Below are 112,759 nucleotides of genomic sequence, written 5' to 3' on the forward strand. Positions count from 1 at the left end.
AAAAAATTGGGGAAAAAAAAAACCAAACACACAAGAATACAATCAATTTTACATAGTTCAGTAAGAAGGCATTCCACTGTGCAAAGACTACCAAGTTACATTCAAGATCTACGCTAAGACAATAATAGATAATACCTCAACTCAACTGTAATCTCAATATAAAAGTTCCCCCAAATATGAGCAAAAGGAGACAATAATAGATAATACCTCAACTTAACTGTAATCTCACTATAAAAGTTCCCCCAAATATGAGCAAAAGGCATTTCACGGATGGTCTGTTGCATGTAAGAGCAGCCATATGCTCACTTTTCAGCAGATTTTGTCTTAGTCTTCTCATGTGGCTGCACTCTCATGCAACAGCCGTTCCGCAAAATGCCTTCTGTGATGGTCCCTAGCAAATTCCTAAATATAATATACTAAACATGTATTTTTGTCATTCGTTTTCTTTTCGTAGAAAATTTTTATTAGAAAACTGTTTCCATAAAAACACCTCCTGGGTGGGAGCCCACCATTTTATTACACTGCTGGGACCCAATGTTTTACAACCATAAATAGTAGGGCCCATGAATGCCATCAAATCCTACCGTGCGTTCCTAAACCCACCTTTGCTATTGGAGGCCAATGATTTATCGGTGAGCATTATTTCATTGATAATATAACTTTCTACAAAGATCAGGTTAGAAAAAGGGAAATGGCCCCCTCTCTCTCTCTCTCTCTCTCTCTCTCTCTCTCTCTCTCTCTCTCTCTCTCTCTCTCCTTAACGTTATTCGTTAAGTTTTGAAGGTAAAGAAAAATGTTAAAGAGGTGAATTTATCCTCATTAAGTTTTGAAGGCAAAGAAAAATGTTAAAGAGGTGAATTTATCCTCAAGCGAGGGGGGATTTTATTGCCATGTTATTGGCACCGCCATTGTTACTGAAAATCATGAGAAATTATTGCCACCGCCATTGTTACTGAACAGTCTAAGAAGTGAAAGATGACGCAGATCTGAAATGAGAAGAAAAAAAAAATTACAACATCCAAGAAAACACATAAAAAAGAACATAAAGAGAACAGGTGTTTCACGTGAAGTCCCTCTTTATTCAGGAAAGAAGAAAAGAAAAAGAACCCCAAACAGTCTCTTTATTCAGGAAAGATAGATATACAAACAGTAGAAGAACCTCAAAGCCCTTCAAAACACAACAAAAGAGAGTACATCAGCGTAGCCTAACCGCCTCTGACCCCTCCAAAAACTGACATTATCATATTAAAAAAGACATTTTAATCAAACCCAAATCATCATCATCATCAACATGCCATGTTATGATTATGAGTTTATGACCACGTCATTCGACCATCATCTTCACCATCGAGTTGTTCGTTTGACGTTTCTAGCTAGTTATTAAGAGATGTTTCAGGGCTTCATTTGATTGATTCTATTGAGAGGGCGCTGAAACTTCTCTATGATAATTCCGCTGCGGTTTTCTTTTCCAACAACAACAAGTCTGGAGACGGCTCGAAGCATATAGATCTTGTTATGAGGGAAAGAGTTCAAAATCAACGTATATCTGTGGAATACATAAGCACCGCACTTATGTTGGCGGATCCTTTCACTAAGGGCTTGTCACCAAAACTCTTCAAATAGCATGTAGCGCTGCACATGGGATTGGTTGACATTTTTGATAGCCTATGATAGTGGGAGTCTGCATTTGATATTGAGATACGCTATTGTGATCACATTGTATTTTATGATTCTGATATGTATTACGATTATTTTCTACCTCTCCATTGTGTGCACATTATGTAGATTGATTGTTAATAAGAGGTAAAATGTCTGTATGACTGTTTTGGACCATGTTTGCATCTTATGCATTCATGTTGGTAAAAATTATTAATGATATAACCGTGGGGTAGGCTATTGGGTAGAGTTGGTGACTCAATGGTTACACAATTTATTATCGGTGGTTTTTGTTGAACGGAATGTTAATTTACTACTTAACTTAAAGTTGTGATCCTTATGTTTGGTTCAAAGATCTTGCTGGCCGATTAGGAGAATGTTAGGAATTAATCCTAACGGTGGATGTAGCCTTTGCAAGATCAATGTCCTGGATCATTTTGGTGGTTAGTTACTTTTGTGAAAAGTCATTAAATGAAAAGACTTTCTGTAAAAGGTGTAAACGTTAAAAGAGACGTTTGGGGAGAGGGATCGGCGCGATGAGGAGTCACATCCCTTCCCACAAACATCTATTTAAAGGAACTCTTGGGTCTTGCTTGTACACATCAATTTGTTTCCCAAATCTCTGAGAATCCGCTCTTGAAGAGAGAAGGAAACCGGTCCACATCACCGTATGTTGTGTAGTAAGGAGAAACCCAATGAGGAATCCCTTCGAGTGAAGAGAAAACACTGTTTATGGCTTCTAGTATGTCTCTTTCTCATTTCAATTCTATCAATATTGTTATCTATGATTTTCTCAATGTTGAATCGCTAAGATCCGTTGTCGGTGTTCCTGTTGTGATGAACACTTACAGGTTTTACAATTGTTACCAGAGCAAATCATGCAAATCTAGGATCAATAAGGCTTCTGGTTTGGTTTTTGTTTTGGTTTTACAGCATTTTGAATCGGATCCCTAGAAAATCTCCTTCTTGGTGCTAAAAGGAAGCATAAATCAGATTAGGATTTGGGTTTGAAGCAACTGAAATCATGGTTTCGTTCTTTGCTGATGAGTGAACTCAGTAAAGGGAGGTCTGTTTTCTCGTTGTTGGCTTGAACAATATGGAGTATGAACGTGAAAACTATAATCAAGGTTTAGGTCGGGCGGTTTGCGAAGAGGATTTGGATTATGTTGTGAACAAATTCTAATGTTCAAGGTACTAACCTGTTACCGGAAGCTTGGACCAACTATTAAGTGGCAAGGTTGATGATGCAGCAAAGTTTTTTTTTTTGTTGAATTGACTGTCACAATGAGCTGGTCTGATTCACGAGCAGAAAGGCCAATGTGTAATGACGAAGAGATTCCCTTTTGGCTATCCTAGCGGTCTTCGCAATTCGTAGCAAAAAGATGTAGATAGGGTCGTGGCACAAGAGGGTTGTTGACTGTCTTGAGAAGCCCTGCTATGTATGGCGGAGATCGAACAAGACTCTGCAACTAGCGAACTGAAATGTCTTTGAGTAAAGAAGGGAAATATTATGGTGAGCTAGCAGCCCAAAAATCAAAGGTACTGTAACATATGAAATTAAATGCAGCTAACAGTTAAAAAAAAAACTAATAAGGTCCTACAATGATGATGTATCAATACTTAGAATTCGGAGTTGCAAGAGCTTAACAGCAGGCTTGCGATAGGCTGATTTATGACAAATTAACATTCAAAGTTGAGTATTAGTGAAAGTAGAAGTTATTTTAGATGTATAAATAGGCCTATGCAAATGCAGAATACGATGTAACTGTAAGAATAAGAAGAGTTGGCCTTGAAATCTGAAAATGTAATGGGCCAACTCTTATATCAGAGAAGCTGGACTGCAATATTCAGAATGTTCTACAGAGAGTCTTTTGTCGACTACTTATTTGCAGGCTCTTAATTAAGACCACAAGATAGAGATACGCCTATCAGTTCACAAGAAATTGAATAAATTTCAGCAACAGGATTGCCAGTTTATGATGATTATGACATGTAGACAATAAAATAAAAGAATCAGAGAGATTTAGTGCTTCCCTTTTTTGCAGATTCTGCAGATGAACCGGCGAAACGCGAAAGAAGGGGGAAGGGTCTTGATGACCTTTGAAGATGGAGAGGTATTGTGTGAATGTGGGATGTCTGAAGACGAGAAGACGTCGTCGATTTGCTGCCCCAGTGTAAAAAGAATGGTGAAAAATAGAGAAAATGAAGAACTGTGGAAAAGCATGAGAGAGGAAGAACTTGAAAGCTTGTAATGGTCTTTGTGCCTGTGATTTTCGTGGTCTGAGGAGGTAGAGAAGTGGGCCATTTATTGGGCAAATGAGGGGGGGGGAATGCCATTTTGTGGTTTCAATTAGGGTCTTTTTGAAATCTGATTTGATTGAATTTTTGGGTGAAATTTTGGAATGAAATCAGCATAAAAGGGTTGCTTGAAAGGTATTTGGCAAGGCGATGGATCATTTGGGTGGGGGGATTAGAGATTTGAAAAAGATTTGGGCGTTTGAGGAAGGTTTTCAAAGGGGAAAATCGGATTCTGATTTTTTTTTTGTGGGGATATGGTATCTAGGTTTTGGTTTCATTTTCTTTTAAAAGGGGAAAATCATGTTTATTACAAATCCATCAACATGTTACTTCAATTTCTTAAACTCGTCCCTTTCTTCAACCGTTGCTCCTCTGAAATTTTTTGTTGTGTGAGGAATTAAGGGCATGCTAACTCTCTGTAGATTAGTGTGGGTAACTTGCTTGTGCATACCAACTGAGCACCCTCACTGTTTCCACTAATCTACTTTCAAATGGTTGAATTGTACAAACTTGAATTGGAGGTGCTACAGGAAATTTGAACCAGCCCACCAATTGCTTGTGAAAATTCCTCATAGAGAGCAGAATTCCAACTTCCATCTAAATCTACATCATTAATGGTATAAGAGGTTAATGTAAAGCTTCATAACTTTACAAATCTTGAGATGGTTTTAATGAGGTCTGAATATTAATTTCTTTGTGGAAGCTACCCTTGGTTACATGCAAGGTTTTAAATTTCGGTTTTGGTACCAATTTCGGACCCAGCGAAGATTTTGGACCGAAATTTGGTATTTTGGTTCGAAATTTCGGCTGAAATTTTGTAACATTTTATTTTAAATAAAAAATGGCATTTAATTGAAATTTCGGACCGAAATTTGGAATTTTTATCGAAATTTCCAATTTCAGGAAATTTCGGTTTCGGTCGAAATTTAAAACCATGGTTACATGTATGATCAGAAGGATTACATGTATGATCAAGTCTGAATTCATTTTTGATCCTTGGGCAGCAACCAATGGGATGCCCACCTAGCAAGCATGGTGAATTAGTGAAGAAGCTGCATTGAAGCTCGTTCAAGGAAGAAGCCAACTGAACTTCTGTACTTTCAAGTTGTATGCAATTCAGGACAACTTTACAAGAGTCCTGTTAACTTCCTCACAGAAATGAAAATTGAATAAGTTTCAAATTGTTCCCTTCCTCTTGGTCGTCCTGTTAACTTCCTCAACGGAATGAAAATTGAATAAGTTTCAAATTTTTCCCTTCCTCTTGGTCAATTGGAGGACCAAGGTGTTGTTCTTGATTTTTCTCTTGGTCAATAGGAATTCAATATCTCAAGAAAGGAGTTCCAGGCAACAGAACCAATGCCTACATTGAGTCTAATGAATGCTTGGTTAAATGACTGTTTGGTTGTGTGTTGAAGAGGAAAATTTAAAAAAAAAAAATGAAAGAGATGGTATCAGGCTGTTACCACTAGAACAATTTTTAAAGGCTGCAAGATCAGAGGTACTGAAGCGTCAGTTCAAGACTTAAGAGCTGGCCCAGAATTTTATCATCAGTGCTGAACTGAATTCCGAAGTAGCCCTTCTTGATCAAGTGAAGAACACTAGTTCTTTGAATGGGCTTTAAACCTAGAGTCCTATAATCAACAACAGCCATTACCTAAGCCTGAACAAATACTTACGGATTCTGTTTCATTTCAGCTCAGCTCATTGGAGATGCTGTCTTTAATTAAATTTGACGTAGGAAAGTCATATAATGTTGTTATACTGAAATACTAGCTATGGAGTATTTATAGAGTTTCATATATCTCTTACAATTAGGATCAGTAAATGCCAACCATTCAATCAGTAAATGCTGCCTCATGTGCAAATAGAATAATTTGAAAGTCTTTCAACAAAAAAAAAAAAAACTAGTTATGTTCAAACTTAAAACTAGCATTTCTATTACCCTGAATCTGTTCTCAGGCATAGAGGCATCAGCAAATTTTTTAGGTTTTAGAATGTGCAAACAACCTGACACTTGTGTCTGACCGAATATGCTTCCTCTATTAATTAACTCTTGTGTTTCATGAATCAGCCCATCAGCCCACCACAACCAAGTAGATCAACCATGCACAAATAGTGATTGACATTGGTTTAGTTATGCATTGTTATATCTAACCATTGGATCAGTTATGCATTGTTATATCTAACCATTGGATCAAAATAATACTGCCCCTTTTCAAATAAACCCACATGACTACAAGCAATAAGTACAAAAATATATTTTTTTAATGAAAACAACTTTATTAATACTGTAATTGTTTGTAATCATTTTGCATTGCAGGGACAAGGTGTCTCACTGGTGTAACAGCCATTAGGACTGTCAATCGGGCCGAGCTTGGGCAGGCCTAAGGTGCTCAAGCTCAGCACACGTCTATACAACGGGCTACGAGCCGAGTTCGGGCCTTACTAAATTAGAAAATTTGCTTGCCCAAACTCATCCCAAACTCCACAACGAGCTTCGAGCCGAGTTCGGGCTTGCCCATCACCTCTTATTCTCTGCACGAGAAAAGACTATAAGGCAAGCACAGATAGGTACCAGCTCAAAGACAAGTTAACAACCAAAAACCTATTGAACATTCCATCCAAAAAAAACATGTTGAACATATTCCTATTTACGTGTTGAACTAGAAAACCATTTAATATCATAAAGAGTAACAGAGAGTGTTTAAGTACCTATTTAATTAATATCTACTGTTATTTTTAAGGGCATAAAAAATTCTGAAAAATTATATAGTAAATATATTATCGGGCCGGGGCCCATAACGGGCTGGACGACCCTTGATCAAGCTCAGCCCAAATTAGAGTTCAGGCTTCAACTTTTGACCAAGCTTGGTTTGGCTTGTTCTCATTTTAATTATGGGCGGGCTTTTAGAGGGCCGAACGGGCGGGCTTCGAGCTTGCCCATCCCGATTGACCGTCCTAACAGCCATTACATCATCCCTTAATACATATTTACCAACCAGAGAGACCCAGAGTATTAATTTTCCTATACATCATCCCTCAATACATATTTACCAGTCGGAGAGACCCAGAGTATTAATTTTCTTATCATAATCAAGGAGGAAACCTCAGCCTTGAAACAGAAAACCCATCAAGAGTTGCAGCTTGTGCAGAAATCAGAAACTTTTCTTCCCCCATTCAATGTATCTTCGCCTCAAAGGCCAAAATTGTTCGGGAAAAGCAGAGCATATTCAAAATTCTGCAGCAAATTCGCTTGGTGTTCTCCATCGATTTCAAGACCCAACTAATCATTGTTGAGCTCTACATACCCAGTTTTTGGGTGTTGTTCTCCTCTGTGCCAAAGCTCGGCATACCAACAGGCACTGCTTGCCTATTCACAGCCGATAACATTAGCCAATTCTTAGCCACTACAGGCTTCATATAAGCAACCAATTTTAGCACCTAGTTTTTTCTCCAGCTATGTATCAGAAGTAAACTACCAGCCGCTACAACATGGATGAATAACAACAATTTTTAGGAATGATCACATCCAGAGGTTAGTACTTGCAACAGTTCAGCTAGACATTTTGTCAAACCTCTGGAATGCAAATGAACTATCATACGTTGGAACACACGTACTGTTAAGGGAATGATCCAACAGGTAAAAAGGTTAGTTGTGGTCGAGAAATATGAGCTGTATAAGGCCCGCAAGGCAAAAGCCGCTGCACACCTCCTTTCTAAATACGATGGAAGTTACTGGTTTCGGAATTTTATTACCCTCTCATCTCTTCACTTAGTCCCTCTCGTGGCTATCCATCTCCCACCCTCCATCACCTATTCACCTGGGTAAGCTAATATTCCAAGAAAAAAAAAATTAATGGCAGCCAAACGTGCCCTTAAAATCCAAAACATACCGTGCCTAAATGTTCATCCAGAACAACTAACCTCAATCTCTGCTACCATCAATCCAGAACGCAAAACCAATTTTGATACTGCTAACGGCAGTAGGACCTGGTTTTTTTTTTTTTTTTTTTTTGTTGTTGTTTTTGGGAATTAACCACCATTTTCCCTTGGGTAAGGTAAGGAAGAAGGATGCGGAGCGTGAGTATGGATGCCTTTTAGAAACCTAATAATTTTTGGCTGCCTAACCCGACAATTCCTCTCACACTTGAAATTAAATAAGCTAAAGTGTTAATGTGATACACGGTTCTGAAAACACGGCTGAAGTATACGTTGCATGAGTCTTCATTAGAGAAGTATTTTAAAACACGAGAATTTATGTGATGAAAGGCCGTATGAACACTTAAGATGGTACGTCAGAGGTACCACCCTTTGTTAGTTGGTTTTGATATTCAGTAGGGGTGAGCATTATTCGGTTATAACCGAATAGGTTCGTTCGGTTTCGGTTAGTTTTTTTGGAAATTTGGTTATTCGGTTTCGGTTAGCTAAAACCACTTTTTCCACACAAAAAAAGTGTTATAGTGCACTCCGTAGGATCATCGAGACCGTCCATTTGATTGATCACAACTTAATTAGGTTGTGTTCAAAAAATCATTTCGATCGGATGATCCTAGCCCTCCGATCCAAATCAGGATTTTGCTTTTTCCTCTATTTTTCTCCCACAATTCGGTTATTCGGTTATTCACAACTTAAGATGGTACGTCAGAGGTACCACCCTTTGTTAGTTGGTTTTGATATTTACATCTTATCTTAAATCAAAACCTAATGAAAATCCTGTGGGCACACTGCTGTTGAAGGAGACTGAATTGAAAATAAGGTCTAATAAATTTAGGAATTCCGCTTTTGTATTTTCATTTTCATATAGATTGTAGCAATTTCCTGGAGAAGTTAGAAGAAGAAAAACTTCTCGAAGCTCTTTTCCAGCGTTTTCATTACGCAAGAAAGAAAGAAAAGTTACTTAAATCATCTCATAGCAGATCAAGTTTTATCTAGAGAGGGTCCTTCAATTAATAATGACAGCTCTCTAAATAAACCATAACCATGTCATTTCTTCCTTCTAACTTGTAGAAATAAAAAGTTTTTCTTAGGCCTTGTTTGGATTGCAAAAATTTTCTGAAATAGTTAGGGAAGTAAAATTATTTATAGAAGTTCTTAGTATTTTTTACACATGAAAATAGTTAACTCTTATTTTATGGGTAAGCGGGGTTAGGCGGACCCCAACCAGATCCTTAATAAGAAAGAAAATAGATCACTTGAAACATGCATATTCAATTTTTACTTAGGGAACTTCAATTTATGATAAGATCCCTCTAAATTTACCATATTAAAATCATTTACCTCTAAATTGTTTTTAATGAAAAAAAATGTTCAAGAAAAATTTTTTCCAACAAAAATAATTTACTTACAATCCAAAGAGGGCCTTAGGCTCTGTTTCTTTCGATGTAAAAATGGACCTAAATTTTGTATTATGTTAAGGGAAAAATTTCTTTGGGAAATTTTTTTTGAGCCATTCAAACATGGCCAAAGTGAATTGATCATAAAATAAATAAATAAAATCCATTAGTGGAAATTACCAAGGACAGTGAAAGTGTTAAAAGTCAAAAGTTGCTTTTCCTTTTGAAACCTTAAAAGTGGAAGGAAGATTCAAAATTCAAAATTTCCCTCTTAATTTCAAAGCGAGTGTCTCTTGTTTGTTTGGGGACTTGAACCAAAGACATTGGTGTGTGTGAAGTGAGCTCTCAACTCAAGTGGCAAAAACAAATAGTCCCACACTGGAACTTTTGAGAAAGTTTCTCATCCTTATATAAGGTTGAGTTGACGGAAAGTAATGGGCCTTTCAAGGGGCATGAAGTTTGTTGGGTGCCTTGGTTTTATATGAACACAAGTTCATATTCAAAACACACACCCACGCACGCGCTGTGTGAAGTGAGCTCTCAACTCAAGTGGCAAAAACAAATAGTCCCACACTGGAACTTTTGAGAAAGTTTCTCATCCTTATATAAGGTTGAGCTGACGGAAAGTAATGGGCCTTTCAAGGGGCATGAAATTTGTTGGGTGCCTTGGTTTTATATGAACACAAGTTCATATTCAAAACACACACCCACGCACGCGCTGTGTTGGGCCGTTGCCCAAGGTCCCGGTGTGGGTTTGGGAAAATAAAAACTTTATTTTTATTGAAAAACCGTTTTGAATTTTCCATTAATTCTCCCACTTTTGAATTTCCCATTAATTCTCCCACACATTTTTTGGTAATGACATCCCATTAATGGTGTGATCATTTCATCTCAAACAGTCACAAATATGATGGTTGGGAGAGGAACTTTTGCCCATTAATGGTAATTAACTCTCCTCTAACAGTCAATATCCCCTCCATTTGAAGGGAGAAGACAACACTGTTTGATACACAAAAAACGAATTTTGTTTTGCAAAGAGAAATATATGCTTTGTTCTATTTTGCTTAATCTTCTTCCTTCCATTCTTCCTATGTCTGAGCACTATTTCGAGGTAATTCTTGGTGGATCAGTCAACGAGTGCATGTGTAGTGGAGCCTTTGAGTCTGTTTTATCCTAAAGCGTCGTTTCACAGATCCCGGCTGCACCTGAGGGGGCGAATACAATTCTTAAGGAAAGTGACCATGTGGCACGATTAAGCCATCTTTCCATCTTCCCTCTATCTTTAACTCTCTAATTTCCACAAAGGTTTTTAGTCAAACAGATAAGTACAAATAGTTTAATTTTCGTTAGTTTTTGAAATTTTAACTGTAGATCTGTTTTGGGTCCGAGTTGCACCTTCCGGGGCCAAGTAACCTAGTTGGGTCCTGATGCATGTGCTTCCCTCGGATAGTGAAGATCAAAGGCTAGGATCATCGGAAAATCACTAATTTGATGATCCAATCGGACGGCGCCCAAATCAACGGTCCATGTTGATTGCTACACTAAAGAGTCATATTTTAGTTTGTTTTTAATTAGATTTTGTTTTAAGTATTTTTAGCAATTTTCTTTAGATGGGATGTCCAAGAGAAAGAGTTGTTTAGAGTTTTAGATTTACATGGATTAAGTTAGAGGATTTTTAGGAATTTGATTGAGGTTAGGAGTTTAATTGTTTTGAGAAGTTTCTTTAGAGTAGGAAATTAATTAACGTTTGATTAGGCGTCTGATAGGATTAGGATTAGTCTTTTCAAAAGCCTATTAAAAGGCATCATTGTACACGTTTTTATTATCTTTGATAAAAATAAAATTTGGTTGCCTGTTGTTGCTTTTTGGAGAACGTACACTAGAGCCATCTACTGCTCTTTTGATCATCTATGAGAGACCGACCTGTTGCTATCTCTACAATAAGCCATATGCTGCTTGTTTTTACCGCCTCAATTCAACCACCTGATGTTGAATATTTCAAATACAAGCTTCCGATATACGCCCCTGCTAGGAGTGTTCATTATTCGGTTAAAACCGAATAACCGAACCGAACCGAATTGGTTCTGTCGGTTCGGTTCGGTTTTTTTTTCCATTTCGGTGGTTTCGTTTTTTTTTTTGGCAATTCGGTTATTCAGTTTCGGTTTCGGTTATCTACAAAAAAAATTCGGTTAACCGAAATAACCGAATTAATGATAAAAACCATTATTTTTTCAAAAAAAGATGTGATATGGGCACTCCAAAGGATGATCGAAACCGTCCATTTGATTGATCACAACTTAATTAGGTTATGCTCAAAAAATTATTTCGATTGGATCATCCTAGCCCTCCGATCAAAACAAAGATTTTGATTTTTCCCTCTTTTTCTCCCACTATTCGGTTATTCGGTTTATTCGGTTATAACCGAATAACCGAATTTTTAATCGATTCGGTTTTTTAAAATTTCGGTTCGGTTTCGGTTACCGAAATTATCAAATTTCGGTTATTTCGGGTCGGTTTCGGTTACCGAAATTATCAAATTTCGGTTATTTCGGTTCGGTTATAACCGAATAACCACCCCTAGCCCCTGCGTCAGGTCCGACCTCATCTGTTTGGACTCATTTAAGCCATACTATACGACAGAAAGTACGGTACCAAACAAAAAGAGCCACCATAGGTCCCATATGACCTTTTTAACCAGCGTTGTTTGTTGAAAATTTTCACGTCTATTGAGCACGTCTTTCTACACGTTTGTTAATAAAGTTTTTACTGCCATTCAAAGAAGTTTCTATTGAAGTTCTGAATAAAAATGCGCTCTGGCCAACATACACGACTTTCTAGCCCAGCTAACTATATATGAGTATATGACATAAAAACTATCACATCAGTGCAGCTAGCTTCACAGCATAACAAGATGAAGAAGCCTTGGCCCTGTACAAACATTCAGCTTGCAATCATGCTGCTGATCTTAGCTTCCATTCACTCTACAAGATCGCAAGCCCAAGCTATCGTGAATGAAAATGCTCAGAAAGGTGTTTTTTTTTTAATATGGCTTTCCGCTCTAGTGTACTTATGACTTCTCTTTTACACTAGAGTGGGCTGTTCCAAGTAAAACTGGGTGACTATGTCTTTTCTCATTGATTTTGTCCAAAGCGGATTATTATACAAGTTAAATGCATTTTTGAGTTCCATAATCAGTTTTGGACTGAAAATCGTTTCACAAAATCCAAAAGAAACAGGGCCAATTTGCACCCAAATTGCTTCCTAGTGTACAATACAAAGAGCACGCTTATTATTTGCTCCTCTTTTTCTTTTTTACTTAGGATAGAACCATGATCTTGATAACATATCTATGAATAAACCTTTTCCATTTGTTTTTTTTTTTTCAGGTATTGGCGTGATTAATTTTATGAGGAGAGCTGCAGTTTTAAGAAGAGGGGGTTTGAGTCCTCCTGCTCCAGTACGTGGTGGTCGAATAAGCCCAGGACAAGGACATTGAATAAAGAGGGTTGCTAGGAAAGAAAGAGAAGTACATATCCCGAGAAGTGCTAAAACCCCAAATCCCTCTTCTTTATTTTCAGTATGGGATCCCCTATTTTTCATGAATAAAAGAATCATGTTTTACCCATAAAAAAAAAAAGGAATCATGTTTTACTCATAATAATGCCTATTTGTGTTGTAAATTGAATTTTAATAATTGATGTATTCTTAAGAGATCGACTAGATGGAAAATGTTTTGGCATCTGTAACGTAGGGGGAAGCGTGTGTAGAAGGCGAAGATCACCTTTAAGAAGAACACCGTCTCCTTTAATAAAAAAAACTCTTGAATCCACAAGAGAATTTAGAAGAAATCCTTGAATCCACAAGGAGAAGAAGCAAAAGAAACTTGACTCCATCAAAAATCTCCTTTTTACAACACAAAGTCTACAATCATCCAATTGGGGTGGGATCGAGAGCAATAGGCCGGATTTGTGATGGTCAACAATAATCAATGACCCAATTGGCTGCCATGGAGATCCATTGCACCCAATTGGCCTTTCAGATTTTGAGAAGGGTTATTAGTCGAAACAAAAGGGCAACATGACTCATATCAAGTGCATGTGAGAGCCCTTGATGACTTGCGGTGATTGGTAGCATATAGCTGGCTGCCACCCTGATTTTGCCCATCATGAAATACCTTTCAAGTATCTCATTCTTTGAGGTCTCACTATATCATATGAAAACTCAAGGACCAAAAATTAAAAATATGGTTGATTGTTGGAGTAAACCAGTCATTCAATGAACATAAGTAACGTGCCATGATGTGTATATATGATAGATCTAATCAAATCAATATTATAGATCCATTAATCCAAATGGATTTAAACATGCAGATAAACTAGGATACAAAGAAGGATTAAGAAACTTATCTCGATCGACCATGGCTGTAATCCATCGGGCTGGGTCTTGTTTACCTCATCTTTTGTGGGGGAGCTCACCTTTGGTCAGTTAGATGAGAGCGGACTTTATTTATTGAAAAAGACCTCTTAGAGTTTCACCCACAATATAACTCTAATGGGCTTAATCTATTTAGCCGACTACATTATATAGACCATCCAAATGTAATTAAACTTAGGGTTACACTAATCATACATATCTCAATAAGGATGAGATGTACTGATTACCTTTATACCCTATACTGATCACTTTCGTCAATGGGTAACTCAAGTAATTTCACTCTTAATCTCATTCTTTAGTCTAGATCATCAATCTTAGAGAACTTACTCTAATTGAAATTCATCCTGAACACTAATTCTAAAGAGACAGACGGATCTTGCAACATTGGAATATCCCTTCAAATAGTAAAACCAAAGTTGATACTAGCCTAAGATCCACAACCAAAATAGAAGAAGAACAAACACCAACAAGATGTATTCGATATATGATAGAAGAACAACAAATAAGATAAGAACAATAGAAAGAAGAAGCTTCAACACATAGAGAAAGTATGGGGCAAGTTGGCAGTTTGCTTCAAACACAAGCTTGCACACAAGAGAACTTCAATGGAAGTCTTTCTAACAGAGAATCTCCACAGAAATGAGTAAATGAGATTAGGTCTAGTCAATGGAAAATAGGGAGTAAATGGCGTAGGTGATCCAATGAACAGCCCTTTTGCGGCTCTTTATGCAAGGGCTCCCTTGTATCTATCATTGCTCAAAATTAATGATATATTATTGAAATTTCGACCAAAATTTGGTACGTTTCGAAAATTTCAATTTCAGAACATTTGTGTTTTGGTGTTGACCGAAATCTCGAAATTCAAAACCTTGGTTTACAACCATGCATAGCGCGGCAAATAATAATAGAATTGGCATAAAGTGGTTGTTTCTCTCTGTCATTGGGATGAATATGTACAGCATTTGACGGGACCCATGATGAAATGAAATGGGCCCATGAATCGCATCAAATCCTACCGTACGTTCCTAAATCCACCATTGTTATTGGAGGCCAATTATTTAAAGGTTAGGATTATTCCACTGATTAAATAACAATCTACCTAGATCAGATTAGAAAAATTGAGCACACCTTATCAAAGCCAAATTGACACATTTACCAAAGCCCTCGCAACAGAAAAGGATCACTGTTATCATTTTCATCATCCATTCTCTCTAGAAGAACAAAAAGGGGTTACTGAAAAGTCTAAGAAATGAAAGAAGACGCAAAAGCTGACGCAGATCTGATATGAGAAGAAGAACATACAAGAAAACACATAAAAAAGAAGATCAAGAGAGAAGAGAAGAGGTGTTTCACGTGAAGTCCCTCTTTATTCAGGAAAGAAGAAAAGAAAAAGAACCCAAAAAAGAAAGAAAGAAAGCAGTGTCTCTTTATTCAGGAAAGATAGATATACAACAGTAGAAAAGAACCTCAAAAGCCCTTCAAAAAACAACAAAACAAAAGAGAGTACATCAGCGACAGCTTAGCCTAACCGCCTCTGACCCCTCCAAAAACTGACATTATCATATGAAAAAAAGACATTTTAATCCGACCCAAATCATCATCAACATGCCATGTTATGATATTATTTTGACCATGTCATTCCACCACCACCATCATCATCATCATCACCATCGAGTCGGCCTGAAAAGGGACACAAGGTCGGAAGCAAGACGTAGGTCCGTTTCGAAAAGTCGTTCTTCAGAGACTAAAGGAGAACGACAGATAGGACAATTAAGAGTATGATGTTGGAACAACCACCCATCCAAACATTCCCTATGAAAGACATGACTGCAAGATTCTAACCTGCGCACCTGGTCTCCATCTGCTAACCTACACAAACACACCACACAATCTGACTCCACCCCATCCTCCTCCTCCTTGTAAGAAAAAACAGAGTTCACATTAAGCTGCTCGGTCAAGGCGATGAGATGGGTCAGACCAGAACAACTCCCAGCGCACAATAGCCTTTCCTCACTTTCATCCATATAAAATCTAGAGAAGCCCATGGATTTGATGAAGCAAAAAAGGAAGGATTGAAGATGAGATATGAAGTTGGCTACTAACGCTAATAGATGTAAAGGGATTGAATCTGAAGAAATGTTGTTTAGATCACTACATAGACCCATTTCCGAAATTTTTTTAATTTTTTTTTCCTTTGTTCTTTTGCTTTTGCTATTTTTTCTCTAGGAAGAAGAGTGGGGGCTTTAAAGAGAGTGATTTCGTTCTCTAGGAATCTAGAGCTTTCTTTGTGGGGACCACGGGCTTTGGCTAGGAGCCCAAAGAATTGGAAAGTGGGGTCCACTTGTTTGTGTGATTCCAAAACGCAATTAATTATTCAGGGAGACATAGGCCAGACAAAAGACAAGTCACTCGCGATTAAAAAAAAAAACAAGAAAACAAAAAAACCTTCTCGCCAATCTCCTTTGAGATTTTACTTTTTTTTACTGTGTATGGCCGTATTATCCAGTATTTTTTTTTAAAGTAATGTACGGACTACACAATAGGATGATCCAAACCGTCCATTTGTTGGGCCACAGAGTAAATAGGTTGTGGCACAGAAATCATTTCCATAGGATGATCCTAACCCTCCTATCTATAGAGGTTTCCATAACGGGCATTTCCTCTACAGATTGGGGGGCTAGGATCAATCTATGGAAATGATTTTTGGGGCACAACCTATGTATGTTGTGGCCCAACAAATGGACGGTTTTGATCATCCTATGTTGTGGCCCAACAAACTAGATGCATATATTATAGTTTTATGTTCTCACCCCGAACAATATAAAAATAAGTAAATTAAAAACTCTTTTAGAGAAATAAACATCTAGTTTTTTTATTATTAATAAAGGAGAAATTATATGATGCCCGACTGTCAAAATGTAAAGGGCGGAAGGAGACAAAACCTGCTTGCCTTGGTTTTTGAACGAAGGAAAAGTCAAAAACGGTGCTTTCACTTGGATTAAAAGTCAAGGGAGAGAGGGTTTGTCTCTCTCCGCCCTTTATTTTGACGGTGGGCATCATATAATTTCTCATTAATAAAGACTTGTATCTATGTGACGTTCTACATAGGTTTTTCTTTGTAAATATGACTGCATGACATCATTATCAGCTGAGAAAAGTACGGAATGTGGGCCAATGTTTAGTGAAAATACGAGCCAATGTTTAGTGAAAATATGGATTGCGGGCACCTTCTAAAACAAGAACAAAAAACGGGCTAATCTTCAAAATCGAGTTGGAAAAAGACCCTGATACCTTGCTGACATCAACAAAAACGTCATCCAGCTTCCTTTTTCATTACTGGCGTGTTTCACGAGGTTCTTTTGGTTTGTCTGGTATTTGAACCGACAGAAGTTACTGAATCTTGGCCGTCGGAAATACCTAGAGACGGATGGATGCCTGACACGTGTTGAAAAACTTTTTGGAATGCTAGCGGCTCTATACATAGTCGGTTTGGTCTTGATTGAAATCTTTCTGTGAACCCAGAGTCCTTGAGTTCCTTTAAATCTTGGCCGTCGCCAATATGAATAGACGGTCGGATCCACGACACGTGAACATCAATATGAAACGGTGACGTCTTCTAATAATACCCTTCTCTGTAACCATTATTCCCTTCTCTATAACCATTATTTCCATCGGCGTACCCATTATTTCTGCAAGCGTACCCATTATTCCTATTCCCCTCTCTGTAACCATTATTTCAATCGGCGTACCCGCTGGCGTACCCATTATTCACCTCTCTATAACCATTATTTCCATCGGCGTACTATTCTTATTCCCCTCTCTGTAACCATTATTTCCATCGGCGTACCCATTATTTCCGCCAATGGTTCCCCTCTCTATACCCATTATTTCCGTCGGCGTACCCATTATTGCCCTCTCTGTAACCATTATTTCCATCGGCGTACCCATTATTTCCGCCGGCGTACCCGTTATTTCCCTCTCTTTAACCATTATTTTCACTGGCGTACACATTATTTCCCTCTCTGTAACCATTATTTCCATCGGCGTACCCATTATTTTCCACCGGCGCACCCATTATTTCTGTCTTGGCCATCGGAAATACCTAGAGACGGACGGATGTCTGACACGTGTTGAAAAGATAACGTCTATCGTTCTGAGCCAAAAGATAAGTGAGAAAAGATAACGTCAGTGTTCCAAAAAGTACAATAACGTCGGGGTTCCAAAAAGTTTTCCAACACGTGTCAAGATCCATCCGTCTCTAGTTATTTTCGACGGCCAAGATAGAAACGAACCCAAGGTTCTCTCGGTTCAAATGCACATTTAAATGAACCAAAAGAAGCCTCGTGAATCGGGCCAATTTAAGATGCAGTAATGAAAAAGGACTTTGCCGATGTCAGAAGGGTATCAGGGTCTTTTGACCACCCGATTTTGAAGTTTAGCCCCTTTTTTGTTCTTGTTTTAAAAGGGGCCTGCAATCCGTATTTTCACTAAACATCGGCCCGCATTCCGTACTTTTCTCTTAGCAACTTCTCATATAATCCCGATAAATATAGGGGAGTGATAAATCGACTCCCATGTGTCTTTCTCTCTCCTCTGGGTTAGAGAGGGAAAGAGGAGAGAGATAGACATATAGAGGGTCGACTTATCATTTTAGGGGGTCGATTTATCAATGCCCTAAATATATTAGTCATCATAAATTGAATTTATCGTGCTAAGCTTGTGGTTAGTAAGAACTCCAGGTGGGAAAGGACGAAAGAGAGGTGGAAGAAAGGTAGGTGAAGTCAGAGAAAAGCTTAAAAAACACCTGAGGAGAAACAGGTTAAGATTTGGGCCGTGATCTTCTGCTAATTATAATCTTTCCCTCCCTATTTCTATATGGGCTTTGAAGATCTTCGTATCCACCGACCAGCAATTTAATTCAATTTATTTTTTTTACCTTAAATCAAATAATCAATGCACGTAGGGAATGCAATGCATCATAATAATATTCATCTATCAATTCATCATCATCGACATAATCAACTGTTTGTTTTGGATTTTGAGAATGGGTTTGTAGTCCAAAACTTATTAATGAACTCAAATTTGGATGTAATTTTGAGTCTAATAATCAGTTTTGGACTCAAAATCAATTCTCAAAATCCATAATAAACAGGCCAGAGGCATGTTTGGTCGTACGATATGGAGGTCTTTACTAATAGTTTACTAGTAAAGTCAGTTGCCATGTATCCCTTATCTGAAAAGATGAGTCACCTCTAGTTATTCTTGATCACCACCAAACCTTCACCAAGGTGACAAGAGTCTTTGAACTCATCATCTCACACCAAAACTTCCAACTAATTTCTTTTACAATGATAGATTGTTACAGAAGAGTGGCGAAATGATGATATTAAGTGGGGGGCTGCCTAGGTATGGGATTAGATGATACCCAGCCTGGTATGGGATAGATTTAAAGTGCCTAGCCACGTTCTATCATCTTTGGAGCTTTTGGCAATATTGACATGGGTGGGTGTCAATGAGCGGAACTCAAGTAGCCCAAAAACTGGTCTGCCACAATTCCAAGGCAAATTTTGGATCTAATTAGCTTGTGGACCCGGCCTGTTGAAACCCATTAGTGGTGATTGGATGATTGATGATTTCAATGTGAGTGAAGCTTGCAATGATCATATCACATAAAAATATAAGACTAAAATCATGAAGGAGGAAAAGAGAAGAGAGAGATGAGTCGGCAATAGAACAATCCAAAATTCAATACAGGAGAGTAAAATCTCAAGCCTTTCGTTATTAAAAATAAACATGCACAATAATTGAACAACCCAATATAGGGAAATAAAATCTCCAAACTTATTTCTTTAACTATTATAAAAAAATTACTCGACATGATAGTCTTCAATTCATCCATAAAATTTTCCATGAAATCACCCTATGTCGAAAGCTACTAAGTAAATCTTACTAAAGCTCTGTTTTGGTTTTGAAATTTGAGAATCGTTTAGTCCAAAACTGATTATTGGGCTCAAAATTAAACGTAATTTTGAATCTGAATCCAATAATCCGTTTTGGACTAATAATCTATTCTCAAACACTCTCCCCATCAGATAATCATAGATTATTGTTTTTTATTTATTTTAAACAGATTAATCCCTTTGCCTTATCTATAAATCTGTATGGTGAAGACGATTTAATTCTTAACACCAATTGCTATGTCTTCTAATTATAAAATACAACCAAGAATACAATGACTACGATAGACATCAACTTGCCAACTTGGGCAAAGGTTTCAACATAGCTGTTTTTTCCTTTTAAATATGTGTCCAATTGCCACTGATTTAGCGTTACAGATACTCTACGATTCTTGTCTAGGATTCCTGTGGAGTTCCTTTCTCAAGACAAAAAAAAAAACCCCACTTACGTCCTATCGCTTTCTAGCAGCACACCAATGTGACAATGTCCACATACCTAAACTCTCTGATCTTGATCAGAATGTGATGACAATCCTTTGCCTGAGTTGCTTCTCTAAAATGCGTGTGCAAAATACTAGAATTTATACTGAGAAAATTCTTACTAATTAGTTATTGAGAGGTAAATTTAGCAGCTAGTTTCGATAGGTGGATCTGGGTGTGCTTCTAAAGAACTGGACTCTGTGAAGGGTTGGCCCACGAAAGTTGTCTAAAAGAGATTGTGAAAGGGTTGGCCCACAAAAAGTGATTGGACGTAAGTGGCAAGAAAGGCTCTAACTCGGACAAAGGGCACATGAAAAAGGAAGGAATAGACTAATGAAACCTTTGCCCAAGTTGCCAAGTTGACGTCCTTGGTACATATTGTGCCTTTGGTTGTGTATTCTATTTATAAGATAAAAGAAATGGATGTTAAAAATCATGCCATCTCTCGTAAATAGAATTTTAGAAGAGGACATAGGCATCATAAGGGGAAGAAGGTATTCTATGTCAATTGGAAAGAGCATAAAGTAATACAAAGTTGGATAAAAAATCATCTATGGTCATCTGATGATGCTGTGAAACTAGTTTGTCGTTTTACATGGTGTCAGAGCCAAAGGTCCTGAGTTCAAACCTCCTTCATAGTAAAAATCCACATACAATGGCCAAACCCAAAAGAGGGGCCGTGTAGGCCAACCCTAAAAAGAGGGGCCACACGTGAGGAGGAGTGTTAAAGTATAAACTGTTTTTGGTGGGTGACCTATTTACGGTGTGTTCCATCACATGGACAATTTAGATCATCCTATGATGCGGTCAGTACAGTACTCTCTGAAAAATACAGGACTAAAAGGGCTTGCACCATATAAAATCTCGATGATTTGGGTAAAAATTGGGCACCCGTGGGTCCACCCAGCCCGGCACAGTTTTGCTGGCCACGCCGGGTCAAATTTTCAACGGCTCATGATTTAGTGACCCGGACCCGTAAATTACGGGTGGACGCGCGGGTCTGGGTCACTTTTTGCCAGGTCTAGGCATTTTATGCCAATTGGAAAGAGCATAAAGTAATACAAAGTTGGATAAGAAATCATCTATGGTCATCTGACGTGCAGGACTATAGAGCCCTGTTTGTTTTGGATTTTGAGTACGAGTCCAAAACTGGTTAGTGGACTTAAAATTAAACGAATCAAATAATCAGTTTCGGACTCAGTCCGGTCTCAAACTCCAAAACAAACAGGGCCTCAGTGAGATTGGGCCTTAGTAATATTGGACTAGTTCCTTTGGATACAAGTAGATTTCATGGGAAATTTCATGAATGAATTGAAGGCTATTGTTAAGTATATTTTTGCTACTACCCAGGGAAAGGAATATTAAAAAAAGGGAAACACAATGAATAAGAACAATTTTTGTTTTTCATAAGGAAATTTCAGCCTACCTTTTAGAACAAAATGGAGTTGCAGCAAAAATGTGATTGCGGAGTTCCAAAAACAAAAGATTAGAATAGTTAGGCCCGGTTTGTGTTGGATTTTGAGAACCAATATGAGTCCAAACTGATTGTCGGACTCAAAGTTAAACTTAGACCCTGTTTGTTCTGGATTTTGAAAACCAATTTGTCAGCCCAAAAGTGATTGTTGGACTCAAAATTAAACTTAAATTTAAGTCCAACAATCAGTTTGGGACTCACAATCCGTTCTCAAAATCCAAATAGGGCCTAAAAGAAAAGAAAAGGTAAATTTGCTTTTCTATTTTCTATGAAGGATGCCATGACATTTTTCTATTGTTTTCAATTTTGAGAACGGATTTTGACTCCCTAACAAATGATGGGACACAACCCGAGATATCATTCTCAATAACCTAACCCGACCTGACCCAAGCCTTGGGACGAGGATGGTCTGCCCTAACGCAACCAGCCTATAAATCTCTCAACTTAACCCGGCCCGACCAGACCCATTTAACTTTTTTTTGCCAAATGGGGTTGGGTTGAGTCAGAATGGGCTTGGGTTAGCCTAGGGCAAGGAGAAAAAATACAAACAAAAAAAAGAAAAAACATAACCATTAGATTTTAAAATCATCGATAAAATTAGACGATGGAGTTCGGGATCGGGCAATGACCTAAGCCATTGATTGAAGAGCAGGGGAGAAAATCTGGAAGCCATTACATGCACGATGCTTGTGTATTCAAAAGATATTTGGGACCCACTTGAAAAAGAAATATGAATTGTTAATATTGTTAGGCAAGAGTCCGAAGCCATTGAATGGAAGATCAAGCGACGAAATCTCGAAGCGGGTTTGGTGAGAAAGCCAATTACCTAACCACCTTGACATCACTCAGACTAACTCAAGGTGGGCCCACCTTGCGGATCATGTAAATTGACGAAAAACCCCTTATAAAAAGCCCATTGTACCCTTGTTCGTCTCCGGGAAATTTTGCCACCTGCATCCATGGTTTTAAATTTCGGACCAAAATCCACCGAAACCGAAATTTCCCAAAATTTGATATTTTGCGAAATACGAAATTTTGGAAATTTCGAACGAAAACGGCTTTTTAAAAAAAAATAAAAATAAATGTTACAAAATTTCAGAATTTCAGTCCGAAATTTCGAAGCTTAATACCAAATTTCAGACCGAAATTTAAAACCTTGCTTGCATCTAAGGAGTGGGTATGTTTGTCATTTTGTAATAAAATAGGGGAATTCGTATCCTAGTCCTAGAGAATGGCTATTACATTGTTAGACAGTGGAACCAAAAAAGAAAGGAGATCTAAGGACATCCATGAAACAGGCGTTTTACATGAAGCTTTAAAAAAAAAAAAAAAGAAGAAGGAAAAAGCTACTAAAAAAACTCCGAAAACCTACTAGAAAGCTACTAAAAAAAACTCCGAAAACCTACTAGAAAACCCACACAGCAAAAATATATCTTGCGGAATGCCTCAAAAAATTTCTTAATTACCCGTACTACCTCTAGCTCAATCTATAACTTTTACACTAAATTAAGCTAAATGATAAATGCGCCCCTTTTCGTTACTTGGGACAACGTATCTATAACCGCAAAGGGGCTGATGTACTTCGCATTTACGGAATGAAATGACCTGATTGCCACGTACAATGCAGCTGGGCGTCCCAAGCGATGAAAAGGGGCGCATTTATCATTTCCTTATTAAAAGTACAATATTTGGTAATTAAGGAAAAACTTTAGGGGATTATCGTAGATACATCATGTTGGTGGATTTTAGTAGATTTCCCTTAAAAAATTAGGATGCCATCCAAGACGTGCCGTGAGGAACAAAAGTCTCACCCGAATGTGAAGGTTCAACAAGTAATGTGGGGTCCACATAATTGGGTGATCGGAACCATCCATCTATTAGACAGTCTACTAGACGTTGCGATGGATGAGCAATGGACCGAAATACCTATATTGAGGAGGATAATGTTCTCTTTTGTGTTTTTGAGCCGTCCATTTCGCACCCTACAATATGAATGGCTACGATCATTTTGGAGAAGATATTTGGTGCACAGCCTATGTAGCGATGAGGACAAACAGACGAACGGTTAAGATCATTAAAAGTGGTCTCTCCCTACGCTTTTGCCTGCTCGTATTCGTATTCAAAAGGCATAAGTGAACCGATCTGCCTTAAATAAATTGAAAGATCCGGTTCCAAAACCCACCGGGGATGATTTCGTCATATCCAGGGTCATTTCGGTCCAACCAAATCATTTCCTTCTCATGGCTTTCTGGTCACTGCACGCACGTTTATCGTTCAGGGACTTTTATGTAAATTCATCTTTCCCTGTCTTATTACTGCTCCCCCTACGGACTCACCGAGAAAGGACATTCTCCTTCTCTTATATGAGAACCCTTCCTCTGTAAGGTAAAGAAAAACCCAATTTTTTCGCAGAGAGAGAGAGAGAGAGAGAGAGGGATTTGTTGAAACTATGGCATCTGCGAGTCTGATGAAGCTGAATGCGTCGTCTTCGCAGTGGATCGGGCAGAAATCGTTCCACCATCATGAGCCAAATCGGCCGATTTTTCGCCGAGTTGCATGTCCGATCCGAGCCGGATCTTACACCGACGAACTCGTTCAGACAGCAGTGAGTTTCTACGCACTTCTCTCCGTAACCCTAATATCTAGGCTTTGATCTTCTTTTTTTCTTTCCTGCTATCATTAGATTGTCGCCTTTGCTTTTGTACAGCTGTGGAATCGTTTTTTTTTTTTTAGAATTAGATGTGTTTGGATGGAATATGGATGGATCATTTGCAAATCGTTAGATCTTCTAGTTATTTAGGCCCTGTTTGGATTGCAAGAAAAATATTTCCTTGGAATTTTTATTTTCTTTCCATAATTTAGAAGCAAATGATCTGATTGTGGCTAATTTAGAGGGATATCATCATAAATTGAAGGTTCTTCTAAATAAAAACTGAATCGGATTCGTTCAAGTTATAGCTTTCAAAGTGCAAAATTCTTGACTGATAAATCTTTAATTCGTTTATGTTTTAATTTGCTAAATGATGGAATTAATGGTAGTTGACATGGATTTAAGTTGTGCTTTGAGTAATTTTGATTAGTTTTTTATATATGATTTGATTACGCTGGTGTTGTTTTCATTCGAGTTAAATGCAGCAGCTGAATGATTGAAGTATTAATTTGCTCTTTCTTCTGGTTAGTTTGCTCACTCAGTCTTCAATATCACGACCTCTCTGTGTTAATTTTTTACCACAGCTTATTTGTTTATTTGGTTTTCCAAAATAAACATAAAGTTTCTATTATTGTTTGTTATTGGAAAGAGATTCATGTTGTGAGAAATAATCATTAGACTATAACTTAAGTGGTTACCAGAATTTGCCTGGTCTTGATCAGATGGTTGTTCAAACCACCATCTGAAACCAATCAGATGTTTGTCTCTTCAAGTTAGTTGACGGCATCCCTACATGTGACAACCACCTTGTCAACAAGATCTCGTGGATGTTAGGTTTGCTTATACCTGTGGAAATTTGGTCCAAGTGATTACACATGATCATTCGTCTGCTCTTCTTTTTAGTGTCGTGTTTGTAAGCACATTTTTACTAATCTTTTAGGCAGCTAGAAAGTTAATTTTGATGTGGCCGCTGATAATTATAAGGAATATGCATCTAAACATGTGTATTCTAACATACCGGTAAGTTATATGTTTGATTTTAGATAGTGATACCTTCAAATCTTCCCAGTCAACTAGTAGCCCCTTGGGACATCCTAAGCTATGCACATTCATAAGAACACAATCACTTTGACTAACTCACCTATATCCCATCAACTGAGGTCGATTAACAAAGTGGCGGACAGGCATGGGAAGGACGGAGCTTCTCTCGATACACTGCTGACCACCGACACTCCCATAACTATTTAGGGACTGGTTTGTGTTGGTTATTTGCTTTTGTTTTGTGGTGAGGGCACCTCATCTTGCTCGTGTATGTAATTTTCCTTTTGCAATGAACTTTGCTGTTATCTTTGTCGGGAAAAAACCTGCAGGGTTTATGCTCACTGCCCAATGTTTATCGGTATTGTGATTATGCATTTGAAGTTGATTCCTAGTTTTCCCTTGTTCTTTGTTTGCTTTCATTTGATTAATTCATTCTATTTTAGGATTTAAAAGAAGATGTCGTTTTCCTCGACATTATGAGTGGCTCACATAAAATTGAAGTTTCTGTGGTATTAACCAGTGTTGCCCTTTGTGATTATATTTAAGTTCTGCCCTGATTCCTCCCTATTTGTATTATGTAAAACAAACCCTTTTACAGCTATGATTTTTAATGTTTCAGTTACTGGCAGTATCTTAATGCTTGCCTCTGACTCTGTAATTTTGCCCCTAATGTCTGGCTCCAAATATTCCAATGAGTAAGCAAGTTCATTACGAGAGATAGTAGAAAAAAACACATCGCTCAATCCAGAGATATAGGAGTGTGAAGATCAAGCAATTCACTCTAACCTTAACTCATAAGGAAGATGTTTCTATCTGAGAATGGGAAACGCTAGATACCCCTATTGATGAGGACACTATTAAAATTGCATCAAGAGTTTGTTCAAAGTTTGCTCAGTGAAGCTCTTTCCATTTAATTCCAATCAGATTTCCCGTGCTTGACTACTTTCCATTTCTCTCATTTGCTTATTTGTAGAAATCCATTGCTTCTCCTGGACGTGGTATTCTTGCGATTGATGAATCAAATGCAACATGCGGAAAGCGTCTTGCATCAATAGGTTTGGACAATACAGAACCCAACCGTCAAGCTTATAGGCAGCTTTTGCTGACCACTCCTGGCCTTGGTGAATATATTTCTGGTTCCATTCTTTTTGAGGAAACCCTTTACCAGTCAACAACAGATGGAAAGAAGTTTGTGGACTGCTTGCGTGAGGCAAAAATCATGCCAGGCATTAAAGTCGATAAGGTAATTCTGCATTTATATCTTCAGCTTGATCCCTACCTTGAAAAACTGTTATAATTTACATATTTCCTTTTAGTGCAAGATCAAAATCTCTCGATGTTAATGGTGCACTGAATAATTTGTGGAATTGGTTTACATTTTGTTCCAAGGGTTTGGTCCCTTTGCCAGGATCAAACAATGAATCTTGGTGCCAAGGTTTAGATGGATTGGCTTCCAGATGCGCTGAATATTACAAGCAAGGAGCACGTTTTGCAAAATGGCAAGTATTTATCCCTTTATTCTACTATGCTTACACTGAATATCATTAATGTGTCACTTTGTTTTATTCTCCAAGTAGTTTTGAAATCAACACTTAACTTTGATTGATTATGAGGACACTAATTCAAAGGCATATGTTGATTTTTTTGTGTTAAATTTGTACTTGGCTGTCAATTTGCAGGCGGACTGTGGTTAGCATTCCCTGTGGCCCATCTGCCCTGGCTGTTAAGGAAGCTGCATGGGGACTTGCACGGTATGCTGCTATTTCCCAGGTATTTTTATGTCCTAGCCTCTTTCTGTTTGCCAGTATGTTGTAGTCTACATGTGTGTGTATTCTGATTTAATAAAGGTTCCTTCCATATTTCAATTGGGAATTTTTTATTTCCAATTGTGAGTGAACAGATCTTGAAACTAAGAAAGAAATTTGTATCACATTAATGGGGCGGCAGGGCTCAGTACATAGCACCAGTGTAAAATGGATGTAGCTTAAGGAGTTTGAAGGTTTATAAATGTCATGCAGGTAAATTAGTTTGGGAAGTGTGAAAGTTGTTAGCATATATGCGACTCTCGCCGCATACGGCTCGCACAAAGACTCCTAAATTCATCCCGAGCCTTTTCTTTCACCTCTCCTCTAGCATTGCACTATCACATTCATAATTTGTAGCTAATCTATGTGATGGGGGAGCCCTCAAAAGGTGTCAAAAGTGGAAGGAATGATGACAAGAGAATCATTATCGGCTGAGCCAGAAAAGGAGAAAATTAAGGACAGATAACGTCATTTTTTTGGGTAGGTTGCGGGGATCGAACCTGCGACCTCAACCATTGAGGCCCAACCCCTTGATAACACTCCATTTGTGACTAAAAGAATAGCATGGGAATTTTGTCGAAAAGTCCATCCTACACTTGTTGATTGAACCATATTTTTATGGCTATTTGTATGTTGAGGTTTCTTAAGCATTTTTCATGGGCCTGAATGCTATTTGATTACTATTTGGTTTGTTTGCTTTTCTATATTTTATAGGCTTTAGATGGAGACTTATTGGAAGTTGGAAAATTGGAGTCTAAATCTATTATTCAACATTTAAGCCATATTATTATATTTTATAGTACGTGTGTGAGTGCAAAAATATGCGTTTGTTTTCTTCCTTCTTGCTTGATTTGCATTGAATAATATACAGTCAATAACTGTATTGAATAATGATATTATTTCATCATGTAAAGTATTTGAAATTTCATTTTCCTTGATTTACTATAATAAGCATACGGGGTGGACCATTCACCGTAGAGTTGAAGCACTAGCTGTAGGATTGGGGGATAACAGGCCCCCTTGCCTAAGCCCTAATCCTACCATTAGGTGGACCATTGACCAGAATGGTTGTTCTAAGTTCTAACACTGCTCATGCCAAGTCTTACACACGTACGATTGAATTTAAGGAGGGTTAAGACAGCTTCAATGAATTTCCATTCAAGTTTTTATTTTATAGCCTTTCTTTGTGTCTGGTTTGCATTGCATATAGGTGTGTCTGTCTTTCTCTCTACAGAACATGATTTAATGACCAATCTTCCCACTGGGGACAAGGGCACTCCGATATGGGGAGATCATCTGCTGCAAAAGAGGTCTAAGTCTATTGTCATGATCTTTGATATTATTTTGTGGGCTACATTGAACAAGCTAATGGGTCTATGGTGGTTTAATGGCACTAGTTCTGAACTTTTGGGATCAGGACAATGAAGGTTTCATTAAGTCTTGGAGTAATTGATCCTGACTGGGAAGCACGATTCTCTAAATCTAGCACTGTAAACCCCACTATGTCCCAGTTTCTCTAATAGAAACAGGCTCTTAAACCATCCAGGCCAGGGACTTTGGATGGAATGATGGATGGCGTCACTTCAACAGACTGGTTGTCGGGGGAGTTATCGATTCCCCATCAAATTGCAAAGCAGAAGGGGCCCTTTGTAACAATCTGACTTGTATTGTTTCTCAAAAGTGAGTTGTGATTACAATTTCCTCTTCCTTCTCATAAACCAACCCTTAAGCGTCTCAAATAGTCATGATTCTGTTCTTGTTTCTCCTGCAAGGGTGGATAGGTGGAAAAATCTAGTCTTTTGGTCTCCATTTTGGAGCCAATGGATTCTAAGAAGAATTACACATTTGATCCAGTAGATGATGATGTTGAGAATGTCTCCATTACTACATCTTTTCAGGTAGGAGATGGCTATCTGGATCGGCTGAACATTAAGAAATGAAATGTCTGTATAAAAGTGACCAGAGGGCTCGTCCAAACATACAAAGTCCTCTACGAAGCATCTTGCCTGAACATTCAAGTATTTCAAGATTGTTTCTTGGAGATTGAGTGGCCTTGGAAATAGACAGGGGTCAAGATTGTTTCCTAGAGACTTACTTTGAGAAGGAAAGGGAAAAGGGAACAAGCAGCTCATTCAACCATCTTGCGAACGGTGGCATGGGTGATGGCTGGCTGCTGGGAGTTGGGGGTTGGAGGTAGGGTGCAGGGTCCACTGATATGGAGTATTTTGGATCGTGATAAGGAGTATTTTGATACAAATAGCATTTCGCGTGGCCATCCGAACAATACACTGGCAAAGAAATTTCTTCTCAAAAGTATTGTAGTTTAATTGGAATCACTAGTCGTGTTGTGGCCATCCAATGCACACTAATGTGGCAGAGGTAAACACCGAATAGTATTATTAGTCGATTCAGTATTTTGTTACAAATAGGGTTAAGGAGTGTTAAAGTATTGTGTTAGAATTCAACAGGGGCAAAGAGTGTTGCACTAGGGAAACTCTGAATAGTAGTATTAGTCGACTCAGTATTACACATCAATTATTCAGATAAGTTTTTTAGGCAATGACAGGGTCAGCAATAGATTTTACAATGGCTCAAATCCATTCACTATGGTAACCCAGACATATGTCTCTGTAGCTTATGCCGATAGGTATTCTATTACAAATTGAGAATTTTTTCTACTGTAAAATTTTGAAACCCCACGTCCCTAGAGTGAAGAGACACTTTGTATGGAAACCTGTAGTTATAAAGTGAAATAACTTATCACGGAAGCATAGCGTGGATTCTTGCTACTGGTGTAATGTTAACATCACAAGTAGGGCTGCAACTCGAGCCGGGTTTTACCCGACCCGCATCGACCCGACCCGAAAATAGCCTGGGTTGGGTTCAGGTTTCATGGGTTTCGGGTCGAGCCGGGTTGAGCATTCAAAAGCCCGCATGAATCTCGGGTCGAGCCGGGTTTGAAGGGGCCCGACCCGACCCGAGTTACATAAGTTATAGTATGTACATTTTTTTCTATTGTTAGTTAAAAGTTAAAAGTGAAAACCCACGCACCCACTGTTATTGCATGTGAGTGTAATTTCTGCTTCTATGAGTTGAGTTGATTCAAATGTTTGATTCAGCATTGTTTGATTGTAATTACAACATTGTTTGATTACAGCATTGTTTGATTCAAGTGTAATGTGAGTGTAATTACATCATTGTTTGATTCAAGTGTAATGTGAGTGTAATTTCTGCTTCTATGAGTTGAGTTGCCTTGCCAAACAAGAATTTTCCTTAAAAAATTGCGCAACGTGAAAAAACCCGACCCGACCCGAGATATTTCTCGGGTAGGGTTGGGTTCTCCAAAACCCGACCCGCCCGACCCGAGTTGCAGTCCTAATCACAAGACAAGTCTTTTGTTAATTTGATATTTGTTATTACTATTATTGTTTTTGCAGGACAACGGTCTTGTGCCAATAGTGGAACCCGAGATTCTTCTTGATGGGGACCACCCAATTGACAGGACACTTGAGGTGGCAGAGAATGTATGGGCAGAGGTCTTCTTCTACTTGGCGCAAAACAATGTAGTGTTTGAAGGCATCCTACTCAAACCCAGCATGGTAACCCCAGGTGCTGAACACAAAGAGAAGGCCTCACCAGATACCATTGCCAAGTACACACTCAAAATGCTGAAGCGAAGAGTACCACCTGCTGTTCCTGGGATCATGGTACGGTTTTCTCATGGATCCATGTTTTTTTATAAGTAGGAGTAACCTTAGTTTTAAATTTCAGCCGAAATCCGATATTTCGGCCAAAATATTTCTGTATTGGCCAAGGCCGAAACGAAATTCACCATGTCGCCAAAATTTCACTGAAATTCCGAATTTTCGTTTTTCACCCTTGTTTTCAAAATTTCAAAATTTCCACCCAAATTTTAAACATTTCCACAGAAAATTTAAAATTACCAAAATATTTAACCTAATTTTACATGATTTCGGCTGAAACCGAAACCGAAATATTTCAATTTTGGTGGTGGTCTTCTCTCTGTGTTCTGCAAAATTCTGAGTAACTAATGGTGATGAACTTTGTGATTAATATGCAGTTCTTGTCAGGAGGGCAATCAGAAGCAGAAGCAACACTGAATTTGAACGCAATGAACCAAAGTCCCAACCCATGGCACGTTTCTTTCTCATATGCGCGTGCGCTTCAGAACTCCGTCCTTAAGACATGGCAGGGACAGCCAGAGAATGTGGAAGCTGCACAGAGGTCATTATTGGTGCGGGCCAAGGCAAACTCTCTGGCCCAGCTCGGTCGTTACTCCGCCGAGGCCGAGAATGAGGAGGCTAAGAAAGGAATGTTTGTCGAGGGCTATACCTACTGAGACTCTGACCAGAACACACTTTCCGCTCAAACCTTAGGTAATATAGAAAATTAGAGGGTTAGTTTCATATTTACTTAATTTCAGTTGCTCTTTAGGACTCATATATGGTAAGCTTTGTTTTATCTCAAACCTTTTGGTTGTTGAGATTTGTGCTTTTTTGAATAATGTGGTTGTTAAAGAGAAACTTGATCTGGGTTCAGTAGTGTCTGATGCCATCCCAGGAGCGGTTGATTTTTGTTGAAGGATTGAAATTCCCTCTACTCTTTTTCACTCTGTTTCCTGTTGACTTGCGAGGAGGAAGGTATGAGAAATAAAACCTGACAAAGGAGGTTGTTTTTAACGATACATGATATAAAAGGATTAAGGATGTTGCTCTTTTTAATCTCTCTGTTTTACCGATCTTGACTTTCTAGTGGAAGCCAAATCCTGGGTATCTGAAAGCTAGAAAGCTAGTCTTTTGTAAACAAGGTTTTACGTCCTGGCCAATTTTTAGCCGTCTTTAGGAAATTCGAAAGTATCAAGGGATACAATTTCCATTGTAGCCGGGAATTCTACTCTGGTTGGATTACAAACACTTCACTATTTGGATTGCTGGAATTAGCTCGGTTTTAAATTTCGACCGAATTTCGGATTTCGGTGGAGACCGACACCGAAATCACCAAAAACCGAAACGGTATTTTATTTCGGTCGGAATTTCGATTTTTCCAAAATTTTGGAATTTCTATTTTTCCGAAATTTCTATTTTTCCGAAATTTCACCCAAAAAACCTCTTTTTTTTAAATTAATTTAATATTCCACCGAAAGTTTGACTGAAATTTAATATTGAATAAAATATTATTTTCTTTGTTGTACCGGATTTCGGTCGAAATTTCAGGGTCCGAAACCTGTACGAAACCGAAATTTTAAACCATGGTTCAAACAAATGGATAGACTAGTGAGCAGAATTAAAGAGAGTAATTGCCGAAATCTGTTTACTCCGAGTATAAAGTATCTCCATATTCTGTTAGGTTCGAGTCATTCCAAGACTTCCTTTCCTCTATCTTGTTTCACTTATAAATATAGGGTGATGATAAATCTGCACCTCCTGTGGGATAAGTCACACCTGTTAAGGTGATTTCACGTCAAAAAAACGTTAATGTCTGTCACAATTCACACGGCTGTGAATTATATCCTAGAGGGGGTGCGAATTTATAATGTCCCGTAAATATAATTATATTTCGACTTGTGATCAATCCATAAATGCTAATAGGAAATAGATAGGCACTCAAAATAAGGACATGCTCGTGCATCATTGGCATTTTTTTAAAGTTAAGGGCATGTGCATCATTGGCATTTTTTTAAAGTTAAGGGCATGTTGGGCAACGCTTCTCACTCGTGTCCAATTAAAATGGGCAGAAATGGAGGGATTTGCTAGGAACCATCACAGAAAGCATTTCGCAGGCTGGCTGTTGCACGGTAGTGCCGGGGTTTTAAATTTCGTCCGAAATCTGAAATTTTGGATTTCGATCGAGACCGAAATCGAAATCCGAAATCGTCGAAACGTACATTATTTCGGTTGAAATTTGAGGAAAAATATTATTTTTTTAATCCTTTACCAAATTTCAGCTGAAATTACCGAATTTTCAGCCCAAATTTTGGAAATTTCGACCCCTTTTACCAAATTTCAGTTTCGGTGGGGACCGAAATATACCCCGAAACCAAAATTTAAAACCTTGGGTGGAGCAGCGACATAGGCTCACTTTTCAACAGATTTGTCTTATTGATTCAATTCATCTGAGGTGGCTGCTCTATCATGCAACAGCCGGCCCGCGAAATGGCTTCTAAGATTGTCCCTAGCAAATCCAAAATAAGGCAAAGTAGAAGACTAAAACTAAAAGAGACATTTCATAGTCATTAGCATTTTTTTAAGGAAGTATATTTTCGGTAATCCATCTAAAATTTAGGTATTTTGGTATTTAAATACCTGCCGCCTTTCTTTTCGAATCGGATCCGGGATCTCCATTTTAAAGCCCGTTTCCCCCCCTAAAGGCTAAAACCTCCCCACATCTCCTTCATCTTAAGCTACCTCTCGCCCTCTTTCTGTCTTTCAACTTCTAACGCTACACAGGTCCACTAGGGTTTTAACCAGTTTTTAGGGTTAGGGTTTCTCTTCTCTCTCATGGCGACCGCCACAGTCTCCCGTCCAATCACCTCCAAAACAGAGAGCTACGTCGACAACAAACGCAAGGAAGACATCCGCCGCACCAACATCGCCTCCGCCTGCGCAATCGCCGACGCCGTCCGAACGAGCCTCAGCCCAAAAGGAATGGACAGAATGATATCGACACCCTCCAACGAAGTTATCATAATCAACGATGGAGCCACAATCCTCAACAAAATGGAAGTCCTCCAACCCGCCGGAAAAATGCTCGTCGATCTCTCCAAATCCCAAGACATTGTCGCCGGAGACGGCACCACCACCGTCGTTGTCCTTGCCGGATCTCTCCTCAAACACTCCCTCTCCCTCCTCAATTTAGGTATCCACCCAACCCTAATCTCTGATTCCCTCCACAAAATCTCCAAAAAATCAGTCCAAATCCTCACCGCCATGCTCTCCGATCGCGATGCCCTAATCAAATCCGCCTCTACTTCTCCCAAGAGTAAAGTAGTCAGTCAGTACTCTATGCTCCTCGCGCCTCTCGCTGGGATTCTGTAATCTCCGTCGTGGACCCTGCCAAACCGGAGATCGTAGATCTGAACGATGTTAAGATCGTGAAAAAACTCGGTGGCACCATTGATGATACAGAGCTTGTGAAAGGACTGGTTTTTGATAAGAAGATCAGCCACTCGGCCGGCGGCCCCACACGAATTGAGAACGCCAAGATTGCTGTAATTCAGTTCCAGATCTCTCCGCTGAAGACTGATATAGAACAGAGCATAGCTGTGTCTGATTACACGCAGATGGATCGGATCTTGAAGGAGGAGAGGAACTATATACTTGGCATGATTAAGAAGATTAGGGCAACTGGATGCAATGTTCTTCTGATTCAGAAGAGTATTTTGAGGGATGCAGTGACTGATCTGTCGCTACATTATCTTGCTAAGGCGAAGATTTTGATGATCAAGGATATTGAGCGTGATGAGATTGAGTTCATTACCAAAACCCTGAATTGTTTGCCTATTGCGAATATAGAGCATTTCCGCGCGGAGAAGTTAGGGTTTGTGGATTGCGTGGAGGAGGTTTCGGTGGGAGATGGGAAGGTGGTTAAGATTACGGGGATTAGGGATATGGGAAGGACTGCGACCGTGCTTGTTCGTGGTTCGAATCAGCTGGTTATTGATGAGGCTGAACAGAGTTTTCACGATGCTTTGTGTGTGATCAGATGTTTGGTGAGTTAGAGGTACTTGATTGCGGGAGGTGGTGCGCCGGAGATAGAGCTTTCACGGCAGCTGGGTGCGTGGGCAAAGGTTTTGCAAGGGAAGGAGAGTTATTGTGTGAGGTCGTTTGCGGAGGCACTTGAGGTCATTCCCTATACGTTGGCTGAGAATGCGGGTTTGAATCCAATCACAATTGTTACGGAGCTTCGTAATCATCATGCACAAGGGGAGATCAATGCGGGGATCAATGTGAGGAAAGGGCAGATCACAAACATTCTTGAGGAGAATGTCGTGCAGCCTCTGCTGGTGAGTACAAGTGCAATTACATTGGCGACGGAGTGTGTGAGGGTGATGTTGAAGATTGATGACATAATTACGGTCAGATAGTCTTTTTAAGAAAGAAGAAGATGATTCCATTAAACAGTTAGAGATTTTAGCTTTGTTCCCTAATTCTACTGTGTTTTTGGTAAAGTACTGGTCTCCTTCTCATGTTTTTGGAATTACGGTGACTAAAACAGTTATAAGGTTGTCCTTTTGTTTGCGGATATTTATTTCTAATCTGGTTTTGTTTGCATCTAGCTTTGGCTTTTTATGGGGACTTTTTCCTCTCTTCTTTTTTGTTCTATTATGTAGTTACACCTGTTATTCTTGTGGTTTCATGAATGCGGCATTTATTAATTCGTGTTTTGCATGCATGTTTAATGTGTTATAGACTGAAATCTCTATGTGGGGGGAAGATGTAGGAACTGATGGATTGATATTTATTAGCCTATTTAACTGTTGTGTTGTTGTGTGGATGTTTGACTTTGTTGCTAGAACTTACTTTCTTGCTGTTAAGTGCATCCTGGATTTGCAAATGTTGGCATTTAGTTTGTGCAGATGACAGAATTTGAAATGCATGCTACTGTGTAGCCTCTACTTATCTCTCACTTGACTCTAGAATTGATTATGATAACTTGAGTTTGCTTGAAAAATGATTGAATTCAACATTGCACATTGTGACTTGGTTTAGTCTTCACTTAGGTCAACAGATCTGCTTGAGATGTTGATAATTTATCTTTTTGTAAATTGTTCTTTGAAAGTTGGACTCATCCTAATTTTCTATAACTCAATCAGCAAATTAAGTCCAGATCAAGAGTCATTTGACGCATTAATTCAAAGGTACACTCAAAACATATACATTTGCATCATATAGATTACTTCTCAAAACAATATCTGTCATTAAAATTTCATGTACTGGTTCTTTAATTCTGATCATCATAGATCAACTTCCTTTCATAATACCGTACCCGAAGGAGAAGTCGGATCCTCGCTGTTATTTCATGTGTTGATACGAAACTTGCGTGATCTCAACTCAACTCAACTTAACTAAGCCTTTGTTCCAAACTAGTTGGGATCGGCTTGTGAATCCTTTAGAAAATTTTCATGAAAATAGGATTCATTTCATAGAAGAGTGGCAAAGTTGAAGGCCGGCTGCCAACCTAACGCCAACCCTCCTCCTTATCCTGGCTTGGGACAGGCTGTGAAAAACACAGGCGGGTCGATCTAACATATTTTATTCTCTTCTATTTCATTAACATGGTTGGACCCTCTACCTATAGGCCATCTTAAGCTAAACTTCGATGGTTCTAGCTTATGAAACCCGGGCCAGCTTCTGAAGCTGAGGTTAGAGTTGCTCATCAAGGTATTAAGTTATTGGCAGCAAAGGGGGTTGGCAACATGGGGGTAGAAGGAGAGTCCTTAAATGTCATCAAATGGATTCGAGGACCTCAAAAGAACCCATGGAGGTTTCATAGATACTTTGATCAGGTGTTAGATTGTTCTAGAATGATGGCTCTATCCTTTAAGCATGTCCGGCGATCGGCAAACAAGGTGGCCGACAACTTGGCTAAATTGGGGGTGTCGAAAGAAGCGTTGGCCTCTTTTGATTCTCTCCCCATGTTATTGTTGCTTCTATCATTATTGTTCCTCTTTCTCTTTGTATTTTGACCTTCTCGGTCACTTTTAATAAAATTGGTGATCATTCATAAAAAAAACATGGTTGGACCCTATATGTTATCAACTTAGTTGTTTTCAAGTGGGAGGAAATCTATAAGCCTTTCAACTTCCCTTTGTAATAGCGGTTTATTAGGGGCTGTGAATCTCCTAGTGAGTTTGATGCTATTGACGTTGGTAATATGTTGGTCTTGTATATAAAGTTTCTTGTATATAAAGTTGGAATCATGGTTTTAAATTTCGGATTTCGGTGAGGACCGACACCGAAACGTTCCAAAACCAAAACCTTCGAAATTTACCAAATTTCAATCCAAAATTCGGATATTTCGGGCGAAATTTGCGACAAAATATTAATTTTTTATTCCGTTACCAAATTTCGTACGGAATTGCTGAAATTTCGGTAATTTCGATCTAAATTTCATCCCAAAAAAAGGGGATTTCGGCTGAAATTTCGGTTTCGGATAAGTCCGAAATTTTAGCCGAAACCGAAATTTAAAACCATGGTTGGAATGCCCCTTGCCATGTGGTAAATTTTAGTGGTTTTTTGGGTATGGATAATGTAGGTAAGGGGGGCATCTCTACCATCATCTGTTCAATGACGTCTCCACCGTTTCTTGTTAGCTAATTTTTTCGAAGTGCTGATTACTTGGGATTTAGTGATGCCGTCTCCAACTTGAAGAAGGGAAGAAAATCAAAGTTGATGCAATGAAATAATAAAAATAGGGAAGTGAGAATTCTTCATTTGTACATGCTTTCCGGGTTACTGTCTTCAGGATCTGTGTTGAAGATTGCGGATGACAGCAGGTTTTTCAGTTCTGACAGATGAGGTCTGTCTAAGATGGTGTCCCATTTGCCATTTGCCCGGAGTTGGTACACTGTTGTATCCTTTGGGAACAAATTCAAGGTCCTTCCGATGGAAGCTTGGTCATTATCGAACCAGATGGAAGCCATGGGCAATTCCAAAAGTTTAGGCTCTTAGCTTCTCCAATAGCATAGCATATGTGCTTTCTAGCCTTGTCTCGAGCTTGTTAAATACTCCGGATGGCCCATGAAGGACTTGATGGAGTCTTAACTGTCCAGAAATTTCTTCCCCTGGGATATTTTCTATGGAACCAATCAACCCATGGATTGCCTTTTCTAGATAGAGAAGCCAAACTTGTTTCAGTTGGACAGCTCTATTTATATCCTTTAGTCGATGGACGCCTAGGCCCTCCTTTTTTGCTCTGCATACTGATTCCCATGATATGGGATGGTATGTTCTTTGCAAACTATTTCCAGCCCATAGAAAATTTATAATGATTTTCACAGTTTCCTCCCGAGTGGCAGCAGGAATCGTGAATGCTGATGACCAGTAGATGTGGAAGGCATTAAGGACAGTATTGATTAATTCTATGCGCCCAGCTCTTGACAAAAATCTGCAACTCCATCATGTGATCTTCTTTCGAACCTTGCTAATAAGGGGAGAGCAATCCCGGACTGATAATCTTTTAGTGATGAGAGGGAGGCCCAAGCATTTGATTGGGAGTTATCTTCCCTGATGCCAAAAGTTCTGTTGATTCTCTGTTTTTCCTGGGGACTTAGACCACCAAGGTAAGCTTCACGTTTGTCTAGTTTCATTTCAAGGCCAGAACATTGCTTGAATATTTTAACACTCCAGGATTCCTTGGGCCGTCTGGGTTGTGGCTGTAGCAAATATCATTACATCATCTGCGAATAGTAAATGAGAGATTGTAGATTTACCTCTAGTGAAGGGGGGATGATACTCTTCCAATTTGGAGAGCTTCGTTTAAAATGCATGTAAACATCTCAATTACAATGCAGAACAACAGAGGTTTGGTTCCTATTTGTAGACCTGAAATACCCTTTGGGACTGCCATTGATGAGCACCGAAGAGGAACTATTGATGCATTGGGCCACCCACTCACACCACACATCGTTAAAGCCTTGTTTTCTCGTGAAGGCAAGAAGGGATTCTCTGTGGGCTCTGTCAAATGCTTTCTAAAGGTCGATTTTAAGGCACATTGTTGGTCGAGCATCTTTCCTGTGAAAATTGTGAAGTAAATCATGAGTTAGCAGCACAGTAGCTTGGATTGATCTACCTTTAATTAAGGCTGATCAGGGAGGGGTTGATTAGTGAGTTCATGACCTGTTTGAGACAGTTGGCCACGATCTTTGTAATGATTTTGTACATGTAATTGCATAAGGAGATCGGTCGAAATTTCTGAGGGGTGCTTGCATCACTAGATTTTGGAATGAGGGTAATAAAAGTTGCATTTACCTCCGTAAGCATCTTCCTCTTTGAAAAAGAAGTCTTGAATTGCCTCTGTTACTTCTTCCCCTATTAGATACCAAAAACTTTTGAAGAATTGGCCACTGAATCCATCTGGACTGGGGCTTTTATTGCCAACTGGATAGATTAATTATTGGATTCCTCCAAGGTTAGATGATGGAGGGGTTTAGGGATCTGGCTGCTATCTTCTAGAGTGTGGGTATTTAGAAGATTTTTGAAGTAGTTAACCTTAATATGCTCGATTTCTTGCTATACAAAAAAAAAGTTTGCTTGATTTCTTCAGAGTTTGTGATTACTTTTCCTTCCCCAGCGGTTAGCCCTTGGATGCTATTCACGTTTCTACTATTGATTGTTGAATAGAAGTGGCTATCATTTTTTTAATGATAGCTGAATAGAAGAATCTGGAATTTGTGTCTCCTTGATTAGCCAGTTGTTGCAGGCTTTTTTATGGATCATAGCTTTTTGACGGATCATTGATTATTCTTGAAGAGCAATTTTAAAGTATTGTTCCCTAATACTTTGTTCTTGCTCCCTAAGGTTAGCATTTGTAGGATCAGAGGTAATTTTCATTTGGATGGATTCAAAATCTTTTTGGATAAGAGGAAGTTTGATGTCGATCCCGCCAAATATATCTCTGTTCCAGTTCTTGATACCCTGCTTTACACGTTTAAGCTTCTGGGTGACTCGGTATAGGGACGTTCCTTTCACCTTTGTCTGCCACTCTTTTTCTACAATTCCATATGGGGACTCATCTTGGAGCCACAAATTGAGGAATCTAAAAGGTTTAGCTCCTTGACTTTTGGATTCAAGAATTACCACAATAATTGGAGAATGATCTGATATGGCAGGGGATCTATAAATTGCATGGGAAGCAGGGAAGCTTTGCAGCCATTTTTCGTTTATAAGAACTCTATCCTGCCTCCTCAGTTTAATATCGCTAATTTTGCAGTTATTGGACCATGAAAGTGTTTGTCCCATTGCTCTGAGATCAGAGAGGTAGCATTGATCAAGGCAGTGGTTGAATTTCTCTCTTCACTGTTTGGTGTAGAACCGCCAAAAGCTTCATTGTGATATCGCACAGTGTTGAAGTCTCCCATCACCAGCCATGGAGATCCCTGAACCGTTATTCTCTTCATACTTTCCCAAAGGTGTCTTCTGCTACCACTCTAGTTATGGGCATAAATAGCAGTTAGCATAATTCTATGCTTAGTTTGAAGATAAGATACCTCAGTATGAATACACTGGTCAGAATCACCCCTGATTATCCAAGTCCACTCTCTTTTGACATGGTTATAGTTTGCATAGACGTTCCATCCTGGGCAGATTACATTGGTATAAGAATGTAGCTTATCAGCACTGGCTTTGGTCTCGAGAAGACAGAAGATTGGAGGTTTTCTCAGTGTGAATTAGCTTCTGTATATCTTCCCCTTTTTCCTACTTTTGGGGCTTTGAGATTCAAAGTTTGAGGTTCCAACTCCCCTCTTGTTTCTTTCAAGTTTGGAAAGTCGAGGCTCCTGTTGTGTCGGAGGGTTTGGTTTTCTTTATGGTTTATGCCTTCTGGTGGGGTCCAGCGAGGAAGGACTATTCCCTGTTTAGATGTAGCTTGCTATTTTGGTATTTTCCTTGGTTTTCGTTTTCGAGACTTTCCATTTCAGGGGTCATCTTCAATCTCCTCTCTCTGGTATGGGATTGAGTTAGCGTAGGGCTGGGTAGCTTCTGTTCTAGAAAATCGACCAGTGAAGGGCCCACCGGCGGTGGTTTTTTGTCATTGAGTCTGTTTTCTTTACCCTCATGTTTTGTGATTTGGCTTTGGTCAGATTTTTCTAGAAGGGCATCCAGATCGCTTTTGGTAAGGAGTGTGGGTCTGGAGGTTTTGTGAGGTCCATGTATATTTGGTATATCCGATGACAGTAAATGCAGGGGGTGGGTGTTCAGCAGGTGAGGTTTTGGTGGGTAAGTTGGGGTTTGGAAAGGCTCATACTTGTGTATTGACAGCGAAAAGATTATTCGAATTTGCAATGAGAAAGAAGAAAGTGGAAGAAAGCTTCATCTTGTGTTAAAATGGACATTGGCATTCATCTTTGCTGCTGTGTTATGGACTTTTATCCCTATCCAGTTCTTACTCACGGTAAATGAAATCTGCTCCTATTTTTGAATGGAAAATCTGCACATTTTAATAATGGCTATTGATATTGACATGAGAATCTCTCTCAAATGAAAAAAATAAAAACACGCAACTTTCGATTTTTGGCCACTGGACCTAATCACCATGCCGTTTGCTTCGTTTGAATTGCAGGAAAAACATTTCTTACAAAAATTTTCCTTAGGCTCTGTTCACTTGCGTTCCCTGGAAAGCAAATCCTGGAAAATAGCCTCTTTTTTCCTTGACAAGACAGAATTATGGTGTTCACTTGCTTTCCTGAGAAAGTAACAAGCCGAGGTGGAAAATGTCAAATAATGACATGGAAATTGCCAAAAATGATGTGGAAATGTCTCTTTTCTCACAAGGGTGGGAAAACAAATCCCACTATTTTGGTCGGCTTTGTTTCCCGGTAAAACTAGTGAAAAAAGGTGGGCAAGCAGTTTCTCAGGAAACCTTTTCCTGCACACGTGACAGGCGGGGGAAACCTTTTCTTGCACAGTTTCCCTGGATTTCTTTTCCTAATGCCACGTCAGATTCCCGGGAAACCTTTTCTTTTCTTTTCCTGGGAAAAGGAAAAGGAAAACAAGTGAACAGAGCCTTAGGATTTTTTTTTTGGTTCCCACACTTTATAGAGAAATGATACTTTATAGTTTATTTAAAAGGATATCATCATAAATTGTAAATTGGAGGTCCCTCTAAATAAAACTTGAACTGTGGTTGTTCAAGTTATTTTTTTTTCTTCACATGGGAATGGAAAAGCGGGAAATTCTGAGAAGGTATTTCCTTTGAAACATTCCCAGATAAATCTTGCAATCTAATCAGGGGATGAAACTTGCATGAGAGAGAGGGTGATATTTTGGAAATTTAACCCATAAATAAGTGTAATTAAAATAAGTCTTAAAGTAAATTTTGTAAGTAAAACTTAACGAACAAGAGGGAAAAATCAGGAAACAAAAATCTCTACTCAAAATCCCAGACTGTTTCCTGATATTTTGAAACTTAAAGACACTAGTTTCATGTTTTTAGTTTCCTGATTTCAGCCACTTCACCCTCGTCTCCACCGGAGAACTATTTATTTATCATGGAAAAAAAATTCATGGTTGCCAAACGTGCCCTTATGGTTTTTTCAACATTTTCTTCAGTTTGGGAGATCTTTTGCACGTGGAAAACTACTGTACGTTCGCATGATGATTGTGAGACGATGACAATCTTTGCTTCACAACATAAATGAAACTTTATTCTGGTCAAAGTCTAACATTCTTCGTTAAAGCCGTTCCTTGCGTGTATTCATCATTACCTTTTGTCCTCCTCTCGACAATTTATTTCTGCACACTTTTCAGCTGAATATGTGAATCTCTGCTTTTTCTTTTTTTCATACCTTTCCACTGTCACTTTAACTACCTGAACACTGTAAATAGGAAACGCCCGAGAAAAAAGTTTCCGTATTATTTTCTAGTCGTGTTTTTTATGAACGCACTCCTTACTTTATTAAGAAGGAAGGTATGGCCCGCACCGTAAGATGATCCAAACCGTCCGTTAGATGGCTCTCAAAATCATTTCCATAGGTTGATCCTCTTTAGGAAATTATATTTCAATGGCTGAGGCTTTGTATCCCAGCTTACGTACCAAAAGGAAATTATTGTTAGAATGGGAATCGTTGGCGTCTCAAAATGCATTCCGCGGCTGGTCTGTCGCATGTCACACCAGCCACCTCGTGAATGGAGACAGACCAGCGGCCTAATTGCCTTTTGTGATGGACCTAGCAAATCCCTGTTAGAATATATCAAATCTAGCATGTCATACCAGCCACCTCGTGAATGGAGACAGACCAGCTGCCTAATTGCATTTTGCGGTGGACCTAGCAAACCCCTGTTAGAATATATCAAATCAAGTAAAATCTAATTAGCTTACCTACCAAAAGGAAATTATTGTTAGAATATAGAGAAAACTACTAAAACCTCCCAAGATAAAAACATATCTACAAGAATCCCCTCAAAATTTTCTTAATTACCAATAGCACCTTGATGCCATTTAAATTTTCTTCTTTTATCCATTTTACCTCTGGTTCTAGATACTTAGAAATCCCTAAAATCTCTCATTTAACAGCCTAAAAATCTCGCTTACGAAGGCAACATCTCTTGTAAGATTTTATATGGTGTAAGCCCGTATAGTCCATTATTTTTCAAAAAGTATTGTACGTGTCACACTGTGGGATGATGCGAACCGTCCATTTGATGGGCCCACCGTAGTATGATCCAACCATTCATTTGATGGGCACACTGTTTTATGATCCAACCACCCATTTGATGGGCAACGATGTAAATAGGATGTGGCCCAAAAATCATTTCCATAAGATAATCCCAACCCTCTGATCTATTGAGGAACTGTATATATATGGAAACTGCTATAGATCTGACGGTTGGGATCATTCTATGGAAGTGATTTTTGGGCCACAATCTATTTAAGTGACGGTTGGGGCATATTATGGAATCTGCTATAGATCTGAGGTTAGATCATACTATGGTGGCCCATCAAATGGACGGTTTGGATCATCCAATGGTAGTGGTACGTACTCTCTTTTTTTTTTTTTGAATAATAGTGGTCTGTTCGAGCTTACACCATGTCACTATCTTGCCTTTATAAGAGAGAGAGAGAGAGAGAGAGAGAGAGAGAGAGAGATTTAATTTTGCTTTATGCTCTGTTTGGATGCCGGGTTTTTTTTTTTTTCCTGGGATTTATGTGGGTAAAGGTAGGAGACAAAAGAGGGGACAAGCATTAATTAGAGAAAGATATATGATGAGTGGAGAGAGATGGTAGAGAGAGAAAGAGATAACACCCTTTTCAAGACAAGATTTTGCTGATGTCAGCAAGAAAAAGCTGATGTGACCACTAAACCTTTACCCACATAAATTCTGGGAACAAAAAAAACCCAGCAACCAAACAGAGCATTAGTGATGGAGAGATATTAGGGATTTCTACGGGTAATATAATGAAGAGTATAATGGGTAAAAGAAAAAATAAAAAGCTATTTTAGGCTTAAAATTGTATCACCGGTAATTATGAAAAATTTGAGGGGATTCTGGAAGATATGTTTTAATCTAAGGGGTTTTTAGTAGTTTTCCCTAAAATAGAATATATCAAATCCAATAAATTCTAACCATTGGATCATCTCCAATAAAATCTAACCATTGTCATCTTAAACTAGAGAGTCCACAATGTCCCAACCGAAATACATAAGAAATGCTCGGGAATTGATATATTCACCCCTTTTTCTTCCCAAGGTCACCTCCTTTAGTGTATTTATGAGTTTTTTATTTTTTTGACGGGTTATTTATGAGTTATTATGGCTACACTTTTTACACGACAGGGAGTGGCCTGGGAAGAAAATGGGGCAAATATGTCACTTCCCAAAATGTCAAAGCTTAAAATTAAATTGTGGGCCCCACCTAATCATTTTACCACGAATATTTCACAACGCGACATTTATAGTTCAGTTTTATTTTGTTTGGCCTGCCACGCTAACACTGTGACACAAACATACTAAATGTTGGATCTCAAAAGTGTACATAGTCAACCAGTACAAGGGAAGTGGTATATTTGCCCTCTTGTATTTCCCGGGCCGCCCCCTCTATTGTATTTCTGACCACTCTTTTTACACTATAAAGGGGTGTCCTGGAGAAGAAAAGTAGGCGAATATATCATTTCCCTTCGTACGTTGGTCAAGTCAAACTAACCCTTGATTAAGGCCTGCTGTACTTGAGAAAGCAACCATTCGTTCCTATTAAATGCGCAAGAATGCATACACCAATACATATATTGTCCACACGCCACTGCTTCGATAACGACACCCCACCATTTATTAAAGACTAGTTTAACTTTCTGTTCATGGCTTTGCCCTGAAATACGACCATCTAATTAGAAAAGCACAACACATTTCTTTGTGCTGTGCTTAAGGAAAGCCTACGCCTATCAAATAACAAAAACAATGCACATTACTTGAGGTTCGAATTAGATGATTCACTTGATTTTTGGGCTTAAGGAAAGCCTAGGCCTATCAAATAGACAGGTTTGATCAACCAAAGGTGGGACCTGTAGTGTCATATTAGATGTGCCTCATTGTTTTGCAATATGTCGCATCATACGAAAGCATCCCTTTACAGAGGAATGCTTTAGGAGTGGGTGCAACCTCATTATAATTTACATTGAGGTGCGCCAACAACGGCATAGTGGGTCGTACCTTTGAGTGATCTGATGACCACTTGGGTAAGCTTATCAAATAGATGATTTTGATCAACCAATAGTGGAACCCACTGCGCCATTTGTCATTGTGTTGCAATGAGGTCGTGCCCCATTGAAGCATCAATCCACATTCCATTTAATATACATGGGAAGTGATATATTGGCTCCCTTTTCTTCCCTAGGCCACCCTCTCTAGTGTATTTATGATCATGGTTTCAAATTTTGGTTTTGAAATGCGTTTCGGTCCTCACTGAAACGGTCGAATCTGACGAAACCTTAAGGGACCATTTGGATACGTTAAGTACCATTATTTTGTATTTGGATTTGGATTTGAGCTTTCAGTACAAAATGAATAGATCTGCCAGCTCATGTTGAGGGAGACAGAGAGGGAACAGGGTAATTCCTTTCTTATTTTCGAAGTTTATTTGGAAATTTATTTTTTTCACTGTTAATCACTAAATTGGAAATTCAAGGATTTGTTCGGGATCCAAATGTCAAAGCAAAAAGGGCTGCAAATTGGAGAATTCCAAATCAAAATCTTCTCGGCATCCAAACGGCCCCTAATATTTTATCTCATACGAGATTTTGGCTGAAATTTCAATAATTTCGGAGAAATTTTGGGAAAATATTAAATAATGAAAAAAAATCGAGATTTTTGGTTGAAAATCCTTAAAAACTTGGACAAAATTTCGGCATTATATCATTTCCCAAATCTTATCAACTTCCCGTTTGATTGGGCTCCTTGTTCTAATCGTGGGACCCACCTCGGATAAATAATTTGAATCTTGCTGGTGTCACATGAGAGAGAGAGAGAGAGAGAGAGAGAGAGAGTGTTTTTTGGTTTACAGAAGATGATAGGATTGATGGTTTGTTAGTGCCAAAGAAGATAATGATTTTGACATAAAGCAGGCGAATCTTGTCTTTCTGTTGGTGGGCAAATATGATATTAAGTTATTAACCCCCCGCTTTTGTGGTTTACAGAAGATGATAGGAGAGATGGTTTGTTAGTGCGAAAGAAGATAATGATTTTGACATAAAGCAGGCGAATATTGTCTTTCTGTAGGTGGGGCAAATATGATATTAAGTTATTAACCCCCTATTTCATCTTCCACTACATCCCCCTCTATTTATTATTTTCACCCCGCATTGGCGTATTGCTCGTTTCCTCCCTCGCCTCTTCTTCATTTATTATTGCGGCGTTTCCTTTTCTTCAATTCCAATCTGTCTCGTGACCCATTACCCAAAACACGATGAGACGTGCATTGACCCGTCCTTTTCGCTCCCTTTTTTCACGTCACCAGACATTAAAATCTTTCGCTTCGTCCCAACACCGCGTTAAGCGTTTGAGGCACGTGATTACGTGGGTTGCGCCGGTAGAGGTGGTTTTTCCTTCTATCAATACACATAAATAAACTCGTCTTTTCCTCCAATCAAGCATGTTTGGAATTTGGAAACCATGAAATAAACTCAGCATTATTTTTGGGAGAGTGGTGCCCGACCGGGCTAGGTGGCAAAACACCTGCCCTTGGATTTTGGATTTTGACGGTAGGGCATCAATACAGTACTCATATTATTATAAGTACGGTATGGCCAGCACCATAGGATGATGCAAACCGTGCCTAAATAGGTTGTGCCTCTAAAATTATTTTCATAGGTTGATCCTAACCTTCTATAGATCAGAGGGTTAGGATCAAACTATGGAAATAATTTTTTGAGCACAACCTATTTAGGCTGTGGCCCATCTAATGGACGGTTTGGATCATCCTATCGTGCGGGACATACAGTACTATTAATAAAGTGAAATATTAGCATAGTAAGATTTTTTTCCCCCTTGCTGGTTAGCCAATTCTCACCCTCTACTCATTTGTCCCCTCTCAAGTCCCACCAGGATTGTTAAGGGACCTAATCTTGATTGGATCCATCTAGATTTGTACGACAATCTTTTTAACTTCTAACTCAGTTTCGTCCTGCTGTGTCGGATGTGTTAATTCTATTTTATGTGCTCGTATCACGGTCATATTAAGAATCAAAGTCTCTCACATAATGTCCTACGTCCTGCTATTGTTTTACTTAATTATTTAAAACTATGATCTCAAGGATCTGTCAAACCATATGTTTGGATTTTGTTTGACTATTTCTCACAATTTATTAGATAACCAAAAGCTGCTTCCAACCTTTCATATATGCCCATTAATGGCTTCCAAAGTAGGTTTTGCATGTAAAATTAATTTTAAAAATCTTACATGCAAATAAGGACCCCACCCAACCTTTGTGGGGCCCACAATTTTGTAAGAAAATAAACTATGGGCCCACCCACAATCAAACAAGGCAGCTGGTGTCATGAGAGAGGCCCCAACCCAGCCAAGATTGTACCTTTTACAGATAATTACCCCGGCCCCTACAGCCAAGGTTGTACCTTTTTTCAGATAATTACCCTTTCTCCATTATTATTCGGTCCTTCTGCCAAGGACCCTCCAATTTCTTTTTCTTTTGAATTTTTATACAAAGGTGCAACCAAAAACTGAGAGTTGGAAAAAGGTACCTAGAGTCCCAAAAAAGATATCACAGACTCACAGTCAACATTGAAATATTTTAATAAAGTTAGAAGAGTGCCACTATCAAAAGGGACTGTATTTATGTTTTCCATTCGTGCAATCATATGGCCAGCTCATATCAGCTTCCTCAAAAATTTAGGAGTGTCAATGGACCCAAACGGTCCGATGGATCCATGGACATATACAGGGACCTTATCATAGGATCCAAAATTATTACTGCTCGGTACCATACAACCAACCAAAGCCCGCGGGACAGTCCTAAATCCGATTTTACTTTACTGTGTTTTTTTTTTTTTAATATCCTCTAATTTTTTGTTACTTTTAGGGATATTTTAGTAAAAATAAGCCATGTGCATTTGTTTCAAACAATTCCTATTTGTAGTAATTTTTTTTTTCCCTCTCTCAAGTCCCCCAAGTCACCCTCTTCTCTTCCTTCTCTAAGACTCTAACCATTGACTCTAACTCTCTAGCCCACTGTGTTGCCGCCACTGCGGCTTACCCTCGCAGCTACTGGTCACATTAGCATTCACCCTCTTTTAGAGAATTTTAAGCATGTAAAATGTAAGCATGACCTACTAGGACACTCACAATGGATAGTGACCGAGATGTAGGAAGTAGGATCCAAATAATACTCCGAATCTGACCCGACTGATAAGAAATTTGAATGGATCATGATTAAGACATAGGTGGATCCGTCGTCACCCCTACTCAAAATTATTAAAGTTGAGATAGTATGGTAATTTCGCAAATCTTTCCGGGGGTGGTTATGTAATTTCAGATGAGGAGTAGTATGAAGGAATATTCCATTTAATAGGAGCATATAATTGAATAGTACCTTTTAGATGGGGACTCTCATGAAATAATATTAACATGGAAAGCTCAAGAGCACTGCTTGTCTGTGTAGAAAAAAAGGATGATTTTTCAAACCACTACCTTTCTTCCTTCTTTTTTTCTTCTTCTTTTTTGTAAAAACGTCTCCTTCTGTCCCACAACCCCACCATTATTTGTTCTGTGGAAATTCCTTTGAAAAGATAGAAAGAAAAGGATGAGAATGATAAAATTAAAGGAGATTTCACTAATTCTTGGATGATTACAATCAATTCCAAAGTGTGCTCATATAGAATGATTGGGAACATTCCTAATCTCTCTAGGTTACCTCTTCTAATCTAATTGCATAATCTATTTAGGTCACCTCATCTAACAAATTTGCCCAAGCAAACTCCAATAAGAGCCAATGGTGAAATCTTAATCCAATCCAACGGTGAGAACTCTCACACTCTAATAGAGAAAGACCCCGTACATTTGACCAATTTACTAAACTATCCCTTCTATTTCCAGTAAAGATCAGTGTATCGGTTTGTCCTTTCCTTTCTCATAAAAGACAGCATCTCCCTCCTATTTTCTTTGTATTTTCTTGAAAATTAAGACAAATTTGCCCAAGCAAACTCCAATAAGAGCCAATGGTGAAATCTTAATCCAATCCAACGGTGAGAACTCTCACACTCTAATAGAGAAAGACCCCGTACATTTGACCAATTTACTAAACTATCCCTTCTATTTCCAGTAAAGATCAGTGTATCGGTTTGTCCTTTCCTTTCTCATAAAAGACAGCATCTCCCTCCTATTTTCTTTGTATTTTCTTGAAAATTAAGCCAATTCATAGGACAAGTGTTGAGATTTGGCTCATGTCTTGGGGGAAAATAGATCCATTTTCCGGTTATCAATGCATATGTTAGAACAACTCACTGCCAGTCTCCTCGTAGATTAGTGGTAATTAGTGTTTGATTGTCGTGGGGGTTTAGACTGTGGACATTGTTATACACCAAATTTCCATGTATATTCTTTGTATTTGCAATCGTTGGATATAAATTCCATGGGCAGAAAGACGATATCCATTAATTGCATTAGAGAGAGAGAGAGAGAGAGAGAGAGAGAGAGAAGGGAAGTGATATATTTGCGCCCTTTTTTTACTTGGGACAGCCACCATAAGTGTAATTATGAGTATTCTTCTACACTAGAGAGGGCTGTTCCAAGTGAAAAAAAGGGGCAGAAATATCATTTCCCTTCAGCGAATCCACTAGGCGGGCTACCCATTGATCTCCAATAGCCCCCAGATCTACACCGATTGGACAATGGAAACTCATTCTCTCAAGAGAATGAAAACATACGGAAATGTAAGTCTAGAGAATTTGTGAACGAAAGTAGGTCCCACCCTGTGATTGCATTAATCGATCACTGGTAGGCCCACCTTATACAACACAAGACACCTTAATCTCATCATTGTTTCAGTAGGGCACGGCCTCGTTGTAATATACTGTTGTGGCGCAGACACACAGTAATAATGGTCGCATCTCTGATCGATCTGAACCGTCTATTTTACACACAGATGCTTTAGATCTGTTACTATCCAAAAATATGCCAGACATTCAATCTGGACATCTAATAATGTATAGGGAAATGTTATTAGCACTACCAGATTTATTTTGATGATGGCACTCCTCACTTTATTAAAAAGCAAGGTATGGCCCGCACCATAGGATTATCCAAACCATCCATTAGATGGGCCACAACCTAACCCAAAAATCGTTTTCATAGGTTGATCCTAACCCTCCAATCTATAGGGGGATTGGATATTAGAGGGTTGATCCTAACCCTCTATAGATCGGAGGGTTAGGACCAACCTATGGAAAAGATATTTGGGGCACAACCTATTGAGGCTGTAGCCCGTCTAATGAACGGTTTGGATCCTCTTTAATAAAGTTAGGAGTGTGATCATCAAAATATGGTAGTGCTGATAACATTTCCCTAATGTATACTGTTAATATGAACCATTTCTTAATTTTCTTTTAACATTTTGTGCTTGACAATAAAAATACATATTATTAGAAGACCCAAAAGCAAGACCTATCAAATGAATGGTCTAGATCATTCAATACGTAGGACCCACTACGTAGACGAAAATAGCACCTTTTTTTTTTCTTTCTTAAACATTCTCAGGGCTATTTTCGGTATCTTCAAAAGGTGCCTTTTTTTTTTCCCTATCGTATCTAAAACACCTTAAAACGAGCTGAGCTTTGACCGTCGTACCCTCTCTCTCTCTCTCTCTCTGTCTCTCTGCGCGCGCTTATCTTCATCTTCGTCACTCTGTTCGTTCCGATAACTCCTTCGTCATTTACGGTACTGGTTAGAGGACTCGTTCTGGACGGTCCAGATCTTTTCGTCTCGTCATCGTACGGATGGGGCGAGCTTGTCGATGTGTTCTACGTAAGGTAAGAAAAGAGAAGAAGAAAAACTTACGTATTTAAAAGATGAACTTCTTTCTTCTTCTTTTTTACGCTTTTTTTATCTCCTGCTTCCTCTTCAAGTTACTGTCCAGTCAATTTCCTTTCTTTTTTATTTTATTTTTGAATTTTTTTTTGTTGTTGCTGATGAAGATGATTTGAGAAGTAGCATTTAATATTTTATTTTTTAATTTTGCTATTTCTATTAGAGATTTCACTGATTTAATGATTTATTGCTGTGCTTCGTCTTGAATTCTATAAAAAGATTTCGGTTTGTCTGATGTGCGAATTATTTTTGTTTCTTTCCTTCAATTTTTTGTAGTTGAAATTTTCATTCCGCTATTTTGAAGTTAGTTAGATTTGATTTTATTTGAAATCTTGTTTTTGGTGTTACAAGAAGAAGAATAAGTGATTTTTTACAGCTTTTGATTTCCTGAATGTGTTGTTGTTTGGTTACGAATAAAATTCCTCTTTCCACTGGTTGAATTTTTCTTTTAATTTATGAATTGTGTGATCCATGTTATTCATAGCTTCGTATGTATGTGTCATGTAAACTGCTTTTAGATGGAATCTATGTTATTATTCTTGAATTTCACTGTTGTGGTTATGCTACTCCTTTTTTCTCTTCATGGAGATATCAAATTGTTTTAGGGCAAACAAATAAGAAGTTAAGGTTTATCTTCTCCAATGCTTATCTAAATCTCAGATTTTAGGACTCTTCTTTGGTATCCGTAGAATTTGTTAGATTTGTGCCGAGTGTTATAAAGTAGATTCTACAGTGATAACTGGTGCTTATGGATCCCGTTGGATCCCTTTGTTCCTGCGACATTGGATTTCATCTCAAGATAGGTTTCCTACAATTAGTATGTTCTGTTTTGAAATAATATTGGGGTTTAGAGGCTAAATTAAGTTGTTTATGTGGTTTAGTCGATTAGAGTGTCCCAATTGATCTACCTGATTTGCTTTGCCAACACTGTCTTTTATGCATATTTTCCTCAAATATTTCTTATATTTGCTCAATCATATTCAAATTTAAGGTGGAATGATTAAGTTGTAACTTTTTTTTAAAAGATATATCCTTGTATTCTACTAACATTATTACCAAGTTTTAATTCATTGTAAGTTGCCTTGGTGTTTATCCTAGTGCGTTCTATTAGTATGGTTTCATCTTTTAGTGGATTAGTCTTGTAACGCTAACTATTAAATACTTTTCCATGAAAATAAATCCACTTCCTCATCATTTTCCTGGTGTAATTGTTTTTTGTTTTTCTATTCGGTAAAAAAAAGTGAGTGATTATTTTTCAAGTCCCCTTTGTCATATGGATCAATTGGTTTGCACATGACAGTTATTTACAAACTTTTATATGAAGCATATGTTACTGGCGATCTGCTGTACAAGGGAAGTGCCTCATTTGTATATTTTTCCCCTCTATAATGGATAATTGTCTTCTCAGTCTTCAAAATTATCTTTTACTAGTTGCAGGGAGCAAGGTGTCAATTCTTGAGTGCTTGACCCATGGAGCTTAATGGTCACAAAAGAATGAGGAAAAGGGAACATGTTATTCAAGAAAATAGTGATTTGAAATTACCGAATGATGTTGACGAATTTGATCCTTGGACTGCATGGGCATACAAGCCTCGTACCATTTCCTTGCTACTTTTTGGTGCATGCCTACTTATGTGAGTCTTGCTCGATGATACATGTTTTTTTTTCTGGCCAAACTTTGGGCCTTCATTTTTCTATTTTTCTTTTGGAACTATGAGTACTATTTCATGTTGAATTTTATGTTCAAGCATGTAGATCATGTCAGTGATTGCATCAGTAAAATTTTTGAACTGCTTTTTTCTTATCTTCAATGAACTTCATAGAAAAGTCATAAGCAAGTATTGAAGGCAAAGCAGGCCATGGCACACCACATTGGACACGACTGAGGACTAACATTTTCTTCACACCTGATATTGTAACAATACCAAATTTTATTCATGATTGTGGTTGTGGGATATTTAAGAAAATCAAAGTCATGGAGTCGAGAATCTCATCAGAAGCTTGACTAGGACAAGATGGTTTGAAACATCAGTGGGCCATATTGTTAGCCCAACTTGAAGGCCTTCAACTTCTGTCATGCATCCTATTTCTCCCACCCTCCGTAGAGCCAAACAAAATTGCTGTTATGATCATGAAGTGAATTACATATTCCAGACCACTGAGGTTCTCCCTTCTATCAAAATTTACATGCCTAATTGAGAGAGTGGCCGAAAGGTCCTGCTGGATATTGTGAACCAGGTAAGTTCTGTACCTCCATCTGTTTGAAGCACAACTACAATTCGCTTAAGACTTCAAACAAGTTTACATTGCCTTTCCCTCTTTCTATAACTTGCATTATTGTTGTTCTGCATCACCTCTTGTCGCTAATCCTTTTTTCTCCCAATTCACTTTAAATAATAGCAATATGGAAAGTTAGGCACTAAAGGCACTCATTTCTAGAGCGAGATCCCCCCTGTCTCCATAATTCGTTAAGAACGGAGGAGTGCTTCCAATAGAGGATGCTCGCCACACTTTTGTTTAAGACTCTTTTACTTCAGAATTACTTTGGATTGCATTGGTGTGATATGAAACTCATAATTTCCAAGTAAACTAGAGAATTTTCTCTTCCCAAAAAGAAGAGAGAGAAATGTGAATATTGCATTACTAATTCTCCTTTAAAATAATAGTCGGTGCTAGCCAGGTTATAAATGAATTAGTTGAACTGATGCATGCCTATATTCTTTCAGATGGGCAAGTGGAGCCCTTGATCCAGAAAATACTTCTTCTGGTGATCTTGTTACCTCTGTGAAGAGGTATATCTCTTCTTTATTAGCACTTCATGGAAAATATGATAGAAAAAATCATTTTGTATGCTTCTTTAATTGTCACATAAATGATACAAATCATTGTTGCTTGCTTTTATAGGGGAGTCTGGGCAATGATTGCTGTTTTTCTCGCTTATTGCTTGCTTCAAGCACCTTCAACGTAAGTAAAAAAATCTGGTTATGCAGAATCTAGTTTATTTTATTCCTCCCCTTTTATCATGTGAATCAAAACATAGACATATCTTAGGAGATTCTTAGATACAGTCTGAAACGTTATCTCCATTTATTGAATGTCTCAGATACAAATACGAGTACTTAACTATTAAGCATTATAGTTTTCCTTGTACTTTATGTTGAATGCCTCGATGGAAACTTTTTAATGGCTTACCAGTAGAAAAAAAATGTTAGATCCCCTCTTTAAAAGGTTATCACCCTGTCTATTCTAGTAGTTTCTGTTGCTAGGTTAATTTCTGATAGCATCTATTATGAAGCTCTGGTTTGAATGGATTTTGGAGCCAATACTATTACAGGCAGAGCTCTTTCTTGGTAGGTTGTATTGATGGAAATTATTGGAGCTAGTAGTTCCTTTTTCATCCTTTACTTATTTTCTGTTGAAGGCGAATTTTATGCCGCTTTGCCTTATTGTGCTAGTTAGCTAGACAGAATATTCAGACATGGCTATGTGCTATTGAACATGTCCTTCCGTGTGCAGAAACCAAAATTTTGACACGGCTATATAGACACAACTATAATAATTTCTACAACAATTTTAATGACTATGGGAATCATTGAAATAGTATTTTGTAATTTAATAAACACGTATGGTTAGAAATCTAAAGTACTTTTTAGGGGTGGCAATGGATGGCCCGAGCTATTCAGATCCAAAATTTACCTTGTAGCCTGTCTGGATTGGGCTTGTGCCCATTCATTTTTAGTTAAAGAAAATTGCCCATGTCCATCCAATACCAACCCTTGTAGTTATATCGGTGTAGGGTAGTTGCTTGTAATTGTAAGTATATAGTGAACCAAGATATTATTGATCAAATTGTTCAAGTATGTTAACATCCATGATTTTTTTTTTCAGGGTACTTATTAGGCCACATCCTGCAATTTGGCGCTTGGTTCATGGAATGGCAGTTGTTTACCTCGTTGCCCTTACATTTCTGCTTTTTCAGGTTGATTTTCTTCGCTCCCCTTCTGTAGCTCAAGTTGGAATATTCAAAGTTATATGACTGTTACTCATCTCTGTGTTCCTTTATTTAGTATCATCTAGTTCTATATTTGTCAAGATGCAAGTTTGGGTACAATCAGGTCAACAGTTTTAGTAAATAAATGGAAGACTCGTGCTTTTATCTTGATTCCTTTCTTTTGTTCAAAAGAAGCCTAAGTTTTGGACATATGAAGTAAACATAGGAGGGATGCCAAATGAAATAACCTGGTCCAGGATTAGTTTTTGTGTAAATATTGTGTCAGGATTTCATAGAACAAAGCATTTCCAATCTTGTTCAAAATCATTTTAAGACCAGAAAAAAAAAACAGTATTTTGGCACTTAAGTTCTGCTTCAGGTTTTTGTATTTTAGTTTCTTTGGTTTTGCTTAAAATACTGATAAAAAAATAAATATTGTAGGGTATGGATTTTTGCATGTATGGGTATACATTTTGTCTTCTAAACGAGTTTCTTTTCCCAGAAGCGGGATGATGCTCGGCAGTTCATGAAATTTCTCCATCCTGATCTCGGTGTTGGTATTGCATTTGAAAATTTGCAATAGTTTTTCCCCTTTAATTTTTTTTGATGCAAGAATAGCTCATTATCACATATTTAAGAAAAATATGAATCTCTACTTTTTTCCTTCCACTTTTTCGCAGAACTTCCTGAAAGATCATATGGATCTGATTGCCGAATTTATGTGCCGGAGAATCCCACAAACAGGTTTAAGAATGTTTATGTATGATGTCTTCATGGACCATCCATCTAATTTTAATTTCCCTCTTCATATTCGAATTTTTTTTGCTTATTCACCACAGTATGAGGGATCTAACAATCTACTATTTTGGCTTTTATTATTTTAGGAGACGTTATTTGATGAATTTGTTCTAGCTCATATTTTTGGATGGTGGGGTAAGGCTATAATGATTCGTAATCAACCCCTTTTGTGGGTGTTATCAATTGGGTTTGAATTAACGGAGGTCTGTTTCTTTTGAAAAAATTTGCCATCTAGGCTACATGTACATTTGATAGTTTCTTTCCAGTTTTCAATTGTTGAAAATGTATAAAATATTAAATCTAGTGCTAATATTTTGCAGCTCACATTCCGGCACATGTTACCAAACTTTAACGAATGTTGGTGGGATGGTATTATTCTTGATATTTTGATCTGCAATTGGTTTGGTGAGACCCCAAAACTATTGGTTTTTTGAATCATGACATGTATTCTGTTCAATTATCTGTTTTTTGTTTCGGTCAACTTTACAGTTCTGTTATTGTCTGTTTATATAAACCCCCCTTATGTTCTGGTTTAATAAGTTTTCTCTGTTCATTTGTTTTATTCATTCCTGCCAGCGCTGTAAAATAGCCATACGTTTTTAATTGAGATATAATCAAGATAATGAAATTTGCAGTGAACTCAATTCCGAAAATTCTGCAGAGTATGTTCATGACTTTTATAGGACGGTCTTCGTTTTAGTTCTTTCAGGGGGCTGTTTGGATGCAGGGATTTTCTTGCCAAATAATAAAATTTCCCTGTTTTCAAGGAAAATGGCACACCCACTAGACACTGGAATTCTTTTTCCATGTAAAATCTTTCCATAATTTTTTACCTAGAACCAAACGGCCCCACAGGGAAGCCTTTGATGATCCTCAAACAACACTTTAGGTGTTCTAACTCTGCATGGCCTTGACAATGATGTTAACGGCTGGACTTGTCTAGCTTAGCTGTTCCATTGTTTCTCTTCCACTTCTTAATATGCACAAAGGGTATTTATTCGTTCTTATTTCAGGGCATGTGTTGGCTTCGTAACTAGTTCCAACTTAATAATGATGCTTTCATTAGTTTTACAACTTAAAAGATCTTGGGGGGAAAATGCTCAGTTGCAATAATTTCTTGGAGATGTCTAAGTTTCACCAGCCGCCACTTTTATTAGGAAAGTGCAGAAATTTTCATGTTTTTTCCAATTGGCTGGTCTCTTGTGTAGAGACCCTGAACTTCCTCTTTTCTAGCATTGATCTCTGTTCCTTGTCAGAAATTTATGCGCTGAAGTTTGGTGTTCTAGGTCTTTTTGTACCTAAAAGTTGCTTAGCTAGCAAAAATATGTTAATTTTTGTTATTTCTTCATGAGTTTCTGGGGTGCAAATGCATTATGCGCCTACTTATTCTGGTTTCTAACTTGGAGTTCTCGTGTCACTTTGATTGGAAACATTTATTTTCATTTTTTCTGTTCTGGGTGGTGTTGTCTGGTGGGCCTTTATTTTAGAATGCCTGTTGGTAAACGTTGTAATGCAAGGTTTTTTTTTTTTTATTGCTGCACAAGGTCTCAATTTTTTCGCTTCATTGATTTGATGTCACACAAGGTGATGCCTTGCTCTTTCTATGATGGTGTCTAGAAAATGGATGTTTCAACTCCGTGTCTTACCGCTTACCTATGGAGATAATTTATTAGAAGCTCTTCTATTAATTTTTTTCTTCTTTTGCCTAAAAATCCTTTTCCCATAGGCATTTAGTATTTGAGCTCCCTACCTGTTCCTTTTTTAGATCAGGTACTGATAGCTATGGTTTTCCTTTTTCTTTTGTGATATGTGTGTTCACGTGACATGTTTCTGCTACCGTCAAGAATGCGTATGATCTCCGCCTTTGAATTGTGAATAATTCTTTTAATCCATCTACAAAAACAGTAATCCCAACTCTTTTACGTGTGAACTTTGTTCAGTGATGGATCCAGAGCTCCATCATTAATTTCAATGTCGTGTTATGAACCCATTCTACTGTTTTCATTCTTATTTATAGATTCAGAATGCTATTTTTCTATTTTATTTTTCATTGCATCTTATGGCCATGAGGATATTATTTATTTTGTTACCGCTTATCATTAACTGTTCCATTTGGTTAATATCGCAGGTATCTGGGCAGGAATGCATACAGTCCGTTACTTTGATGGGAGAACCTATGAGTGGGTTGGTATAAGTCGTCAGCCAAATATCATTGGTAAAGTATGTTATGTAACAATCATCCTATATTTCTCTCTCACTTTATTGATTATGTGCTATGTGCGTCTCCAATGTATGTCAAACTCCACTCTTGGGTTGAACTATCTTGTTGGTGTCCCCTTATTGTTTATTAGATATTTAAGGAATCCCCCTTATTTTTGTGCCCTTTAGTGATGGATTTTTGGCATAGGTTTGGTTTTATTTTTTTAATTTTTTGAAACAATGTCTAAAGTGGGACTTTTCTTGATTCGTTTTTAAATATTTTATTTATTTTTTGGTCTCTTCCACTGACTTTACCTTCTTGCTTCCTCCTATTTTTTAAGGTGAAAAGGACATTGGGCCAGTTCACCCCTGCACGTTGGGACAAAGATGAGTGGCACCCTTTGCTCGGTCCATGGCGGTTTATCCAAGTGCTTAGCCTTTGCATTGTGTTTTTGACTGTGGAACTGAATACCTTCTTTCTCAAGTTCTGTCTTTGGATTCCTCCTCGAAATCCTATGATTGTTTATAGGTTGATCCTTTGGTGGCTAATTGCCATACCAACTATTCGCGAGTACAACTCATACTTACAGGACAGGTATCTCTATCTCCCTCTTTCATGTATTTTGAATTTCCTTAGGTAGCTTTGATAATTCCACTGCTCATGAACATATCTAATCTAGTTTTCTTTATTTTATTATTTACTTTATGGGTTTCAGAAAACCAATGAAAAAGGTGGGAGCATTTTGCTGGCTTTCCCTTGCCATATGCATAGTGGAACTCCTTATCTGTATCAAGTTCGGCCATGGTGAGTGAGATTTTTTTTTATCATTAGTATGAACAATATTGACGTTTATCAATGTTCAATTAAGGCAAATGGCATCCGAACTCCCTTGTTTTGATAATGGTACTCCACACTTAATCAATCACTTACCTGGTTGACTATTGAGGGCATCATGGGAATTGAAACAGCTTTTGAAAGCAAAATAGAGAAGTGCAAAGTCAATAGTGGAGTACCATTATTGAAACAAGGGAGTGCAGATATCAATTCCCTCAAATAATCAGTGTTTAATATCTATGGTTTTTAAAAACTTCTACATAACATTTCACAACCCCAACTCTTTTGCCAGGTTTGTTTCCCAATTCAATGCCTACATGGTTGATAGTTTTCTGGGCTTCAGTTGGGGTGGCTATTTTGATATTTCTGCTTGTTTGGTCATGGCAACTTCATCGAACTTTAGGGAGAAAAAGGCTATGATTTTGCTCTGCGGGGCGTTATTTTTTACCATATGTATAACCTTCATGTTTTGTAAATTCTTACGCTGTCTCTGGATTTCGAAGAATGTAGAGAATGTTATTTACTTCTTTTTAGGTAGCTGGAATCATTGGTAGCCAAAGTATCAGAAAATTTACTTGGATGTTACCTGTCTCATCAGACCAAATGATCATTCTCCATTCCAAATTCTAAGTATTTCATTAATTTTTTTTCCATGTGAATCAATCTGCTATTTTTTTTTCCATGTGAATAATGCAGACTAGGCATCTTTACAACTTGAGATCAGTGGAAAGACTTAGCTGAAGTGAGTGAAGAAACCATCTTGCTTCAACCCTTCTGCTCAATCTATATGTATTTTCCCCGTTCCATTTTTACATCGAAAGGGACGGAGCCTAAAAGAAAATGGCTTAGTGGGGAGCTTTCTTTCTTCGGGTCATCTTACCTACCCAAAAAATAAAAAGCCCAGCCATCTTGATTCAAGAGATTTTATATGGTGTGTGGCCGTATATTCCAGTATGTTTTCAAAAGGTACTATACGGCCCACTCCAGATGATCCAAACCGTCAATTTGTGGGACCACAACTTTAATAGTCGTGCACACCTGTATAGATTGTTGGGTTAGGATCATCCTATGGAAAAGATTTTTGGGGCACAACTAGACCTGGCAAACGGGTGGGCCGGGGCGGGCTTCTCCCAACCTGTATGGGTCCGGGTGGTACGGGCTGAGTCATAAATGATCCAGAATTTTACGGATCACAATTTAGTGAACCCGGACCCCACCCGTATGGGCCGGGTGGACCCGCAGGTCACCTGTTTTTGTTTTTTTTTGCTGTTTTTATTCCCACAATATAATAGGATGATCCAAACAGTCCATGTGATGGGCCATAACGATTGAAATAGGTTGTGCCCAAAAAATCATTTCCATAGGATGATCCTAGCCCTACGATCTATGGAGGAATTGCATATTATTATTTAAGGAAACCTCTATAGATCGGAGGGCTAGGATCATCCTATGGAAATGATTTTTGGGGCACAACCTATTTCCATCATGTTCCATCAGATAGACAGTTTAGATCATCCTATGATGTGGTCTGTACACTACTTTTTGAAAAATATGGGACTGTAAGGGCTTACACCTTATAAAATCTCGATCATTTGGGTTTTTACGGGCGCCCAAGGCCGGGTCAAATTTCAACGGGCAGGGTGGACCCGCGGGTCCGGGTTACCTTTTGTGAGGTCTGCACAGCATATTTACATTGCGCCATACAGTACTTTCTGAAAAATACTGGACTATAGGGCCACGCATCATATAAAAACTCATGCAGTACCGGGGATCAGAAGCCCATGGGCTAAAGCCATCCTGAATTGCATTATAACGACACGTGTTGCCAATCAAACAAGAATTCTTTGTATAGCCATCACTATGGCCAGCTATCCTCCGCCTGCCTTTTAAGAAAGTCCCGTCTAGACACTTGAGGGTATTTTTGTCATCTCACAAGAATAAAAATAATAAATTGCTAGGGACTTTTGTAGAAAGGCATTTCGCGGATGGCTGTTGCATGATAGACCAGCCACCTCAGATGGGTAGATTTATCACTCCCCATAGACAAAATCTGCTGAAAAGTCAGCCTGTGTGGCTGCTCTCTCATCCAACAGCCATCCGAGAAATGCCTTTCTGCGAAAGTTCCTAGCAAACCCATAAAATATTAAATGCAGAACTTAAAAACCCCTGAAGCAGAGCCAACCAGAGAGAGAGAGAGAGAGAGAGAGAGAGAGAGAGATTTCTCTTCTTCTTCAGAGACAAGGTATGTATTTCTCTTTTTCTTCTCATAATTCTTTCATTAATTCTCAGTAAATACCGCTCTACCACCAAGGTTAATGTAGTTTCCTTCATTTCAAATCCTATTTTTGCCGATTCTAGTGATTCTGCTTCAGTAAAACCCTATTTCTTGATTTTCTTTCATGTCTTTTCACTCGAGGATTGCTTTTTGACATATCCCTAATCTCCCTTTGATATTCATGCATCTGATTTCAGAAAATCTGCTATTTCTCTTGTATATAACTTTATACCCTATTTATGAAAATCTCGATTTCTAGGGTTTTGATAATGATGAATTCTGTGTATGATATGATTCCTAAGGTTTCATTTGATTGAATTTCGTAGTGGGAGTTGTTAGAAATTATCGTTTAAGGGACCTGAGTGCTTCATTTTCATGGGGAGAATTAAACCTCAGACACTTTTACTTCAGAGCAAAAAGAAGAAAGGCCCAACTCGTATTAGCCTAACCACGATTATTACTTGCAATTTAGTTGTGGTCTTGATTGTGTTGTCGCTTGTCGCAACATACTGGCATTTGTATCACAGGTTAGTGAAGTTTACCTTTGGATTATGATATAATGTAACTATTTGTTGATTGCATTTATCTCATATACTTTTTTCTTTTCTTTTTTGAGTTTCAATATGGTGAACCAGTATCGTTTGAAGTAGTTATATTATTTTGGACGTGGAAATAAATATATGGAATTGTTCTGTTGGTTAATGGACATCCTATTTGCAGTTCAAGAAAAGAAGAAGTGAATGGATTCCAGAACTTCGAGGTATGGGCATTTGTTATTTGTTGAATTTGCTTAGGTTTCCTGTTGATTTCCTTTATGATATTTTTGGGTTCTCTAGGCGGCTTTTGTTATCTTCAGTACATTCTTTTGTTAATTTCTTTTACTTTTTTGCTATAGGATGTTGAAGCTTTTGGTGAATTGAAGAAGTTTGATCTTCCTAGTTATGCTGTAAGTTTCTCCACATGTATGTTGGCTGTAGCGAGTTTCTTCCTTGGTTATGTGAAATGCGTATCTTGTTAGAGCTAGAATTTGTATGGCATTTCCGTCTTTTCTGCTTGATTTAGTTTGTCCATACTCAACTCAACTAAGCCTTTGTCCCAAACTAGTTGGGGATTTAGTTTGTCCATATAAATGAAAATTTGGTATTTTATTTGATAAAGTGAGAAGTATAATTTAATAATTGCTTCTGATAGACAATAGAGGGCGAGATGTCACAATGGAGCAATGGAGCAAGGGCTGCCCAGTGCACGAGGCTCTCTGCAAAGCAGGGGTAAGGCTGCGTACATCTAGCCCTCCCCAGACTCCGCAATGGCGGGAGCCTCGTGCACTGGGCCACCCTTTTTCTGATAGAAAATAATTACCATGCTAGCTTATACATGTCAATCGATTAATGCTCAAACGATGATAGTAGTAATACTCTTGACCAAGGTCAATGTTGCCTAAGTTTTGTTAAAGAAGGTACATATACAAAATAGTGAAATACTAAAGTACCCTTAGCAATAATGCTAAATTAAAGGGTACCTTTCAAAAAAAAAAATGCTAATCAATAGATTAATGGTCAAATGATGATAGTAGTAATACTCTTGACTAAGGTCAGTGTTGCCTAAGTTTTGTTAGAGAAGTTACATATACAAAATAGTGAAATACTAAAGCACCCTTAGCAATAATGCCAGATTAAAGGGTGCCTTTTAAAAAAATGCTAAATTAAAGGGTGCGCTTGCAAAATCCCCTCAACAGTCCTAAATCAAGCTTAAACCCTCCTTTGTTCCTTATTTATCCCCAACCCGTCGCACATCATTTTCTCTATTGCAATTTTGATTTACGTTGTAAAACTCCAGGATTCAAAGATCTGGAATAGTATGATCTATCATAGATTCAACATGATCAACTTCGTGTATTTAAATTATTTGGGGCTTACTCTTTGTACACACCAAATGGTGGGACTACGAGGACTAGTTCTTTCACCAAGTTTCAGAATCAAAATTCCAACCATAACACATGATTCTGAATTCACAACCAGAGGAGCAAAGAGGACGATTAGTGCTAGATTCGTGGTATAATAGAATGCCTCCACCTTCTCCGACAACTAGGCTACCTGATCCAACTCTCTGTCAAAGAAGTGCCTTCAAAAAGTAAACTAGTGCTTCGAAAATTAAAGCTAGTGCAGTTTCATTCCATTCTTTTATTTTGTATTGGGTGGTGCAACCACCATGCTACCGGTATGCCTAGATTTACCTTATCCTATATAATATTGTGTGTAAAATATTTAAAAGAAATGCAGTGATAAAATATCACAGTGTGCAGAGATTCATTTCATATACTTGTCTGATGCCCTGCATGTTACTTTTAATATTGGTGTTTCACCAGTAAATGCAACTTTTAGATTCCCACTGAACCCGCTATTAATAGGTTGCACTTTACGAAGTTGACTTTATCATTTGACACACAATTTGATTATCTATACTGCTTTCTTTTCTTTTCTTTTTTTTCTTTTGAATGGTTCTATACTTGCTTTCTAGGAAATGCGAAGTTGTTTTCAAATGACGTGTTTTGTGGGTTTTATGCTTATTATTAAACCTTGTCATCTAGCTAATTCATCTCTTTGGAGTTTTATGTCCATCAGTGTTGTTCACTTTCTTCTGTTCTCATGATGACATAATAGATACTAAATACCTCCAAAGGTTTGATAACTGTTGAGCTTTACAAGGATGCTTCTCCTGAGATTGTGGATAAATTCCTCGATCTGTGGTGAGTTTTGAAAAGTTGGACTTCCCCCTCTTTATTTGTAGCTTGGGATTACCTTGTACTTCAGGATGCTCCCCACATCTTTTGTTGCTCAACTATTTTTATTAATGTCTTGGTGTTCAACTATTAATTTCCTAGTTTCTCCTTCTGCACACACACACTGTTACTGGATTTTTAATTACTTCAAAACTTTATTTTCATTGATCAAATAAGGCTCCAAATTGCTGCCTCCCTTCACTCTTTCACCTCCCACCATGAACATCCTATTACTGGTTTTCTTTTATAGGTGCCTCAACTCTGTAGAAACATTTAATTTATGTCAGATGCATGATGTATCCTTGTGTGGAGCATGCAATATTGCATGTTGATAAATTGCCACACTTTAAGCTCTTAACCATTAGTTTTAAATTGTGGCAATTTTAACTTGCATGCATGTCTTATGTTTGTCACTTGTTGTGTTATAATTGTTGATTTTATATGTGCATTCTTTTATTCTATGATTTGGCCAACACTTCGAATTTATTGCCGACTCACGTGTCCTGCCGTGTCCGACACGACACGCGTGTCCACACATGTCGACACTCTTTGGACACTTTTACTTGTATTGCTGGAAGTGTTAGACTTAATGTGGGTGTGTGGACATGTTTTTGTACCGTGTCAAGTGAGAATTCTGTTTTTTATTGAATATTATGTTTACATCATTTAAACAACTCGTATCCATGTCCAAACTGGACACTCGAATCCATATCCACAAATCATGATAACATATACTTTCTATTTTAGCCGTGTCCCCGTTTCTAAAGTTTGGGGGTTTGCCGTGTCCAACACTCCACATCCGTGTCGGCACGCGACACTTGTGTCCGTGTCCACAAATCATAGCTTTTATTGCTGTGCCAGCAAGTCAGGGGTAATAGGGATACATTTACTATGTAATGCCTGTATAATCATCCACACAGTCCCTCTCTTGGTACTTTGTCATGCCTGTATACTCATCCACACAGTCCCTCTCTTGGTGATCTCTAACCATGTGGTTCTTGCGGGTAGTTCTCAAAGATATCATAATGCATATTAATAAAATTTTGTGATTAATCTGCATACCATGGATGCCTCATCTTGTGAAAAATTGCTGTATGGAAACTGAATAATCGCCGCCGCCTTCACTTCACTTCCTTGTCTCTCCTTTCTCTGATGGTCTCTCCTCACCTCTCCGCCTCCACTTCTCACTTCCTCCATCATTGCTACCACTATAATGCTACAAGGAAAAGGGTCGCTGTCAACGATGAGGTGAAGTGGAAGATCAATCTCCTCTACTATTGCCAGTTTCTTCATGATGCAAGAAAGCCATAAAAATACCTTTATTGACTATCGGAATAGAGAGAACAAGTGCATGAAGACTGATTTCATAAAAGGAGACTAGCCACCAGCTTTATTAACAACCTTACTGCACCCGCCTGCCCTTTCTTCCAATTTTTAACTTCACAAATTCACTATTTTTAAACTTGTTGAAAGACACGACCTCCTTATGACTTTTTGTAATTGACTCAACCCCCTTTCTTTGTAAGCGGAACACAATTTACCTTAGATAAGTCAACCCTTCTCTAATTCCAGCAAATCTGCAAGATAGGCCTCCCATTTTAGCAAATATACCAAAATCTCAGCATATCTACCAGCTCATGCTAAATGTGCATGATGAGCTTCCTTTCAAGCAAAAGATCCAACCCATGTAAATCTCCATATGCTGACATCATTTGGGAGTACAATAGCAGGGCTATTTTTGCTCCCTTTTTCTATTCTGTGTAGGAGGTGATGTGGGACCATCCATGGGGCCCTGTTTAGAGGGTTTTGAGGCTGCATCACTTCAACTACATTTTCCATGGTTGGTGGCACTTGGGGACAGCTTCGTTAAAACCAGAGATCTGTTTCTAAACCGACACTGTGATAGACGAGAAAGAGGTGTGTGTGTGTGTGTGTGTGTGTGTGTGTGTGAGAGAGAGAGAGAGAGAGAGAGAGAGAGGCATAAGAATAGCTTGTGCACATGAATGTTCACCATACGCACTGCATTGTGCATGCCAGTTTAAAAACACTTATTTATTTGGCCAAACAGAGTACTTTTTCACCATTTCAAAAAAAAACACTAAGTACTTTTTCTCCTTATAATATCCTTCTGAAACTAAAGTTTATCACGTTGAAGGGTAATTTTGTAATTATTTTGAATAGCCCTCAAATATCATCTCTGTTCTCTCCTTCAGCAAGAGATTAGGGACGTAGTGATTCTGCTGGAATCCCTCACAGAAGGACCCAAGATATAACACAGCCCATGATCAGAAATTGCACCTAACATGCAGCAGGAGAGACTGCAGGACTCTATCTTGCTTTTTCTGTAAGTCATAGAAAATGGAAGCTTGTGAGAACAGTCATTAACCCATGAACAGTTGTTAAAAATGCCATCTCATTCTATCACTTGGTGAGGGTTCTTGACGAGTGACAACAAATCTGAGCTTTTCACTGGTCTGTGAAGATGCTGGTTCATCTATTCCCTAACAAGCTTTTGAAACATTTTAGGGTGGTTTATCCAGTGTGTTTTTGCCAAGGTCTTCCCTAATTGGAGTTATAAGTGAGACTCAAGCATTTGTACCAAACTATGGATTGAGAATGACATATGACCTTGGCCCTTGATTAAATGTAATGAACTACCGTGCTTACTCACTTCATTAGTTTCCCTGGACATTTGTAATCATGATTCAGTATTAGTCCTGGTTTGATGGGTATGAGTACTGTTAATTTTTTAGGTTATCTAGTTCACTGGTTAAGCTCTCTTTAGATGTTTGTTTGTATTAATGTGTGCACTTGGATCATTGGATGTCAGTAAACTGACACTGTCCATGAAATTGTATACTTTTTAAATTTTTATGCGTCATTTCTCCTGTACTGCCACATAAGGAAATGGAGAGATAATTTGAAGCATGAACTGAGCACTGAAGGGTCGATAAATAAATTAACAACTGAATTAGTGGTTTACGTAGACACAAATAATGCAATTCATAAGAGTGAGGAGCTCCTCAAAACAGATGGGTGATGTCTTGAGTGACCAAAGATGGAAGCGGATAGGTTACAGATCATCACTAATGTGTCATTAAAAACACGACCTAAACATAAAGCAAAACTGACACACAGAAACCCTGTTTTAGCATGCCAGTGTAATGCTTGGCATTCAAAACTATTTGTAAACGAGTCCATCTATTTCCAAGTTCCTATATTTGTCACCTTTGTCTTCTTAATGAACCTGACGGATAACCAATTGGTGTTGCAGTCAGAAGGGCTATTTCAAAGGGATGCTTTTTCATCATGTGGTAAAACACTTTGTAATTCAAGGGGGCGACCCACAAAGACTTGGTGCTGCTGAAGATTGGGCATTGAGAGGAAATCCTCATAGTCAACTTGCTCTCAGGTATGCTAAGTGTGGCATATGTTTCTCATTTTCTTGGGTAAACCAATCCAGTTATGCCAAAATTTTGAAGTAAACTTCATCTATTTAAGTTTTTTTTTTTTATTTCTATAGGGGTAAGATTTCTTTCTTTCTTTCTTTTTTTATTTAGTGGTAATATTAGGCAATTCTTCTTGTTTCTGACATGGCATTTTATATTTGATCTCTCCAGTACAAAGCATGAGGCCTTTATGCTTGGAACTTCGAAGTCTAAATCGGATACCCAAGGATTTGAGATTTTTATTACTACTGCACCAATCCCAGATTTAAATGAAAAGCTTATTGTGTTTGGGCGGGTCCTCAAGGGGGAGGATGTTGTTCAGGTAGTTAGTGTATGTGTTTATATTTCTGTGCTTCTTGTTTATCTTATTCAGTGCAATGATGAATGTCGACTAACCCGACTCCTCAATGGCACCACACATTGGTTGATAATTACCAGATTCTGATGGATTAGATGGTCAACTGATCCAGCTCTGCAAAGATGTTATAACCCATCTTTGCATCGTATACACACTATACTAGTACAAGATATTAAAAGAAAAGCAAAAGAAAGAAAGAAATTAAAACATAAAAAAAAGTAAGAGTGTGCAACATGTAAGTTGGACCCATCTTCACATGATACATACAGTACACTACTAGAAACAAAAAAAAAAAAAAAGTATAAATAACCCCAGAAATTAAAACAAGCGAGCGCATGCGTTGAATCAAAATAAATGATACACATGAAAAAAAATTCAAATAATGAAATATGAAGGAAACTGATGAGTAATAAGAGAAAATGTGCACAACCACTAGTCTAACAGAAGACATGCGTCTTAAATGTGTTCTGCATGTCTTGAACTCAACTCAACTAAGCCTTTGTCCCAAACTAGTTGTGGTATTCAACTAAGCCCGTGTTACGCATGTCTTGAGGGAGGAAAAGAAAGAGAACCAAATCAAACCAAGTCAAGTAGAAAAAAGAAAAAAGAAAAAGGAAAAATGAGTTGAATACCTCTGAATAAAAATTTCACTTGAACGGTAGGAGAGGAAATTGTATCGTCTTGTATTGACCCAAATTAAACAATTTGGTTGTCTTAGAAGTTTTGTTTTTGGTTGCCAGTAAAAAAAAGGACCCAAGTATTTTGTTGTGGCAATGCTTACAGCCATATCATTTTCTAGCCCAAAAGATCAGTCATCTCAGGTGAGAGTTCTTATCCTGAAAGAGGTGCAATCTTGGTTGAAACTATTGCTCTCGAGAGAAAAGGTAGGGCGAAAGTGTAACGGGACAAATAACTGTTTCATTAGACATTATGGTCCTGGCATCTGTCCTGCTGGTTTTCGCACCTACTCTTACTCAATTTTAACAGGGCAAACGATGGTTTCATAAGACTTTATGGTTCCAGCACAATTGCTGTCTAATTTTTTGTTGTATTACTTTTTATTTAACATTGCATATAAATTTTTTCTTTCTAGTAATTAAACAAACAGATGTCAATGCTTTTCCGTAAAAAAAAATGAGATTGTGGCGTAGTGAATTTGCTCTGCCCGTACAGAATGTGAATACTTGCAAGTCTTCTTTACAACTGCAAATACTTACTGTTGATAGGCATGCCGTTGATGTTCAACTTGTCATAATTTTTGTTCATGATTGATATCTCATTTACTGCAAACTGTTAGGCAGATAAGACTCACAGAGTTTTTCTCCTTGATGTTCTGGGTTTTATCCTCGTCAACTTCATGAATTCTTGATATGCCTCTTTGCCAAAGATAGCGAGACATGGATTCTAAATCATAGTTGTGCTGACTGTGGGATGTTGTTATTCAGGAAATCGAAGAGGTTGATACAGATGAACACTTCCGCCCAAAGTCCCCTATAGGGATCATCAGCGTCACTTTGAAACGGGAGCTCTGATTGTTATTCGTGCTGGTGACGGCCCACACGTTGAGAGTTTATGTTGCAGTTCTTTATCCGAGCATGCTACTGAACCTGCAATTTTTAGTAAGAGGGTTTTTAAGGCTATGTTTGGAATTAATTGAAGGGCTGTGTTCTGAATAGAAGTGAACATGGATGTATTTTTTTTTATATACATCTTCTCGTATTATATTCTGATTTTAACGTTCTGTTTTCATGGACTTTGGATAGAAGTGCAATCATTCTTACTGTAAGAAAGCATTTTAAAACAGCAATTTTCCACTTGTGGATTTATTTAGCTTTTTTTTTCTTGACTTTTTCAAATACTAATCATCTTTATATACTTGTTTATTCTGGTCATCAGTGGGAAGTTAGTAATCCTAAACGAGAGGAGGTTCATTTTCATTTCGAATAAGTGGATAATATCATTTGTAAAGGGATGATCCTGTATATGAGTTATATCAGTGCTAAGAAAAGGAAATTAGCAAGCTTTTGAAAAATCATTTTCCAAGATTTTTTTTCATGATTGCCAAACATGCTAAAATAAGTCCTAAAATAGTAGGCTTCATTACAGATGGGCCACTTTTAAAGTGGAAAATAACCAACATTTTCTCTAGCCATTTATAAAAAGTAGAAAAGTTGCACAAACCAGATTATTTAAACTAGTTCCCGAATGGAGCTGTTACAACCCCTTGTTTTGATAGATACACACTTCTCCACTTTTGACTCCTTCCATTGGCTAGTTACATCTAGAAAGTCCAACAGCTTGCAACTAAGTAACTAACACATATCAGACATCTACTTATATAAGTACTTAATCTAATTCAATCCCTGACATGACTTCCTACACTTAATAAAATACCTAACCACATATATGACTCCCTGCAGAGCCCAAGCCTAGCAATGACTAACAACAAGCTCATCCCAAGACATCAAAGCTTTGGACTGGATCTCATCCTCCATTAAGAAGATCTGTAGTCAAGATTGCCCACTTGAGAATGTAGCTCCATTCGTTTATACAGTGAGAAGCTGAGCAAGATGAAATTAGAGCAATCACTTTTTGCTAACCCTTCTCATTCACATCAATAATCCATTATCTGTCAGCAATTTCTCCTGTAACATTCGCATTCTTGCGTTGTTTGCCTGCACAACATGCATAGAAATTACCAATATTCCTTAATAATTCTACACAACATTACAACAATCGTAGAGTATATAAATTCAGAAATCATCTTAATCTTCCCAGGTCTTAATCATCCTAACATTCAGGTTTTAGTTAAGAACTCAAAGCTGGTTTCAGTTTCACATTCTCTAGAGATTTTATGTAACAACAAAACCTCTGTTACATGGAGGAGTTCTAGCGTTGAATTCTTATAAACAACAAACCATGGACATACCTGTTGTTCCCAATTTGTAAAGCATGTTATGAGAGAGAGTAATGCTGATTGTATAATCGAACCACACATTATTCCAATCCAAAGTCCTTTTCCTCTTAAATGCAACAGAAAACCCAATATACCAGCCATCGGAATCCCGACCAAATAGAATGCACCGAGGTTGACAAAGGCACCTATATGCTGCCATCCACACCCTCTAGCGACCCCTGAAAATTGTGTTGCATCAGTACGGGTATCGAGTGTCAGATTCGGCAAACCTCAAAAAGAAAGGTTCATGGATTTGTAAAAGAGTAACTATAATGTTTTGTTTTCATATAAATTTTTTTTATTCAGAAGGATAAAACTCGAAACATGCGGTAATTTTAAAATTGTGGTAGTCGTATTTAAAAAAAAAAAAAAACTAGGTAAAAGATGTAAGTGTCACATTGAATTGTGAAGTATTAGAATTTGACACGGATCGAACATGGGTACTTTGCCTGTTCAGAAAAATCCGTATAGCAAGAGAGATTTGTATGTTGGAAATCAGAAAAATATAAAACATCATGTCTCTACAGGTTTAGAGAAGACTAACCTGAGAGAACCCCTTGTATGCTATCCATTATAACAGAGATACAAACTAGGGGTGCCATTTCTGTGACATAATTTACAACTTCCTTCTCATTGCTGTATGCGTAACCCAAAATGTATCGAATGGTGAAAAGGATTGTGCTAACAATAACAGCCTCTGAGATTGCAAGAACCATCGCAACACGGACAGCCATGCGTGCTGCTTGTGGCCTTCCAGCTCCCAATTCGTTCGATACTCGTGTACTATAAAATAGTAAATGAACTTTCTTACAAAAAAAATATAGGTACCATATCCGTATGTACATAAATGAACAGACTGGTGTAGAGCAAACCTTACAGCAGCACCAAGCCCATATGGTATAGTGAACAGTGTTGAGATGGTGGTGAGGCTGTCATAAAGATTATAACAAATTAAATGCATTCTCTCCTTGTACAGTTGTACTAAATTATTTCATCAAATCAAAATTCTCTCCAAGCAACCAAAATCAATCAAAATGACATTCAATCATCTAATGTATAGAAGTACAGTCACATATCCATACCATATAGAAAGCACTGAAGTTTCAAGTTTTGGATTGGGTAGAAGCCCAGATGACAAGATAAGCAGCTCAAAAGACCACCATTCAAGACTATATCATCAACAACAAAAAAAACCATTAAAGGAAAATCAGAGAAGAACATTCCAACTGACAAAAAAACTTGAAAATTTACAAGAAAACAGTGAAGTTATACCATATCATAATAGCAGATGGAATCGCAAAACGGAAGAATTCGTTGATCCCTCGAAACACCTCCTTTGAAAACGGCACACGGGTTTTCTTGCAAGATGGTGAGAACATTACATATAATCCGATAAGGATCGCATTCAACCAAAATGATAAACTGGCTGCCAACGCAGCTCCCACATATCCCAACCCAGATTTAAAAACTAAAACCCAACAAAAAGGGATATGAATACATAGAGTTGCAAAGGAACTTAGAAGCAATGGAAGAATTAAGCTCTGAGACTGAAGGAATGTCATTAGTGGTTGAACAATAGCATAAGCAAATAGTCCTGGGATCGTCCACATAGCATATTTCCTTGCTTCATATGAGATTAGAGGGTCTTGGCCGATGAAAGAGAGGATCTTTCCAATTGAAATCCATACAAGAGAGAGAGGGAGACAAACCAAAAGGAGAGAGATGATAGCTCTGTATGTGTGAATTCCTAGCTTCTGATATTGCTGAGCTCCGTGAGCTTGTCCACATAAAGTTTCCAATGCACTGGCCATTCCTAGCTGTTTGTGATGTAGAAAATTTCAGTCATTTGGGAAAAATAACCAAATGCATAGTTCAAATTATAAAGACTCGAAGACAAATTCAACAATTTCAACCAGCCAAGTGTGTGAGAAGATTCACTTGTGTGACTTAGCAAGTCAATTGGCTGACAGTTTTTAACCATATAATTAATGTTAGTGATTTTGCATTTTCAAAATCATGTATATTACATGTTTTAGTGTTTTGGAAAATGTTTTATCAAAAGCGTTTGGGAAAAAGAAAATGTTTTCTTGGAAATATTTGCTTTTACAAAAGGATGTAGAAGTGTAGTTGAAAAAGATAGTTCCACATCGGATGAGAGAAAAGAAAGAGAAGGGCTTATAAAGCACTACCTTTTCTAACTCTTGTTGATTGCACATTGGGTTGAACCCATGGTTGGACCCGCGGGACGGTTCAACGCACCGTTCGCACACGCGCACGCGCACGCGCACGCGCGGCGTGGGCAATGGGCTATAGGGCGCATAGTGGCGCTTTATTGGCGCTTTATTGGCGCACTTCGCACGTACGCAACGTCGCGAGGAGCGATTGGAGCCTTTAATTTTTCCAGATTTGATCTGCACCGTTGGATCAAGATGAAGGTGGACCGGTCGGATGGGTGGGTCAAATGGTTCGCAGGCCCATCAAGCCGAATGGTTCAGTTGGGTTGGGCTTCGGTTCGGGCCTAACGGTCGGCCCAACGGGCCCATGACTCCAACGGTCAAAGGGTGTGATCAAATGGGTTGTGTCCCTTCCCCCAACGGTCATGTGCCAAGGGGGTGCGATCCACACCATAGATGGTTGATCTAACGATGACTGGGTTGGAGAGAGGTTTTACTCAAACCAACACTCACCTCTAGAATCGATCAGGACCATTCAAAATCAATGGGTGCGATCTAACGGTCAGATTTCAAACATTCTGGAAAGGTGCCCTGTAGAGGTGTTTTTCACACTGAAAAGTCACCAGATGGTTTATAAAATATGTGCAAACTTCAGTCATTTAATAAAGAAATCGAATTGGCAATTCTGACTGATTTTACACTCTCTTCTACACTCCTACAAAAAATCCCCAAGTATTTCTACATACTGTTTTTTTTTTGTTTACTGTTCTAGATACTGTTTTTCTGCAGAAACAGAATCTAGAGATTTCTCTAAGGCTTGAAATTTCGGAAGGGCATTTCGGGTTTGATTCCGCTAGTGCTACGCGTCATCAAACATTAGTAGGGCTTCCCTACTAGGCTTCATTGTATCTTGGAGGCAATTCGCGGATCCCCTTTGCACACTACTAGTGGGGGCGAATCTTGTCTTAAGGAAAGTGATATCACGCCTTGAAGCAACAAGTTTCTGTTTTCTATCATCAACAGTACCCTCAACAAATTTTCCAACAATCTTAAGACAAGATTTTCTACTGTTGTTTCAATGGCACTTTATTCAGTTCGTCAAATGACCCAAGACTTTGTCAAACTCGAACGTTTCGACAAAGGAAATTTCAAGCGCTGGCAGAAGAAGTTGCACTTCATTTTGACATCACTCAAAGTGGTCCATGTTCTCACTACTCTAAAGCCGTCAGCAAATGAAAATGAAACTTTGGCGGAGGCTCGTGCAAGGATGAAGTGGGAACAGGATGACTACATTTGCAAAGGGCACATCCTAAATGCTATGTCAGATACACTATTTGACATATATCAAGGCATGGGATCAGCAAGTGAAATCTGGAATGCACTTGAAGCCAAATACTTGGCGGAAGATGCCAGTAGCAAGAAATTCACTGTGAGTCAATTTTTAAATTTTAAAATGGTAGATGATAAGTCTGTTATTGATCAATTACATGAAATACAACATGTAATTAATCAAATTCATTTGCAAGGCATCCTTCTTGATGATTCCTTCATTGTCCCGTCAATTATTGACAAACTTCCACCAAATTGGAAAGACTTTAGAAAAAGTCTAAAACACAAGAAAGAGGAAATGTCTATTGAAGACTTGGCTCAATGCCTCAGGATTGAGGAAGAGTCAAGAATCAGAGACAAGAAAGAAAATGAAACTGTATCCTCTAAGATCCATTTGGTGGAAAATGTCAAGAATTCGAACCAACAAAGAAAAGGCAATTGGAAGAGAAACAAACACCCTGAAAAGAATACTAATAAGAATAAGAAAAGAAAGGGTGCTTGTTTCAACTGTGGCAAACCAGGCCATTACAAGAGTGAGTGCCGACTTCTTAAGGATAAGAAGTCGGGTGCACCAACAGACAAAGAAAAGTTTGTCGCCATGATTTCAGAGGCAAATATGCTTGAAGATGGCAATGATTGGTGGATTGACTCTGGTGCGACGATGCATGTCTGTAAAGACAGGAACCTGTTTTCAACTTATGAAACAGTTGAAGATGGAAGCGTGTTATACATGGGAAATTCGTCGACAGCAGAAGTCAAAGGCAAGGGCAAGGTGGAACTTGAGTTCACATCCGGCAAGCGACTCACTCTAACCGGTGTCTACCATGTACCAGAAGTTAGAAAGAACTTAGTGTCTGGAAGCATTCTCAACAAGAATGGCTTCAAACTTGTATTTGAATCTGACAAGTTCATTCTTTCTAAGGGGGGTACTTTTGTTGGGAAGGGATATATGTATGAAGGGATGTTCAAACTTAATATCAATAAAGTGAATGTCTTTGCTTATGTTTTGGATTCTTCTTTATCTTTATGGCATAATCGTTTAGGACATGTAAATACTAGGAAAATGAATGATATGGTTAAGTTAACCTTAATTCCTAAATATGAAAATGACTTAGTAGATAGATGTAAAACATGCATGCAAACCAAGATAATCACTAAGTCATTTCCTAAAGTAGATAGAACTTCTAACTTGTTAGATTTAATTCATAGTGATGTATGTGACATACATAGTGTTCCCACAAAGGGAGGTAAAAAGTACTTTGTTACATTTATTGATGATTATTCTAAGTACTGTTATGTTTATCTACTTAGTCATAAAGATGAGGTTTTAGAAAAATTTAAGATTTATAAAACTGAAGTAGAAAACCAATGTATAACAAGCATTAAATGTCTCAGATCAGATAGAGGTGGTGAATATCACTTTCCTCATTTCTGTGAATCAGTAGGCATAGTCCATGAAACTTCTGCCCCTTATACACCACAACAAAATGGTGTAGCAGAAAGGAAGAATAGGACACTTACTGAAATGATTAATGCTATGCTTGTTAATTCTGGTTTAAATAAAAGTTTTTGGGGTGAAGCCTTACTTACAGCTTGTCACATTTTGAATAGGGTACCAAGTAAGAAATCTGATATAACCCCTTATGAATTGTGGAAGAAAAGGAAACCAAACTTAAGTTACCTTAAAGTTTGGGGTTGTAGATCTATAGTTAAAGTCCCTAAACCTAAGTTAAGGAAATTAGGTGAAAAGGGTATTGAGTGTATCTTTTTGGGATATGCTAGTCACAGTAAGGCCTATAGGTTCTTAGTTATAGAACCTAATGATTTCATAGATGTCAATACCATAATTGAATCTAGAGATGCCTTTTTCTATGAAAATAGGTTCACTGCAATTCCTAAAGAAATTGAACCTACAACTTCTGTAGATCATCCTTTAGAATCACAAACAGAAGTTGGTGAACCTAGTGTACAACCTAGTAAAATAAGAAGAAGTTCAAGAGATAGAAGGGATAAGAGTTTTGGCCCTGACTTTGTAACCTACCTGGTAGAAGGGACAAGGGAAAAACTCCAAGGTTCTGTCTTGTTAAACTTTAGCATAGAAAGTGACCCTCAAACCTATGGAGAAGCCATAAAGTTACAAGATGCTGCTTTTTGGAAAGAAGCAATTAATGACGAAATGGATTCTATCATGGGTAATAAAACTTGGATTTTGGTTGATCTACCACCTGGGTCTAAACCTGTAGGATGTAAATGGATCTTCAATAAGAAGATCAAAGTAGATGGGACCATAAAAAAGTTTAAGGCAAGGTTAGTTGCCAAAGGGTTTACTCAAAAATCCGGTATTGATTACTTTGATACATATGCACCTGTTGCTAGGATTTCTACCATTAGAGTGTTGATTGCCCTTGCTTCCATATACAAACTTCACATTCACCAGATGGATGTTAAAACCGCATTCTTAAATGGTGAACTTGATGAAGAAGTGTATATGGAACAACCTGAGGGATTTATTCTGCCAGGCCAAGAGCATAAAGTATGTAAGCTTATCAAATCTTTGTATGGGCTTAAGCAAGCCCCTAAACAATGGCATGAAAGATTTGATAAAGTCTTAGTGTCAAATGGTTATAAGATACATGAATCAGATAAATGTATATACAGTAAATTTAAGGGCAGCAAAGGTGTTGTTATTTGTTTATATGTTGATGACATTTTAATTTTTGGTACTGATATTGCAAGCATTCAAAGTACTAAATCATATCTTTCTCAAAACTTTGATATGAAAGATATGGGTGAAGCTGATGTGATTTTGGGTATTAGAATCATAAGACAGGACAATGGTCTTATTCTAACACAATCACATTATATTGAGAAAGTTCTTAAAAAGTTTAACCATTTTGAATGTTCACCCATTTCAACACCTTTTTACCCAAATATAAAGTTGTATCTTAATACTGGCAGGACTATCTCTCAACTAGGGTATGCTAGTGTAATTGGTAGTCTTATGTATGCTATGACTTGTACTAGGCCAGACATAGCATATGCTGTAGGTAAACTTAGTAGGTTTACCAGTAATCCTAGTTTTTCTCATTGGAATGCAGTCTATAGAGTTTTAAAATATTTAAAGAAAACTATAGACTATGGTTTATGTTATAGTGGGTATCCAACTGTAATAGAAGGATACTCTGATGCTAGTTGGATAACTGAGCGTATAGACCATTTATCAACCAGTGGGTGGATTTTCACCCTTGGTGGGGGAGCAGTCTCCTGGGCCTCTAAGAAACAGACATGCATAACAACTTCAACTATGGAAGCAGAGTTTATAGCTCTGGCAGCATGCTGTAAAGAGGCGGAATGGCTTCGGAATTTGTTATTGGAAATTCCGTTATGGTCTAAACCAATGCCATCGATTTATGTCCATTGTGATAGTCAGGCCACACTATCAAGGGCATATAATCATGTTTATAATGGTAAGTCCAGACATATAGGACTTAGACATAGTGCTATAAGAGAGTTACTTACTAATGGAGTAGTAACTATTGATTTTGTGAGATCGAGCCAAAACTTGGCCGATCCATTCACTAAAGCTCTTGCAAGAGATCTGGTGTGTAAAACATCATTAGGGATGGGGTTAAAGCCATTAACCAATAGTCACCAATGATGGAACATCAACTCAACACTTGAATAAACATCAAGTCTTGAGTTCAATGAGTCCAAGTACATCATGTGGAGTGATTGCAAGCACTATAATCTGTATTATTTGCCATCCCAAGGTAAAGTGCTTGGTACCTGTAATGTTTAAAAGGAGAAGGCTGAGTATTTAAACTCTTAATAGGCTTATAACATAATGTTGGAGTGTCTTAGTTACAGGGGCACTCTTGATAAGCCTACCTATGTGAGTGTGGGAGTGGTGCCGCTTCCTATGAGACCTGGCTAGTCTCTAGAGCGCTCATGAAACCAAGATATTGACACAAGGCCAGTTCATGTGTCGGTTTTAGAAATTGCCCAAAGAGGTGAAATCTTGTGTGTGAAACGTATCCGGTTAATCATATAGAATAGCTAGTTCAAAGATACGTCTACTATGCAATTCTGGTTAACTTTGATATGTCCTCACTAAGTGAAGGTTCAAATCGAGAGATACCTTCATCTATGCATAAGATTTCCAAGCCTGATGAGAAAATTTTCTTTGATTTTGAAAATGGTGGGGGATTGTTAGTGATTTTGCATTTTCAAAATCATGTATATTACATGTTTTAGTGTTTTGGAAAATGTTTTATCAAAAGCGTTTGGGAAAAAGAAAATATTTTCTTGGAAATATTTGCTTTTACAAAAGGATGTAGAAGTGTAGTTGAAAAAAATAGTTCCACATCGGATGAGAGAAAAGAAAGAGAAGGGCTTATAAAGCACTACCTTTTCTAACTCTTGTTGATTGCACATTGGGTTGAACCCATGGTTGGACCCGCGGGACGGTGCAACGCACCGTTCGCACACGCACACGCGCACGCGCACGCGCGCGCGCGGCGTGGGCAATGGGCTATAGGGCGCATAGTGGCGCTTTATTGGCGCTTTTTAGGCGCACTTTGCACTTCGCACGTACGCAACGTCGCGAGGAGCGATTGGAGCCTTTAATTTTTCCAGATTTGATCTGCACCGTTGGATCAAGATGAAGGTGGACCGGTCGGATGGGTGGGTCAAATGGTTCGCAGGCCCATCAAGCCGAATGGTTCAGTTGGGTTGGGCTTCGGTTCGGGCCTAACGGTCGGCCCAACGGGCCCATGACTCCAACGGTCAAAGGGTGTGATCAAATGGGTTGTGTCCCTTCCCCCAACGGTCATGTGCCAAGGGGGTGCGATCCACACCATAGATGGTTGATCTAACGATGACTGGGTTGGAGAGAGGTTTTACTCAAACCAACACTCACCTCTAGAATCGATCAGGACCATTCAAAATCAATGGGTGCGATCTAACGGTCAGATTTCAAACATTCTGGAAAGGTGCCCTGTAGAGGTGTTTTTCACACTGAAAAGTCACCAGATGGTCTATAAAATATGTGCAAACTTCAGTCATTTAATAAAGAAATCGAATTGGCAATTCTGACTGATTTTACACTCTCTTCTACACTCCTACAAAAAATCCCCAAGTATTTCTACATACTGTTTTTTTTTTTTTTTACTGTTCTAGATACTGTTTTTCTGCAGAAACAGAATCTAGAGATTTCTCTAAGGCTTGAAATTTCGGAAGGGCATTTCGGGTTTGATTCCGCTAGTGCTACGCGTCATCAAACATTAGTAGGGCTTCCCTACTAGGCTTCATTGTATCTTGGAGGCAATTCGCGGATCCCCTTTGCACACTACTAGTGGGGGCGAATCTTGTCTTAAGGAAAGTGATATCACGCCTTGAAGCAACAAGTTTCTGTTTTCTATCATCAACAGTACCCTCAACAAATTTTTCAACAATTAAGAGGCTTCTTCATGTTTGAAAAAAACATCAAGGATACTTAAGGAGACTCTCTTTTTTTTTTTTTTGAAGGGCAATGAAAATTTTATTAAAGCAAAGGGGGGAAGAATAACCCCAGACCCAGATGGTCAAGGTGCAGCAAAGGTTACAGAACAGGAAAAAATAGAAGTAACAATAGATATAACATAGCTCACAGAAAAGATCATTGGGTGGGGGATAGAAAATAAAAAAATCAGTCAGCGTCACTGTTAGCGGACCTTCACACATGCTGAAAATGAACCCTTGATCAAAGTTGACAAAAATCAATGTTTTAGTTTCTCTTGACACTCTCTTAAAGATGCCTTATTGATAAGATGCTAGGCTCATCCAATAAGGGTGGGACCAGATACATAGTGCTAGACTTATGGTTGCCCACCAATTCAAGAGTTTATTATGTAACGCAACATGCATGGGTCTAGCTAGAGTCACATTTCTATGTTTCCTTCTTTTCTTTTTTTCTTTATGCATGGGTCTAGAGTCACCAGTCCAGTCGCCTTATATGCAAATAATGGTCATTTTATATCTATCTAAGTAAATGGCTTCCAAAATGGCCTTAATGTCAATTAGATTAAATCGCTATAAATCTTGTTTGCAACTGAGGATGGAATTTAGTGGTACCCAAAAAGGCCCTAAATCTATATGCCAATAAATGGGTCTAAAACCAACGACCCAATGACTCCCAGACTTGATTGACTCGGACGAGTTTTGAGACTGGGTGACCCACCGAGTTCTACAGCTGCAAACCATAGAGGAACTGTCCCAATAGGGGTTCAAAGATTTGGGATTAGAGAAAATAAAGTTGCTTCGTTGGGCACTTAAGACATATTCAACTGAACAACCTCGCAAAATTTTCGCAATCTGACTGAGCCGAGTCTCCCAAATGACCGTAATACCCTCTGAAAGTTGAGACAAAATCCACCACCTTTTTTGAAGGCTACTGATATTGGCCCTACCATATTTTAATAATTACACAAACTCAGCTGGTCTTTTTGTTTTTTAATTGGCTTGTATGAGCTTTTTGGTGACTGTAATAACCTTTAGCAGCTATTTATATAATACAAGACAAGATAACTTAGTGCAATTGTCAAAATATGGTTGTGCTGATATCATTTCCCATTTTAATCTCTAAAAGGAGTCAAATAGAAAGAGGTGTTCTCATCATCCCGCCATTTTATCTTACTCTGCAAGCTTTCTTTTTGCAAATGGAGATTCAAAACTCCGGAAATAAAGACCAAAAAGTTCTTCAGTCTCCACCAAATAACAAAAATATGAAAACACATAGCAGGAAAATAATATTTCCACCCCAAAGAAGAAGAAGAAGACATACCAGAAGGCTAAAACCTGTAACTCCAGTGATGGAAGTGGCAATGGCAGCACTAGAGAGGGCAAGCTCTCCGAGGTGGCCCACCATCATCAAAGATATCACTTCCAACATGTACTGAGACAAGGTCACAGCCACCATAGGACCTGCCAAATAACCCAGTTTTTTCACCTCCATATAAAAAACCCATCTAAAATCTTCCCTTCTCTCTCCCCTCTCTTCATTCAAAACCACCAAACTCTCTTCCATCTTTTTCTCTCTCAGAAATGAAAGTTTGAGTTGGTACTTCCTCTATATAGCTTTCTATAGTAAAAATGGGCTACTGATATTGGCACTACAATGTCTTAATAATTGCTCAATCTTAGCTTGTCTTTTCCTTTTTAATTGGCTTCTGAGAGCTTCTGGGAACTGTAATAACCTTTGACAACTGTTTGAATAATAGAAGACAATGTGAGTTAATGCAATTATCAAAACATCAGTAGCTTAAAAATGGTTGGAATTGCACCTAGTGGTAAAAAAAAGTTAATGTTCGCACCCCCCTTGTTTTCACAGAAACGCCTCCACTAGACTTTTCCAGGTGAGCGTCCTCGTGGTTATCTTCTCACAAAAAGACAAAAAAAGTGGCAAACCGTACTTTTTTCATTTTAATCATCTCTTCAAAAAAGGGGGTGTTCATGGTAACTCTCAGGGAGAGGGATATTGGGCACTAAGTAAAAAAGATCGACGAGTTTTTCACCCCACCGTAGGATAATGCCCCCCACTTTTGACGTGATTTCACATCAATAAGCGTTATAAAGTCTGCCCGCAATTCACGTTACAAAGTGGAGCGCATTATCCTACAGTGGGGCGAAAAAATCATCTCCGAGTGCAAATTTTAAGGAAAAGGACAACAATAAATGCATAACAGATACCAGCGAATACGCCAAGCCGCGTATTAAATGATCATAATATGTTCGGGTGAAGCACGTGATTTGGTGGACGAGGTAGTTTTCATGGCAATCTAGTAAATTATAAGGAAGTAATGTCGCATTTCGTAAGCTTCTGCATGTACTTTTGGTTTTGTTAACTAGGATGGAGTACCTCGGATCACCAATTCATGTAATCCCATTTTGTTTGGATTGCAGGGAAAACTTTTTCCAAGGAATTTTTTGTCTCCACGATTAAGAGAAATGATATATTAATGCCTTATTTAGAGGGATATATCATTAAAAACTTGTCGCGGTTGGAGTTATATTTTCTTTTGTAATCAAACCATGAAAAGCAAGAAATTTTGGAAAAGTTTATCTTTTCCAAACTTTTCCAGCAATCCAAACGGTGCAGATTGTTTTATCTAGCCATCTGTTTACTACAAACGCGAGAGTGGTTCTCCTTACTTAGCTCATTTGTGATGGGCCCCCCTTGAATGATCAATTAGTACTGCATTCTTCTCATCTTCATCTTACACCTAGTACGAGTTGGTCACAACTTAGATGTCATAGCTCAAAAATACCTGATCAACATAGTCATATGGTTAAGAAATTATTTATTAATTGGGATTTGCTAGGGTCCATTGCCTTTCGCGGGAATGTTCTACCTGTTGTGACATGCGACAGACCCTAGCATTTCCCTAATTAATTTTATGGGCCAAGTGGGACACCACCCAAAAATATTACCATAAATTTATTTTATTTTTTTTGCTGAAAAGACAAAAAAAAAAAAAAAAATAGTATTTGCCTACCAGAATTGACTGTGGAGGTGGGCCCTTGCTACTCTAATTAGGGTTTTAAGACTAGGCTCTTTGAACCCAGTATCGGACCCGGAGAGTTGACTCGGTTGCCGGGGTCAAGTTTTGCAATGTGGTTGTTTCTGGTCCCCCTAGGCCAACTCAGATGGGACCCACACCGATCTCATTACACGTGACAGATGAGCAAAGATCACCTGAACGTCCACATGGAGTGAATACTTCGAAGATGATATCCACACTCACTTGTTTTGGGAGATTTTATCCGGTGGTGCAACTCCGGTCGGGTTGGATCTGGTTGAAGCCAACCCTAGCCCAACCCAAGATAGCATTCCCTTAACCCTAACCTGACCCAATCCAAGCTTGGGGGGTCAAGGATGGTCAACCCTAACCCCATCCGCCTCTAAATCTCTCAACCAATCTAACCTGTTTTTTTCCAAATCAGGTCGGGTTGTGTTCGGGTTCACCTCGTGTTAAACATTAAAAATACAAGAAAATAACATAACCTTGAGAAAATTATGATAAAATTAGAGGATGGATCAGGTCCTGTGGTCAAGGCCTCAACCCTAACCAAAAATTAAATTGGGTTGGCTTTTCCCACCCAACCCAACCAAAGGAAATGCCAAACCAACCCGAGCCAAAATCAAATTTAGCCCGACCCAAGTTGCACCCCTAATTTAATACACCCCATTTCTCATTGAGAATCAGTCTTAAGAGGTATGTAACCATTCCGACCTTCGTATTTTAGGAAGTCCAGAATCACTTCCATGCATTCCACATTCTCCTAACTAGTTTTGAAAATAGAATCACTAAACAAAATCATGAAATAAAATCTTTACCATCAAGTAACATGCAATTTTTAAGAATTGTTCCAAAGGGGTGCAGACGTGACTGCATTTCGTTCCAAAAAAATGTGTATCGAATTGGATCCGCCTATATGTTTGTCACATCCATTTGGATGATTGGATCTCTTATCGGTCGGATCTATTTCTGCGGCTACGTCTGGGTCAGGATCTATAAAAATTTTGGACCTTAGGATATGAATCTAAAGGACCCTATTTGGATTCAACTGTTATGCCCAAATCCTGTCCATTAACACCCAGACCCTTTGGATCCATCGGACCATCTGGGTCCATTGAGACTTCAGGAACACTAAGAGCAGCTTACTACGCGTAAACTCTATTACATATCTAAATCTAGATAGGTGGTGATGTGAAGTGGGGTCTACAAGTTGATAGAAAACTCCTCTGACCTATCAAGTCAATAAAAAAACTCGTCACAACAATTATCGAGTCGTCCAAGTGGACTCAGTTTTAGGCAAATTGGTGCCCCGGTATGAAATTCCAAACAAGTGTATTGTGGCTCTGCAATGCATATTCCATCGGAACAATAGGATAAACCATTAGAGTAGATCAGGTAAGAGCTAGAGAAAAATTGAAGCTGTTGCGACCGACAAGTGTTTTGTAAGTTACAAAGGCAAATGATGAAAATATAAAGTAACACTGTGATACATTTATATTAGAAACAAGTCTACAGAAATACAACAAAGAAATCAACAAATTCATCTGATGTTGGTTCTTCAAATGCTTCTGAATCTTGGATTAGACTTTACCAGCAACCATTGTTCCAGCAATTCCTTCCCTTTTTGGGAAATTTTGAAGATCAAAAGTTGGTAATAAGTTTTAATTTTCACGTGGGACCTCAGGTACCAGTTCTTCCACGTGGGTCATTAGTCTCATCAGGATCTGGTTAAGTTTTCATTCCGTAACTGTTTAAGCAGTGTTTAAAAAAGCGGATGAGGGGCGAACTGCGGCCGAAGAAAATCCTAGTTGACTCGGCACGATGTGGTTGAGTACTCGGTTGATGTGATCATAATTCGAGAGAGGCCAAAGAGTTTTGATTGACTCTGTATGGCAAAATGTGGAATGCGTATGCAGCGCAACGCGGAACGTGGTGAAGGATTTTCATATATTGATGATCCTATAACTAAAATTGTCCTTTTTAGAAATATTTTTCCTTTCCAAACTTTTCTAGAAAATTCTTGGAAACCAAGGTAGGATTCGAGAAATTTTCCCATTAGGATCCAAGTGGATCATGACGACATCGGTTGATCCAATTTGAGTCCGGCTGTTGATACCCCTATTGACATATGGGTTGAGCCTTTGTGGGCTGATGCTTTGACCATTTTAGTAGAACTAAGCCCGTGACATTCAAATAAGCGAGTCAAGCCCAATACGTGTATGCATAATGTTGAAACGGTGTAGGCGGGCCCAATTATCTTCCAAGCCCACACTAACCCTAGTTAGAAAGTTCCGGACGCCAAATACTCGCAAAATTCCAGCTCATTTCCCGTCGACGTCCGCATTTCCTTTCTCCTCCAATCCCTACCATCAGCATCTCTCTTCTCTCTCGCTAAAACAAGGCTGCTCCCAATTGAGAATGGTTCTCAGTTGCATGTCCAGCAGCAACTGATAAATTCACTAAAAACCAAAACCCTAGATACCTACTTTTCAAAACCCTAACCCTAACCCTCTCTCTCCATGGCTTCCCGCAAAGTCTTATCATCCCTCCTCCGATCTTCCATCCGCCGCACATCACCCAAACCCTCCCTCCGTCCATCTCCATCTCCGGCCTATCGCCCTTCTCCGACCGGATTTCTACTAAATCGTGCCGTCGATTACGCAACTGCCGCGGCGGCTCCCGCGCCGCCGGCACCATTCACGCCGCCGGTGAAGGGATCTGGCCCTAGCGGGAAGATCACCGACGAGTTCACCGGTGCTGGATCGATCGGAAAGGTTTGTCAGGTGATCGGAGCCGTTGTTGATGTCAGATTCGAAGAAGGTTTGCCTCCGATCTTGACGGCGCTTGAGGTTTTGGATAATTCGATCCGTTTAGTTTTAGAGGTCGCACAACATTTGGGAGAGAAAATGGTGAGAACGATCGCCATGGATGGGACAGAAGGGCTTGTACGCGGACAAAGGGTTTTGAACACTGGTTCTCCAATCACTGTAAGTTTTTTTTTTTTTTTTCATTTCGTATATGTTTTATTGAAATAGATCATTATTTTTTTCTGATTGTGTTGTGATCTTTGATTTACGCAACTTGGATTGATATTTAGGGTTTTGTTTTTGGAAGTGCTTTTTGGTCAAAGTTTAACTTATCTTTCTGTTTTGCTGATTGAGGAGAAAGTAAAGTCTTGTTTTTTATGGATATTGTGTAGATGGATAGCTTTTGTTTGTTTGATTTTGGTAGATCCAACTTATATTGTTTCTTATTTTCTTTTCTTTTTTCTAGGTTTTCTGTTTTTGTTTTGTTGTAGATCGAGATTTATTGTTATTAGTGTTATTTTTTTTGGAAGATTTTTCACTGTACAGAACTTCTTTTTCTCCATCTCACATATTACTGACTTTACCAGTGTAGTTAACTTCTGGTTTTGTTACATATTTTAAGGCTTACATCTTTTGTTATCTCTTTGAATGCTTACACTGGTTTGACTGGCAGTGAATCTTGGACTGAATTTGAGATGCGTAGGCTAGGCTGTAAAATTTAGGTGTTTTTGTTAAGTTTGAATTAGATTGAAATCTATGCCTTTTCGTTGCTTTTGGAAGATCTTGAATTCCATCAGGACAGTTTAAGGATTGAGATTATGCATTCATGCTACTCTTTTGCTTCTTTGTTGATTTCAATACAATTTCAGGTTTTTCTTGTAATTTTTGTTGTTGTAGATTTGGATTTGGCTGTCAGTTTTGTGTTCGTGTTTACTTTTATTCATTGTTCCTTTTCAGAAAGCAATGTTGACTCTCTTTTTTCAACTTGGGTCTATGTTTGTTTGTTGATTAGGTACCTGTGGGTAGGGCTACACTCGGCCGTATCATGAATGTTATTGGAGAGCCGATTGATGAAAGGGGTGACTTAAGTAAGATTACTTCAACCATTCTCAATTATTTGATTTGTTTTTGAGAATTTTGTCTTCCTATATATATTTTTTGCTTTGGTCGACACTGACTACATTTTTATATTACTGGTTTCTTGCTGCAATAGAGACCGACCACTTTTTGCCCATTCATCGTGAAGCCCCTTCTTTCGTTGAACAGGCAACTGAACAGGAGATTCTCGTCACCGGTATCAAGGTAAGCATTTTTCTTTTTGATGTTTCTCAGTATTTCATTTTCTATTATTCAATATCTACTATTGATATTTCTAATTGAGCTGAACATCTCTGAAAAAAATGCACTACTGCTTTTCTTTCGTTCTTTCCTCTCTTTTCGTTCTTCCTCTTCTTCTTATTTATTTTTGTCATGTTTGATTGGATATTTCTGACCGTGGCACCAATTTTAACCGATATGTCACCCGTGTTGCATTCTACAGGTTGTGGATCTACTTGCACCATACCAGAGAGGTGGAAAGATTGGGTTGTTTGGTGGTGCTGGTGTAGGGAAGACTGTGCTTATCATGGAACTGATTAATAATGTTGCCAAAGCTCATGGTTTGTCTTTGAGAGAACATTCATAACACTGTTTGATTATTCTTATGTTTGTTGTGTTAAATGAATTTTGGTTTGCCAGGTGGTTTCTCTGTGTTTGCTGGTGTTGGTGAACGTACTCGTGAGGGTAATGATCTATACAGAGAAATGATTGAAAGTGGTGTTATTAAGCTTGGAGAGAAACAGGTACATAGTGTTACAGTTCATGTTGTTTGACATGGTCACATGGGCAACACGTTCATCACTCTAGGTCATTATTTTTATCATTTTTTCATCAATTCTCTCTTTTCTATGTTGCAGAGCGAAAGCAAGTGCGCTCTTGTGTATGGGCAAATGAATGAGCCCCCTGGCGCTCGCGCTCGTGTTGGGCTGACTGGGCTTACAGTTGCGGAGCACTTCCGAGATGCTGAGGGGCAAGATGTGCTTCTCTTTATTGACAACATTTTCCGCTTCACCCAAGTAAAGCTTTTCATAGTTTTGAACTTCTTGAAGATCTGTCCTTATTTTAATGAAATCCTATTACCAAAATTTGTCTTTTCGTGTTTATTCCACAGGCAAATTCTGAAGTGTCTGCTTTGCTTGGCCGTATTCCGTCTGCTGTCGGGTACCAACCTACTTTGGCTACCGATCTTGGAGGCCTACAGGAGCGTATTACCACAACAAAGAAAGGTTCCATTACCTCCGTCCAAGCTATTTATGTGCCCGCTGATGACTTGACGGATCCAGCTCCTGCAACCACTTTTGCTCATCTTGATGCCACAACTGTGTTGTCACGACAGGTTTGTCAATTACATTATTATTATTTTTTGGAATGGTTGGAAGATTTGATTAGAAAAAAAAAGCAAGAACCGAGGTGATTGATGCCAAGAGCAGTACAAAAGGAATAAGCAAAAGAAAGTGAAAAGCAAAGAGAACAAAACGAATCAAGGAGGAAGGAAATCAAACATCTCTAAGCCCTCCTTAGCACCTTTTCCCTAACTAGCTTATCTGCCACACCATTGGCAGACCTTCTTTTATTATGAAATACCATCGATGAACCACCTACAATATCTTTGTCAATTACATTTTCAGCCCTGAGTTGTTGGTTCGGCAAGTGATTCCTCTCTGTTTTTACATATCTTATTATGACTATCTTCATCTGATGAACAGATCTCAGAGCTTGGTATCTATCCTGCTGTCGATCCACTTGATTCTACTTCTCGTATGCTTTCTCCTCATATTTTGGGACTAGATCACTACAATACTGCTCGTGGAGTACAAAAAGTTCTTCAAAACTACAAGAATCTTCAGGATATTATTGCAATTTTGGGAATGGATGAGCTCAGTGAAGATGACAAAATGACTGTCGCTCGTGCCCGAAAAATTTCGCGTTTCTTGAGCCAGCCTTTCCATGTTGCTGAGGTGTTCACTGGTGCTCCTGGAAAATATGTGGAATTGAAAGAGAGTATTGCTAGCTTCCAGGTAAAAGAAACTCTCTGATAATTATTTGCAGTTATGTTCTTTTTATATGTATGTACTAGCATTCTTGGCCCATGCTGTGCATGGGTATTCGACTTAAAAAATGAAAAACAGAAAAAAGCCAGAAACCTTGGTGGGGGACGAGAAGTGGGTAAAAGTGTAAAACCAAATCTTTTCGAACAGCAGCAGAAGGTGTAAACCAAGAAAAATACTATTAGACAACCAAAATCAAATCTTTTCTCGAAAAATAATGAAGTTTATACGATGAACGAATACTTATGTCCTCCTCAACCGCTTAAACAAAACAAACAATAAACCTTTATTTCCACATGTTCAACAAAAAGTATCCAAAGATAATCAACTATAAAACACGACAACTTAGATAACTTTTAAGAAATGTCGGCTTGTTCATTTTAAAACTGAAATATTGCATGAAAGGAATGAGAAGGGGAGAAGTCAATAAACAGAAGACATTGAAGAAAGAGAGAAAGAGAGTATCCGATCAATATTACTTGAGATTTGGAATCATTGTAATTGTAGAGTCTGTCATGGTTGCTCTCTCTGGTGGCTGGTTTCTCTTGCTGAAGGTTATCAGAATTACTAGGGGAAATTAAAATTAGTGACTGAAGATTAGCGAGAAAATGGAACAATTGCGGAAAGCAGATTTAGTCGTGGGTACCATTTTTTTAGGGGAGAAATTAAAATTAGTAACTGAAGATTAACAGCGAAATGGAATTAACTGTAGGAAAAGGATTTAGTAGTGGAAAAGGGAAAAAAAAACTCCAATAATTTGTTTCTCAGGAAAAAAACAAATGAAAATGGAAAGAAACATGGTCAGTATATATTATAGATAGATAGATCAATCATCGATGTATGTAAATATGTATGTATGTTTATATATAAAGGAAAGCCACCCTACAGCATATAGTATTTAGTTAACACAGCCATTGGCAATCTTATACCAAACAGAAACTCCTAAAATTTAGCATCAAATACTCTCTCTCTCTCTCTCTCTCTCTCTCTCTCTCTCTCCGCACGTTTCCCAAAATGTGAACTTACCTTATCTAGGGCATTACACATGGTTCTAGATATATGTGGTTGCTGAGGGTGTGTTCATGGTGTGCAATGATTAGGATAATGATGTCTTTGGCATACACACAAAGGCACCACTCACACACAAGATATCCTCACTCTTCTAGTGTCCCTGCAATCGTTTTCTGCTTATTTCCAAAATTATTGAGCGAGCGCAATTCTAGCTAGACTCCTATTTTTTAGGATGAAGTGGGATCCCTATTCCCTCTTTCTTATCAGCAAACAGAGCAGCTCCTTAACGGAGTTCAGCTACTTTTTGGCATTATTTGTTCTTTTTAGGAGTTGATGAAGTCTGATTTTTAACTGAGATGTTAAAGTTAGTAAAGCGGTCTAGCTCTAATCTCTTTTATATATTTGTTTAATTTCAAGGGAAAAATACACTTAGACCCCCTGTGGTTTCTGACACATTCAACTTAACCCCTAATGTTTAAAAAGTTACAAGTAGACCCCCTGTGGTTTCAATTTGTGTAAGGTAGACCCCCTCAGTTGATGGTTCGTCCACAGATTGTAGGGTTAGGATGATCCTATGGAGCTGATTTTTTGGGCACACCATATCTATGCCAGTGCCCATCGAATGAACGCTTTGGATCATCCAAACAATGTTGGCCCACTTGTTTTTGGTAGTGGGCCCACATTTGATGGGCCCTGACATAGATAGGGTGTGCCCAAAAAATCAGCTTCATCGGATCATCCTAACCCTTCAATCTGTGGACGAACCGTCAACTGAGGGGGCCTACCTTATACAAATTGAAACCACAGGGGGTCTACTTGTAACTTTTTAAACATTAGGGGTTAAGTTGAATGTGTCAGAAACCACAGGGGGTCTAAGTGTATTTTTCCCTAATTTCAAATAGAGTATGCTCAGTAGTTGGGATGCATGTATGTTTTAGAAGAGATATTTTTATGCATTTTGATGAGTTTTAAAACGACAAATGAACTGATAGAAGTTATATAACAAATGAACTGGTAGCTTGGATGACTGTAGTAATTACTTCCCGAAATCAGAAATCCCAGGTTGGTGGGTAAATTCGCATTGCTCCAAAATTTGGTTTTATCTCCTCTCGGTCCACATCCTTATTTTCCTGTAACTTCCGTACCTCTTGAAGAGGGCTTTTGTTGAATCTGTTTCTTTTTGTTGAAGTACTTCAAAGTCATAGTACTATTCAACATGGTCTTTGCCTCATGTGCTTTCGTCTCTTTGGCAGAGTGTTTTGGATGGGAAATTCGACGATCTTCCCGAACAGTCGTTTTACATGGTGGGAGGAATTGAAGAGGTCCTCGCCAAGGCTGAGAGGATTGCAAAGGACTCTGCTACTTAATTCCATTTTCTTTCGTAAGTTAAATAAGACGATGGACATGTGAAATGCCTGTATGCAAACTTGCATTTTTGAGGTCAACAGTATTTGGTTTTTTATTTCCTTCACCAGATTGTGGTAGGTTATTAGAGTGAATGAGCCAGGGTCTGCTCCGCGAGGCCCTTTTTTAGCCAAATAAAATGAAAAATGGGAACATGATTTTTTTAATTTGCTTTAAGGCTCAAACACTTGTTTCGATTGGACTGCTAAAACACCATTCAATGTATGCTTTTGATCTTGTTTCTGGTTTGGCAGGTTTCTTTCCTAAATTCCTTTTCGTTTTACAACCCAAATGTGTTTGTTGGTGCTGTCCCTATAAATGTTTGCCTCAAAAGATGATTTGGTCCCATGCTCTAAGGAGTATCTAAAGTTGCATTAGTCAAATGACAACAGCTTTTTATACACAATCATAGAGTAGCTAATTGCATGACCTCTTTACATGTTAAATCAACGACCATCTGGTGGATTCTATTCGCACAGGGGCAAGGTAAAATTTGGTGATCTTTAGATATATTTGAACTGGTCTCTAGATAAATTCAATGATATAACATGATCAAACAATTACAAATCACTCAGAAAAGATTAAGAATGTTATTCAACAACAATCCAAAATCTATAACTAGCTATAAGGTGTTGGTTCTTTTAAGAATTTCTAGCTTTTTGCAGGTGCCATCTCATTGTAAGCCATCCGTTTCAAACAATTCAAAGAACCCACATATTAAAGAAAAAGAAAATCTTCTCATAATTTCTCCCTTATCACTCTCTAAACAGTGGCATCAACGATTCTTTCCTCATTTCATGTTATTGAATTTATATCTATTCAGATTTTTTAACTTTGCACAGCGACCAAGAGAGATTGGTTGATGCATAGCACTTGTGATCCAAAGAGTTAACCCGATCAACTCATCATCTGGATTGTTACATATAATCTGAATTTGAAAGGCCTAATCTACAACTAAATGTATGTTTTTTTACGAAAATGTTATCTTCACAACCATATTTTGATATTTGCACAAACCCAGCTGTCTTTTCTTTAATTGTGAGAGCTATTTTGGGAAATGTAATAACCTTTTGATGGCTCTTTAAATACTAAAAGACAAGATGGTCTGTGAAAAAATCAAAATATGGTTGTGCTGATATCATTTCACTTCAATCAATAACAAACTTCATCTTCATCTTTTAGGCCCTGTTGGTTTAAGATTATGGAAACAGATTGTGAGGGCCAGACAGATTATTGGACTCAAATTTAAATGTAATTTTTAGACCAATAATCAGTTTGGCACTCCCAATCGGTTGTCATAATATTAAACGAACAGGGCCTTAGTTTTTGTGAGACTAAATAGGATTAAATCACTTCCGCAGATTCTCTTTAGTTCATTTTTTGCCCGTTTGTTAGAGCGAGAATGAGAAGCCTTGCTTAGTTTTTTCCTTGGCAGAACCTCAGCGATGAAGGATTTCGATCAGTAATCATGCCTACAGTGTGTATATGCTGGCTAGTTGTTAGGAAAGATCTCAATAGCCATGAGTCTCTTTCCAGGGCGAGGGAGTGGCATTAACTACCAGTTAAGTTTGTTTCCCATCTCATTAGTATGAAATGGTGGGAACCAGTTTAGGACCCACATCTCACAATGTAGGCACCATTTTTCAGTTATGACAACCTGCCAACTTCTCTCGCTTTGTTAATTTGATGGCAAAGTTTCAGAAATATAGATGCATCCCATAGATTTGAAAAAAGAGAGTACAAATTGAATAGCCTTACACACAGATGCAATCCATATATTTCAATCTACAGAAAAAATAGCAATAACAGTGCATGCAGTAGTGTTCCACATGAATCAAATGATTGAACAATCGATTAAATATCGAGATTAAAAAACTCAGCACACATGAAATTGCTATTAGCAATAGTGTCTCAGAGGCAGAAATGCCATAGTATTCCTTCTTATGGGAAATACAAAAAATTATTTGCTTTGCTTATTCATTGATACAGCAAACAAAGAAGAAGAAGAAGAAGAAGATAGAAATATATTGTCGACAGATATCAGAAATATTGTCAACAGAGCCGATGTAAAAAATTTGCCAGACATTACTCATTGTTTGGATCCCCAAAAGCAGCATTGCCTCCATCTACGAAAGAAAGAATGTATGATGAAACTATTCTCAGTGAATAAGAATCAAGAAGAAAATAATAAACATATTTGAAAAGAGTAGTGTTTAAAAACTCAAAATCAGATGAGAACTCGGCCGAGGTACAAATGATCTGACTAGTGGAGTCAATGATTGACCCGATTAATTTTTTAACAACTCGGGTGAGTCAAAGAAGTTTTGATTGATTTGCTAGAGCAAAACTCAGACTCGGACAATAACTCAGTCAAGTTTAAACCGAGTCGACATGAGCGGGAAGTTTTAAACAGCTCCAGCGCTTGAATACCAATCAAGTAATCATATGCATTACCTTCACCATCGGCAAGAGAACTCGGAGATCGCCTGGAACTGGTTTGTTGGCTTGGTGTGGGCTAAAAAAAAACAAGAAAACAAAAGAGAAAGAGGTAGCCATCAGAACCAAAATACAGTAATACACAGTATTGATTTGGCACAAAATGAACTATTATAAGCAGAAGCTAACTTAAAATATAATACATGGGACTGACATTAAGATTAAAAATTGAATGACACCATAAACTAAGCAGGAGAGACAACACCAGCACAAGCAAATGCCCAATATCAATACCTGCAATTTTGGTGGAAGAGCCTCAGATCCTTCAGGCGCCTCTACCGGTGCACCTTGCTATTGAAACATCCAAATATGCTAAGAGACATTAGGTACTTAACTCAATGTATGACCTACTCAAACTCCTTTTTTGAAGTTCACTGTCTATGGCTAGTCTTGTATAGGTATTTTTTTCTTAACAAAAATGAGATACCACATAAATACCTTTCTCAATGCCCAATCTGCAGAATCGAAGTAGGCACGTTCATTGTCCTGAGGTAAAAGATGGTGAAAAAATCATGCTTTGAAATACAACGCTGACATGCAATTGACCAGATAAGATATTAGTTAGGCCTTAAAATAGTTAAAATGCATGATGTAGTGGAATTAGTGATTTCATATTACAAACGAGAAGAAAGTTTCACATTACCTTTATGAGAGGTGGTTTCTTGGGTTTAATGCCTCCATACTTTTTCTTGATTATTTCCTCCTTCAAAGAACAGGATTCCAGATACCATTAGTTTAATAACCCGTCACACTTGAAATATGACGTCCTAACATTGAGGGAGAGAAAGATGTTACAGTTTATTAGAAAGACACCAGTGAAAAAAGCAATCTCCTAATAGGAAGCAGGAATAGAAGTAGACATGAGTGTTAAACCAGTTTCAACAATGTGTCTATGCTTTTAAGCCATTTTGTTCACAGGTGTAGGGGCATGAATTCTGATGAGAGATACCGTGGGCATCTAAGAATGGCTTAAACATTTTGTATTCGAGACCATCATCATTTTGTAGTACTTGATTTTGCAGTTAAGAATATTTTCAACATTTGATTTAAATAGGACAAACATAGAAAAAGCATCAGATTTGTTCGAAATGGGAAACATTCAAGCGTAAAGACTAAAAGCATGACTTCAAAAAAATGACTAAAAGCATGAATGAAGTAAACATACTATTTGTAACCATATACATCAGATTTAAATACGACGATTTGGGATGATAATTGCTCCAGGCAATAGAGGCCGCCCTTAATAGGTCTCCAAAGCACCTCTATTCACAACTTGTGATCCTTCATAATGGAGAAGTTATGATAGAATTCAAAGAAAGCATCAATGTCATTAGTAAATTGGGAGACAGTTCTAAAACAAATATATATATGTGTGATAGAACAGATTGAGAGATCTTATGTCTTTGACCAATACCTATTTTGATGGAATCATGCCCATTACACTTAGATTGCAGATTGAGGTTGGCCAAGTCTACAGTAAGATGGTTGGAAACACCCGAATCCGATACGAATTCTGATATGGATATGATGTTGGAGTGGCCATCCAAGCAGATGGAATCGATACCAACATGTGATCACAGTGTGATTGTTCAATCCACAGAGTTGATATGGTCCATGTGGATTATTGGCCCGAATGTGATGAGCAGCATGCCATCCTGCCACGGCTCGGGTATTCTTTACACGTCCTCAAGAGGCTGGAGAGAACTATTGTTGTGAAGATGGATGGCCATGAGACCGGGTACCAACTTTAACGGAGAGAGAGGATATATTGAAAGGAACTTCTTGCTGTTCCAAGTGGTGTTCAAAAACCAACAAATGGGCCTGAAAATCCTCCATGGGGGTGTCATCGATAGTGGCAGTATGTGGGGGAATAAATGGAATCATTCTCAGTACAAAGAATGTCAAGTATGAGTTGTTGAAGGAACATTTCAGGAATGATTTGTTCAGAGGCCACAAGACTGTCGGACAATGTTTTCACAAGATGGAGATAAGCGGCCATCATCATGGCACCTTTTTGCAAGTTATGTACCTCATGCCTGAGAGTTGAACGGGCAGAGAACTATAGTTCAAGGGCAAGCCAAGCCGACCTTGATAAGATACCTACCAATAGTATTTGATCTTACTTCTACCAGGCTTCATGAGCCAGATTGATAATTACGGAGGTGGGAAGATGGGAGATACTTCATAGGGTAGGGAAAGGAGCTATTGACATAGCCTTCAAGATCACATCCCTTTAGGATATGAATGAACTGAAGTTACCATATGAGGAAGTTTTGAGACCGACTTTGATGAAAATGAGGTGAGTATTATTTGTGATTTAAGGAGGTGTGAGAATAGAGTAGGTGCGGTGGAGGAGGAAGGACATTCGGAGGAGGATACCATTGCTTGATAATGGAGAAAGGGGAGTGAGAGAGAGAGGGAGGGAAAGAGAGATTTAAACATAGGTGTAGTTTTGGACATATGTCGTTTTTTTTATTTTAAAAGTGACTTGATATATTCATACCATGGAATTTGCATGGGGACCAGTAGTCCCTCTAGTGAACGAGGGTCTAGGAGCATACTCCTGAATCCCAAAAAAACATAAAATAAGAAATAAAAATTGCATGTAGGCTTCCTCCATTCACATCCCAGGACGCTTTCCATCATCAGGAAAGTCCCACAAAACACTTATAACATCAACCCGGCATTGTCTTAGAGGCTCTGATACCATGTAAATAGTTGATTTACTGTAATATATTTCACCCATTAAATGGCAAGGCATGAGACGTTTATTTAATGATAAAGAATTATATTGACGAGAGAAAAGAATGGGAAAACCCCACGACCGAGATGGTCGAGACAAGAAGAAAAAGCAAGAAACAAACAAACAACAAAGGAAGCTGTCAAGGATGGAGAAAATCAAACATCTCTAAGCTCTGCTTAGATACGTCTGCTCTAGCTAGCCTATTGGTCTTGCTTCTACCAGGCTTCATGAGCCAGATTGATAATTACGGAGGTGGGAAGATGGGAGATACTTCATAGGGTAGGGAAAGGAGCTATTGACATAGCCTTCAAGATCACATCCCTTTAGGATATGAATGAACTGAAGTTACCATATGAGGAAGTTTTGAGACCGACTTTGATGAAAATGAGGTGACTATTATTTGTGATTTAAGGAGGTGTGAGAATAGAGTAGGTGCGGTGGAGGAGGAAGGACATTCGGAGGAGGATACCATTGCTTGATAATGGAGAAAGGGGAGTGAGAGAGAGAGGGAGGGAGAGAGAGAAAGATTTAAACATAGGTGTAGTTTTGGACATGTGTCTTCTTTCTTTTTTTTTAAAGTGACTTGATATATTCATACCATGGAATTTGCATGGGGACCAGTAGTCCCTCTAGTGATTACATAGTATGATGGTCTAGGAGCATACTCCTGAATCCCAAAAAAACATAAAAGAAGAAATAAAAACTGCATGTAGGCTTCCTCCATCCACATCCCAGGACGCTTTCCATCATCAGGAAAGTCCCACAAAACACTTATAACATCAACCCGGCATTGTCTTAGAGGCTCTGATACCATGTAAATAGTTGATTTACTGTAATATATTTCACCCATTAAATGGCAAGGCATGAGACGTTTATTTAATGATAAAGAATTATATTGACGAGAGAAAAGAATGGGAAAACCCCACGACCGAGATGGACGAGACAAGAAGAAAAAGCAAGAAACAAACAAACAACAAAGGAAGCTGTCAAGGATGGAGAAAATCAAACATCTCTAAGCTCTCCTTAGATACGTCTACTCTAGCTAGCCTATTGGCGTCGCTATTTGCTGACCTTCTGACACGGTGGAAGGAAATAGATGAGCTAGCCACTCGGTCCCGAATCTCATCAAAGCATAGAGAAAATCTCCATGGGGGGCAAGGGACCACTTGAACCACCTTTATTATCACATTGAGGGTACTATGACTAGGTCCAAGATGCTGCTCTCTAGCATCCTGATACCCTAGAGGACCGCTCTAACTTCCACCTCGTTGGAGTCAATAATCTCAATGGGAGCCGAGAAAAGCCCACCTCATTGACCCACTCTCGTCTCTAAGAACTCCTCTATTGCAGCCAATCTAGAGTTTACCATACTAGACCCATCAAAATTAAGCTGCAGCTGACCTGGACCCGGAGGCTCCCAATCCTGGGAAATCATGATCACCTGCTCGAAACTGGCACAAATATCTTTCCACTTGTTCTAAAGGCCGAATGCTGACAGGGACCTGAAGCTTGGAAAGGTCCTCACCCAAGATGTGGTTAAAGTTATCACCTTTAAGAAAATGAGCCGAACACTTTTTATCGAGACTCTAAAGATTCAAGCATTACTCACTTCCATGGTCCCATATCATAGCAAGAACTGTCGTTTACAAAGGATCTCCCCTTTCTTCCACCATGAGAGTAATGACTAGCACTACAAGAGGTAATGAGTCTAGAAGGAAAGACAATTCAAAAAAAAAAAATATAGGAAGACCCACAACATGCCAAATCTACACAAAATTCTACTACAAACTTCCCTGGCCAAACTACAATGGAGAAACATATGGTCTACTCTCTCCTGCCTCAACACATAGTTCACAATAGTTGATGATCAGCATGTGTCAGTTGCGCAGGTGGTCCACTATCAATATTTTGTCAAGAAAGGCAGTCCATCCAGATGCGCATACCCTGGGCGGCGCTGGCAAGCTCCACTCTCTTTTATCTTATCTGGCCTCTTAATAGCAGTTCTCTAGCATCACTATTAACCTTGCCATCCTGGGTATCTCTCTACCAAAGAAGTTCCTTCTAAAGTTCAACTTCCATGAAATCTTGTCCTCCCTCCACCTAAAGCATTCCTTCATAGAACCTTACTTCTTCACAACCACTGCAAACAAATCAAGGAACACCTTCACAGGTGCCTCTTCACACTACTTATAGTGCCAAAAGTCAAAACCCAATTCTTTCGCCTGAATATGCTCTGAATGCGAGACACAAGATGTTATATTTATAGTTTTTACAGTGACAAGGTTACAAAGATTACAGCTAATGTTTGTAAGTTGTTGAGATAACATGATTGTTGGTGAGGATAGATAAAATTACATGGAGAACGAATCTCATGGGATTCTCACTAATATCATGATGGGATTCTCCATACTATGAAAGTATGTAACCAACCCCAATCCCAATGGAGATGGCCATTGAGTGGCATCCATTGTAGATGAGCCTTTGCTCAAATATCTTGCTGGTGGGGCAGCATAACTATTTGATAAACAGACTTACGTCCATTCATGTAAACCACCGGCCGTTTTTTGAATTAACCATCCATTTGCAGTCTCTGATTGGACGAACAAGATTGTTCATTTGGGTGGATTTTTGGAGCATGGCCTAATCAACGAATTTCATAAGCAATGGTGTGAATTACCACAAATATGGCAAGTCTAATGTGTAATACCTTCTCCTCAGATGCAGGCATTGCAGGTTCCTCACTTTTGTCTTGCTCTTTGGCATCATTGGCATTCATGCTTGACACATTGCACTTGGACTACTCTAATATATCAGCTGCAAAAGCAAAGTGTTTGTTTCATATTCATCGCAATTAAAATTTTCCACCATCCACCGCAAACAAAAAATTGTGAAAATTCAGATATGATAAATATTTGAAATAACTCATGAGAGCATGAAACCAAAAAATTGTAGCAGAAGGTTGATAAATATGATCTCAGCATTCTCAGTTTCCTTATTGCTTTTCCTAAGTTAATATAATTTTCCACTAAAAAAATGATCTCAGTGCGGTGAAGACACTTTCCATCCAAAAGGCTTGTAAAAAGGAGGGTCATGGTGAAACATGAAGAGACAGTTTAATCTCAGAAATGGTACGCAATGAAAAGATTACTTAAGTTGATGCATAAATGAATCAAAAATAGGAAAAGGGTAGTTTCAGCAAAAATAAAATTCCCAGTCCACTGACCTAGTTACACACAAGTCACAGATCTGGCTTCTATAATGCATTATATCTGCAACCTGTTTAATATTTTTGAAGATAGACACTTACTTTAGACATCTGATGATAATATCTTCAGTGTGTGTGTGTGTGTGTATATATATATATATATATATATATATATATAGAGAGAGAGAGAGAGAGAGTTTTTTGAAACAGAAGAGAGGGTAAATTTGGGTTCTCCATCAAGCTTTAACTGAGTCTCCATCAAATCAAATATAATTCTATAAGATCCGAGCAATGTTTTAACTGATTCTCTATCAACCATTGTAATCCTTCTCAGATGATCTTGATTTAGCCATTTAGGTGTTTTGACTTCCCCATTTTCTAAATTTCACATAATCTAGCAAGTGATTCCTCCATGGACTTGTGTTCTGAGTTCTTTTCTTCTTTAAATGCCATTGTCTCCTCTCCTGATCCCTCCTTCCTATCCTTTTCCCCAAAAGATAATATGAGAAGATGAATGCAATCATATAATGATTTTCATGAGACCTAGATAGGTTATTTATTTTTTCTAATAATGATCATACCATAACCATAAGTTCAAGAAATTAACTGAATTCAAAGTTTTAATTTCAATATCCTCTTCGATGAGCGAGCCCATGGCTCTTTTCGCCTTCCAAATTGACTAATGAGCTCTTCCTCCTTCTTATTTGAAGAGAAAGAAGCCTGGTAGCAAAACAGAGAGAATTTTGAATGATTGTGGTTTCAGATTTTCCTTAGAAAGCTTATTTTGGGCAATCAACTTAAAGTCAACATATTCATCTGTGGAGAGGCAGAATTATTGTCCTACTTCAGCTTGGTCTTTGGTTCAAGTTTTCTTGATTGGAAAAGTTCAATATTTTGTTTTCCTTGCGACCCACGTACTTAAAGAGGACAGAACTTGATGGACTAGGCGGTGTTACTTGATACTATAAAATTATAGCTTTATACACACTTTTAGAAAGTCATGAAAATGGAGAACGGACGGTGTTACCTGTAGGTATCTCTGAACAGGTTTGAAATATGTATACTCAACTCAACTCAACTAAGCCTTTGTCCCAAACTAGTTGGGGTCGGCTAATGAATCCTTTAGAAGATTTTCATGAAGAAGGTGAAAGAATATACCCGGCTCAAATTGACTAAGTCTAATCCTGACACTAGTTGGGTTCGTCTACAGGTATCATTTTCTTCCATTCTCTCCTATCCAAGGTCATGTTCTCTGTTATGTTCCTAGCCATCAAGTCTTTCCTCACTGTTTCTACCCAAGTTGTTTTCGGTCTGGCCCTAGCTCTTTTTACTCCAACTTGGCACGAGTCACTTCTTCTCACTGGAGCATCCAAAGGCGTATGTTGGATATGCCCAGGTTTGAAATATGTATACATTTGGTAAAATATGATAAATATGCTCTTAATGAATCCTAATAACATGTGCAGCTGCTAAAATTCTTGGCATCACAAGGAACCAAGAATCTTAAGTGCACAAGTAATTTCTTTATAATCGTGTGATATATCTCATACGATTACAATTGAAGGGGAGCTGAGCATGATCTTGAGTGGCACCTAAGTGAAGGAATTGATGTGATAGTATTTTACTACTGAATTCTTATCATATACGAGATTCATATGATTCTAGTTGATGTGTGAATGTGAGTGAGCGTGTGAGCTTATTGTATGGGTTTTATGGAGAGGCCTATCAAAACTACTTGTAATAGATTTTGCTCTTCCATTAATATATATATGAGGAAAGTGTTTCTGCGCAGCTGCGTAGGGAGCTTCCCTACACTTAAGTGGCTTAAAAGGCCACCGATTGGTTCGTATGACGGGTCCACCTTTGCAGGGTCCAAAAAAAAGCGACCAATCGGTGGCTTTTTAAGCCACTTAAGCGCAGGGAGCTCCCTGTTCAGTTGCGCAGGAACACTTCTCTCTCTCTCTCTCTCTCTCTCTCTCTCTCTCTCTCTCTCTATATATATATATATATATATATATATATATATATATATATATATATATATATATATGAGGAAATGAAGTATGTGCATGGCTACACAGATAAGCTATTTGTGCATGGCTGCACAAACCATAGTGGGGGCCACATTTTTTGGGGGATCCAAAGCATTCATTTGGAAGGTCCTTCAATGGATAGGATGTGTACCAAAAATCAGCCCTTTAGGATCATCCTAACCCTGCCATTTGTGGAGGGAAAAAATGGGCAGAAACAGTGTCTATCCAGTTTCCCCTCCAACTTTGATTGGGTTAGGATGATCCGATAGGGCTGATTTTTGGTACACACCCTATCCATGGAAGGGCCTTCCAAATGAATGCTTTGGATCTCCCCAAAAATGTGGCCCCTACTATGGTTTGTGAGCCATGCACAAATAGCTTATCTGTGCAGCTGCACATACTTCATTTCCCCTATATATATATATATATATATATATATATATATATATATATATATGAGAATAGAGTTCCTGAGGGTGCCCTCATATAGCTTATATGAGGTGGCTCTCACAAAACATAAGGGGCCCACATTGTTAGGATGATCCGAAGCATTCATTTGAAAGGCCCCATCATAGATAGGGTGTGTACAAAAAATCAGCTCCATTGGATCATCTTAACCCCTCCAAAAGTGGGGGCAAATATGGATAGACACGTTTTGTCCACAAATCTCATATATATATATATATATATATATATATAGAGAGAGAGAGAGAGAGAGAGAGAAAGGAATATGTTGGTGCGCTTAAGTGGTTATAATGCCTCCCATTCGTTTAAATGTTTGGGTCCTGCTTAATGCTTAAGCGAACCAATGGGAGGCGTTATAATCACTTAAGCGCACCAAAAAAATGGTGCGCTTAAGCACACCAACACTTTTCTCATATATATATATATATATATATATATATATATATATATATATATATATATATATAGGGGAAACAATTTGTGGGTTTGTAAGACAAAAAGGCTCCAGAACTTCTCACCACTCCTCTTACTCTTTCGGTTCTCTTCTTCTCTAATCTTTGATCCTTCTTTTTCTTCCTCGTAGTTCAACACCAACTGCAAATTGGTATCAGCGCAAGGTTTTTTGCTCTTCTACTGATCGTTTTAAGGTTTCCCGGGCAATTATCAAGTCATACAACTAGGATTAGCGGCCATATCAACCATTAAGGGAAGATGATCATCGAGGTATTTAATAGAAGGCTTTTATGGCTTCTTTTGATGCTTTTTTAGAATTTTTCTACTTAGGTCTCTTGAGAGCCCAAAGCTCCATTTGCTGCAAAACCTTGAAAAAAATTCAGATCTGATTGTATTATGATGGTATTGTTTTGGGGGACTGAGTACACTACTTACCCATAGATATTTGATCCAATATAATCCTTCAAAGATCAGAACCAGATCTGAATTGGCTCTAAGGAGGTTGAGATTCCTAAGGAAAACTCCACCTTTATTGTTTTGGGTGAGATTTGACCTATATTTGCCTTATTTGCAAAAGAATAATATAGTAGATTTGTTGATAATTGAGAATGTCTACAATCAATATTTCATAAACCTCAAGCAAGAATTCGGATAGTTTCATATTTGGTTCTACTATGGCCACTCATGCTGAGATATCAAGATTACAACATTAAAGTTGGATGGGACAAACTTCCTAATTTGGGCTCAGTATGCAAAGAAGTATATTGGTGGATGCGGGAAACTAGGATGTCTAATTGGCCAGGAAAAGACATTGAGGATAGGCGAAACCCTTCACAATCTTCTATGTTTTGCACTTTTATGATGTTGTTTTCGTGTGGGACTCCTTGTCCACTTTTTGTACTTTCTGATTTTATTAGAAGAAAATGCTCCACGTAGAAGAACCCAATTAGAACTAGGATTAGAGCCGGGTAGATTCCTTTTACCTGCTTCATGAATTTTTTCTAAAGGATTCATTTAGCCGACCCCAACTAGTTTGGGACAAAGGCTTTGTTGAGTTGAGTTGAGTTGAGTTGAGAAACCGTTACCTTTCAAAAAAGGATAGGCGAAACCCTTATTGTCGAGATGGGAACAGGAAAACTTGATGGTTATGCCATGGCTTGTGAACTCAATACAAACCCAACCAGACAGAATTATATGTTGTTGGAGACTACGAAACTGACTTGGGATGGTGTGCACGAGACCTATTCCCAGGTTCACAATGCATCTGGGGTATATCAGCTTCGAAACGAAGTGACAGGTCTTCGCCAGCGGGAGAAACCCTAGTCCGTGTACTGCTCAACACTGCGGAACTTGTAGGAGGAGATGGATCATTTACAGGCGCCTGAGTGGAAGGACCCAGATGGTGCAAAACAATATCGGAAATTGACAAAGCTAAACTGGATATTTGAGTTCTTAGCAAGTCAGAACTAGGAGTATAGAATTATCATACAGCAAATCTTCGATCATGAGTTCCCTCCTCCTAGATTTTTGCCCTGGTCCTCGAGTGAAGGAGCAAAAATGCTATGCAGTCCATTTGGGACCACATGGCTATGGCGGCTTCTATTAGGAGTGGCGGAAAGACTAATGATAAGTATCAGTTAGTGTGTGATCACTATGGAGAACCTTGACACGCGAAAGAAACATATTAGGAGATAGTTGGGAAGCTAACAAGGTTCAACAAAGGGAAACGATCAAATGCAAAGGTTGTTGCCACTATTCTGACATCTTCTCAAATGTGTTGGGCATCATCTACCGCTCCTACTTGTTCTTTTACCGCATATATGAGGATCCCAACCTGAGAAGAGCTGGAGAATCTTCGTCGGCTGCTATCTCAATTAGAAGGTCGGCTTTAAATGCTTCCTCTACATTTGTTCAATCAAGTACTCGTTACTCTGCAAACCATGCTAGTCACTCCTCTTCTAGTCTCTCTTCGATTATCGCGTCATGTCTCTTTGATCATATGACAATTTTTTCTAACCTTGTCTTTTCATATCAGCTTTTCATATCAGCTCTCTTTTGGATGAGATAAGATGACTATAGCTGACAGCCCCATGCCCAAAATCTTGGGGAAAGGACGCATTAAGGTTAGTGACCACCTTACCCTTCCTTTTGTGCTTCATGTTCTGTAGTTAAATGCAAACTTCCTTTGGGCATTAGTCTAACCAAACAATTGAAATACTATGGGATATTTCTCCCTGGTCATGTGTTTCAAGATCTAGTCACGAGAAACATGAATGTATTTGGTCATGACGCTAGTGGCCTGTCCCTCCTAGAGATTGGTGCCCAATTTGTTTGTAGGAGGAAATGTAACTACTAAATCCCCTCAAGCCGCTGCCAGGGTGCGTGGGGGGCAGCGAGGCTTCGTCAGCTGAGAACATAGGGAAGACCTTTGGCAAGTTAGTCCAGTAGTGTTCATACTCGGTAGTAGTAAGGAAGATCAAATTACGTTATGGCATGCCATATTTGGTCATCTTTCTTCTCCCTCATTTTCTTCCTCTGTTGCCTCTCTTAAGAAGAGAGAAGAGAGGGGGTGCATAAGTAGGGAAGAGAGGCAGTACGAGATTCAAGGCGAGGCTAGTTGCAAAAGGTTATACATAGACCTATGGAGTGGACTACAAGGAGACTTTTGCTCTTGTAGCAAAAAAAGAACTCTATTAGAGCTTTGCTTTCTCTTGTTGTGAATTATTCTAGGCCACTATATCAACTCAATGTGAAGAATGCTCCTTTGAATGAGAATCTTCAGTTGTAAGTATATATGATGCATCCTTCAGGATTTTAACCTCCAAAAAATCAAGGTAAGGCGTCGCTTAAAGAAAATCCATTTATGATCGCAAACGGTCTCCATGGACTTGGTTTGAGAGATATAGTAGTGTGATGATATAAACAATGTTATGTTGACTGTGCTTAGTTTATTAAGAGAGGAAAACTATCTCACTGGCCTCATTGTATATGTTGATGATATAGTGATGACAAGAAATCATACACTAGAAACCAAAAGACTAAAAGAATTTTTAGGCAAAGAATTCCAAAAAAAAGGCTTGAGAGATCTGCAATACTTTTTAGCAGTTGCCCTTTCGAAGAAGGAAATTGTCACTTTTTTTTTTTGAATGGTGAGATTCAAGGAAATTATCATATCACAGCGAAATTGTGTGCTGGATCTTTTAAAAGATATAGGATAGTTGGAAGCAAAACCAACAGATACTGCAATTCACCCCGATCATGAACTTGGTGAGTGTGAAGGAGAGCTTCTTGCCCGTAGATAAGACAAAAGATATAGGGCCCATGAATGGTTTGGATGATGGGCCCACCATTAGATGATCCGGGCCATGCACCTGGTGGGAACCAGCCTTGGTCCCCACCAGCCCAAAAATTGAAGCTGATTTGACAATCCCAACTACACAATCAACAGATCATAAAAAATGGAAAGTTACGATCATCGGATCAGCGTGATTTCTGGGCAACCAAAGTGATCAATCAAAGGTGATTCCCAACCACTGGAAAATAAGGTGTCATTCAACAAGATGTAATCTTGTTGAGGGTAAAATCGGTACGCGCGATACCGACCCTTAAAGACATTCTCCAACGCCAAACCAGACCAACTCGCGCCCTGAAGATTACAATCGGCCCCGAATCTCACCATCACGTCCACACCATATTCTTTCGGATCGACACCGACCGACAGGTTCAAACCAAACACAATCGCTAAAATCTCGCCCACAAGCGACCAATCCGGACAGCTGTTAAACGTGAGGCGCGGCTTTTAAATTCAAAACGTCCCGCCAAGGCCACAATCTCGTAATCTCCGCCCGGTATCACAGGAAACCAAATTGTTATAGATTTTGCAAAATGATGTTGAGAAAATTAAAAGAATTTTCTTAAGTTTTATTTTAATTATAAAAAACAATTTTAAGACAGGGCCGGTCGATCGGGGTATCCCGGGCGACCGCAGATTAGTTACTGGAAATTGAACCAAATTCTAGTACGGTGTGGGCGGACGACAGCGGGAGGGCAGGCGACCGCGAATAGATTACTGGAATCTTAATTAATTTCCAGGGAGGTGTCGGAGGTCGACCTCGGTTCTTTGGATCATGAAAAAATAAAATGAACAGCAGCATGCCGGAGGGCAACCGCGGTAGCCCGGTCGACAGTGACGGTTTGAAAAACTATCCGTTGGGAAGAAATGTACATGGCTTTTAACTTCCGTTTTTCAACCTTTCTTCATGTCTTTTGCTTCCCAACAATCATGAATAATTTCAAACATAAGGGACACCTTGTACATGATCCAAACTACTTAAATCATGAAGGGATGTGATCAAATGGTCATAATTCAAACCAATCTATGGGATGTTTTGAAGGGATGTTTCCCTTAATGAATAGACATCTAATGCTCAATAAAAAGAGCAGAAATCTGTCTTTTTTAAAACATTGAAATTCAGTTATTGCTGAACTTTTTCTTTCTCTCTCAAAAAAAATTCCCTACTCTGTTTTTCAAGTTAAAGTACACATAAAACAGTATACAAAGACTGTTCTCTGCAGAAACAGTTTTTGTGCTTTTATTTAAGGCTTGAAGTTCTTGAAAGGCGTTTTGGGTTTGATTCCACTTGTGTAAAGTGTCATCAAACATTTGTAGGACATTCCTACAAGGCTTCATTGTATCTTGGAGGCAATTCGAGGATCCCCTTTGCACACAATTGGTGGGGGCGAAATTTGTCTAAAGGAAAGCAATTACGCAACTTGAAGCAACTCTACAGATTCATTATAATTTCTATATTTTAGGAAATCCCACCAACAATCTCCACAAACTTATCCTCCGTCCATCATGCCCCACGTGGGCTAAATCAAAGGAAAAACGGATATTCTCAAGATCATGGGCCGCCACCCCTATAAATAGGGGTCTACACACTCGAGCAAAGGCAATTGGAAATCAATTCTCCTTCTCCCCTTTAGTCTGGTAACTTGTCTTGGCCCTCCACCCTATTCCATCGTCCATTTATCTATGATTATTAGGGGTGTCAATTTTGGCTCGGGCTCGCAAGCTCGCTCGAGCTCGGCTCGAATCCTTAACGAGCCGAGCCGAGCCGGCTTGCCAGGCTCGTTAAGCTTAACGAACCGAGCCCGATTTAGGCCAGGCTCGGCTCGTTAAGGCTCGTATAAAATATAATATAATTTTTTCCGTAATTGTAATAGTAATAAATATAATTTAAATATAATAGAGTAGGAAACAGTAGGAAACAGCTGTACATAATCATGACTTTTTTCTGTAATTGTCATAATTTTCAAACTTTTGTTCGTATTTTTTTAGTAATTGTCATAACTTGCCAACTTTTATTCGTAGTTTTTCATTTAAAACTTTACTTTTAGGTATTTTACTTTTTCCCCCATAATGATTACTTTTTTTTCTTTTTCCTTTTTGCTAGCGACCTTTGCCAGACAACTTTTTCTTTTTAAAATAACCGAACCAGTTTTTTCTTTTTGCTAGCGACCTTTGCGAGACATCTGTTTCTTTTTAAAATAGCAAACCAGCCAAGCTCGATAAGGCTCGCGAGCGGCTCGCGAGCCTAGCCGAGCCGAACCGAGCCGAGCCTGGTTCGAGCCCGAGCCGAGCCCGAGCCTAACCTTTTAGCTTAACGAGCCGAGCCTGGCCAAGCTCGGCTCGGCTCGTTTACACCCCTAATGATTATCCATCTCTGACTAGAGTGTCGAAGTGGCCACCCGAAGCCACAACTCCGGGTCCACTGACGCTTTCTCTGTGAGCGCAGGTTCTATCAGGCTAGCACGTGCGGTCAGAGTTTGGACGTCATCAAATCTACAGAGATTTTATATGATGTGTTAAAAAGTAAGGTACGGCCCACTCCATAGGATGATCCGAACCGTCCATCTGTTGGGCCACACTGGAAATAGGTTGTCCATAGGATGATCCTAATCCTCCAATCTATTGAAGTTTCCATAATGTGCAGTCCCTATATAGATCGGAAACTTCAATAGATCGATGAAAATGATTTTATTTACGTTGTGGCCCAGCAAACCTATGGAGTGGGCCTTATATTACTTTTTGAAAAATAGGTTTTTATACTGCCACACACATTTGAAATTTTGTAATCTATCTATATTTCATATGTCTAACCCCCCATAACCTAAAATTCAAGCATATCAGAAAATATAATCAAGGACAAATTCATGGAATTTCCGAATAATATGAAAGAAAAAAAAAAAACATCATGCTGAGATGAACAAGAGCAGATTACAGACAATATCCAACCAAAAAAATAAAAAATAAAAACACCAGATCTACATTATAGATTGGAAAGAAAGAAAGGTACTCCGATCTGATTAAAATAAATGAAAAAAAAAAAGAGGCTTACATAGAATAGAAATTGGCAATTGAAACCCTAGGTGTGAAAATCGAGCTAGGAATATGCAGAGAAATCGATTCAGAGAAATGAGGGAAAAAAACAGATGCTTACATTGATGAGATCGACGAACAACTAGTACCAATCCGCTCATTTCTAGGAAAGAGGGCTTTGCTTAAAACCCCCTTCATTTGTGGGATTTTACCTCTTATGCCGCTTTAAAGGTTGGTGATTTGCCTTTCGTATTAGGGGTAAAATAGGAAAGGAATTAGCGTTGAGGAGGTTTGCCGAACAACTCTTCCTCCCTCCCCGCTAGCCGGAGGAAGAGGTAAAATGAAGGCTGTCGTCATCTTTGTAGTTTTGTGGTTCCGCGAGGCTACGCTACAAATTGTGACCCGCGCGCTGCTACCATGCTCGGGCCACAACAATGCCTTGTGCCGTTGCTGAAAACTGTTCAGTAGGTCCCACAAAGGATGGTTCACTGGGTGGGGACGTATCAACCTTGAAGGAATAGAGGGTTTTAGGGCACATATGCTTACGAGCCTCTCTTCTTGGATGTACATGTGTCAAATGTTAGAGTCAAGTAAGCAAGGTTGCTTGAAGCAATACACCTTAGGTATCTAGTTTGGAATGCCTAGTTTGCTGCCTCCAGCTCTATATATATATATATATATATATATAGAGGAAAGTGTTTCTACTCGGTCCCCTAGATAAGCTTATCTACTCCTCCCTTTAAAAAAATACAGTGGGCCCACGCTGTTTGGATGATCCAAAGCATTCATTTGATAGGTCTTAACATAGATAGGGTGTGCCCAAAAAATCAGCACCAAAGGGTCATCCTAGCCCTTCGTTTTGTTGGGCACACCGTGTCCAAAATGGACGCATATAAACGTGGACGTTTATATGTGTCCATTCTGGGCACCACAAGGCACTACAAAACGAAGGGCTAGGATGACCCTTTGGTGCTGATTTTTTGGGCACACCCTATCCATGTTAAGACCTATCAAATGAATGCTTTGGATCATCCAAACAGCGTGGGCCCACTGTATTTTTTTAAAGGGAGGAGTAGATAAGCTTATCTAGGGGACCGAGTAGAAACACTTTCCTCTATATATATATATATATATATATGAGAAAACTGTTTATGCGCTTAAGCGTTCGAAAAAATGGTGCGCTGAAGCGTGCGTTTCAAAGTGCGTTCTGTTTGTCGTAATAAAATCGAGGGTTTTTCTAAAACCATAACGCTCTCTCTCTCTCTCTCTGTATCTCTTTCTTCTCTCTCATTTTTTAAAGAAAACCCAACTTCTCTCTCTCTCTCTCTCTCTCTCTCTCTGTATCTCTTTCTTGAGAATATGGTGCGATGAAGGTTTCGTTCCAACTAGTTGTTTGCGAAGAAGGTGCGATGAAGGTTTAAAGAAAACCCAACTAGCTGTTTGTGAAGAAAAACCCAAATGGCAAATGGCAGATTTCAAATAGAAAAACCCAAATGGCTGATTTCAAACCCTCGTTTTTGTTTAAGCTTGAAGAAACCCAAACAGTTGCAGATGCCCTCTTTTTTTTAAAAGCCCAACTTCTCTCTCTCTCTCTCTCTCTCTCTCTCTCTCTCTCTCTCTCTCTCTCTTGAGAATATGGTGCGATGAAGGTTTCGTTCAAACTAGCTGTTTGCGATGAAGGTTTAAAGAAAACCCAACTAGCTGTTTGCGAAGAAAAACCCAAATGGCAAATGGCAGATTTCAAATAGAAAAACCCAAATGGCTGATTTCAAACCCTCGTTTTTGTTTAAGCTTGAAGAAACCCAAACAGTTGCAGATGCCCTCTTTTTTTTAAAAGCTTGAAGAAACCCATCGCATGAAAAACCCCCTTCTTCCATCGCATGAAAAACCCCCTTTCAAGTGGGTTTTCCATCGCAGAACCTCTCTCTCTCTCTCTCTCTCTCTCTCTCTCTAAGGTCTCTGCTGCAAGTGGGTGGGATTTGGAAACTAGAAAAACCCCCTTCTTCCAAATCGATTTCGTTCTGTAAAAAAAACCCAAATCCATCGCTACGGAGCAACGATCGAGGTGAGTTTTCCATACTTTGTTTTCGTTTCTATCAAATTTCAGACAAAGATTACAGGAAAAATCGATTCTCTGTAACTTTCTGTGTTTTTGAGTTTATATTAATGTCTTGAAAAATTACAAGAAAACGATTCGACGTAGCGTTTCGTGTTTTGAATTTAGGTTAATCTCTTATGAATCATGATTTCTTATGTCAAGAATAAGATCTGTGGAAATTTAATGTTTTTTTGTTCTTTCTCTGGTTTGTTTTTTTTTATAGATTTTTGTGGAATAAACACTGGAAAACGATTATGTGTAAACTTAGGTGATTTGAGTTTATCTTAATCTCTTATGAAACACAATATGTATTAATGCTCTTGAGGTTATCAAGAGTAAGATTATCAGGAAATTTTCTAGTTTTTTCTTAGCTAGTCTCAACTTTCCTCGAATTATTACTAACATTTGGACTTTCTTTTCTTTTTGAAATGATAACATTCTAGGAATTGTCTTTCAACCAATGGGGGCGCCCTTTCACCTTATTTATGTAAGGGCGCCCTTCAGTTTAGACTTGCTCAACTTTTTGATATAAAATCTATAATGATCCGGGTAAGTTTTGTTCATTCAAAATATTTCCAATAAAGTTTGGGGCTTGGTAGACAATTTTACAGAAAGCCATTGCCACACACTTTTTCAGAAGAGAAGAGCCACCTCATTGCATATTTTTGTCTTATTCATTTAATTCATCTGAGATGGCTACCTCTTGTGAACAAGTGAGACCTGAGGTGGCTTTCTGCAAAATTGACTAGCAAATCCCATAAAGTTAATTGCACCCACTCTCTTTATTGTTATCTGTAACTATCACAAGTAGAGAAAATAGAGCTGATGTAACTTTCAAAGTAAGGGTTTTTAAATATTCTTCAAAGAAAAAAAATGGAGGGTTTCAGTTTGATTGTTTATGGTGTGTTAATGTCTGGGAAAATTGGGTTTTACTATCAGAAAGAACATAGCTTTAACTCTCTTTCAACATGAAAATATCACTGCCTTTATTTTTTCTTTCATGTCAGTACATTCTTATTTTTCTCTTCTTTCAATTACTAGGAAAATGGAACCAACCTCTTCGCAACCGTGTGGGTCACGTATCGAGGATAATGACCGTACACAGTCTGCTTTTGTTGATAATGCTTTCTCGCAAGCCTCCAGGTTAGGTATTGAAGAAGTTGACGCCCATGGTCTAATTGTGGTTGATGATGAGGTTAATCTGGTTGAAGATAATATAGAATGGGCAGATACTGATATAAATGACGAAGATGAGGGTGGTAGTACACCCAATAAGGCTATTAGTGAGAATAGTAGTGTGAAGAAGCCGTTTGTGAACCAAGTGTTTGATGATTGGATGTCTGCGTTTGAATTCTACAATTCTTATGCCCTGGCTACTGGTTTTGGATTACGGAAATCCAGTACAAATAGTTCTAAAAAAACAA

At 38.5% G+C, this 112,759-nt stretch overlaps 7 protein-coding genes, 2 long non-coding RNA genes and 1 pseudogene across 12 annotated transcripts; 6 read left to right on the top strand and 4 right to left on the bottom strand.

Moving 5' to 3' along the window:
* The first annotated feature begins 2,347 nt into the window (after window positions 1-2,347).
* Window positions 2,348-4,315, top strand: LOC143846322 (uncharacterized). The gene is made up of 2 exons (XR_013234747.1): window positions 2,348-3,195; window positions 3,702-4,315. It is a non-coding gene; the product is annotated as an uncharacterized LOC143846322 (long non-coding RNA).
* A 2,711-nt stretch (window positions 4,316-7,026) lies between these two features.
* On the bottom strand, window positions 7,027-8,222 carry LOC143846324 (uncharacterized). Its single transcript, XR_013234748.1, has 2 exons — window positions 7,879-8,222; window positions 7,027-7,784 (listed from the first exon to the last, which is right to left on the bottom strand). It is a non-coding gene; the product is annotated as an uncharacterized LOC143846324 (long non-coding RNA).
* A 6,903-nt stretch (window positions 8,223-15,125) lies between these two features.
* Window positions 15,126-15,948, bottom strand: LOC143846325 (E3 ubiquitin-protein ligase RHA2A-like). The gene has a single exon (XM_077354750.1). It carries the CDS (start codon window positions 15,884-15,886, stop codon window positions 15,386-15,388), a length of 501 nt encoding a protein of 166 aa, XP_077210865.1. The 5' UTR covers window positions 15,887-15,948; the 3' UTR covers window positions 15,126-15,385.
* Window positions 15,949-23,978: 8,030 nt separating this feature from the next.
* LOC143892762 (fructose-bisphosphate aldolase 3, chloroplastic) lies at window positions 23,979-31,870 on the top strand. Its single transcript, XM_077397623.1, has 6 exons — window positions 23,979-24,237; window positions 26,297-26,566; window positions 26,713-26,822; window positions 27,003-27,093; window positions 30,566-30,835; window positions 31,210-31,870. Exons 1-6 carry the CDS (start codon window positions 24,082-24,084, stop codon window positions 31,486-31,488), a joined length of 1,176 nt encoding a protein of 391 aa, XP_077253738.1. The 5' UTR covers window positions 23,979-24,081; the 3' UTR covers window positions 31,489-31,870.
* A 1,216-nt stretch (window positions 31,871-33,086) lies between these two features.
* On the top strand, window positions 33,087-35,423 carry LOC143892763 (T-complex protein 1 subunit delta pseudogene; annotated as a pseudogene).
* A 15,706-nt stretch (window positions 35,424-51,129) lies between these two features.
* On the top strand, window positions 51,130-59,868 carry LOC143892765 (CDP-diacylglycerol--serine O-phosphatidyltransferase 1-like). 2 transcript variants are annotated; one of them, XM_077397625.1, is made up of 13 exons: window positions 51,130-51,336; window positions 52,826-53,028; window positions 54,121-54,186; window positions 54,299-54,358; window positions 55,283-55,373; window positions 55,888-55,942; window positions 56,066-56,145; window positions 56,270-56,386; window positions 56,504-56,588; window positions 58,312-58,403; window positions 58,724-58,977; window positions 59,099-59,187; window positions 59,510-59,868. In XM_077397625.1, the coding sequence occupies exons 2-13, from the start codon at window positions 52,865-52,867 to the stop codon at window positions 59,635-59,637; spliced, it is 1,281 nt and encodes a 426-aa protein (XP_077253740.1). In that variant the 5' UTR covers window positions 51,130-51,336; window positions 52,826-52,864; the 3' UTR covers window positions 59,638-59,868. The 2 variants fall into 2 exon arrangements, with proteins under 2 accessions (XP_077253740.1, XP_077253741.1); XM_077397626.1 differs by having other exon boundaries at window positions 52,832-53,028.
* Window positions 59,869-61,349: 1,481 nt separating this feature from the next.
* Window positions 61,350-69,926, top strand: LOC143892766 (peptidyl-prolyl cis-trans isomerase CYP21-4-like). 2 transcript variants are annotated; one of them, XM_077397627.1, is made up of 8 exons: window positions 61,356-61,459; window positions 61,819-62,019; window positions 62,213-62,252; window positions 62,388-62,438; window positions 64,153-64,238; window positions 67,546-67,683; window positions 67,892-68,042; window positions 69,524-69,926. In XM_077397627.1, exons 2-8 carry the CDS (start codon window positions 61,868-61,870, stop codon window positions 69,608-69,610), a joined length of 705 nt encoding a protein of 234 aa, XP_077253742.1. In that variant the 5' UTR covers window positions 61,356-61,459; window positions 61,819-61,867; the 3' UTR covers window positions 69,611-69,926. The 2 variants fall into 2 exon arrangements, with proteins under 2 accessions (XP_077253743.1, XP_077253742.1); XM_077397628.1 differs by lacking the exon at window positions 61,819-62,019 and having other exon boundaries at window positions 61,350-61,459.
* Window positions 69,927-70,156: 230 nt separating this feature from the next.
* On the bottom strand, window positions 70,157-81,650 carry LOC143892764 (protein DETOXIFICATION 14-like). The gene is made up of 7 exons (XM_077397624.1): window positions 81,358-81,650; window positions 72,307-72,851; window positions 72,117-72,203; window positions 71,907-71,963; window positions 71,579-71,817; window positions 71,008-71,213; window positions 70,157-70,753 (listed from the first exon to the last, which is right to left on the bottom strand). Exons 1-7 carry the CDS (start codon window positions 81,598-81,600, stop codon window positions 70,688-70,690), a joined length of 1,443 nt encoding a protein of 480 aa, XP_077253739.1. The 5' UTR covers window positions 81,601-81,650; the 3' UTR covers window positions 70,157-70,687.
* A 3,757-nt stretch (window positions 81,651-85,407) lies between these two features.
* On the top strand, window positions 85,408-91,708 carry LOC143892767 (ATP synthase subunit beta, mitochondrial-like). Its single transcript, XM_077397629.1, has 9 exons — window positions 85,408-86,079; window positions 86,912-86,987; window positions 87,113-87,201; window positions 87,440-87,557; window positions 87,637-87,740; window positions 87,855-88,013; window positions 88,109-88,333; window positions 88,704-89,015; window positions 91,310-91,708. Exons 1-9 carry the CDS (start codon window positions 85,612-85,614, stop codon window positions 91,421-91,423), a joined length of 1,665 nt encoding a protein of 554 aa, XP_077253744.1. The 5' UTR covers window positions 85,408-85,611; the 3' UTR covers window positions 91,424-91,708.
* Window positions 91,709-93,290: 1,582 nt separating this feature from the next.
* On the bottom strand, window positions 93,291-109,583 carry LOC143846333 (uncharacterized). 2 transcript variants are annotated; one of them, XM_077354763.1, is made up of 7 exons: window positions 109,257-109,583; window positions 99,407-99,513; window positions 94,600-94,659; window positions 94,395-94,442; window positions 94,191-94,247; window positions 93,915-93,975; window positions 93,291-93,586 (listed from the first exon to the last, which is right to left on the bottom strand). In XM_077354763.1, the coding sequence occupies exons 2-7, from the start codon at window positions 99,473-99,475 to the stop codon at window positions 93,546-93,548; spliced, it is 336 nt and encodes a 111-aa protein (XP_077210878.1). In that variant the 5' UTR covers window positions 99,476-99,513; window positions 109,257-109,583; the 3' UTR covers window positions 93,291-93,545. The 2 variants fall into 2 exon arrangements, with proteins under 2 accessions (XP_077210878.1, XP_077210879.1); XM_077354764.1 differs by having other exon boundaries at window positions 109,359-109,582.
* Between the last annotated feature and the right edge of the window lie 3,176 nt (window positions 109,584-112,759).

The sequence above is a fragment of the Tasmannia lanceolata genome, unplaced genomic scaffold, assembly GCF_043159265.1.
Source record: "Tasmannia lanceolata isolate RefF3 unplaced genomic scaffold, GAP_Taslan_0.1 ptg000015l, whole genome shotgun sequence".
NCBI lineage: Eukaryota > Viridiplantae > Streptophyta > Magnoliopsida > Canellales > Winteraceae > Tasmannia > Tasmannia lanceolata.

What these genes read in the sequence shown, in the direction of transcription:
- LOC143846325 (XM_077354750.1), bottom strand. Translation starts at nt 15,886, where the DNA reads ATGGGTCTATGTAGTGATCTAAACAACATTTCTTCAGATTCAATCCCT.
- LOC143892762 (XM_077397623.1), top strand. Translation starts at nt 24,082, where the DNA reads ATGGCATCTGCGAGTCTGATGAAGCTGAATGCGTCGTCTTCGCAGTGG. An exon ending in ACGAACTCGTTCAGACAGCA is followed by an intron (nt 24,238 to 26,296) that starts GTGAGTTTCTAC and finishes GCTTATTTGTAG; the next exon opens with AAATCCATTGCTTCTCCTGG. An exon ending in CAGGCATTAAAGTCGATAAG is followed by an intron (nt 26,567 to 26,712) that starts GTAATTCTGCAT and finishes TTTTGTTCCAAG; the next exon opens with GGTTTGGTCCCTTTGCCAGG.
- LOC143892765 (XM_077397625.1), top strand. Translation starts at nt 52,865, where the DNA reads ATGGAGCTTAATGGTCACAAAAGAATGAGGAAAAGGGAACATGTTATT. An exon ending in TTTGATCTGCAATTGGTTTG is followed by an intron (nt 56,589 to 58,311) that starts GTGAGACCCCAA and finishes TTAATATCGCAG; the next exon opens with GTATCTGGGCAGGAATGCAT. An exon ending in AGCCAAATATCATTGGTAAA is followed by an intron (nt 58,404 to 58,723) that starts GTATGTTATGTA and finishes CTATTTTTTAAG; the next exon opens with GTGAAAAGGACATTGGGCCA.
- LOC143892766 (XM_077397627.1), top strand. Translation starts at nt 61,868, where the DNA reads ATGGGGAGAATTAAACCTCAGACACTTTTACTTCAGAGCAAAAAGAAG. An exon ending in TACTGGCATTTGTATCACAG is followed by an intron (nt 62,020 to 62,212) that starts GTTAGTGAAGTT and finishes TCCTATTTGCAG; the next exon opens with TTCAAGAAAAGAAGAAGTGA. An exon ending in ATGGATTCCAGAACTTCGAG is followed by an intron (nt 62,253 to 62,387) that starts GTATGGGCATTT and finishes TTTTTGCTATAG; the next exon opens with GATGTTGAAGCTTTTGGTGA.
- LOC143892764 (XM_077397624.1), bottom strand. Translation starts at nt 81,600, where the DNA reads ATGGAAGAGAGTTTGGTGGTTTTGAATGAAGAGAGGGGAGAGAGAAGG. An exon ending in CCATCTGCTATTATGATATG is followed by an intron (nt 72,204 to 72,306) that starts GTATAACTTCAC and finishes TTGATGATATAG; the next exon opens with TCTTGAATGGTGGTCTTTTG. An exon ending in GGGCTTGGTGCTGCTGTAAG is followed by an intron (nt 71,818 to 71,906) that starts GTTTGCTCTACA and finishes ACTATTTTATAG; the next exon opens with TACACGAGTATCGAACGAAT.
- LOC143892767 (XM_077397629.1), top strand. Translation starts at nt 85,612, where the DNA reads ATGGCTTCCCGCAAAGTCTTATCATCCCTCCTCCGATCTTCCATCCGC. An exon ending in TGATGAAAGGGGTGACTTAA is followed by an intron (nt 86,988 to 87,112) that starts GTAAGATTACTT and finishes TTGCTGCAATAG; the next exon opens with AGACCGACCACTTTTTGCCC. An exon ending in ACATTTTCCGCTTCACCCAA is followed by an intron (nt 88,014 to 88,108) that starts GTAAAGCTTTTC and finishes TTTATTCCACAG; the next exon opens with GCAAATTCTGAAGTGTCTGC.
- LOC143846333 (XM_077354763.1), bottom strand. Translation starts at nt 99,475, where the DNA reads ATGAATGCCAATGATGCCAAAGAGCAAGACAAAAGTGAGGAACCTGCA. An exon ending in AGAAACCACCTCTCATAAAG is followed by an intron (nt 94,443 to 94,599) that starts GTAATGTGAAAC and finishes CTTTTACCTCAG; the next exon opens with GACAATGAACGTGCCTACTT. An exon ending in CAGATTGGGCATTGAGAAAG is followed by an intron (nt 94,248 to 94,394) that starts GTATTTATGTGG and finishes ATGTTTCAATAG; the next exon opens with CAAGGTGCACCGGTAGAGGC.